This window comes from Macaca mulatta, chromosome 3 (assembly GCF_049350105.2).
Source record: "Macaca mulatta isolate MMU2019108-1 chromosome 3, T2T-MMU8v2.0, whole genome shotgun sequence".
Taxonomy (NCBI): Eukaryota; Metazoa; Chordata; class Mammalia; order Primates; family Cercopithecidae; genus Macaca; species Macaca mulatta.
Genome location: NC_133408.1, coordinates 127,658,171 through 127,802,349, shown reverse-complemented (window position 1 = coordinate 127,802,349; position 144,179 = coordinate 127,658,171). Strand labels below are relative to the sequence as shown.

Below are 144,179 nucleotides of genomic sequence, written 5' to 3'. Positions count from 1 at the left end.
ATGCAATATTTTTGTCTCAGAGATAACATAGCCTGATTTTCTGTCTAGTAACAGATATTTTTCCATAGGCAAGGCTTTGGGTCTTGCTCCTTCTATAACAAAAGCTTCTGGCCACCTCCCCTCCCAACACTAGCTGCCCTGGAGGGATGGAGCCACTCCAGCTTTATCCCTTCTCCTAATTGGGGTAGGGTGGGAGGAGTACCCAATTCATCCTGTTCAGATGGATGGATGTTCAGAGAAGGGGTCATTGACATCCCCAGTCATTTGGGCTCAAGACTCCAGAGCCATCCTCAATTCTCCCTTTCCTTTGGTCTACCCTTACAGTGCTTTATTCACAATGTCTTTTGTGTCTTCTCTCTTTCATCACAGCTATGCTTCTAATCCAGACTCATTATTTTTCACTTAGGTGACAACATGAACTTCTGAATTTTTTCTTCCTGCCTATAGCATCTCTCTTCCACAGTCCATCTACCACACTCACTGTCCTGAAGTTCAGAACCATCATAGCATCCAAACACTCCCAGCACTCAGAGGCACTTTGTCTCCAGAATGCCTGCCAAATGAAGTCATATATTTTGGCCTACATCAAGTCCAAATAGCAAGGCCATATATCATTCCTTCAAGCAACTGACTTTAAACAGGGGTCACAAACTTTTTCTCTAAAGAGCCAGATAGTAAATTTTTTAGACTTTCAGGGCCATACAAGTTTCTGTCACAATCACTCAACTCTGTTGTTGTGTGAAAGCAGTTATAGACAATACATCAATGAATGGGCATGGCTGTATTCCAACACAATTTTATTTATCAAAACAAGTGGAGAGGACAGTTGGCCCACTGTAGTTTACAGTTCCCTTCCCTAGCTACCAAATCAAACCTGTTCTCCAAGTCCCAGCTTAAGTACCTCTCTCTCTGTAAAGCTCCCTCTGATTCATCCAGTTTAAGTGACTCCTTCCTCACTCCATGCACTTTATGCCTCTTTTATGGCAGTGTGCATATTCTGCCTTGCACAGAGTCCTTGCCTCCTCTCCGTGTTGACAAGTTTGGCATTCCTTGCAGAGGCTGCCACAATCCTTTACTCAAGGTAGATATTTAATAATAAAGTATTGGTAGGAAGAATGATTGAAAGTCACCGGAGAGTAGGTCCACAGAAAGGGCAGAGGTTTGATCCACTATAGCTTCCTCATCTCCTCCAGGAAAAGCGTGAGTTCCCTTGAAAGCCATAGAGCAACATCCATTGCCTTCTAGAGGAGTCCAAATTCCAGGCCAGTCAGCCATCATTTAAAACACACAGAAGCCTGCCCATCAAAAATAAATTAGCTAAACATTCAATTCTCCAACGAGGAAGGTTGGTATTGCAAATGGATTTGTGCTGAAACCATTTTCCTTTTTGAAATGCACCCAAGTTTTAAAATAAATGGCTTCATTTGATCTGAACTGCCAACACATTCCTCCAAATCCATCCCTTGAGAGAACCTTGTTAGCTGCTTCAGCTCAAATCCACATGACTCCAAAACATCTTAGCTTCTCATAGCAAGACTGGAAACAGCCAGGCCCTGTGTGACTCAGAGAAAGGTTTTCAGAGCTGAGAAGAATGAACTGAGGGACAGAGCAATTACACAAATATTTCTCCAGCAAAATAACTAGGAAAGTCTAAAAAAGGGGTTTTAAGTTAGTTATTATTGAAAATTGCAAGCAAATTTATTTATTTATTTATTCATTTATTTATTTATTTATTGTCTTAGGGATGGTTTGATTACACTACCACATGCTTGATTTTGGCTCTCTAATCATTTTAAGTGCATGTCATGTCTCTTTTATTAATCTATAGGCTTCTCAAGAGAAAGATACACATTTTCTGTTTCTTGCATACCTCCTGGCATTATAATACCAGGGCCACAGTAAACACTAAACACACAATAAATATGTGAATAAATGGGGTATATTAACCTGCTAGAGTCCTTGATGGGGAAATTAAGTTACTCAAGTTAATTTTTTAAAAAAGAATTCTCCTCTCTTTAAAATCATGATTCCACCTCCTCTTTACCACCAACTAGTACCTCTAAATCCTTTGCAATTTCCATAACAATGAAAGGAAAAACCAAAATTTTGCCGCTTGCAGCTAAATTTTATAAGGAAGTTATTTTGATGGTGAGGCACAATGCACCAACACTCTCAAGTAGATGAATAACAAAACTTTTTTCTGCTTCCAGCTCCAAATAAAAGAACAGAATGATTCCACCCAGGGCCACACAGGGACTGCACCTGAGGCAGGGCAACAGCAAGCTTGAGCTATAGCAGGCAGTTTGTGCATGGCAAGTTGGGTGGGGTTAGCTAGGTTTCCTGAGCTCCCTGGGAACTGGCTTATTTGAATAATTTCTCTGGCTCATAGGGGCTGTTCTTAGTTGTCTGTCTGGTTACCTGGCCCTGAGGCATTTAGAGATGTTGCATAGAGTTCCAGAATGTGTGAGCCTGATAAGGGAAGTCCTTGGGGGTATGGACTTAATCAGCGGCTCAAAGAGGGAAACTGACCAGCCTCCAACCAGTGCCTCAAAACTGGGTGAAGACAGCATTCTTTTTTTAAAAAACTATACTTTAAACTATAACAGCAGTCACTGACAAAACTCTTAGCTAGTAGAATATTTATTTCATAAAAACAGGTTCCTGCCTAGATTGTTCTCCTTATCACTCTATCCCAATGCTAGTATGTTGAAGGCACTCCCCACATTTTCTTGAATAAATGGAATCAATTCATACTTTCAACCCTACAGCAGGGCAGAAAGGTGGCCCTGTTGGGCCAAACCACTGGCCCAGGCCAGGGCAGAAACTACAGGCCTGGGTTCTACAACACTTTCAGTAGATATTGAGGGCTCCACCACAGTGGGGAAAGACTGTAGTAAATCTCCTATCCAGAAAAAAAAACCAAAAAAATATAAGTCAGGTCAATATTGGTCTGTTAAGAAATTATATCCATAATCTGGAATGTTTTCATTTTATTGAAATGACAGATATCATACTGATCGAATCTTGAGAGCAAAGTAATAATTGGGGGTAAGAGAAATGAGAATGAGAAAAACAGAAACTGGCCAAATGCCAGCTATGTTGCAACGGTTCTACTGTATAGTAGAAGACAACGAAGCTTCAAAAATCAAAAATAAAGAGAAAGAAAAACATGAGACTGGATAACAGAAGCTCAAGGACTTTGGGAAGAGTGAGAGTCACTGATTTTAAAAGATCATGTGGCACTAAGCATTTGGAGGGACTATCATAGCTTGTTAGCAGAAAATAACTGAAAGAAAATATATCTAGATTAAATAAATAGTATAGATAAAATAAATAGTAAATAATGTCTTGGACTGTAGGAAGTAAATCATTAGTCTAATTAATGCAAGAAAACTTTACAAATTATATTATATTATAACCAGTGTAGTGTTTCCATGGGAAGTACCACAGGATGGGAGTTTCATGATAAATAGCTTTAGAAAATTCCGGGTTAAGCAATTCTAAATGATTTATTCATCACAAGACCAATTAGATTCTTTACTATGTTCACGTGTGTTGGGAACCACCAAGATGAAGGTGTGATGTGAAGGTCTTGACCAGAGAACACTTCTTTCTTGGAGCAGCTTATATAATTCATTTTCCATGGCACACTCTTTAATAAAGCCTATGATAACCTAACATTTTTCTCCACCTGTTATTTTTGTAGTAACAAAAGTTATTTTATTCTGTCAGAGAATGTAGACAACTATGTTCCAAAATATATAACACCTACCTCTTAGGCAATAACTAGAAAATTTTTATGTATACTACAGGCATCTATGTCTTTTGAGAGAATGCATCTATCTGGTCTCTCTATGACTTTCTTGGGGCAGACCAAATATACGTGATGTTATCAGCTTTCCTCAGCGCTGAAAAATAAACTCAAAACCAAAAATAAAACAGATTTGAAGCAGGCTGTGGTGAATGATGAGAAAACAATACTCCAAACTGAATGTTGACCCCTGTCCCATCCCACTCTCATCATCTACTTAATTAAAAGACTAGAAAAGAATTAACTTAAAGTCTGGAACCAACACAGCACGTGAAGGATAACATTAACTAGAATTTCAATTTCTGCAAGTCTTTGCAAAATTTGGCAGTGACTTTTACTGAATGAGCATCTGATCATGACATCAAATAATATGAAATATCAGCATTTAGTTACTTAGCTTGATATGTCAAGCAGAAGCAAAATCTGCAGTCAACATTTCAGGAACAGAAAACTGTGATAGGCAGGTCTTCACCTAGCGATTCACTCAGTGATTCTGTGACAAGTAATCAGTCTTTTTTTTCTGGAAACCTCCTTGCAGGATCTTGTGATTCTGATGCCATAATGCAGAAGTTATTCATTGATATTTTGAATGCTGTAAGGTCATTTTATAGGACCTTCAAGGAACTACTGACATTACTTTTTGATTATTTAAACTTCCTTTAAATATCTATTGAGTCATAAAGACATTGCCATGAAAGCTGCTATGAGATCACTGATGTTACAAGGAAAACAGGCTAGAAGTTGGTGACTTTCAGTAACAGTTCCAACAATGGCTTTTTTTTTAATTGAAGTATTCATTGAGTACATAGCATATGCCAGCTCTTTAGTCCCCTGGTCTGCTTAGCTCTATCTTTATAACTAAATGACCAAGATGGCCTAGTCAATGAGGCAGTCTTTAAACTACTTTCAATGGCAAAAGGAATAGACTGCTCCTTGCCAGCAACTGAACAAAGCTGGATGGAGAATAACTTTGACAAGTTGAGAGAAGAAGGCTTCAGATGATCAAACTTCTCAGAGCTAAAGGAAGAACTACAAACCCAGCACAAAGAAACTAAAAACCTTGAAAAAGGATTTGACAAATGGGTAACTACAATAACCAATGCAGAGAAGTCTATAAACGACCTGATAGAGATGAAAACCATAACACGAGAACTACCTGACAAACGCACAAGCTTCAGTAACCAACTCAATCAACTGGAAGAAAGAGTATCAGAGATTGAAGATCAAATGAATGAAATGAAGTGAGAAGAGAAGTTTAAAGAAAAAAGAGTAAAAAGAAACAAATAAAGTTTCCAAGAAATATGTGACTATGTGAAAAGACCAAATCTACGTCTGATTGGTGTACCTGAAAGTGACGGGGAGAATGGAAGCAAGCTGGAAAACACTCTGCAGGATATTATCCAGGAGAACTTCCCCAACCTAGCAAGGCAGGCAACATTCAAATTCAGGAAACTCAGAGAATACCACAAGGATACTCCTTGAGAAGAGCAACTCCAAGACACATAATTGTCAGATTCACCAAAGTTGAAATGAAGGAAAAAATGTTAAGGGCAGCAAGAGAAAAAGGTCGGGTTACCCATAAAGGAAAGCCCACCAGACTAACAGTGGATCTCTAGGCAGAAACTCTACAAGCCAGAAGACAGCAAGGGCCAATATTCAACGTTCTTAAAGAAAATCATTTTCAACCCAGAATTTCATATCCAGTCAAACTAAATTTCATAAGTGAAGGAAAAATAAAATCCTTTACAGAAAAGCAAATGCTGAGAGACTTTGTCACCACCAGGCCTGTCTTACAAGAACTCCTGAAGGAAGCACTAAACATGGAAAGGAACAACCAATACCAGCCATTGCAAAAACATGCCAAAATGCAAAGACCATTGATGCTAGGAAGAAACTGCACCAACTAACAAGCAAAATAACCAGCTAACATCATAATGACAGGATCAAGTTCACACATAATAATATTAACCTTAAATGTAAATGTGCTAAATGGTCCAATTAAAATGGCAAATTGGATAAAGAGTCAAGACCCATCAGTGTGCTGTATTCAGGAGACCCATCTCACATGCAGAGACACACATAGGCTCAAAATAAAGGGATGGAGGAAGATCTACCAGCAAATGAAAAACAAAAAAAGGCAGGGGTTTCAATCCTAGTCTCTCATAAAACAGACTTTAAACCAACAAAGATCAAAAGAGAGGAGGCCATTACATAATGGTAAAGAGATCAATTCAACAAGAAGAGCTAACTATCCTAAATATATATGCACCCAAGACAGGAGCACCCAGATTCATAAAGAAAGTCCTTAGAGAATTACAAAGAGACTTAGACTCCCACACAATAATAACGGGAGATGTTAACACCCCACTGTCAACATTAGACAGATCAACGAGACAGAAAGTTAACAAGGATATCCAGGACTTGAACTCAGCTCTGCACCAAGCAGACCTAATAGACATCTACAGAACTCTCCATCCCAAATCAAGAGAATATATGTTCTTCTCAGCACCACATCACACTTATTCCAAAATTGACCACATAGTTGGAAGTAAAGCACTCCTCAGCAAATGTAAAAGAACAGAAATTATAACAAACTGTCTCTCAGACCACAGTGTAATCAAACTAGAACTCAGGACTAAGAAACTCAATCAAAACCACTCAACTACATGGAAACTGAACAACCTGCTCCTGAATGACTACTGGATACATCAAAAAATGAAGGAAGAAATAAAGATGTTCTTTGAAACCAATGAGAACAAAGATGTAACATACCAGAATCTCTGGGACACATTTAAAGCAGTGTGTAGAGGGAAATTTATAGCACTAAATACCCACAAGAGAAAGAGGAAAGATCTAAAATTGACACCCTAACATCACAATTAAAAGAACTAGAGAAGCAAGAGCAAACACATTCAAGAGCTAGCAGAAGGCAAGAAATAACTAAGATCAGAGCAGGACTGAAGGAGATAGAGACACAAAAAACCCTCCAAAAAATCAATGAATCCAGGAGCTGGTTTTTTGAGAAGATCAACAAAATTGATAGAGCACTAGCAAGACTAATAAAGAAGAAAAGAGAGAAGAATCAAATAGATGCAATAAAAAATGATAAAGGGGATATCACCACCAACCCCACAGAAATAAAAACTCCCATCAGAGAATACTATAAACACCCCTATGCAAATAAACTAGAAAACCTAGAAGAAATGGATAAATTCCTGGACTCATACACTCTCCCAAGACTAAACCAGGAAGAAATTGAATCCCTGAATAGACCAATAGCAGGCTCTGAAATTGAGGCAATAATTAATAGCCTACCAACCAAAAAAAGTCCAGGACCAGATGGATTCACAGCCAAATTCTACCAGGGGTACAAGGAGGAGCTGGTACCATTCCTTCTGAAACTATTCCAATCAATAGAAAAAGAGGGAATCCTCCCTAACTCATTTTATGAGGCCAACATCATCCTGATACCTTAGCCTGGCAGAGACACAACAAAAAAAGAGAATTTTAGACCAATATCCCTGATGAACATCAATGCAAAAATCCTCAATAAAATACTGGCAAACTGAATCCAGCAGCACATCAAAAAGCTTATCCACCACGATCAAGTGGGCTTCATCCCTGGGATGCAAGGTTGGTTCAACATACGCAAATCAATAAACATAATCCAGCATATAAACAGAAACAAAGACAAAAACCACATGATTTCCTCAATAGATGCAGAAAAGGCCTTTGACAAAATTCAACAGCTAAAAACTCTCAATAAATTTGATATTAATGGAACGTATCTCAAAATAATAAGAGCTATTTATGAAAAACCCACAGCCAATATCATACTGAATGGGCAAAAACTGGAAGCAATCCCCTTAAAAACTGGCACAAGACAGGGATGCCCTCTCTCACCACTCCTATTCAACATAATGTTGGAAGTTCTGGCCAGGGCAATCAGGCAAGGGAAACAAATAAAGGGTATTCAATTAGGAAAAGAAGAAGTCAGATTGTCCCTATTTGCAGATGACATGATTGTATATTTAGAAAACCCCATCATCTCAGCTCAAAATCTCCTCAAGCTGATAAGCAACTTCAGCAAAGTCTCAGGCTACAAAATCAATGTGCAAAAATCACAAGCATTCTTATACACCAATAGGAGACAAACAGAGAGCCAAACCATGAATGAACTTCCATTCACAATTGCTTCAAAGAGAATAAAATACCTAGGAATCCAACTTACAAGAGATGTAAAGAACCTCTTCAAGGAGAACTACAAACCACTGCTCAGTGAAATAAAAGAGGACACAAACAAATGGAAGAACATACCATGCTCATGGATAGGAAGAATCAATAAGAAAATGGCCATATTGCCCGAGATAATTTATAGATTCAATGCCATCCCCATCAAGCTACCAATGACTTTCTTCATAGAACTGTAAAAAACTACTTTAAGGTTCATATGGAACCAAAAAAGAGCCCGCATTGCCAAGACAATCCTAAGTCAAAAGAACAAAGCTGGAGGCATCACGCCATCTGACTTCAAATATACAACAAGGCTACAGTAACCAAAACAGCATGGTACTGGTACCAAAACAGAGATATAGACCAATGGAACAGAGCAGAGCCCTCAGAAATAATGCCACACATCTACAACCATCTGATATTTGAAAAACCTGAGAAAAACAAAAATGGGGAAAGAATTCTCTATGTAATAAATGATGCTGGGAAAACTGGCTAGCCATAAGTAGAAAGCTGAAATTGGATCCTGTCTTTACTCCTTATATGAAAATTAATTCAAGACAGATTAGAGACTTAAATGTTAGACCTAATACCATAAAAAACCCTAGAAGAAAACCTAGGCAATACCATTCAGGACATAGGCATGGGTAAGGACTTCACGTCTAAAACACCAAAAGCAATGGCAGCAAAAGCCAAAATTGACAAATGGGATCTAATTAAACTAAAGGGCTTCTGCACAGCAAAAGAAACTACCATCAGAGTGAACAGGCAACCTACAGAATGGGAGAAAATTTTTGCAATCTACTCATCTGACAAAGGGCTAATATCCAGAATCTACAAAAAACTCAAACAAATTTACAAGAAAAAAACAAACAACCCCATCAAAAAGTGGGCAAAGGATATGAACAGACAGTTCTCAAAAGAAGACATTCATACAGCCAACAGACACATGAAAAAATGCTCATCATCACTGGCCATCAGAGAAATGCAAATCAAAACCACAATGAGATACCATCTCACACCAGTTAGAATGGCAATCATTAAAAAGTCAGGAAACAACAGGTGCTGGAGAGGATGTGGAGAAATAGGAACACTTTTACACTGTTGGTGGGATTGTAAACTAGTTCAACCATTGTGGAAAACAGTATGGCGATTCCTCCAGGATCTAGAACTAGAAATACCATATGACCCAGCCATCACATTACTGGGTATATAACCAAAGGATTATAAATCATGCTGCTATAAAGACACATGCACACATATGTTTATTGTGGCACTATTCACAATAGCAAAGACTTGGAATCAACCCAAATGTCCATCAATGACAGACTGGATTAAGAAAATGTGGCACATATACACCATGGAATACTATGCAGCCATAAAAAAGGATGAGTTCGTGTCCTTTGTAGGGACATGGATGCAGCTGGAAACAATCATTCTCAGCAAACTGTCACAAGGACAATGCTAGAATATATATATGTGTGTGTGTGTTTGTGTGTATGTGTGTGTGTGTGTGTGTATATATATATATCTCATAGTTTCTTTATCCACTCGTTGACTGATGGGCATTTGGTTGGTTCCATGATTTTGCAGTTGTGAATTGTGCTGCTATAAATATGCGTGTGCAAGTATCTTTTTCATATAATGACTTCTTTTCCTCTGGGTAGATACCCAGTAGTGGGATTGCTGGATCAGATGGTAGTTCTACTTTCAGTTCTTTAAGGAATCGCCATACTGTTTTCCACAGTGTGCTAGTTTACATTCCCACCAACAGTGTAGAAGTGTTCCCTGATCACCGCATCCATGCCAGCATCTACTGTTTTTTTATTTTTTTGATTATGGCCATTCTTGCAGGAACAAGGTGGTATCAAATTGTGGTTTTGATTTGCATTTCTCTGATCATTAGTGATGTTGAGCATTTCTTCATATGTTTGTTTTCCATTTGTACATCTTCTTTTGAGAATTGTCTATTCATGTCCTTAGCCCACTTTTTGATGGGATTGTTTGTTTTTTCTTACTGATTTGTTTGAGTTCATTGTAGATTCTGGATATTAGTCCTTTGTCAGATGTATAGATTGTAAAGATTTTCTCCCACTCTGTGGGTTGTCTGTTTACTCTGCTGACCATTCCTTTTGCCATGCAAAAGCTCTTTAGTTTAATTAAGTCCCAATTACTTATCTTTGTTTTCATTGCATTTGCTTTTGGGTTCTTGGTCATGAAATCCTTGCCTAAGCCAATGTCTAGAAGGTTTATTTCCAATGTTACATTCTAGAATTTTTATAGTTTCACGTCTTAGATTTAAGTCCTTAATTCATCTTGAGTTTATTTTTGTATAAGGTAAGAAATGAGGATCCCATTTCATTCTCGTATATGTGGCTAGCCAATTATCCCAGCACCATTTGTTGAAAAGTATTGGGTGAAATCCCCACCCCCAATATTTATCATAGATTCTTTTCTATTTCCCTAAGTGTCTTGGCTGGTTTAAGAAATAAAGGGAACGAGTACAAGAGAGAGAAATTTTAAAGCTGGGTGTCCAAGGGAGACATCACATGTTGGCAGGTTCAACCGTAAAAGGTGGCTGCCTCAAGGGGGCGGTCTATAGACCTACCCTCAGGGCGCAATCTCTTTCTCAGGGATGTTCCTTGCTGAGAAAAAGAATTCAGTATTATTTCTCCTATTTGCGTTTGAAAGAAGAGAAATATGGCTCTGTTCCGTCCAGCTCACTGGTGGCCAGAAGTCTTATCTCTCTTGTTCCCTGAGCATTGCTGTTATCCTGTTCTTTTTTCAAGATGCCCAGATTCCATATTGTTCAAACACACATGCTCTAAAAATAATTTGTGCAGTTAACGCAATCATCACAGGGTCCTGCAACATATATCCTCCTTAGCTTATAAAGAAGACGATGGGATTAAGAGATTAAAGTAAAGACAGGCATAGGAAATCACGAGGGTATTGATTGGGGAAGTGATAAGTGTCCATGAAATCTTCACAATTTATGTTCAGAGACTGCAGTAAAGACAGGCGTAAGAAATTACAAAACTATTAATTTTGGGGAACTAATAAATGTCCATGAAATCTTCACAATTTATGTTCTTCTGCCACGGCTTCAGCTGGTCCCTCCGTTCAGGGTCCCTGACTTCCCACAACAGAAAAGGGTGTCCTTTCCCCACTTTATGTTTTTGTTTGCTTTATCAAAGATCAGTTGGCTGTAAGTATTTGGGTTCATTTCTGGGTTATCTATTCTGTTCCATTGGCCTGTGTGCCTATTTTTATACCAATACCATGCTGTTTTGGTGACTATGGCCTTATGGTATTGTTTGAAATCAGGTAGTGTGATGCCTCCAGACATGTTCTTTTTGCTTAGTCTTGCTTTGGCTATGCAGGCTCTTTTTTAGTTCCATACAAATTTTAGAATTTTTTTTTCCTCTAATTCTGTGAAGAATGATGGTGGTATTTTGATGGGGATTGCATTGAATTGGTAGATTGCTTTTGGCAGTATGGTCATTTTCACAATATTGATTCTACCCATCCATGAACATGTGATGCATTTCCATTTGTTTGTGTCATTTATGATTTATTTCAGCAGTGTTTTGAGTTTTCCTTGTAGAGGTCTTTCACCTCCTTGGTTAGGTATATTCCTAATTGTTTTATTTATTTATTTATTTATTTATTTATTTATTTATTTATTTTTGCACCTATTGTAAAAGGGGTTGAGTTCTGGATTTGATTCTCTATTTGGTTGCTGTTGGTGTATAGAAGAGTTACTGATTTTTGTGTATGAATCTTGTATCCGGAAACTTTGCTGAATTCTTTTATCAGTTCTAGGAGATTTCCAGGGGAGTCTTTGGGGCTTTTGAGGTAAACAATCATATCAGCAGCAAACAGTGACAGTTTGACTTCCTCTTTACTGATTTGGATGCCCTTTATTTCCTTCTCTTGTCTGATTGCTCTGACTAGGACTTCCAGTACTATGCTGAAGAGGAGTGGTGAGAGTGGGCATCTTTGTCTTGTTCCGGTTCTCAGAGGGAATGCTTTCAACTTTTCCCCATTCAGTGTTATGTTGGCTGTGGGTTTGTCATCGATGGCTTTTATTACATTGAGGTATGTCCCTTGTATGCTGATTTTGCTGAGAGTTTTAATCATAAAGAGATGCTGGATTTTTTCAAATGCTCTTTCTGCATCTGTTGAGATGATCATGTGAGTTTTGTTTTAAATTTTGTTTATGTAGTGTATCGCATTTATTGACATGCATATATTAAACCATCCCTGCATCCCTAAGCACTTCTCTTTCAAAGATAGTATGCATGGCACTTTCTGATAAATGCAATGCAGTCAGACAAGAGAGAGCTCATGAAGCTTATTTACCAAAGTTTAAGTGGTCTTGAGAGGACTCAAAACCATTGCCTCTGCTGGCCATTGTTGGGCCAGCCAACTGTGCTGTGGCCTATGCCACACCCTTCAAAATGCACAAAACCACTGAGCCATCAGTTGGCAGTCAGTAGAAATGTGGGACTTCATCAGTTAGTTGTGAAACATGAATGAGAACTAGAGGCTAAGCTATCTTGCCATAGGACTTAGAGAAAGTAGCCTTAATATCTTCATTACATGTGTAATTTACTGTATGGTTTAATATACATATCTCTCTTATTATTAAGTTATGCTGTTTTGTCCTGCAAAAAAAATATTTCAGCAGCAATCGAAAAAGGAAAAGTACATATTTAGTGAAAGACCAAGCTCGAAATTTTGATTTCACAATGAAGTTGATGAATGTGGAACTTACAAAGAATATTTATAAACACAGTTTAACATCAGCCATGAAGGCTGAGTGACACACTGACTATATGAAAACCAGAAGACACTAATCTTCTGAAAAAGCACCAGCATCTATTGAAAAGTTAGAAGTTACTTTAAGACTGTGTCCAATAACTAGACTGTTGAACATGTGTGTGTACAGAACATGTGTTTACATTACTCAGTGGAGCACAACTTCCCATTTAGCTAAAATTATTGTTCTTCTAAGTTACTGTCATCCACTTTGAATTCCAAGTTTCCTTTTGGATCTATAAAAAGTAAAGTGATTACTGTTCACGTGTTGGCTTCATTAGCAGAAGAAGAACTGCACAAACAGTTAAATAAGGCCAGCTTTTACCAGTGCCCTAGATACTTCAAAGAGAAAATCAGTTGCAATAAAGGCTTGTTTTTATTTATAAAATTCACGAAATCAAAATACATCTTTTGAATATTCATTCTGTTAAAATAAAATATTTGACATTATTGTGAATGCGATTAGAGGCTCATGTATGTAAAGAGTTCAACATTAAAGATAAAATTATTTGTTGTGTGGTATATCAATACAAATTTTGGCAGAGTGGAGTGTTGTAATAGAAACTGAATATTCTTACTAAATTAGGAAATTTTGGGAGCAGAAAGGTATTTGAAATTGGCTATAGTACATATATAATTAATAATCACATCTTTAAAAGCTGTTATTTTCCACTGATCAAAATAGAAATTGTACTTGTTAAAATGTATATAAATATTATACACATACGAGCTCATGTACATGCAAAATCAGAGTAACCAAACTACAAAACTTTCTATGGGGAAGATGGTATACAACGTCATGATGAAATATACACTTTCTTTGCTGCCCACCATCCAGGTCAGTCCCTAATGTTTGCAGAACCCATCACAAGAATATAAAAGAAAGCCCACATATTGTGAGTCAAAGGATTTATAAGTTATAAAGCAAGCCAGCAAACTGTTAAATAAAATATATTTGATTCTACCATAACAAATATACCTTCCTAATGGCCTGAAAAGCCAAGTTATCATTTAGACTTTTCAGAGTCCTGTGAATCACTGTGTGGGGAAAACACACCCTCCAGCCCCTCCCTAGCTCATCCTCCCTCCAGCTTCATCTGGCACAGCAGGCGGCCTCCTCCAAACATATGAAGATATCACAGACAAGCCTACATGTCCAAGCTCTGTCATGATGACTGCTCTCTCCACTCCCAAACAGCTGTTTCTTGGCCTACTCTTAGGCCCCAGGGTGGCCATGCTAGTAGTGAGACTTACCCTTGGAAGACAGAATCCAGGAAAGATATCTGCCTATCCCTGGAGCAGATCAGGGCAATCTGGGCAAGGAATTCTGGGGTCCAGGCCACCTAAGCATATGTCTGGGTAGGCATGTCTCCTTGCCTGCTCAGATTCAAGTTGAGCTGGAAAGTAGCCAAAGCAGAGCCCTCTAAAGTACAGGGCCTTGGTCAGCGGTCTCTCTTGCTCAGATTTATACCTAAAGGTGACAATGGCAGGATCAATTGGATTTTAGAAATGTTTGAGTTTTTAAAGAACCATTTTGAAAATCAACTTAAGTGCTTAAAAATAGGGCACAGACACACACACACACACACACACACACACAATTACCACATCCCTGAAGCTTTGAAAATGGAAGAAGAAACATCATCAAGCCAGAAAATGAGAATAGTGTGAAACTTCAGAGACCCCAAGCAGGGCCAGCTTGATGGGCGTGTGATCTATGCAGTCACACAGGGTCCCCAGGCTCAGAAGGGCTCTACATTTGGTTTCACGCTTGCCTGTCTCCTTGACCCTTTTAATAATTTGAACAAGAAACTCCATGTTTTCATTTCGCACTGGCCTCTGCAAATTATGTAGCCAATCCTGTTCTTAAGGGCTTTTACTCCACAAGAGGATTTCCCATGAAATTTGTAGCTCGCATCGCTTTGAGAAAAAGTCAGTGGAGCCAGCATCTCACCCTCGATTATTTCATTTTCACCTCTAAGCCTAGACAAAAACATAAGGGCAGAGGAGAAAATGATTTTTAAAGGGCACTAGGGTATTTGAAAACCTTGACAAAGGTTCCATTAGATGGTTCGGGTTGGTTCTTGTCATCTGGAATTGCCTCACCCACTTCGTGCCTAATCCCCGATTAAATGCCACCATTTCCAGCCTGATGTCTTCTTGCCATTTCTTCTGCCCCTAACCCTATCTCTTTCGATTGTGGAGGTTTGCTTTTTCCTTTGTGAATTATTTTTAATTCCCCTCTACTTTTTAGATTAAAGTTTAAGGGTAATATTATTATGAAAGCATAATTCCAGACAGAGATAAGAAGCTCTCCAGCACATCGTTATTAATCCAAGGCAAGTCTATTTTTAAAGAAAGAAAGAGAAAGGAGATTTGTAAAGGGCAAGGGCTAGCCTTGCAGATCCTCACAGCAGGAACAGAGCCTGATACTCTGCAGAGGTGTCTGCAAGGAAACACAGAGCAAAACTGCCCTCAGCATAAACTCCCCCAATGACTACGTTTCCCTTAGCCACCACCTGCCACCAGACCCAGCTCTTTGATCCATGAACTCAAGTTTTGACTTTCTTAATTCACTGTTGTCTTAGTCTGTTCAGGCTGCTAAAACAAAATATCATTGACTGGGTAGCTTATGTTCATAAGCTGCCAGGCTACCTCTTTCAGGTAAACATGAAGTTCCAGGCTGATGGACTTGAAACCTGGAAACCTGGGAAGAAGCTGGCCTTCCATCTCACCACCTTAAACAGAGTTCATATATATTTTCTCTCTGTGGAGTTATTTTAAAAAAACCACAGATATTTGGGGTTCAGGTTTGAGGTATAATAAAAGCTAAAATGGGGATGGCTCAGAAACAAGGCCAGGCTTTCTGGACTATGGGGACAGGCAATCCCACCCCTCCATACATTCACTCTGAAGCTCACTCTTCCAAGGAAGTCAGCCACAGGACAGAGATACAGAAATAATGAAAATGTTCTGCAATGCTCAAAATGCCCCGGTCATCCTTGTTCTTGGACTTCTGTAAGTTTGCACATAGCTTACTCTGTACTTTTCTGAGACGTAATTCTCCAGTTCCTCTACTGGGCTTGTATGTAGGAGTGATATTATGAAAATTAATAACTGATAAGTTATGGGCACAGACCCAACAGAACAGGCCCTCTCTTTGGAGCTGGGAGGAAAGGAGTGGGTGTATAAGACATATACAAAAGACATAAGGCAGCAGCCATTTACTAATGGAAAAGACTAATATTTTAACAGCAGGACCTATGATCTGAGCTCTATTAATAATCTTTTTTGGCTCAGATAAATATGGAATCAAACATATCCGGGTTGGAATCCTCAATCTTTCACTACCAGATGTGGTAGTTGCCTTAGATAAGTTATTTAACTTCTAAACCCTCAGCTTCCTCATCTGTAAAACTGAAATGACTTACCTTAGTTCTCTTGTAACTATATGTAAATATAGTGTAAATATAGTCTCTTGTAACTATATGTAAATATAGTAAAATAACATATGTAAAGCACCTCTCACCACCTCCCATCTGCTTCTCAACTCAAAATTCTGCTCATAGAGAATTCAAGAGCACGTTCCTGGAGAGTGTGGATTTGGAAAAGAACAATAGGCATGATTACAGTTTAATTGAGCAGCCAGTGTGTGTGGAGCCCTGTGCTGGTGTTGTAGGCCTCTTAGCTGAGGAATTCCACAGTAACCCTATAAAGTGGGAATTTCAATCTCATTAATGTCCTTTTTTGTGACAAATAATAACAAAAGCTAATATTTATTAAGAGCTAACCAAAACCCTATAAGGAGTTGTTTAGTCAGTGATCTTCAGAGTAACAGAACTCACAGGAATATATATGGAAAGAGATCCGTTAGGAGATATTGGCTCATGTGATTATGGAGGCTGAGAATCTCATGATCTGCATCTGCAAGCTGCAGACCCAGGAAAGCTGGTGGGATCATTCAAAGGCCTGGGAGCTAGGGAGCAATGGTGTATATCCCCATCTGAGTTTGAAGGCCTAAGAACCAGGAGCACAGAGGGCAAGAGAAGATCTATGTCCCAGTTCAAGCAATCAGGCAGAGAGAAGCCAAATCTAATCATCCTCCTTCTTTTTGTTCTTTTCAGGCCCTCTACTGATTGGATGATGCCCCACCTTCCCTGGCGTAAGCTATGGGCTTTATTCAGTCCACCAATTCAAATGCTAATAAATACCTTCAGAGACACACTCAGAAATAATGTTTAATCAAATAGCTGGGCATTCTATGGCCCAGTTAGATTAAGGCATGAAATTAACCATCACAGAAATTTTTGTGCTGACTCCATTTACAAATCGGGAAACTAATTCAGAAAGAGTAAACAACGATATAGAGTGTACAAGCTGTGAATATTGCCATGGGAATCAGAGACCTTGGCTTAACTCCCAGCTGTGGAGAAGTTACCAAACCTCTGTAGGCCTCAGTTTCCTCATGCATAAATGAGAATTAAAAGGGTATTGAACTACATTAGGCCCACTGCATCCACATGTTCTGCATTCATGTATTTGACCAATCACAGATTGAAAATATTCCTAAAAATAATTTCAGAAAGTTGTATCTGTACTGAACATGTACAGACTTTTTCCTTGGCATTATTCCCTAATAATAAAGTGTAACAGCTATTTACATAGCATTTACATTGTATTAGGCATTATAAATAATCTAGAGATTATTTAAAGTATACAGGAGGATGATGTGAATACGTTGTATGTAAATACTATACCATTTTATATAAGGAGCTTGAACATTCATGGATTTGGGTATCTGAAGGGGTCCTGGAACCAGTTCCCAATGGATACTGAGGGTCCTGGCAGGAAACAGATGGTACACTCCAACAGAGAAATTGAGGATGATTTACAGAGCTATGGGCAGGATTAAGAGAAAGCTATATAAAATGGTAAAGTACATGGGGGCAAGGATGAAAGGGGAAGGACTAGCAGCAGGAGAGAGCCCCTCCCATCCTAGGTCTGAAGAGCAAAGGAGGGGAGTGGCCACAGGAACTCAATGAGTACTGAGACTGTAGCTGCTACTGTAGGAGAGGCAATTGAGCAGGAGCTCCAGCCTCAGGTAAAGGAACACAGTCACTGCCATCCTGCAGCCTGATCAGCAGAGAGCCAAGAGAATCAACATCCTAATCTCACTCTCCTCCTGACTTCTGATCTCCTGCCACTAACTCTCATTGGCCTAACCCACCTGGGAGCAGAGAGCAATGAAGCAAATGAAGCAAACTGATGTACATTTTAACAGTCACAGACGGGGTGGAAGGAAGTAGAGGGTAGATCTGGAGGGGCAAGCAATACTCAGCATCAGTCGTGGGTGTTGTATTAGTCAGGTTCTTCAGATAAACAGAACCACTACTGAAATACATATACACACACAAAGAGAGAGATAGAGATACTTACTTTAAGAAATTGTCATGTGATCTTGAGGCTGTCAAGTCCAAAACTTGCAGGGTAGGCTGGGCTACCAGGCTGGGAATTCAGGAAAGAGTTGATTTTGCAGTCTTGAGTCCAAATTCCAGAGCAGCAGGCTGGAAACTCAGGCAGGGTTTTTACATTGCAGTCTTCAGGAGAATTCCTTCTTCTTTAGGAAATTTCAGTCTTTGCTTTTAGGGCCTTCAACTGATTGGATGAGGCCCACCCACATTATGGAGGGTAATATGCTTTATTCAAAGTCTACTGATTTAAAAGTTAATTTCATATTTTAAAAAATACTTTGTTAGCTGGGCATGGTGATGCACACCTGTTGTCCCAGCTACTTGGGAGCCCGAGGTGGGAGAACAGGTTGTAACCTGGATGTCAAGGCCACAGTGAGCTGTGATTGCACCACTGCACTCCAGCCTGGATGACAGAGCAAGACCCTGTCTAAAAATAAGAATACTTTCATAACAACCTCTAGACTGGTGCTTAACCAAATAACTGGACACCATAACTTAACCAAGTTGGCACACAATACGAACCACCACAGGTGTTTACTTCATATATCTGCATTGGTATTTACTCTATAGTTTGTGAGAAGGTAAAATAACACACCCCTGGAACAGTAAATGTTCAGTAAATGTTAACTGTTATCATTATTGCTTATACTTAACTCTTGACTGGGCAACTTCAAGCTCCTGTTACTTTATAACAATGATTTAACCTTGAAGGACCTCTCTTTTCTTGTTTACATCTGAAATAGGCTGTGTGAGCTCGCTTTTAGTTCCTAAATACCATGGCAACCTAATGATTCATTGCTCATCACTTCCAAAAGGAGTGCAGAGAGGAAGTCAGTGCTAGGCTGCTAGATCCCTACACCCAAGACCGGGGAGGTGTGGCCAATTATTCTCAAGTTTCTGGGGCACCACTTCTCAAATGAGTGTTAAGGGAAATTGTTTCAGGATGTTTACACATGGGTCAGGAAAAAAAAAATCTGCACAAATGCAGTTGTTTATCGAAGCATTAAGCACAATTAAATAGGTATCTTATTTACTGAGGAGACTTCCCAGGAGCTTTATTGCACTTATATGGCCTTTAAATCTGCAGATGGGGTTTTAGGATACTGTTTCCTGAGTTTTTGCATCTGCTGATCTCTTTGCTCTTCAAGAATGCGTAAATGTCTTGGGAAGCTAGGATAGTAGGGAATGAGGTTTGGAAATGTAGACCCAGGGCCACCCTGACAGTTGTTCTAAAGATACTGCTGGCCTGCTCTCTGCTTTCCTACCCTGCTCTTCTAGTGAGGGAGAATCCTAAGGAAATGAGGATAAGCTAGTTTTGGGGAGACCCAGGTCTGGGACCAGCTACATAATTTGCAGGGCCCTGTGCAAAATGAAAATTAAAATGTAGCCTCTCCACGAGAATGGCATGAACCTGGGAGGCGGAGCTTGCAGTGAGCCGAGATCGCGCCCTGCACTCCAGTCTGGGCAACAGAGCCAGACACCGTCTCAACAACAACAACAACAACAACAAAAGTAGCGTCTCTCTTTTTTCCATCAGATGCCTGCTGTCCTGGAAAATCTTCTGGATCTATACAGTTATGCCCTCTGCAGCATCCGCATTAGGACCCCAAGATCATCAAATCCTGACCCCTGCCCTTTAGCCCTTTCCTGTTCTTACAGCCACACAGAAACTGAAAAGCAAAGGGAAGGTTGGCACTTTTTGAGGCCTCAGGTAGACTCTGGGCTATAGGCAGCACTCTGTCTGCTCATGGATAGCCATGGCTATCCTGGCTCTCTCATTCTGCCTGTGTGCCAAGATGAGCATAAGCAAGACTGCCTACCCCCGGAGTTATAGGGGGGGCTAAAAGGACCCAGGGCCTCTTCCTCTTAGAGGAAACTTTAATATAATTAGTGCCCTCTTACTGGGCAGGACAAATTTCTTCTACTTTAGCATCTCCAACTTTCATCATGTCTTTAAACCCTACCGTCTCAGGCTCACCCTGACCTGCTGTTAAAGAATATCACTTCTCTCTAAACATCTCCCTCTTCTCTCTCTCCTGCTTAAAGTTTCTTTGGCTGTTTGTTTTGGTTTGTGTTTTGTTTGTTTTATGTCTTGGGATGGGGTATGAAATTAGTTCAGCCTCATTGCATCTGTTGTCAAATCTTTTCTGTCTTGTACCTGGATCAGACATGCTGAACTTGAAGCTAAGAACTCTAAGAATTTGTATCATTGATCCATTGGTGTGTTAGAGCCAGCTCATATTAGCTCATGAGGGACAATTGTTAGCATCGCTTCCTAACTCCACATTCACTGGTGCCTCATTGGTAGCTTGAAGAGGCATTTACCCTGCAGAAACCAGCAAAGACCACAAACCAGGGCTCTTTTCCTGGACATTCATTTGTCAAACATTTACCAATCTACCATCACTTTGATTCCAGGATATGAACTGATACATTTCTCCTGGGGTCAATGGCAGACTCATCTCATGGTCATAAAGGATATAGTATTGAGAAAAGTGAGGAAGAAGAAAAAAGCACAGGACGAGTTCATATTTCAAGTTATTATTATTCAAAGCGCACCCCACACAGGTGCAATTGTACTATGTTCCCTGACTCTGCTCTACTCCAGTCCCTCACCTCCCTGTAATTGCAATCTAAGGCACATTTTCCTTTTTAAGAGAAAATTTAATACCAAAAATATCATTAAAGAGTCTAGCACCTGAGAATTCTTGTTTGAGGCAATGTGAATTTTTTTCTTTTTAAAATCAGGAATACTGATGAGTTTCCTTATTGGAGTATCACAGGGGATTCTGATTCTGTTGGAATCCTGGCCAAGAGCTTCATGTGCAGAGGGTGGTTAATTGATGGAGCAGACACTGTAGGAAAGTTAAATAGATAAGTTGCAGGACTACCCAGTGCAATTAGGATATAAATCATTTAGTGATGTACAAATTAAACAAATAATGTACACAATGTTTTAAAAATTGATCTTGATTATATTCTATTACAACAAATAGCATACAATTAGTTCTTGTCCCTAAAGAAGTTTTGAGCCCTAGATTACAACTCATTATTTGAACAATATTTGATACCAAAAAATCCAGTCAAGCAGAATAATTGCGATGGTCCTTTTACCACAATATCAGGCTCCATTCTGAAATTTCCACTTGTTCATTCAACAAACACTTACTGAGCATCTCCATGAACCAGGCATGGTTCTCCATGATGGAGATACAGAGGTGAATAACACAGGCACAATATTTGCTGTCATGGGGCTTACATCCTGGCTACGGTGAAATGACACACACATCTAAACATGTGTAATGCAGACAATTAAAATGGGCAGATATAGTAGAGCATGACAGGCTGGATCCAAGTTAGAATGTGTAATTTACATTTAGGCTGAGTTCTGAATCACAAGAAACAGGCAGCTATTACAAGATCCAGGCAAGAGCTTTGTGGCCAGAATAGCCAGCCAGACAGCTGGTGCAGAGGCCCCAAGGCAAGAATGAGTCAGGCATTTTCAAGGACCAAAAAGTTGGCTACCATGGCCAAAACATAGCAGGCAGAATGGAGGTTGTTTGAAATGAGGTCAAAGAAATAATCAGGAGCCAGACCATGGGGACTTCACAGCTAGAGTAAGGAATCTGGAATTCATTCCAAATATGATTGAAAGTCATTGGATGGTTTCAATAAGGGAAGTGATGTAACCTAATTTACATGTTTACACGATCCTTCTGGCTGCTTTTCTGAGAATGGAGTCAGGTGGGAGGAAGGGATGGTGGAGAAAAAGCCAGAACACCTGTGAGGAGGCTAAGTCAGACATTCAGAAAAGAGGTAAGAGTGTGGCAACAGGAGCTGGCATAGGCTTCTCGCACATCACTTCGTGTTTTTTAACAGATGTAAATCTGGTGATTTGGACTAAGGTGGTGATAGTGGAGAAAACAAGGAGATGGCTTTAGGATATGAGTTAGACACATAATCAAAAGGGCTTTCTACTGGATTGATTACAGAAGGTGAGAATCAAGAAATCAAGGCTGACACCTAGATTTTAGCTTAGGCACATGCCTGGATGGTGATGTTGATGGCATAATTTAATGAGATGGAAAATTCCTGAGGAGAACATCTTTAAGAAGGCAATAGGAGTTTTGTTTCAGCCACACCAAGTAAAGAATGCCTATTTGACATTGTTATAATGTCTGTAACATTGCTATAATGTAAAATATTTCTGCATTGAGAGTATAAGAGGTGTGTATGTGCATGTGTGTCTTCTGTGAATTTAGGCAATACCCTAGGGACAGCTAATTGTCCTAATTCAGAATTCAACTTTCAAAGGTGGTTGGATAGCATTATATCAGAAAATCTACCCTCCACATGTCACTACTACAGGTGCTTCAGCTATTATTATTTTTAACCAACCCCAAATCTCTGACTAATTAGCATAATGAATGTTACAAATGGATTTTCATCAGTGAAACTAGTGGAAGTAGATTAAATTGATGAAAATAAAGATATATGTATTGGTTCAAATACTTTAGAGACACTACCCTTTCATGAACAGTATAGAATACTTTAGCATCTATTGTAGCCTATGTTTTGTGACTAGGGCCTGAGTCTTAATCCCTTAATGGTGCAGTGTCCAACCACTAGTTCTGAGCATTCTGGTCAGCAATGCCAGCTATAAGAATAAGGATCCTTTGTCTAGAATATCATTGCATCTGACTGAAATGAGCATTTCATCAAGGTGTGGTTGGGTCACCTGAGGGGACACTGAGCTGGGACTTCATCAAGCGTAAAGAATGCCATAGATCCAGAACAAGATAAGAATGTCTGTTCTCACTTTTTTTCAACATTGTGCCAAAGGTTCTAGCCAGGGCATTTGGGCAAGTAAATGAAATAAAGGGTAACCAGATTGAAAAGCAAGAAGTAAAAGTATCTCTATTTGCAGATGACATGATCTTATATAGAGAGAAAATCCTAAGGAATCCACTAAAAATACTATTAGAACTATTAAGTGAGTTCATCAAGGTTTCAGAATACAAGATTAACATACAAAAATCAGTTCCATTTTTGTTTACTTGCAATGAAAAATCTAAAAGTAAAATTCAGACAGTAATTTTATTTATAGTAACATCACAAAGAATAAAATATTTAGGAATAAATTCAACAAAAAAAGTACAAAACTTACACTCTGAGAACTCTAAAACACTACTAAAAGGAATGAAGGAAACATAAATAAATGGAAAAACATCACATGTTCACAGAAGATTTAATATTGTTAAAATGGCAATACTCCCCAAACTAATCTACAGATTTAATGTAATCTCTATCAAAATTTCACTATTTGGCATTTGATCCTAAAATTGCTATTGAAATGTAAGGGTCCCAGAAGAGAATGAATATGATTACAGTAGCTGATTAGCAGAGAGGCCACAGGCAAATAGTCATCTTTCTCTTATCTACTAAAATCTACTAAACCTTGTCCCTATGCGTTTTTTGTTTGTTTGTTTGTTTGTTTGTTTGTTTGTTTGTTTTTTGGTCTATGTGAGGAAAAAAACTATCCATGTCACTCACCAATCAGTCTGTATGCAATGGTGTCACCAAACAGCATTCTTCTCTCTCCCTTGCCTTTCATTCTCTACCTTGTTCCACTCTCAGGTACGATTTCTATGGATGTAATACCTTCTGATCCCCACATACAGCATCTTGCCTAGTGCTGCTATTAGATCTGGTTCTTTTTAACAGAGCATACCCTTTCACTGCCATATGTCAAATATGAGTCTTGTCCAAGCCTCACTGACCCCTCCAAGAAGCCATCTCAATCTCCGTGTTTAAAACATTGCAAACAAATGGACAGGCCCTAAAATTTAGATAATAAAAGAAAACCAAGAATTCCATTAAATCTGCAGCTGCATTCAAACTCAACCACACCCATGCTTCACTTAGAGTTTGGGAAATTCTCTCGCTTATTTCTTTCAACTTTGCTTTGGCTTCTTTGCCTCTTTCTTTCTTTCTTTCTTTTTCTTTTTTTTTTTTCTTTTTTTTCCTCTTCAGAAGGAGTCTGGCTCTGTCACCCAGGCTGAAGTGCAGTGGTGCAATCTAGGCTCACTGCAACCTCCGCCTCTGGGGTTCAAGCTATTCTCCTGCCTCAGCCTCCTGAGTAACTGGGATTACAGGTGCACGCCACCACTCCCAGCTGCTAGTTTTTGTATTTGTAGTAGAGACAGGGTTTCACCATGTTGGTCAGCCTGGTCTCGAACTCCTGACCCTGTGATCTGCCTGCCTCGGCTTTCCAAAGTGCTGGGATTACAGGCCTGAGCCACCGCACCCAGCCTTCTTTGTCTTTTCTGATGTTCAGAAGCTTTTAAAAAATACCAGTTCCTTCACTAAGCACTGAATTTGTGATGGGTCAACCTGCATTTTCATATCAGTTTCCTCATCAGTTTAATTATGGTGAGCATTACTGCTCTGTTTACTTCATCAGTTTTTGAGGATCAAAAGAAATAATATGTGAATGTGGGGTTTTTTCATTGTAATGCTCTACATAAACATAAAATCTTATTTCATACTCAAATAAGTAAGGCATACATTTTCATTCATAAGTTTTTTTTAAAAGATGATTTGCAGTACAGCATGTTCACACTTACACATAGGCAGATTAATATTTATTTAGGGACTTTTACATCAGACTTGTTCAATAAATAACTACAGAATTGCAGCTATTCTTCAATGACCAACATTTTTTAACAGGGTACAGTGTTTAACTAGGGACAAAGCTTAAAATCTAAGTGGCCCCTGAAGATATAAAACATTGAGTTAAATTCATACCAAGGGTTAGGGACCCTTTGCTAAACCATATATTGTTAGGCAAGAACAATTATTAGATTTCAGGCTTGGAGTGATGCAGTGTAGGATGGGAGTGCATCATTCTTACCAAGATGGTAATCTTTCCAAAGCTAACTCTTCTACAGTGACATAATTGAATTGTAAATTCTTCTCAAAAAATAGTTATCAACTTGTATACATCCCAAAACATCATAAGAAAATTTTTTAAGTAAATAAAGTATGAAAAAATATATTCTACACTTCTGAAACACTAAGAGTTTACATCTATAAGGAAAAGACAAATACCCTAACTGAAAAACAAATGTAGAACATGATCAGGCAGTTCTCTCAAGAAATATAAGTGACCAGTAACAATGAACGAAATACTAAATATCTTTGGAAATTATTTCAAAGAAATGCAAATTAAGACATATTGTCACCTATCAGATTAACAACAATTATAACATATTTAATACTGGTAAGAATTTATGGACTGGAAACTGTGGTCAAAAATGTAAAATTGATATATCCTTCCCAAAGGATAGTTGAACAATATGTATGAAATGCCTTGTAAACATTTATTTTTTAATCCAATGACCCCAACTCTAGCACTCCTGAGGAAGTACAGATGGTTCCCACCTTATGGTTCAACTTGTTTCAACTTTATCATGATGTGAAAGCAATATACATTCAGTAGAAACTGTACCTAGAGAGTACCCATATAATCATTCTGTTTTTCACTTTCAGCACAGTATTCAATAAAGTTCTTGAGATATCCAACACTTTTGTATAAAATAGGCTTTGCATTAGATGATTTTGCCCAACTGTTAATGTAAGTGTTCTGAGCATGTTTAAGGTAGGCGAGGCTAAGCTAGGATGTTCAGTAGGTTAGGTCTGTTAAATGCATTTTTGACTTACAATATTTTCAACCTGCAATGGGTTTATTGGGATATAAACCCATCATGAGTCAAAGAGGATCTGTATTCAAAAGGTGCATATGGAGTTTTGGTCAAGGAAGATCATTGCAGGATTATTTTGGTCATAAATTGAAAAGCTAAAATAGAAAAACAATAAAGCTAATTATGGAATGAAATGTTTTGTAGCCCTTGAATATCATTTTATTGGAGAATATTAATAAGGGAAAGAGCTCGTGGTACATTGCTAATTTTAAAAAGCATATTACAAAATCGAATATACAATATATTTCCATTTATATAAAAAGTATGAAAGGATATAAACAAAGTTGTGGTAATATCTGGCTAATGGAATTACAGGTAATTTTAAAATCTCCCTTGTGCTCTTTTATAGTTTATTTTCAAATTTTCAATAGTAAACATGCATTGCTTTTGTAAGAAGTAGCAAGAAATTTTCCAGAAAACAAAAACATATTTTTTTCACATATACACAAAAATGACTAGCCTCAGAGACCTTGGGGTTTTTTTGAGCAGTTTGTTCCGAGTGTTATTTGCTTCCAAACCCAATACTATTTTCAACTGCTTATTAGTTTACAAGTCCTGCAATGGAGGGCTCACCTTTTATTTGCCAAGGACACCAAGTGAGGCCAGATGGCTTGCCTGCTGGGACAATTGTTCTCAACCTGGCTACCTATTGGAATTGCCTTGGTGCTTTAAAAATACGCATGCTCAGGCTTTACCACCTGGAGATCCTTTTTCTGCAACTTTAGAATAAATAGAACTTGATAATCTGGTGTGTGTGTGTGTGTGTGTGTGTGTGTGTGTGAGATATTTTTCTAAAATTCATTGTCATTTGAGATTTTCCTAAAATTTGTGTTGTGCCATAGGCCTTAGGTTTTAATTTTTAAACAGTTTTATTTTGTTTTATTTGAGTTGCTCTATTTGTACAACTTTAGTTGGCCCAACCAGATTGTAACTCCCACTACAAAGACCAGGTAAAACTGCTTTAAAAAGGCAAACAATGTATTTTACTATCTTAAATTAGGAATGGATTTAGCAGATTACTGACTTCTGTAGGTAATTGTCACCAGAAAATAGGATTGCAGACATATTCATTATTCTAAAATATAATTATTCTTCTTTGAAGATTTTTTTCTTCTGTTTCATAAATAACTATAACAACCCATCTATACATTTAGTTATCTAGCCATACAATGTATTTGGGAGGATAAATACAGAATTAGCATTGCTCATTGGGAACCTTTCATTTTATATGTATACTTAACCAAGAGTTTACAGTGGTTTGGCCAAGGTGAGCATGTTTATAACTGCCTTAGAACATTTTAAACCAAAGCTATTTTTACGCTATTACATGATTGAAACAGTAGTACCTTTACTGTAAATTTATCGGCACCCTGAATAACATCCAGAACTCTTTTCTGCAGAAAAGCTCAGCCTTGCTAAGGAGTCCTTATTTAAGAGAGGAGGTGGGATGACCTTCTACCTAGCCATGTTCTCCTGACAGTAATAGTCCTTAGCTTCAAAAAAAGAATATTAATCCTATCCTTAGGAATGATAACTAAGACATAAGGCTTCATAGACAACCAACTATATAAAGGGACTTCAAAAAGTTCATGGAAAAATGGAATTAAAAGATAAAGATAAAAATATAAATTTTATTTCTCAAAATAAGCTCCATGAAGGTCAAGATACTTTTGTAAGCAATGATACCAGCCAGTTAGTCCACCCTTAGAGAACCGAGGATCCTTGGAATTTAAACACATCAATGCAGTCTTGTTTATATTATTAGCTGAAACAAAAATGGGTGCCCTTTAAAGATTTTTTAAGATGAGTAAACCAAAAGAAGTAAGAAGGAGCCAAATTAGTACCATAACGTGGATGCCTATTAATCTCCCATGGAAATGCTCACAAAATTGCCTTGGTTTGATGAGGGGAATGAGTAGGAGCACTGTTGTGGTAAAGAAGCACTCTGGTGAAGCTTTCCTGGGTGTTTTTCTGCTACAGCTTTGGCTTTCTCCAAACACTCTCATAATAAGCAGATGTTATCATTATTTGACCCTCCAGAAAGCAAACTAGAAAATGCCTTTGCTCTTAACCAGTCTGCTTTCCATGACCTTTGCTCTTAACCAGTCTGCTTTTACTTTGGACCATTCTCCTCTCTTGGTAGCCATTGCTTTGATCTTCAAGATCATCCTGGTAAAGCCATGCTTCATCTTCTGTTACAGTCCTTTAAATGAATACTTCCGGATCTTGATTCCACTTGTTAAAAATTTCCATTGAAAGCTCTGCTCTTGTCTTCAGGTTATCTAGGCACAATGGTTTTGACACCTATTAAGTGGAAAGTTTGCTCAGTTTTAATTTTTTAGTCAGAGTAGTGGAAACAGAACCAATTGAGATGTCTGTGGTATTGGCTATTGTTTCTGCAGTTATTAGTTGTTTTCAATTAGGGTACAGAAAAGATTAATTTTTTCCTCACAAATTGATACGTTTTGCCACTGCAGACTTCATCTTCAACATTATCTCATCCCTTCTTAAAATGAGTTGTTTGTAAACTACCGATTTCTCTGGGATATTGTCCTATTAACTTTTTGTTAAGCATCAGTGATTTACTATTCTTCCACTGAAGCTTCACCATAAATTTGATGTTTGTTCTCGCTTCAATTTTAGCAGAATTCATGTTGTTCTGATGGGGTTCTTTTCAAACTGATGTCTTATCCTTCTTAATCCTTCAAACTAGATCCTGTTCAGACATGTTATAACAAGTTAGCACACGTTTATTTTGGCGCAAAGAAGTTTGAAATCCACACATAGTTTTTTTTTTTTTTTTAATAATATGCATTTTCCATGAACTTTTTAAAGATCCCTCCTATATAGACTGAGATGCACTGCAGGGAGCTGTCACGAAATAGAATCTCAAGTTCACTGCGATTCAATATTTTATCCAAAAGTTCAGTTACAGAAACAATATTGGATGAAATGGCTTAAACGTTCACACATCTAGACAGCCAAAAATAGATCCCTGGATCAAGACAGACATCTAGAGACATAAATCTTCTCAGAATTCTTTGTGTTAAATCATGATTTAAGGGAATACCAATAGATTGTTGAGGATTTCTAGAAGGAACAACCTTTGAAAATGTGTTTCTGTGCCTATTATATGGACATTGCTTATCAAATCAGCAAGACAGTTTCCTCAAAATACTTTTAATTGTTTTAATAGCATAATCTAGTAATAAAGACAACACATGCTCATTGAGTAAAATTCAAACAATATAATATAAACTATAAAAATAAAATTAAAACACACCTAAATCACCCCTTCAAAAAAAAAGACTACTAGTACTGCTGCTACAATTACCACTTAGAGATAATTATTGTTAATATTTGGACAAAAATCCTGAGACATAAACGTGACCTTTATTTCACATGTTATTTTCAGTCTAATTTTTTTCACTTAAAATATCTTAATGAATATTTTGTACATTAACCTACTCAGTGACTATGCATTACTCTATTGTATGAATGTGCCAAAATTTATTTTTAACTTTATTGAGGTATAATTGACAAATAAAAATTGTACATAGGGTACAATATGGCGTTTTGATATATGCATACACTGTCAAATGATGACCACAGTTAAGCTAAGGAATATATCCATCACCTCATATAGTCAAGAGCTCTACTATGTGCTCTACTATTTGTACCAAAATTTATTAAGCAAATATCCTATCAATGTACTATTAGTTGGTTATAATTTTTCACATTAACATAAATGGTGCTATGTTAAACACATTTGCACGAACATCTTTGTACAATTACATAATTATATCCTTATCACAAATTTCTAAAAGTAGTATTCCTGAACCAAAGAATATATACCTATTGATACATATGGCTAAACTGACTCAAAAACATTATCCCAATGTACGCTGTTCTACTAAAAGTCCTGAGAGTGACCATTCTCTTTACCTACTCCCACCAGTTAGTTTGTCAAGTTTTTTTCACCTCTTTCATACTAATAAGTGAATAAATTTTCAAATGTAGACTGGCCTTTCACATTTCTTCTTGTATTAATTGCCTTTTCATGTCCTTAGTCTATTTTTCTATAGAGAAATTCATCCTTCTCTTAACTATTTATAAAACATCTACAGAGTAGAGCTGACAACACTTTGAGTGCCACAAAAATTGCAAGGGTTTTTGTTATCCTTGTTGTTGTTGCTGTTGTTTGTTTGTTGTATTTAATAGCTTGTTATTTGCTGATTGGAAAAGAAGATGGAAAGCATAATGTGCCACTCACTCTGTAAATTTCCACCTTCTCTCTCAAGACCCAACTTCAATCCCACAGCTTTTCCTAAAGCCTTACCTCCTCTGCCATCCTAATGTGATTTCTCCCTCTGCCTACCTTTCAACTCATTGTCTGTACAATTTGTTTGGCAATTTATCCCATAGTGCCCGATGACATACCTAAGAATTGTCAATTACATGCAAGTCCCATCTGTCCACACCAGCAACCAACTCCTTAACAGGAGTGTACTTTTAACTTTTGTATTCACTCCATTCCTTCAAATAGGTGTTCGATAAACAATAAATGAAGGCTTATTTTTAAAATGAATAGAAGGGAAGGTAAGTGACAAAGGTCACCTCAGATTTTCCAGCCTGGAAATGTGCTTGGCAGAAGCATTCAGCCAGGCAGGTTCTGGAGTTCCATTTTACTGCTTGCCTCAGCATTCTGATCCTATATAAATCTTATTCCAGTGATGTCAACTCCTGAGACAAGTCTATTTTATTTATCAAAAAGGCATCCATATATTCCAGTTTAATCAAAGCAGGCTCAGTTTAAGCTTGCCATGATCATTACCATAACTGTGTAATTATTAAAAGTGCCCCTTCACTCCCAAAAGTTTCAAATGATAAATTATATTCTCATCCTCTTTATTGCTGGCTCTGGTTCCTTATTTATTTCCTAGGCCTAAAATCTACCACAGAATTTAACAGACTTGGTAGATGAAGATCAAATTTTCTAAGTATGATATGAGTTTGGGGTTGTTAATTATGCGTTGTTAATTAAACCTCTTTTCTTGGTTTAATTAATTAAATTTTTATGATAGCCTAACCTCAAAGAATTAAAGGAAACATTCAATGCACAGATAAAGACAGTTGCCATTATGTGATTTTTTAGAAGTAGGTCATAAAGTTTATTGTTACTGTACACATTTTCCTCAACTAGATTGAGAACTTTTTGCAGTACCATTAGTCTTACTTTTGTATCCCTTCCTCATCTCACTTAAAACAGTACTCTGTACTCAGTAAGCACCCAACAAATTCTGGTGTGAAATCACTGGGGGCATGGAGATTTTAATTTGCTTTTTGATTAAGGGTGTCCTTCCCCTTGACTCCTACCATGTCATCATAGACATGTGAGGGAATAATATTGATTAGAGTGCTAAATGGGAAGTGGTATCATGAAAACCCAGTTGAATTTTAAGATTCACTTTTATGTCTTTGGCTCAATTGTCCATGGATACAGCTCATCTGAATTAGATGTATCTGAAAATTCAATTACCCCAATGGAAACATCTGGATCCTTTTTTCTTCCTTTAATCCTTTGTCCTAGTGACTCTGCCAGACAGTCCATATCCCTTGTTGATTTGGCAGAAAACATATAAGGGCGTAGTTAGAAGTGGGAGTTGCTGGTGGAAATGTTACTTTGTCTATTTTTTTCAGTAGATTTGGTCACTTTCCTTCTCTATATATTAGAATCACAGATTTTTATCAAAATATAGACCTTAGAAGAAAAGTTACTGTAACTTTATATTTTATAGAGGGAGTAATTTGGAGCCCAGCAAAATGAAATGAGCTGTTCACAGATACATATGTGATGATAGCAGGGCTGCACTACAACCCTTTTCTCCTGATTCCCAATCTGGAGCACTTTTCAGTATAACAGATTCTAGATAACTGTTCGAATATTAGCTATTGCCCCATTTCAATTTGTAATACTGGAGCTCAGCTGATTTAACTATAAAAATCTGTTCCTTTAAAATAAATTTCAATGTTACGAAAAACAAGAAAGTTTTTTTTTGTAAAGTATGATATTTTTAGTAGATACCAAAGGATAAAATTAACTTCCTTTTTGAATAAAATATTCCAGCCAAACTCAGACATGTTTATGTGTGTTTATAAACTAGGAGAGGATCAGAGAAAATAGAATCTGATAGGGGAGATCAGAGTCTAAATCATAAACCATCATGTATATCTCATCTCTGCCCCAGAATCCTTTTCACAGAAAAAGAAAAGTTCTGGGAACAAAGAATAAAGGAGAAATAGACATATATTTGACCTGTGATTTTAGTTTTAACTTAGGAAAAGCAGAGAATGAAATCTTATTATAATTATATCTGTAGGGGACAGAGACAGCCCATTTAGATAAGGCTGAATACCTAGTTTTCTAAACTGAAAAGAAAGGTTTTGATTCTTTGGGCAAGCTGTGACCTCATGCAGTGGAGAGGCTACAAAATACTACTGACCAAGAGGAACAATTTTTATATGAGCTACCACATGTCTGAGAATACTGAAGAAATATTTAAAAGTCTGTTTAATCCTATTTTGGACATAATTCTTCCCTTTTCTTCTCTCAAAAAAAAATGTTCAAAATGGCCCTTTCTGTTTCTAGAACATTTTAGAAAATTGTATGAAAATACATCTGGTTCATGTACAATATTTTTAAGTCTTTATTGATATAACTACTCTTAGGAGTAAGTTGATCTTCTTCCCATCTGCATCTGCCTTAAGGCTCAGATGTCATCTTGAGATTGTGAAGTAGGAACATATGATATAAAGAACATAAAACTAGAGTGAAAGGTGCATGAAACAAAAGCCCCATCCATCCAGTCAGTGGGAGAGGGCAGGGAGAGTGATTGGCGGCACGGGCAGTTAGGAGGAGAAAGTCAGGAGAGGAAAAAGGAGGTGGGACACATGAGTCCTAGTGTCCTTTCTCCAGCATTTGATCTAGAGGATGTTAAAGAGGGAATATTAGATGAGTGGGCGGGAAGGCTGAAGACAGAGGTGCACCTGCTCTGCTTCCTGTTTGGTTCCCTGGGAGGAATCCACTGAGCAGGGTGCGAATCTGTGACAACATGGGGCAGGCCTAGCCATGTAAAGAGGCCACACAAGTCCGGCCAAAGGAGAGAGCCACCTCTCTAGCTCTCAGGTGGGCAACCCAGAGAAGATTCTACATTCTTCCATGGAGGGAGGGGTGGGGAGGAGGGAAAATGGATGAGCTGAGATCCAGAAAGGCTGCCATAGGGCCTTATCATGGTAAGAGATGAGGGGAACCTGCAAAGAGCTTGCAGGGTAAACTACCAAGGCCCAGGAACTAGACAGAGGATATGGACACTCAGTAAAGTCTTCACAAAGAACCAAAGTGGGGACAAAGCAGCAGAGAACAGCCACTTGGCCCTGCCCAAGCTGGGAAATAAGAAGAAAGGAGCAGGTGTGTGTTTATAAGACACAGATTTCTTAGTGGACACATGAAAGACACTCATGATATTTGCATCTGAGAGCAGAGTAAGTTTAATTTTATAATCACTCAACGTATAGTTATTCAGTATTTGGCAGCATAAAGTTTACCATCTTAAAAAAATGAAGCTAGTCTAAAAGTCCTCCCTGTGGAAAAGTCACAAGGCCATCATCTACTGGTAATTTGCTCAAATTTCAATGAATATGATTCTTAAAGTCTGCTGACAATTTAAGAAGAAAGCATCAAACACAATTCATACACTGTGACAAATACCATTACAACTTCTCAATATTTACTTGAAATTTCTCTTGGTGTTCAGTTGTAAATTGAGAGTTTCTTAGGAAGTATTTAGAAGTAAAACAAAGATTTTACTTCTAATTTTTTTGTGTTGTACAAATTTCTTCATCCTGGAGATCAGTGAGATCAGTGGTTGCAAAAACACATGTATAGGGAAGGTTATACAAATATTTTGAGATTAAAAACTGCAAAGACTTTTTAACATCTAGTAATTTTAAGGGAAAAAAAGGTAAAGAAGTCATATAGTCCAACTGACATATCCAATAGAAATATAATACAAGTTACATATGTAATTTAAAATTTTCTAGTGTCTACATGTAAAAAGTAAAACAGGTGAAATTTATTATAATAATATATTTTATTTAATACCATATATTCAAAATATTTATATTCCAACATGTAATCAGTATAAAAAATGATTTTCTCATACCAAGTCTTCAAAACCCATGTGTGTTTTACATTTATAGTATATCTCAATGTGGATACTAAATTTTCATTGGTCATAGTAAAATGTAGTCCTATCAAAACAATAAATTTATCTTAATAGAAAAATGTTACACTATTTCTGTTTCTAAATTTAAAACAATTAGAATTTCAGTTCCTTAGTCACATTAATCACATTTGAAGTCCTCAGTTGCCACATGTGGCCAGTGGCTAGACAGTATAGGTCCCACCTGATACATAGCAAGGTGCCCAATTAATGTTTATTGAAATTAATGATTGCATAATCTGCCCAAATTCCACAGATTACTGGCTGCCACTTTCATACTTTTCCTTAAATAATTACTTGAGAGGAATTGAATATGGGAGGGGAAAATGAAAAGAGGAGCCAAAGGGTTTGGGACCAAGCCATAAGGAGAATTAAGGCACCCTTGATAGAATCAGTGACGCTGAAAAAACAAAAAAACAAAAAAAACTTTGGTTCAGGAGGGAAGATAATAAACATCAGAGCTCTGAAAGTTCCCTCCCTTGAGAAACAAAGCTCCCTGTGATAATAGCACTTACAGAATTTTCCATCAGAACAGCCTGTATCTTTTGGCCCACACCATTCAATGGCTGCCCATAAACCTGTCCTATCTGTTCAAAAATCAGAGTCAAACCTCAGCTGTGCTGTGGTTCTGTTTGCCTGAGCCGTGAATCTTAAGATGGTGGTCTGAATTTTTACACACACCTGTTCTCTCATAGCTTCTCTGAACCCTAAGTTTTAACTTGTGTGTACTCTACTTTTACTGGTGCCCTCCTGCCACCCTTGACTGTGAGCTCTGTCTCTGCCCCTGCTCCAGTGTATGCCTTGGAGCCTTGTAATATCCAGCCCAGTCCATCTACTTGGCCTTCAGATCACACCTGTATCACTACTTCTCCTGGATACCTTAGCATCTGAGGTAGGCAGCCTCTAAGATGGCCCCAAAGAACTGCCTCCTGGGATCCATACCCTGTGTAATCCTTTCCCTTGACTGTCAGCTGGACCTAGTGGCTCACTTCTAACCAACTGAATACAGCAAACATGATAGGACTTAATTTCTGATGTTAGATACTAAGTACTGTGGCTTTTTTCTTGGGCACCTTTTCTCACTCTCTCACTCACTTATTCTGAGGGAGGCTAGCAGCAATGATGCTGTCTACCCTATGGAGATGCTCACATGGCAAAAAACTGAGGGAGGTCTCAGCCCAACAATCCCCAAGGATCTGAGTTCTGCCAACAACCACATGAGTGAACGTGGAAGCAATCATGGGCTCTCCTCCAGTCAAGCCTTCAGATGAGACTTCAGCTCCGCTCAACACACTGATTGTAGCCTTGTGAGTGAACTCCCTTGAGGAAGAGGCATCTACATAAACTGCCTCCAGATTCCAAACTGACAGGAGCTGAGTGTTTTAAGCTATTAAGTTTGGGGGGTAAATTCTTCAGCTGCAATAAATAAAACTAATACAGCATGAGACATTAATTTTCTTGTAGAAAACTCATGTAAATGATCCTATGAATGCTGAATTGAATTTTGGACATTTAAAAATGATTACAAGATATTCAAAAGAGAATGTCCACCTGATATTTGGTAATAACAGACCTGGAGCCTAGGGAAGAGAGAACAATAAATCCTCAGCATCAAGGTTATAAAGAAAGTCGTGACAATATGTCAACTGTCTTGGAAGACTTTGAATGTAAATAAGAAGCATTTGTCAAGTGGATGAAGGGAATAATTTATTTCTTCCCTCTTAAGTCTCACTTGGTAAAGAGTGGGGAGCTCACACGAAACACTTGACCTGTGGCTTAACCTTCCCCACTTTACCCCACACTGTGATTTGCCTGTGTAATACTTTGCACTTTTTTCTACTGGGATTTTTTTTCTCTTTTTTTGTTGTTTTTTTGTTTTAATCTTTTTGCTATATTATGGGCATTAACCCCTTTTATAAATATATTTTCCGACTTATCTCTTGACTTTCATCTTTATTTATGGCCTCTTTTTCCATTCATATGTTTTTAATAAGTCATTCCTTTTATATATTCAGGCCTTGGCAACATGCTAAGGAAAATGATCCTTGCTTCAAGATTGTAAAAATGTTCTCTCTTTTCCTCCTGCAATTTACATGATATGTATGTCTAAATCCTTAAACTACTTATAATTTATTTTTTACTATAGTGGTAGTTATCTAACCTATTTTTCCCTAAACTGTTATCCAATTGTAATGGTGATATTTGTTATTTAAATTTCTCATTAATTTCATTTGCCATCTGTTATAGTATATGGCCCCTATATATGTGTAGTTTCTAGGTCTTTTATTCCACCCATTGATCTATTTGTCTATTTCTAGGCAATACTACAATTTTAATTACAGTATATTTAGGGTATGTGCTTATAATTTTTAACACTATTCTCTTATTATTCTTTTTTCCTCTACAGTTTCTGGGTATTCTTTTACATTTATTTTTCAAGATAAACAATTTGATCAGATTTGCAAGATAAAAAACAACTGGTTGGGAACATTATTAAGATTTTATTAAACTTATGGTTTTACTTGGAGAGAATCTTTGTAATTCTGCATCTTCCTATTCAGGAACATATCATTAGAAAATAAGATGAGATATTGGTGGAAAAGAATTGAATTCTGCCTTGGCAGAATCAACCCTTTTTTCCCAAACAAGGAAAAATAATACTTTATTATTAGCTGACACTTTGGCCCTGCACCATATTCAGACTTCTGGTAAGCTCATCTGGACCAAGTGGGGATATCCTCTTTAAAGCTACATCAGTGTGAATGGCCTAGCATCAAAGAAGAATCTGCTCTGCTCATGCCACGTGTCACCAGTCCTCTTGCTCTTTGTTGCACCACCATTCCCAGCTCCCACCACCAACTGATGATAAACCCCAAATATTAATACCAAACCTTGCTATGCCAGTGGGATGATATGTCACTCCCATCAGCACTACAGAAAGAGGATCTGGAGAGATACATGGAAAGAGAAAACACATTTTCCAGTTGTTGAAAGCAATATCTGAAGTAAAACCAGCTAAGATAGAAGAGAGAGACCCAGTGAAAGAAAGAGAAGTGGCCAAGCTTGATGGAAAAAAATAAAATTGGGGCCACTTTATGTTCTCACTGCACGTGCAGACAAATAAAAAATTTCCAGTTCTCTCAAAGCTCCACCCTCAGAAAAAGTGACTTAATCAGTCCACGTGAGTCCCACCAACTGGATCAGCATTCCTCTTCATTAGGTTTGAGGTACAGATGTAATGAAGCGGTTCAGAGAGGGCTCCTATTAGAAGTTGACAAGTATTTTTTTTACTTGTCATAAATTACATACATTCAGAACTTTAAACCCTTTAGTGAACCCTTACAGTGTTTTTCATATAAATGTCACACATCCTTTGTCAGGTTTATTCCTGGGAATATTAATGATTTCATTCTTATAAGAAATTAAATTGTTTAAAGATGCTTTCTAAACAGGTTAATTATTAACAAATAAAAGTAATTATATTTTGCATGTTTATTTTTATCCAACCCCATTGAACTCTCAGTATTTTAATCCTCTGGAATCTTCTTTTTTTTTTTTTTTTTTTTTTTCGAGACGGAGTCTCACTCTGTTGCCCAGGCTGGAGTGCAGTGGCACAATCTCAGCTCACTGCAAGCTCTGCCTCCCGGGTTCATGCCATTCTCCTGCCTCAGCCTCCCGAGTAGCTGGGACTATGGGCGCCCCCATGCCCAGCTCATTTTTTGTATTTTTAGTGCAGACGGGGTGTCACTGTGTTAGCCAGGATGGTCTCGATCTCCTGACCTTATGATCTGCCCGCCTCAGCCTCCCAAAGTGCTGGGATTACAGGCGTGAGCCACCACGCCCGGCCTGGAATCTTCTAAGAATACAATCACTCTCTAGAAAATAAAATAGTAACTTGATCACTTTCTTTCTTTTCATTTATTCCAAAATACATTATGCCCATACAAAAGCACATTATAACACACCTGTACATTTTAAATAATAATAATTTTAAAATAAAATAAATTCCTATGTACTCCCCAAGCAAATAGCACACCACCAATTCATTTGTAGCTCTTGTGTGTCCCTTCCAGAAGTAACTACTGCCTTGAATTTTGTAGTAATACTAATGCCCTTGCATTTTAGTGCATGTGTGTGTGTGATTGTTTTTTCCGATTTTCAGCTTTATGTAAATTGAATCATACTGTATATATTGTATGTCTTGCTTTTTAAAACATTTTTAAATAACAAATAATTGTGTGTTTATAGGGTACAATGTAATGTTTTAATCTATATATTCATTATGGAAAGATTCAATCAGGCTAATTAACATATCCATCACCTCACCAATGTATCACTTTTTGTAATGAGAACATGAAAAATCTATTGTAGCAATTTTGGAATATACATTATTATTAACTGTGGTCACCATGCAGTTCAATAGATCACTAAAACTTATTCCTCCAGTCTAACTGAAACTTTGTACCCTTTAATCAACATCTTCCCCTTCCTTATCCTTTCCCCTCCCCCAGCTTCTGGTAACCACCTTTCTACTCTCTGTTTCTATGAGATTGACTTTAGATTCCACATGTAAGTGAAATAAAGCATTTGGCTTTCTGTGCCTGGCTCATTTCAGTTCACATAATGCCCTCCAGTTCCATCCATGTTGTTGCAAATGACAGATTGTCTTTCTTTTTTAAGGCTGTATCATAATCCATTTTGTGTATATACCACATTTTCTTTATCCATTCATGCATTGACAGGCGTTTAGGTTGTTTCCATATTTTGGCTACTGTGAATTATGCCCAAATAAACATAGGAATGCAGATACCTGTTTGGCAATGAGCAAAAGATATAAACAGATATTTCTCAAAAGAAAATATATCAATGGCCAACAGATATATAAAAAAAGGTCAACATCTCTAATCATCAGAGAAATGCAAATTAAAATTACAACGAGATACCGCCTTGTGCCTGTTAGAATGGTTATTATCAAAAAGACAGATGACAAATATTAGTGAGCACGTGGAGAAAAGGGAACCCTTGCACATTGCTGGTGGGAATGCAAATTAGTGCAGCCATTTTGGAAAACAGTATGGAGGTTACTCAAAAAACTAAAAATAGAACTACTATATGTCAGCAATCCTACTTCTGCGTATATATCCAAAGGAATGGAAATCAGTATGTGACTTGCTTATTTATTCCCATCACTATACTTTTGAGATTTACCCATTTTGTAGGAAGTAGTTGTATTTTGACCATTTTCTCCACTGTACTGTATTCTTTTGTAACAATACATCACAATTTATGTATTCAATATACTCTTTGTAGATATCTAGATTTATTTTCTTTTTGTTTTTGTTTTCCTGTTACAAATAAGACTAGCTTTGTTGTGTACATATCCAGATAAACATGTTCAGGAGTTCCTCTGGAATACATACACATGAGAGTGGAATTGCTTTAAGTAGGGTATATGCACTTGTTCAGCTTGTCCAGGTAGAATCAAATGTTTTCCAAAGTGATTTTGCTAAAGCACACAACCACCAGAAATGTGTTTATGTTCCCATTGCTGCACATTCTTGCCAAAATGTAATATTGTCCAATGTTTTCCTTTCTTAAATTTTAAAATATTTAATTAACAAATAAAGATTATATACATTGAAGATCTAGAACATGATCATTTAAATATGTATATACATTGTGTAATATCACAATCAGATTATTTTTTAATGTTTGCCATCTGATGGTGTAAAATGATGTCTCTAATTGGCATTTTCCTGATTATTAATGATGTTTAGCATATCTTCACAATTATTGGCCTTGTGTGCTTCTTATTCTAAAAAATTGCCTCTTTCTGTCCTTTGCATTTTTCTTTTTTGTTGTCTTTTTATCATTGAAATATTTCTGATTTTTAGAAATTTTTCATATATTCTGAATAGTAATGCTTTTTGATTATGTGTTACAAAAAAATTTCCTCTCAGTTTATAGCTCTCTTTTCATTTTTTTGGAGTATTTTTTGAGAAAAAAGAAATATGTCATTTTAAGGTGGTCAAATTTATATATCTTCTCCTCCAAAAAATAGGTTACATTCTGAGTCTTATTTAGGAAATTCTTCCCTATTCTGAGGTCATGAAATTTTTCCTTGTATTTTAAGTTTTTGCCTTTTCCATTTAAGACCTTGATTCATTTAAAATGTATTTTTGTATAGAAAATGAGGTAGGAGTCCATCTTTACTTTAGTCCATGTGAATAACATATTGGCCTGGTACTACAGTTGCCAGACTTAGCAAATAAAAACACAGGACACCCAGTTTCATTTGAATTTCAGATAAAAATGAATACTTTAGTATAAGCATGTCCTTTGCAATATTTTGAACACACTTATGCCAAAAAATTATTTGTTGTTTATCTGCAAATCAAATTTAACTGACATCCTGCATTTTGTCTGGCAACCTGACCAGATACCATTTATTAAATAATCCATTCTTTGCTGATCTGTAATGTGACTTTTGTCATTTTCCAGATTTCCATGTATCTGTGGATGCTTCTGTATTCTCTATTCTGTTCCAATGTCTATATGTTTCTTAATTATAATAGCTTTACATAGGACTTGCCATCGGGCTGCTCAAGTTCCCAACCTGATTTTTCATATTTGTTGATTGATACCTCCAGTCCTATGTTAGATACTAATAGTAAAACTGGACATTTTCAACTTGTTCATCACTTTATTGGGACTGCTTCTAGTTCTCCTTCGTTAGTCATATGGCAGGTTTGTTGGTTGAGATATATAAATATATATCATAATAAGAAAATATCCATCTATCTAGTCCTATTTAAGAGGTTTTTAAAATAAAGAAGGAATATTAAACTTATTACATTCACTTTCAGTATCTTTGGAGAGTATTACAAGAGTATAAAAATTATACTATATTAATAAATTATAATTAGATAATTTTTTAATTTTTATATTTAAATTGATCATAGTATATTAGTCTTTAAATATGCTCCTGGGTTTTGTTTGTTAATTTATTTAGGATTTTTAAAAATGCTATTTATAACAGTTTGGTTTTAATTTTTCCTTTTGAGTGTATATGTATGTGAGTGTGAACTCAAGTGAAAGAGAGGGGAAAGGGGGGAAGAATGGATACAAAAGGATAATTTAGCATCTATAACTTTGAAAAAATTAAGTACTGCATACAAATACAGTAGAGCAGAAATCAGCCTTCTCTCTCTCTCTCTCTCTCTCATACACACACACACACATACATACACACACACACACACACACACACACACATATGCCATACCCCCTCCCAGAAACCCCTAAGAAAGAGCTTCAGAGCAGATGGAAAACATTTGATTTTATTCCAAATCCTCGTTTTGCAAACAAAGAAGCTGAGTCTTAGAAAGATTAAGTGTTTGTCCAAGTTCACTTACCTGGTCTTTCCGAACAGCATCTAAAAATTGAAAGGGAATAGGTCCTTGAGGGAAAGCTAAAGGAACTTTTAAGTTAGAGAAAAGGGGCTGACTGGACATTTCATTACTGTCTTCAAAATGATGAAGGGGGTTTAAACAAGTAATGACAAGCTGTCCTTTTCAATGCTTGTTCTGGACAAGAGAAGTAAAATGGCTTTAATTAATTCAAGAGGGATTTAGGTCAATACTAAGAACTCCCTGAATGAATGAATTCCAAGACAATAGAAGGGACTGCCAAAGGAAGTTGTGGCAGAGTTTTCCTGAAGCTGGTCAGAAAAGTATCGACCGTTGCTTTTCTGCAATGATTTCAGTACTGTTAGGTTGAACCAGATGAAATTCTTGTTTTTATCCAGTTCAGATAGGTTATCTCTCTCCCTCATTTTTGGGTCAGACCCCATCAGAAGAGTAGTTATACAGAAACTTTTCCCATGGTCAGTGGCTTTGGGCCAGTGTTTATATAAATTATTGCTAAGCTTTGACACCACTATATGAACTTTTCTAGCCCAGGGAACTGCATAGCTCAACTATATGGGGATTTTTCTATGTAACCATCCTCTTATCACTTTCCATTTCCAAGAAATGTTCGATTCCTGAAAACAATGGAAACCGTTAAAACAATCAGGCTAGGCACACTAAAGAAATGGGATTTTCTCTCAAACGAAATGGCACAATTAAGTATTTGCCAAGAACATGTGCAAATATAAAAAAACAAGAATAAATCCGCTGGTTTTGCTTACTCATCTTGATGGGATATAACACATTTGAAAGGGGTTAAACACTATACATCCCTGACAGATAATCCAGAGACTCCATCTTTGCCTTTTGCAATATCCCTGAGGTTCTCAGCATGGTACCATACATCCTATCAGACTTCCCAAATACTGCCATCCACTCTGTTTTTACCCTTTTGGGGGTCTTCACCATCTATTGTTATAACCATATAGCTTAGCATTTAATCCTATTAGGTCGTATGTTTGTGTGTGCATCTTAACCTCTCCCACATGATAAACTCCTTCTAAGTTCAGTGACTTTCACTTCTACAACTTTATGAGTATAGGGACCTTCGTCATAGAGAGTCTAAGTCTCTGTGCACCTCATTGCTTCATCTGTAAAGGAGATTTGAATTCCTATTCACATTGTTGTCGGGAGAACTGAATAAGTAAGGTGTTTGAAAGAGTACCTTGAATAGATTAGATTTTTAATGATTGGTTGCTTTCTTGACCTTTTGTGTCAAGTACAGTTTCTAGCACTGTGCTGGGCACATCAATGCTAAAGCCATCATCCTCCCCTGCCCACCCACACACACTCCTGACCTGTGTTCTCCATACAGGCACTCAAGCTAGAAACCTCACTTCAACCTTGGTTTCTTTTTCTTCCTCGCCTGTCATATATGGCAGTCACTGAAGTCTGCCAATTTTACCTTTTACTTTTACATTTCTTGAGTGTATCTGCTCCAGGCCACCTTTAGTATCATTACGCCAGTTAAAGGTGGGTATATTGCAATATTCTTCAAGATGGCTACAATTCGCTCTGTTAATTACAAATTGAACAAGGTCACTCTCCTGCTTAAAACCATGCAATGCCTTCCCACAGCATGCAAGCTCCTGATGTGTCCCACCAAGACCCACTGAGACCTGTCTGTGGCCCACCCTCCAACTCATTTCCCACCACTCCCTGTGTCACAGGTTATAATTCAACAAAACCTCTCTCTCTCTCTCTCTCTGTCACACACATACACACACACACAGAGAGAGAGAGAGAGAGAGAGAGAGAGAGAGAGAGAGAGAGAGCCCTTCCCAGGTGTCCCCTCGTCCTGGATCTTTTCAAAGTCATACTTCTAGATCATGTGAGTCCTCTGTAGAAACTTCTTGAATGACTTCCCCATATGGAAGTTATGTGGTCTCCCAGGCCCTCCATGCTCTGGCCCCTCCCACCTCTCCAGTCTCAGCTTCTTACATCTCACCTTCATTCACCAAGCTCCAGCCACACTTACCCTCTTTAGGATTCTCAATTTAGACAAGCTTATTCCCAGGCCAGGACCTTCAATACAAACAAGCTCTTCCCTCTGCCCAGATTATTGGTTCCTTTACTCTTTGTCTAACACCCATTCATCAGACCTCAGCTGAAATATTTTCTCAGAGAAGCTTTTCTTGTCCCTAATTTCACTTATATCCTCCTAAACTCACTCATAGCACCAGCCATGTTCATTCACAAAAATGATCTGTTCTTAATTATGTTTATTTACAAAATGTACACTCTAAACTACATGAAAAGCAGAATCAGGCCAGGGTTTTGTTTGATTTCTAGCCTCTGTATAACTAGTACCTACAATAGGCAACATATAAGTGAATAAATTAATTGCATTTACCATATTATTTTTTAATTATCTGTATTAGTGCCTCTTTCTTCCACTAGTTGGTATTCCTTAATTGCAGCACTGAATGTCACATAAAGATGTTCAATATATTTTATTGAATAAATGCCCAACAAACAGGTGTTGAATAATTAAAAGCTGATTTTTGTGACTCATATTTATTCAAGATATTTTAATATTTAAAAAATAACATTATCATTTTAAGTAACTTCATATTTTTCAAATTTGCCTTTAATAATAGCTTTATTAAGAGTTTTAAGAGGGATGAAGACGTACATATTCCCAGGAAAGTCACCCCAATATATTTGGGAAATTTCTAATTATGTTGCATAAGGATTTGCTATATAGTCAGTTCAACGAAGCTATTAGTCCATTCATCTAAAGCTTCTAAAAGGGCTTTATTAATATTAAGTGAATTGCCATTCTGGTATTCTCAAAGCCTTCTGCCAAAAAATTTTTGTATTAAATAAATTTTTCTACCGGTGGTCTCTTCTGAACTACTAGTGTCATAAGTTTACAAAATTGTTTATTGTACATTTTCAACTTTATAGATAAGATTATTTATAATATCTTCTTGAAGTTCCAAAGTGGTATATTTAGATTTAGATACTATTCCAGGGATTAAAGTTCAAATATTGGGGACAAGGTATTCTCTCTAGAGCTTTTTATTTTGAAAAAGGAAGAAAAATGATATATGCTCTATCAACAAGAGATTCCTGAAGCAATACACACAATTAAAACCTTTAAATTAAATATGCAAACAAAATAAAAAGTTACCAGGATGAAATGAAGAGTCTTTATCTAGTTAAGTGTATTCCAGCAGCTGGAGGCATGGTTCCCAATGGATACACTTGTCTGGAGCTGTATTGTAACCTGCCTTCCAAGGACGCATCTCATTAATTCCTATTTCCCTTCCAGTTCCACAATTATTCTCCTTGGCCTCCATTTGGGAAAATATCTAACAGTTGTGTGAACCCTTGAACATTTCATTGCCTTTGAAAAATCTGATTCCACCCTAAAAATGCTTCTTTGTTTATCTGAAGTACACACATCTTTAAAAAATTTTTTCAATAGAAATTGTCAGTTCCAAAGGCTCAGGAACAAAGGATTTTATGCTTTTTTTCCCCTCTTTCTTTAGACCTCTTGCTTCAATTGCAAATACAATCATCTTGAAAACCAATAATATTTAAGATTTCAGAATTACTGCCTGAGTGGGATTTTCTAATTTCTAATTCTAATTTTCCATTTCTAATTTTCCCTAAATATTCACCTTAGTAAAAGAAATTGGTATTAGCTAAGAAGGGTGATTGTAATAGATAACAGGGGCAGATCTAGAGAAAAACTTTCTAAAACAGTAAAGTTGTGATATCCAAGATTATCAACTACCGTTTTGTTTTAAGTTTAAAAATCAGTGCATTTACTAATAGGGTATATCCTACACATATAAATCAGAAATAATTTTTCATTGAGATAACCAAAGGATTGGATTTATTATAATATAATTGTCATTTTGGTTCAGAATACAAGTATATCTATAATTAAATAAGCACAAATAATAAAAATCTGTTTTGTTATCTGAAAGTGTTTACATCTTTTTTATATAAATTACTAAGGAAAAAACTAGGGCCCACAAGAGATAAATGAATAAAAGGATAAAGTACATGGAATGAACAATTTACAAATAACCAAGAATGGACCCAATTATTACGTGCAAAGATGCTCTCCAGAGTGTTGATTATAAGTTTACATTAACCTACTATATATTTCAAAATAGCTAGAAGAGAATAATTTGAATGTTTCCAGCATAAAGGAAAGACAAAGATCCCAATTACACTAATTTGATCTTTACAAATATATGAATGTATTAAATTATCACATGTACCCCACAAATGTGTACATCTATTATGTCTCAGAAAATAATAAAAATGATAAATGATATAAATAAAAATTATAAATGTGAGAAATGGCTATTTCCATATTTTATAGGTATAGAAATATACATTATATTCTATGGAGTATTATATGGACATTTAAAATCACATATAGGATAAATTATTAATAATTTGGGGAAACAATTTTGTTATGTAAAAAAAGAAGAAGAAAATGTATATAATATGTAATTATATACAATGAGATCAAAACTCTGTCACAAATAGATATAAAACAAATGCATATTTTAAAAGAGAGATTATTAAACCTTTTTCTCTATCATGTTAGTTTAGCACTAACTAACACAATAGTTCAGCCAATCCAGTTTACTACATCCAGATTAGTTTATGGACAATAGTTTTATATAAAATATTATTTCATTAATAAATGCATATCATACACAAACTGATCCTATGTGAAATAAATGTGAGATGTTATTATAAATGCAGTTTGTAAATCTAAAGAGAGGACTTGAAGGAAATATATCTAAATGTCATCAAAACAGAATGTTGGGATTGCGGATAAGATTATATTTAATTCTTTATGCTTTTCCATATTTTTCTGTTTGTTTGTTTGGTTTTTGAGACAGGGTCTCGCTCTGTTGCCCAGGCTGGAGTGCAGCGGCGAGATCACAGCTCACTGCCACCTCTACCCTCCAGGCTCAAGCAATCATCCCTCAGCCTCCTGGGTAGCTGAGACTACAGGCGCATGCCACCACATCCGGCTAATTTTTGCATTTTTTGGAGAGATGGGGTTTTGCCATGTCTCCCAAGCTGGTCGCAAACTCCTGAGCTCAAGCAATCTGCCCACCTCAGCTTCCCAAAATGCTGGGATTACAGGAGTGAGCCACCGTGCTTAGCCCACTTTTCTGTATTTTCTAATTTTTCTGCAACTAACATGTATTGTTATTTTACCAGTCAGGAAAAAAACATTTTTAAGAATATTATAACAAATGCAGAAATTCTGAGTCATATAACATGACGCCAAATGAGACAGATAAAGAAAAATTAGGTCATTTCCATAACTTGTCTATACAAATTATATCTCACCAGCTGAACATTTGGCATCCTGTTAATAAATCATCAGCTAATTTTTATATGATGTATTAATTTCCTGTGGCTTCTGTAACAAATCATCACAAACTTGGCGGCTTAAAACAACTGAAATGTATTCCCTCACAGTTCTAAAGGCCAGAAGTCTGAAATCAGTATCTCTGGGCCAAAATCAAGGTGCTACACTCCCTTAGCCTGCTCTAAGAGAGAATCCACTCCTTGTCTCTTCCAACTTCTGATGGCTCTGGGCATTTCTTGGTTTCGGTCTGCATCACTGTCACTCTACTCTCTGTCTCCCTGCTGACATTGCCTTCTTTTCTGCTGAAATCTCCTTCTGCCTCCCTCTTCTGAGGATTTGTGTGAACGCATTTAGGCCCCACCCAGATAATCCAGGATAATCTCCCCATCTCAAGACCTACAGAATCCTTCTTTGCCATCATAAGGAAACATTCATAGGTTCTGGGGACTAGGATGTGAATATCTTTTGGAAGCTACTATCAACCAAATGTTTTTGTCCCTCAAAATTCGTATCAACAGATGAATGAACAAACAAAATATAGTATATACATACAACAGTATGATTCAATCTTAAATAGAAAATTCCAACACAGGTCGGGCTTGGTGGCTCACGCCTGTAATCCCAGCACTTTGGGAGGCCGAGGTGGGCAGATCTCGAGGTCAGGAGATTGAGACCATCCTGGCTAACCGGATGAACCCACATCTCTACTAAAAATACATAAAATTAGATGGGTGTGGTGGCGGGCACCTGCAGTCCCAGCTACTCCGGAGGCTGAGGCAGGAGAATGGCGTGAATCTGGGAGGCGGAGCTTGCAGTGAGCTGAGATCGCACCACTGCACTCCAGCCTGGGTGACAGAGCAAGACTCTGTCTCAAAAAAACAAAAAAGGAAGAAAGAAAAAAGAAAATTCCAACACAGGCTACAACATGGATGAATCTTACAGACATTACGCTAAGTGAAATAAGCTAGTAACAAAAGGACAAATAGTGTATAATTCCACTTCTATGAGGCACCTAGAGTAGTCAAATTTATAGATACAGAAATTGAGTGGTGGTTGCCAAAGACTGGGGGAAGGGTTAAAATGGTGATTTAGTGTTTGATGGACACAGAGTTTCGGTTTAGGAAGATGAAAAAGTTCTAGGAATGGATAGTGGTAATGGTTACAGAACAATGCGAATGTACTAATGCCACTGAAATGTACATTTAAATTTGTTTACATGGTAAATTGTATTATGAATATTTTACCATAATTTTAAAAGAAGTACTGAGTTGAATTTCCACATACCTTGTGACTATTGGGTTTGGCACAAAAGTAACTGCATTTTTTCCCATCACTTTCAATGGCAAAAATTGCAATTACTTTTGAACCCACCTGATAGCTTATTCTAACATTACCATCTTACATAACCATTGTACAATTATCAAAACTAGAAAAGAACATTAGTACAACACTGTTAACCAGACTACAGACTTTATTTAGGTCTCATCAATACTTCCACTAATGTCTTTTTTTGTCCCCATTCCAGGATTTGGCACTTAAAACATTTTTGTAATAAAAAAATGTAAATCCTTTATAAAAGAATTTGCTATATGGTTTCTTTAAAGTGTAACCCTTATTATTATATTTAAAATATCTTCAAACTTACAAAAAAAAGTTCAGGAACTTATCTGTTTTATAAAAAAGTTTTAAACAACAGAATTGCAGTTGATAACAGAATACAGATTATTGGCTCAGGGGACCATATTAGTTCAAATTAGATTCTCACTACAATTAAAAGCCAAAAGAAAACTTAATTAAACAATACAGTTGCTTATTCCTTCCTCAGATGGAATTCAAGAGGTGAGCAGTTCAGAGGCTGGTTATATGGAAGCTCCACGGTATCAAAATGTAAAGCTTCTTCTGTCTTGTTCTGTATGCACAGCTTCCCTACCGAAGAACATGGTCCTTTATAGACCTGGGAGCTCCAGCCACTACATCCACACTCCAGGCAGCCAGGTGGAAGAAAGAAGAGAAGAACGGCTTTCCCCTTTCCATAAAGGAAAGTATCCTATATGCAAAAGTTGCATTTCCACATACACTCCATTGGCCAGAACTGAGTCGTGTAGCCACATCTAACTGTAAGGGAGGCTGGGGAGTATAATATGTATTCCAGGTTAGCATGAGCCCTGGGAAAAAAAATCGGGGGGAGCTGAATTACTAAGGAAGGCAGATGTAAAAAGTAGATATTGGAGGTCGAGTAGTAGTCTCTGCAACAAGAGACATCCTTGATTCTGGACTAACACAAAAACTAGAGTCTGGAGAAAACAAGGAACAAAAAAGTTTTCTCTGTCTTGATCATCAGCAAACACACATTTTCATTACAGAGAAGTTAAAGCAAAATATTATACTGTCCTTAATCCAGTGGGTAGGTGTCTCACTGGTGCCCATAGGAACTGCTGAATTAGAGCCAGTGAGTCTCTATCTTTAGATAATACAGCAGTCAATTTAAAATACACATATTGAGACACCTACAACATTACTGAGCACATACTCAGAGCTAAGCTGGGTACTCTGAGAAGTAGAACAAGAAGTCATTTTTTAATAAAAGGAAACACAGACTCTATGCTCTCTGGAGATTTACAGTTCTATTAAGGAGTTGAGATTTTCAAATAAATGACAAATGATAAATTTACAAAGGTAAACTGAGGCTTGGATTTGCCCAAGTCCCTTCCAATATCCACCACCTTCAAAATCAGGATGCAGTTTTTGTGACTATTTAATAGCAATCCAATACATTAAAACCTATTGATAAGTTCAAATGCCTTACCCGATCTATCTTTAATAATTTTAATTACCCTCTTGGTTTCTCTCATTAGGGAGAAAGTTCAGCTTGCACCCAGCTTTTGGTTGTTTATTTCAGAAATCTTCCCCCACCTACCCATATCCAACCTGACCTCACCATCTTGGCCCCCCCTCACCACACAGGTCTTTTGAGAAATGAAAAATAGTCCCTCTTCACACACAAAACAAGCTGGGGCAGGTCTGGTTTCAAGAAATCAGATTTTCTAAAATAATTTGAGCTCTTCAAGAAAACAAAATACAAAAGGACTGTAAATGTGTTTTAACTATTAAAAGAGGTAGGCGGATGTTCATTCTCTTTATCTGTATGAAAAATTTCCCTTCCTGACATTGAGTCATGTTCACTTTTCCCAAGAGGGAATAAAATGTTCCCTGTAAAAGCACAACCTTTTCTTTCCCATTGCTCTGGACGCATGCCAACATAACAGAAACAGACAAATAAAGGGCTGTGATAAGCTCCTCAGGTACCAGGGGAATGTTATCAGAGGAAATCATCTTCCTCCCTGTGACAAGACGCATGGATCCTCAGCATACTCACACAAAAAATGGGGCCCCCAAGGAGTAGAAATTCATCAAATACTCAGTGGGGAATTGTGCACAAAACAGCAATGGAAACCAGTGGGAACACAATTTTATTAACTCCAAAAAGTTGTACCAATTGGGTTCTTAGGAACAGTACCCAGATTGATATTCCTGGAGACAAAGGATTTTTAGTGACAAATATGATAAAATGTGTGAGAAAGACTGTTTCTTTGCTTAAGATTCCAGTATTAAATTTGGGGTCTATAAAATACAGTGTTTATATTATCTGCTGGGCCACAGCAGGGAATCACATATAACAAGGATACAAACTTAATACATACTACAACTTAGACGTGCAAAATTTTAGAAATACAACCTCTTTCATTTTGTTTATAACTAACTGGGTCTTTGCCACGTGCTGAATGGCAGAAAAGAAAAATAAACACATATCCAATCTGGTTGATATGGTACTAGTCTCTCTAGGAAGGAACGCTCAGTCTCAGATTTTTCAGTCTTTCAGTTCTTTGCTTTCACTCATGATGGCCAAGGATGGGGAAAAGGGCCTTTGCTGGAGCTGCCAGCCAGAGGCATTCTCAGGTAGCTAGGTGTAGCATATTTTGGTGCCTCTGGTCTCTGGGGCAATGTCTTTTGTCCTCCAACTGTTATGTATGGATACTGTGATTCCAGGTCTGTTTTTTGACTTAAGAACTGCTCCCAGATTTCTGATGGAAGTTTTCACACTATGACCTAGAGATGAATAGATATACATTCTGTCTTGGGTTTCCTAAGCCAGTCTCCTATAAAACAAAAATTTCATCCCAGGAACTCTTCCATCTAAGGGAACATACACGTTTTGGCAATAATTCACTCATTTCTTTGCTCCCATAAATACCTTTTGCCCAGGATTTATTCAAGGAAAAAAAAAAAGATGGCTACTTAATGTTTATATTCCAGTGGAGTGAGTGATTTATTCATTGGAGGTCTAAGTGATGATCATAGAAAGAAACATAGAGTACTAGAACTGGAAGGAACTAATCTATTTTATAGGACTGAGGAAACCAAGGCCAGATTAACTGAAATGACTTAACTCAAGGCCACCTAGTTAGTCTTTGGCAGAGCTGGTATTTGAATCTGAGACCCCCAACTCTTAATTATACTACAAAAGTTTAAAAGGTAATTTTAAATGTATCTAAATTGTTACTGATTTGCCACAAACTAAATTGAAGTCTTTATTTTACTTAGCAGTAATTAAAATGTTAATGTGCATATTGTTATTCCCCTCTTTAGGTAGCTAAATTGGGATATGACTGGCCTTCATTAACATTAATTAACAAAAAGTCTTTAGCATTCATACAAATACCTGTTTTAAAATCTAAACAGTTCTGAATCAATGTGAGAGACAGACACTGGCATTTTCTCCTGGGTCTTGGTATTATGTCTTTGGAACGCTTTATGCCAAGCAAGAGTTTTCAATTATACTAAATAAACTATTTTTAAGAGTTCTTTTACTCTTAAAAATTAGAGGAAAGAAAAAAAATGCCCAAAGAAAGTATTTGGACCAATTGGTAATTGATTAATTCCAAAGAACATTTACACTTTATTTTATGATTTCATATCAGCCCAAGAACAGAACTACCTGTCTTCAACATTAAAATCCTCTTGAGAAACTCTCCAGCAGAGCTTGTCTCCAAGCCATGTCCATACAATCGGTTCAGTGTATAGTACATTTTACCACTCACAATAGAAGGTATTGTTCTTTATAGCTAGAGAAATTAATTATTTGAGCACCCCAGGATGTACAACATGAAAGAACGGCTTTATAGATATTCAGGGTACTATATAATATGCCATGGTGAATTATTGACTCTAATGAGAACATCTTTAAAAGGCTGAACTCTCAAGGGTGCTGGCTGAAGGATTGGGAGGAGGGGCTCATACATCAAATCAATAATTAGGAAGACAGAAGGAAGAGAGACAGATTGGGCAAGAGATTTCTGAAAATTGAACACTTGTCATCTGTGTAGCTCCCTTGCTGATGATTCATTAAATGAAGATTAACTTCAGTAACTTATTGACCACCGTGCCAATAATTCCTGACCTCTATTGCTTGCAACGCATGAAATAGGCAGGTCTAGATATATTGCCAAAGGAGTTGACTAAGTGTGATATGATTTAGATAAATTCATGAGCATATTTATATAATGTGTTAGTTATGTGTGTTTCTCATTTACATTTACCAGTTGTAACTGAATGTGAACATTTACCACATTGAGCATTGTGTTACACTGATAGGAGATATAAAAGAAGCAAATAACATTCTTAAAGGAGTTTATAGTTTATCTAGAGATGCTAAATATGCAAATATGTTGTTACACAAGATAATTTACTCATGTTTCCAAAAAGACCTCTGTGAACTAATACTGTGATTATTTACAACATGGAGTTATGTCTTTTACTTCATCTCTGGCTCTGACTCATGATCACATCTTACCTAAGTAAACTTTCTTAAAAAACAGATTGTTTCAGCTCTTGCCATACATTCTGGCAAAGGACAAAGAGATAGTATAAGTTTCATGAAACATGACTAAAATAAGGAAAAGCATAATTATGGACTGCAACGACATTGTCAGAAGTACTCCTGGTCTCCTGGGATCACTTACGTATATTATATTAAAGGCTCTTCTGACTGCATGAGCCAAATGTGGTAGAATAATGTTTCAGGACACCTCCCGAAGAGATCCATTCATTTAAGGTCCTGGAACATAGGAACTTATGATATTCAGCTCCTAATACTAGTAGAGAAACCAACCTATATATGTTTTGCACTACTCAGAAAACTTTCAAGAATAACTAGCATTTTCAAATCTTAGGGAAATAAGGAAGAAGATGTTATGAAATCCTTCATTCTTCAGTTTTTACAGCAGTGCTGTGAGGGTTAGGGATGGGTCTCCAAATGTTCAGGACTTGCTGGTTTTCCTCCCACTGCAACCTCCTTTTCATCTGCCCATGAAGGAGCTTGGTTCAGCTCTACTCAGTCTACCCACAGCTCTCACTAAGGACAGGAATCATATAAAGAATCCACTCCCATTAACACTTCCTCAGAGGAGATTAGCATCAGTATCAAGGTCTGTGTTGCTCCTAGGCCTGTGTTGCTTCTATCCTAGAAGTTGCCAAGGTTTCTAGAACCTGAGTTGTGCTTCCTTTGACCCACTTTCTAATACCTTCATGACTGGGCCTTCAAGCCTAATCACTGAATCCCTGTTGCCCAGACTCTTTGTCTCTCACTGCTAATGCCCACCTAGACCACCCATTCACCTATTTTGTAGCTTGAGATGCTATCGCAGATGAAGCCCAAATACACATTTACATACACACACAGATGCATACACACACACACACACACACCCCATGGTTTTCTCATTCTGGGATTTTATGAGAGAACAATGGTAACTGTGGCAACCCTTGTTATTTCCCTGTGGAGTTTTTTGAGAGATCGATGTTTTGTATTGTTTTTTCATCTAAGAAAACATTGGCCTCAAAAGGCAAAAGTCACCAGCAAGAGAAATGTTCCTAGAAGGCCCTAACATACTATCTTTTTTATGACAGTTAGCAAAATATCCTCTGTCACTTCTGGGGCTCTTATTCCCCCTCTGTGCAGCATTCATAGTGTTCAAGTATATTAAGCATTCACATCATTTGTATGTGGCCCAGCCTCTGTTCTAATCCTATGTATTAGTACAGCTAACTGCAGCTCACTTGGTGCTGCTGTTTGCACAGCTGGACATGTCGGATAGAATGAGTTCATCCCTTCAAAGATGAGCTTAAAGCCGCCATCTAGTAGTGTCTTTCTTTTTAACACCTACCACCAGTCCTCATTGTTCTCACAAGCACGGTGAGTTTTAATGAAGTCATGTCTTTTAGTGTAACGCTGCAGGTGCACAAATGCTGATAAACCTCCTTAACTCGCTGTCAGATCAGCATGTTTATCTGCAAGCTGCAGAATGTATTTAATTATAAGATATGAAAAGGTCCTTCAGATTTGTTCTCTAGGCCCAAAAGCTAATGACTCACCGGTGAAGCGCTGTATCTCCCCAAAGGTTATAATGACTAGTTGCTGATGGTCTGAAGAAATTCATGGTAGCATCTGGACTGCAAGGTATAGAAATTTATTTTTAAAACATAAAAAAAAAAGTTTCTAAAGGCCCAGGAAATTTTACCATATACCGAGTAAACACAATTAAATGTGTGTGTATGTGTGTGTGCATGCGCTTGTATGTTTGTATGTGTGTGGGTGGGGGGGAGACAGAGAGAGAGGGAGAGAGAAATGCCAACATGGTAACACGTAGCCAGCTTTCAGAACATTGCTATAAGGAATTCACTCCTAAAATCTTAATATGCAAATACCCTGAGGATGTTATTAACATCTTAGTGTAAATTAAATTTAATCACATTGCTTTCTTCACAAGACTAAACGTCTGAGGGAATGAGAGTTTGACCTGGAAATTAGAAGAGAAATGTATGAGGAGAAAATGGGTGCTCAAAAGAGGCGAGAGCACGATTTTCAAGTGCATAATCCTCCCCAGTAAGAGAAGGCCCTTTTAAAGAGAGAACACCAAGCACTCAGAGAGCTCCAGGCTCCTAAGGAGGGGTAAAGAGGAAAACTAAGGATGTGGGAGAAAGGCTTAAGCCATAAGTATCAGTCCACAGGGCAAGAACAGGAAGAACTCACGGGAGAGAAGATTCAGTTCCCAAGACAAGCAGGTTTGGTGGAAAGTGCCTTTAACTGATTGACAAATCACTTAACCTCTAAGTATGTTGTCATCTGATACTGCTGCCTACCTGCCTATCTCACCTCATAGCTATTAGTGCAATGTAAGATCATGTCTCATGAGCAACTTACTGGAAACTATTTTAATACATAAAGCAAAAACAAAAACAAATATATATATAAACCCCCACCGTAATGTGAATTCCTCCATAATGATAACTTCTATTAAGCAGTTAGCAGTTATTGAACACTGACCACTTGCACTGAATACAGTAACTTGCACTGAATACAGTAACTTGCACTGAATACAGTAAACACAATTAAGTCCCTTCACTTAAGTTTCTCTGAGTTCAGTGGAGAAGACAGTTGAGTAAATAACCAAAACACAGGATGCCAAATACATACTTAGCATAAAGCACCACAGGGGTAAGGAAGAAAAGAGACTTCCTCTGTTTGGGGAAATGAAGAAAGGCTTTTCCGAGGCGGAGATGGTTGAGCTAAGTCCTGCCTGCTGAGTGCCAGAGGAGGCAATGGCAAGTCAGGGAGAGTAGCAGAGGCAGAGGCAGCCAGCACATGCTGCCAGTCTAGGCTGCTCAGCGCTGCTTGGCCCAAAGAATAAAAAGCACAGGAACGCTGAATCTCATCCCTAATTCCCCCGGCCTGATTCCATGCTCACCAAGCCACCTTCTGATGATAATTTGGCTTCCCACTTACATTTGCCTGCAGGGAAAGCACATGCTGGACAAGAAACTGGAGTACCCAGTCCACTCAATGATTACATTTCTCATTGTAAATTAATCAATCAGCCATTCTGGCTGATGCCGTTTTTAAAGTTCAGACATGAAACTATCACTTATAAGGCAGAGGCAAAGGAAATTAGGTGAAAATTCACCAGGAAATCAGCCTTCAGGCTGCCAAGGAGTACAATGACAGAACAGCTGTGCAAACACCACAGGTAACGTCCGGAAATGGGCTCCTGACAAAGCCATATTACACAGCATGGCTCTCCCCACATGAAGTGCTCCCTCTCACATTTTTCTCCATTGTTAAATTCCCCTCAAATAGCCCAGCAAAAAGTCAGCATCAAATGTCAGTCATCAGAAACTCCTGGAAACCCAGGTCTGGAGAGAAGGAAACATCTATTTTACTGAATCCTTTACCCTTCCTGTTATGGACTGAATTGTGTCCCCCCAAATTTGTGTGTGGCAGCCCTAATCTCCACTATCTCAGAATGTGACTGTATTTGGAGACAGTGTCTTTAAAAATGTAATTAATATATCAAAGAGAGATCTGCACTCCCATGTTCATTGCAACACTATTCACAATAGCCAAGGTTTGGAAGCAACCTAAGTGTCCATCAACAGATGAATGGATAAAGAAAATGTGGTCCATATATACAAAGGAATACTATTCATCCATAAAAACATGAGATCCTGTCATTTGCAGCAACATGGATGGAACTGGAGGTCATTACGTTAAGTTAAATAAGCCAGGCACAGAAAGACAAACTTCACATATTCTCACTTCTTTATGGGAGAAAAATCAAAACAATTGAACTCATGGGGATAGAGAGTAGAAGGATGGTTACCACAGGCTGGGAAGGGTAGTCGGGGGTGGGGGGCTGGGGAGGAAAGTGGAGATGCTAAATGGGTACAAAAAAATGGTTAATAGTTAAAATGAATGAGGTCTAGTATTTGATAGCACAACAGAGTGACTACAGTCAACAATAATTTATGGTACATTTAAAAATAACTAAAAGAGTATATAATTGTGCCATTTGCAACACAAAGAAAGGGCGGATGCTTGAGGTGATAGATACCCCATTTTCCCTGATGTTATTATTCCACTTTGCATGAGATATCAAAATATCTCACATACCACATACCCCCAAAATACATACACCTACTATGTACCCACAACAATTAAAATTTTTAAAAAATTAAAGCCCATAAGGTAAACATAGTACTCAATAAATATTTGTTGAATAATAAATATTAAACCTAAAAAAAACAACAAAAACAATGAGAACAACATAATTAAGGTTACAAGAGGTCATTAGTGTGGGTCCTAGTTGAATATAACTGGTGTCCCCATGAGAACAGGTGATTAGGACACAGACACACACAGAGGAAAGAAATGTGAGGGCACATTGAAGATGGCCATCTACAAGCCAAAGAGAGGGGCCTCAGATGAAATCAACCCTGCCAACGCCTTGATCTCAGACTTCTAGCCTCCAGGTCTGTGAGGAAATAAATTGCTGTTGTTTAAGCGCCCCCAGTCTGTGGTACTTTGCTATGGCAGCCCTAGCCAAAAAATACACCTTCACTGAGATTCTTTCCTCCAAACATTCCAAACAGAAGATGCCTACCTGGCACCTTTAATGACCTGGAAAACTGTCCACTGCCGTCATCAGGAATTCCTTTTAGTCCATCATGCTTATCTCCACTCCAGTTACTCAGGTGGGTGGTTTTGGAGCCCCATATGTGATAAACGTCGTCTACTCTTGCTAAAGTAACCACAGCCATAGTGTTTGAGGCATCAGCGCTTGAAAGCGTAATGCCTTTACTACCTGCACAAAGTCTTTGACACAGACAAGATGAAGGACTCACATAATGAAAGCACAAAAACTTATGATTATCCTAATTTTGTCTTGATATTTTACAAAATTTCTGTAAAAATCAATACCCTGTTGGATAGGTGAGCCAAGGAGAGTCAGAGCACTGTCCAGCTAGTTCCTGAAGATATGAACCATGGAACCATAACAATTCATTTGAAAAACTCCTAAACCTCTCTTATTTAACGACTTGTTTCTGAATGGGTGGAGTTTCTCAGTTACAGACTTACAGTTTCAAGATTTGCTTGCACACATGGGTGTTTTTTGGTAAAAAAAACAAAAGTCTCAGTGAAAACCAGTTTGAAAAACTGGAGGCCTTTCAGTTTGCACCTGGAACTGCAGTCAAATAGGTTTTACCACTGCTTCACTTGCTTTTTGCTTGTTTGTTTGTTTTGTTTGTTTTGTTTGTTTTGACCATTTCTTATTTTGTGAGAAGCAACACTAACTGAAATACACCACATTTGAGGAGTAAAATGTTCTTAATCCCCAACACTCAATGTCTGTTGCAATTCAGTCTCCCATTAAAAATGTTCCTGTTCCATCAACAGTTATAAGTCATGTGGATAATATGGATCCTTGATATGACGTGATGGAAATGGTGCTTTACCTATATGGTCTTCTTCAGAAAAACACATAACTCCAGTCTACTAATGAGAAAAGTGTGAGACAAATCCTGTGTCACCATGTGAGAGAAATTTGACTAAATGCCTGACCAATACTTCTCAAAGTTGTGAAGGTCATCAAAAACAAGGAGGGTTTGGGAAACTGTCACAGCCTGGAGGATACTAAGGAGATAAGAGAACTAAATGGAATATGAATCAAATCCTGGAACGGAAAAAGAACATTAGATAAAAATGAAGGAAATTTGAATAACATATGAACTTTAGTTCATAATAATTTGTCAATACTGATTTACTAATTGTAACAAGTACACATGGTCTATTAATTGTAACAAATAGTCATTATGATGTTATCAATAAGGGAAATTGGCTGTGGGGTGTATGGGAAGTCTATATACTATCTTCACTATTTTTCTGTAAATCTAAAACTGTTCTAAAATAAAAGGTTTATTTTTAAAGCGTACCCTGTTTTAACTCTCCCCAATGGCCATGGTTGTCTGTAAGTGGCTCTAATATGTAGCCAGTCTTCTCCAAGATTCTAATATGTGACTCCCCTCCTCTTCTGATCCCTCTCCCAGTGCAACTTCTGCACATATTTCATGTAAGCACTTTATCTTTCAGTAATAAGAGCTTCTTTTAACTCTCAACAGTCATTTGAAGGTTGCTGCTCCCTCTTCTCTTTAAAACATACTTTGGTGGAGGCTTCCTATCATCATCTCATCCACTGCACAGCACATGACTCTTGTCTTGATGTTTTCTCCATTGGGATGTCTACAACTTTAATTCCTGGGGCATCTTTCTCACAGTATAAGCCCCAAGTTTTCATTAAATAAAGCCCTTTGGGGCCCAAAGTCAGCTGCTAGAAGCAGTAGAGAGATGCCAAGAGGCCCCACACTAAATCAGTGTGAGAGAAATCAATACCAGGAAGAGCTGGGTATAAATGTTTTCAGCCCTTAGCATTAAAGTCCCGCAATGCTAAAAGCATCCAGATGCATGCCACCTGGGATCCACAGTCCCTAAAGAGAGTATTCTTTTCCTGTTGAATCATTTGGGGTTCAGGTTATTTTTTTGTTGCTTTTATTTGGTTGGTTTTTAACTAATCAAAAAGCAGTGTGTGTTTGCAGAAAAAGCCTCTTGGCCTTGATATTCAACTCACAGTCCAGTTGACTTGCTGTATTCAGAGACGAACAGACCTTGATCTTCATTTATTATTCAATAAGAAGAATACAATTAGCCTGGAGTTGGTTTTTAGACCCAAACACAAAGAAAGGCCCACATATCCGAGGAGGAATAATTCCACTCTCCCTATAACTGATGTGATGATAGAGCAAGTAGCAGGCAGCAAATCGATATTCTACCATCCTTCTCAATGCCAGGATTAGAGGGAGTCTTTGCCTCTGTTCGGAAAGCAGGGGAAGATAGACCTGCCTTGCAAATATTTACTGAAGGGAGTCCTTTTTACTTTGCAAATCATTGATTTACAAAGTGTATGAGTGCTAAGAGAAAGAAAGCTTATGAAATTCTAACAATTTATGCTTAGCACAGAAGCAAAGCTAATTCTGGGAACAACTGAGTTTCCAGTCCTGGAAAGAAGAAAGTTTAAGCCTCCAGCAAGCCAGGTAGAATCTATGGAAGCCCTCTAAGAAAAAAAAAAGAAGTAAAATAAGCCAGGCAGAGAAAGACAAAATCGCTGTTCGCACTCATATGTGGGAGCTAAAAAAAGTGCATCTCATGGAGGTTGAGAGTAGAATGATCGATTCCAGAGGCTGGGAAGAGAAGGGGGAGGAATGATGAGGAGAAGTTGATTAATGTATACAAAACAGTTTGATAGAAGGAGTAAGTTCTTATATTTGACAGTACAGTAGGAAAATTATGGTTAACAATAATTTATTGTATGTTCCAAAATAGCTAGAAGAGAAAAATTTGTAATGTTCTCAACACAAAGATCAATGTTTGAGGTGATGGATATCTCAATTACCCTGATTTGATCATGGCACATTGTATACATGCATTGAAATATTATATATATATTCCAAAATATCTACAACTATGATATATCAATTAAAGATACAAAAAAAGAAAAGAAAAAAAACCCATAACAGAATTGTTATGATTCACATTTGTGTGTGTATGTGTGTATATATATATATATATATATACACACACATATATACACAAAGACATATATATTCCAGTGACCTTTATGGAAATAACATGCTTCAATTTATATCAAATAATCATTATTATCAATAAAATTCATAGATACATAACTGCATCATATGATCAGATCAGTGCACAATAATTGTATGCCCTGAACAACAGTTTCCATTTGTTGTGCCAGGCAGTATGATAAAGACTTTCACGCATGAGCTCAGTCAAACCTCACAAGAACCCCATGAAGTAGATATCACCATCATTATTTCCATTTTATGGCTGAAGATACTGTTCCCAGTGGGATCAGAAAAAAGGAAATAATTCCCTTAAGGTCTCTCCACTGGTTAGAAAGAGAACTAGGATTTCTTTGTGTTGGGTGTCTCTGGAGCCCAACACAAAGCCACCATGCTAAGGGTTCTCTGTCTCTCTAACCCATACCTGAATTTCCTTTAATATGTAAGCCCTCCCACCATCTCCAGGCAGCTGTTAGGAACACTTCAACTCAAGTGGCCCATGCAGCGGGTGCGGCAACAAATTTTTTTCCCACTGGAAGAAAACTAGCAAGAGTAGGGAATACCTTTGTGGCCCATAAATTGATGCTACTGCCACCTCCAAATATTGTTGGGAATTCTGCAGAAATAATTTGTGGTTTTTATAAGGGCAAAAACAAAAAACAAACTCTCAAACTTTGGCATGCTTCAGCATCATCAGGAGGGTTTGTCAAAGCCACAGGCTATTAGACCCCATTCCCTAGAGATTGTTTCCATGCTTTGAAATGTCCCCAAATCTGCATTTCTAATAAGTTTTCCAGGGATGCTTATGTTGCTAGTCCAGGCCCAGGGTTGGAGGATCCCTGCATTAGACTATCTGATTAGCATAAACATTATTTAGTTTGTCATACAGACCAAGCAAAAGCAAGTGTGAATAAATTCTCAAAACACAAAGATAGCAGGCAATGTCCAGAGTCACGGCTCGCTTCATGAGCATGACCACTGCAGTTGCACAGGGCCCTGTGCTCAGAAGAGCCCTGCCCTAGGGGTTTAATACCCTGATTTCATCTTTGAATTTGTGTTTTGTAAGTGAAATTCAACAGGACAGTGGCGCATGGTTGGTGGGCTTGAAGCCTTGGTGTGGCCCTGTCTCCTGCTACCTCTCCACCCTGCAAGGATGGTTCTCAGTCCTTACTGTTCCCTGTCTCCTGGTGCCCCAGACAACCGCAAACCTGCCCCACAACCACTTCCACCACATTCCACTGCACCCCCCCCCAATCAAAGGGGCCTGGGCACTGATGCAGGAAGGGTCAGGGTTGGGTGCAAGTCCCAGTGGCTTCTCCCGTGGGGTAAGGTATCTATAATCATCCCTAGTCTGGGCTGACAGTGCCACAGTGCATTCTGCTGGCAACTCAAACTTAGGACTATGCCATTCAGAGACAGAGATGTTGGTGGGAAAGACCTGTCCTTCTTCTAAATTTTAAAATATTCAAGTGGTTGAGTTACAGACTCCTAAAGGAGAAACAATTTGAGTTGAATAACACCTCTAAAATGAAAAGATTCTCCAGACTTTTGCAAATAAGCTTTGAATGAGGTATTTCCGGGACTCTTCCAGCTATTCAAGTGATCACAAAGAAAAGAGGCATTTGAAAGTCTTGAATGAAGCTTTTAACAGGAACTTTATATTCTCTCTGTCTTCTCTCCCACCATAGCCAATTCATCTACAAGTGTGTCTAATTATTTATGTGCATCTTCATGGTTTGAGGACTACTCTAGACTCATGTTTCTCAAACAATTAAAGTGCATATAAACCACTTGGAAATGTAGATTCTGATTCAGTAGACCTGGAGTAAAACCCAGGAATCTGCATTTCTAATAAGCTTCCAGGTGACGGTGATGCTGCTCATCTATTCTAGATCCTTGTCCTCCAGATATGGTCTACGGACCAGTAGCATCAGCAATACCTAGGAGTTTGTTAGAAATTTAGAATTTCTGGCCCCAACCCAGACCTACAAAAAAAATCTGCATTTTAATAAGGTATCTGGGAGATTCAAAAGCACACTAAAGCAGGAGCATTACCCTAAGCCTTCTGAATATCTTTCTCCTCCCATTTCTTCTGCTTTCCAAAGCCACAAGATGGGGATCTGTCACTGAGACTACTGGTGACTGTCCCAAATTTATAATCTGGTAGGTTTTAGGAAAGACACATTCAATGTTGTTTTATTCTTTATCCTGACTCTTCCACCACGTCCCGGGATAGGAGAACTTCTGGCAGTGACCTAAGACTCATCTGTAGCTTCAATTTTTATAAAATACTAGCAGGACCAACGTTCTCATTATATAGAGGAGGCTCAATCTGGACAGGAGGTATCTATAGGGAATCATAGAGTGCACTTATCCACTGGACTGTGAATAGTTGCAAGTTATTCATAGGCTGAGAGAATAAGAAAAGTTCAACAGAAGAGGTCTACAGTTTCTGCAACACAGTATTAAGTGGGTATATTTATGCTACTTGCTCTGAGAAGTTTTATGGCAGAGTGGTTAGGAACACACAGAGACTCCAGTGACAGACTGCCTGGATTCAAATAGTACTCATGCCCCTACAAGCTGTGTGACTCTGGACCAATTACTTAAACTCTCTTTGCCTCTATTTCCTCCTTTAAAACAGATGTGATAACAGTACCTACTTCATAAGGTTTTATGAATAGCAAAGTCATAAGATCCTTGGAATCATGGCTTGCATAAAGTAGTAAGCTTTGCAAAGATGTCTTAATGCAAACTTGGAAATACAGCTAAATTTTAAACGTTCATTTTCAGGGCTTCAACATTTCTATAACTTTGCTTAATTGAATTTGTTGCATTATAATTGAGGACACATTTTGCATTCCATAAGAGAGAAGAGATCCTATCTCAAGTATCAGGGACATCCTTGTATTTAACGCAGCAATTAACACATCTAACAAGACGCTTGAAAGGAGGACTTGCAGGCCGCAAGGACCCTTGAAAGGGGGACCCTTGGTCCCGAGACCCTGAAGGTGTGGCCCTGAGTCTATCTCTGTATTTCATTGTCATCCACCTGGCAGAGGAGGAAAATTCAAAGTACACCTTCAAGTTCCCACATAAGCAGAAAGGCTCACCAGTTTAAAAACCAATTTATTTTACTTTAATATTCACAGATTGTTATTTTCTGAACAAACATCTATCAAAAGCTGCCAAGGTACTGCAGAAAATGAACTTTAAAATTGGGTGTTGAGCAATTAAATCTCACTCCATAAATTGGCTAGGATCCATGTAATAAATTAGAATATACAAACACTGCTTTTCCACTTAAATAAAAACCTAAGGGGAAACCCCGTGTAACAGAGACCATCAGATTTCAACACCCTTCTCCACCCAAGATATTGAAGATAGGATCAAATATATTGCAAGATGTCTGCCATACTCACAGGCTGTTCAGATGCCTGCCCGACACAGCTGCCAGTTTTTCCTGTGCTCTATCAATTATTTCTTTGTTTTGCCTGGATGGTGCTTGTAAACTCTTCAAGGTGTGCTCCTGGGCAGTTATGCGCATTTGAGAATTTTCCCTTCTGATCCCTACTTGGCTGTCTGTGGACCAAAACTGATTTGCAGGCAAGGGAAGACTGCTGAAAATTTCATGACATTTAGATTTTTATAAAGCATATGCTGGTGGCTCAATAGGTTTGCTTACCTTGGATTAAAACCTATTAACGTTCCAGCGTTTTCCTCTCTGTGAGATTCATTTCTGACTCGCTTGTGGTGACTTGCAGAGCGCTTCATTACAGCTCAGGGGCACAACTGATGCCGCACAAGCCATTAAAAATGAGTTTGCGAGAGTACAAAAAAGAAACCTTTGTAGACGAGGGCCAATTTGTTTCGAAGGCGATGCACTGTAAGAGCATTCACAAAGCGGCAAGCATTATCTCAGATTCAAGCTATGCCGTTTTCTCTCCTATTTTTAAATACCAAATAGAGAACTGGGAGAGTCCTTTCTTTGTGACAGCAGCTTTGGTTCCTGCCCTTATTTTCTGCCATTGTAGCTCCAGTTAAGCTGTGAGAACAGCCCTGTGGGGTTTTTGGGGTTTTTTTTCCATTGGATAAAATCGATGTTTGTTTGGGGTCCTTATGAGAGTCATCTTATTCTCTATGCCTCAGTTTCTTTATATGCAAGATATATCCAATACCAAACTCACAGGTTATTGGGAAGGGCGGGAGATCTAATGAATATAATTTTTATAAGTGAAAATGAGTACTCAATAAAGCACAAATAATAATTTTTGTTGTTATTAAACCAGGCACATTTTACTATTTGCCACCTCAAGATTCTCCCATTGTTTTTCCTAAGTGATTGCAATTTAATTTGTTTTTAATTAGCCCTCATTATTTGCATATTCATCCAAGTTGCAAGCTCCAAGACAAATACCTTTGGATCCGGGTTTCTCAACCTCCGCGATATTGACATCTTGAGCTGGACAATTCTTTCAGGGTAGGGACTGTCCTGAGCATTACAGGACTTTTCATGAAATCCTTGACCTCTACCTGTTAGGTGTCAGCATCCCTCCCCAATCTCCACAGTTGTAACAACCAAAAGTGTGTCCAGCCTTTGCCAAATGTCCCCTGGGGAACAAAATAACCCAGTAGAGTACCACTGCTTCAGAGTTTATCTAGCTGGTGTTGTCTTTGGTTGCATTTACTGTACATGTAGAACAGCAAGAGCACTTGAACTGGTGAAAGCTATACAAACCAGTGACACACCCTAAGAACATATTACAATTTGTAAGACAGAGATATTAACCAGGACTGAAGCCTAATAGTGGCCACTAAAGTCAAGAATGAGACTGAGACCATCGACAGCAACTTTTGAGTAAGATTAGGGGAGATAGGAAAGCAGCTCAGAATGAGTCCGTAGAACTGCGTGGATACATCCACCTAATAGTGAAGAATACTTCCCCACTCCAGCGGCCAGAAGAGAAGAAAGAGAGAAAAGTATCCAGGATAGAGCTGACCAAAGGGAAGAGGTGACAGGGAAGGGAGACAGCTTTCATGTCAAGTAGAGGGCAGCTGAAGAGTAAAGAGCACAGGGCAATATAATATACCACAAACAAAACAGCAAGAAAAATGGAGAAAAGATGAGAGAAGGAAGGACAGAAAAGAAGCAAAATTCATAGTAAACATAGAGGAAAGAAATGGGGGCAAAGCCTACAGGTGTAAAGATAACACCTGACTTCCGAGTTTATCTGGGTCAAGTGTTAGCCCACGGGAAGCTCCACACTGGCCTCCCCACCCTGTAACTGCCTTCTTTCTACCACTGGTGCGGCCTCAATGAACTGGATCTGCTTTTTCACAGGCTGCTCTGCCCATGGAGTCATGCAGTCAGGGGCCAGCTGGTCAAGAGGGACAGCATCTGTTGCTCTGCCCATGCCTGGACCCAGATTCTATCCTTTCCCCAATCAAATCTAGTAAACTCAATAGCTCCTGGTTCCCAATGATAGCCAGGTAGCAACACCATATTAGGCTCATTTGAAGCATAGAATGGATGTACTGATGGTATCCAGTCCTTAGTCCAACCTTCAAAGGCCTCCAGACTCTGCCTTTGCCTTCTTTCCAAACTTGTCCATTCTCATTCTGATATTTTCCAACTGTACTTTTTAGAAACTTGGAGTGCACATTTCTTTTTTATTACAAGCATGAAAATTTAGATTTTCACAAGTTAGAGAGTGTTTTTTTTTATTATACTTTAAGTTCTGAGATACATGTGCAGAACATGCAGGTTTGTTACATCGGTATACATGTGCCATGGTGGTTTGCTGCACCCATCAACCTGTCATCTACATTAGGTATTTCTCCTAATGCTATCCCTCCCCTAGCCCCCTACCCCCCGACAGGTCCCAGCGTGTGATGTTCTCCTCCCTAGGTCCATGTGTTCTCCTTGTTCAACTCCCACTTATGAGTGAAAACATGCAGTGCTTGGTTTTCTGTTCTTGTGATAATTTGCTGAGAATGATAGTTTCCAGCTTCATCCATGTCCCTGCAAAGGACATGAACTCATCCTTTTCTATGGCTGCATAGTATTCCATGGTGTATATGTGCTGCATTTTCTTTATCCAGTCTATCATTGTTGGGCATTTGGGTTGGTTCCAAGTCTTTGCTATTGTGAACAGTGCTACAATAAACATATGTGTGCATGTGTCTTTATAGTAGAATGATTTATAATCCTTTGGGTATATACCCAGCAATGGGATTGTGGGGTCAAATGGTATTTCTGGTTCTAGATCCTTGAGGAATCACCACACTGTCTTCCACAATGGTTGAACTAATTTACATTCCCACCAACAGTGTAAAAGTGTTCCTATTTCTCCACATCCTCTCCAGCATCTGTTGTTTCCTGACTTTTTAATGATTGCCATTTTAACTGCCATGAGATGGTATCTCATTGTGGTTTTGATTTTCATTTCTCTAATGGCCAGTGATGATGAGTTTTCTTTCATATGTTTGTTGGCCACATAAATGTCTTCTTTTGAGAAGTGTCTGTTCATATCCTTTGCCCCCTTTTTAATGGGGAAAACTAGGTAGCCATATGCACAAAACTGAAACTGCATCCCTTCCTTACACCTTATACAAAAATTAACTCAAGATGGATTAAAGACTTAAATGTAAAATTGAAAACCATAAAAACCCTAGAAGAAAACTTAGGCAATACCATTCAGGACATAGGCATGGGCAAAGACTTCATGACTAACACACCAAAAGCAATGGCAACAAAAGCCAAAATTGACAAATGGGATCTAATTAAACTAAAGAGCTTCTGCACAGCAAAAGAAACTGTCATCAGAATGAACAGGCAACCTACAGAATGGGAGAAAATTTTTGCAATCTATCCATCTGACAAAGGACTAATATCCAGAATCTAGAAAAACTTAAACAAATTTACATAGAGTGTACATTTCTAAAAACTTGTTCTCTGCTAATTAATCACCATTATGATCACTCCATCCAGAATCATCTCTCCTTAATGAAGAATCTCTCCTAATACATTTTATAACTCTTATAGCATTTAAGCACATATTCTGTTTTATTATGGAATTTCTGTACATTGCCCTCCCTTCTAGAGTATAAGTTCCTACAGTGAGCACCTAGAATATAGTGTTAACTAAATACCAGATAAAGAACAGAAGGGAAGGAGGTAGCTGAGTCTAATGAGTCCAAGTACTAATAGAGAGGAAATGGAAAGAGAAGGATTAAGAAAAATGAGAGAGGAAGAGGAGTTTAAACAGCATATTTTACTAAGAAAAATATTATTCATCTACATTCTCTGGTGAGCTACATTTCAGAGCATTTAATGTAACTATTTTAGTGCCACTAATCAGTGTTTTTTTAAAACTCCTAAAGAAGTGAAGTGGAAAATGAAGTTGCTGATAGTGTTAAGTAATATTTATCTTTAGAAAACAAAAAAAATGTCTTTAAAATGAAAGCATAAAAACTTGACATATATTCCTAGAAAAATACTGGCAAAAATCATTTCAATAACAGTTCCAGAGACTGTGATAACTCATTTGTTTTATGACATCAACTATCCCCACAAATAGTCAAGAACCAAGCAATACAGAAAGACAAAGAGACACTATAAAGTCAATAGACTAAATTTCATGTAGTTTACAAATGGACAGATATAGTTTGGACATTTATCCCCTCCAAATCCCATGTGGAAATGTAATCCCCAATATTGGAGTTGGGGCCTAGTGGGAGGTGTTTGGGTCGTGGGGGTGGATCCCTCATGGCTTGATGCTGTCCTCATGATAGTGAGTTCGCACAAGAGCTGGTTGTTCAAACATATATGGCAGCTCCCTCCTCTCTTTCTTGCTCCTGCTTTCACCATGTGACAGGCAAGCTCCCGCTTTACCCTCTGCCATGAGTGAAAGTTCCTTGAGGCCTCCCAAAGCTGAGTAGATGGCAGCACCATGCTTCCTGTACAGCCTGCAGAATCATGGCCAATTAAGCCTCTTTTCTTTATAAATTACCCAGTCTCAGGTATTTCTTTATAGCAATGCGAGAATGGCCTACATCATAGACCAAGGGTTAGAACCTTTCTACCCTCTCTTCACACATTTTTCTAGCAAGAACAGGCAGAAAATATTTTGTTACATATAGGTAATTATGGCAGCATTAGAAAGTGGAAAGAGGGGTTTCTGGAAGAATGCCGGGAGCATCAGGAAATGACTTCTCACACAGGAGACCTGTGATCATGGCCTTGGCTCCACCTTCAGAGGCTGATCTCCAGAAAAACTCCTTTCCATGAAAAAGAAGGTCCCTTAAATCCAGAGGAGCTAGGCACAGCTGGACAGATTATCTGAGTTTCTCAACTTAACAAACTTTATATACCTTTCTGCTGGTCTCAGTGTGTTCTCGTGCTCTTCAAAGACTGTTGCATGTAGACCTCAGCCTCGGTTTCCTCTGATGTTTGGTGGTCTTCCTGAGACCCTTAGAGGGAAAGCCTGTGCCTCCATGCTCGTGTTCAGCTGCCTGAATCCATGTGGCCACACAACCAAAGATCTGGATGGAGACCTGAGACCACAATTCTCAGCTGGCACAACTTGGTGGTTGACACAGCACAACAGAGGAGGAGAAGCTGGAAAAATTCCAAAAAAGTGTATCTAAAAATCTAAAAGGGCAGAGCAGTTAAGAGATATTAGTGCAGAGACAAACAGTCCTATATAGCTCAATATCTCCCAGAGTCACTCCCACAATAATAAAAGCACTGCATAGCAGGCGGAATTCAAATCTTTAGGTTTGGGTCCCCAGCATTTAGTATGTGGTACAGTACTAAATAAAAGCTTATTTAATTAAATTGTACATTAATAACTTATCAATAAAAGGTAATCTTATGTTTGATATACTATGCTTAAGAAAGCAAAAAAAGGGAGTCATTATTTTAAATAATTTCTAATCCATGTAATTAAAATGAAAACCATTTGGGCATCTGAATTATAAGTTTTGGTTACCTGAAAAACTCACTTATGTGGAACCACCTATAAAAAAGACATGCCACGACTAGACTCAGATGACAATGGGTTTTATTTGCTATGGACTAGCCTTACTAGAAACAAGACTTTAAGACATACTTATCATTAAATTGGGAAAATATGGCCTTGAATTATTAGACCACACAATTATTGTGTGGGTGGACAATTGGATAGTAAGTCACTTTCTTAGCTTAGCATCAGTGAAGTAGATAGAAAAACTAGGAAGTTATTAATTCTGAGATAATATAGATATTCTTTGGAAAATCACAAATAGTCCTCAGTTTTCACCATTCCTGGAAACAAAGTAATAAAGAAGGCCAGGTTTCCCACTTGAAAAATGAAATAATCAGTGGTTACTTTCCTGCCCAAGTATTCAGTATTAAGGAAACCATAAATATGAATGACAACATATCTTAATCATCAACTATACCTCTTAAATTGTTTAAAACACTGGGCTGATTCTTCAAGCCTGAGGGGAAAAAAATAAGTTGAAATGTATTGTTTGCCCTAAACAAGAAAACTCTGTAGCCCAAAACAACAGTATGGAAGAGCTCAGTGGATCAATAAATATTTGTCATGTAAGGCATTATGCTTGGTGCTGAAAGAAATTCAAAAGATGATTCCTACCCTCAAGGAGTAGTCTGGTCAGGGAGACAGACACTTACATAATTAACTACTATAATACAATGTAGGAATGGTTTAGTACCAGAAGGGAGGATGACAATAACAGCCAGCATTACCGTACTTTCTGTGTGCTTGGTACTGTTCGAATTGCTTTACCCAAGTGAATTTATTTAATAAGTAAGCTTGTGAGGTGGATACTAATACTAACCCCTTTTTACAGGTGACAAAATGGAAAGAGAGGGTGGTTAGGTCACACAACTGGTACATGACAGTGTGCCACTGAGCAAATTACTTTTGACTGCTGCAGGATGCAAGAGGACCTCCTGGGAAAGTTGGCATTTGTGCTGGATCTAGAAGAATAGATAGCTCTTGAATTTGTAGAAGGTTGAGGGAGAACATTCCAAGTAGAGGAAAAAAAACACAAAGTCTGGGAGATGAGGACTTGTGAATCACATGGCAAGTGTATCACCCAAAATCCTTTTACTGATTTTAATTCAGAGAATGGAGTGTATTTTAAAGAAAGCTCTTCAAATCTTAACTTATGTTTTATCCTTTACATTGGTGACTGGCATCTTCATCTACCTAGCTCCTAAGGGAGAATTCAGAATATAATCCAACACCCCATCTTCATTCCTAACCCACACCATCACCACTACCCACATACCCAGATTATCACCCTCCTCTCCATTCTCACAACCACTGCCTCAGTTTAACCACTACCTTGTGACATCCCACCTATACCATGTGGTAGCCTCCTACCTTGAGTCAGATCTTTGGTCTCTAAACAATCGAATCTAGTCTCCATATCAACACTGAGTATCTTTCTAAAATGCCATCTGGTCAAAGTGCTCCCCCACCTACAGGATTAATTCAAATTTGTTATTGAGTCATAAAAATCCACTTGTGATCTATCCCCTGCCTACCTTTCCCATCACATCTTCTGACATTTTCCCAAAGGTATCCTTTATTCCAGCCACAGTGAAATACTTGTTCTCTGAAAGTAACATGTTCTCTATAGACAGCTTTCTACCCTGAAAACCTGTTCCCACCTTACCCCCTACCCTTTCAGTCCTTAATTCTACTCTGAAAATTCCTGTTCAGGTGATTCAGCCTGCATTCTTTTTGTGGAAGTCTTTGATGACAACCCAGTGCAAGTTAGGGGATTTTTTTCCCCTAGACTCCCGTAGCATATTATTTGAGTCCCTATTTTACGATTTCCCACATTACATTATATTGTTTCTTCATGTCTCATTACTCTCCAGATTATAAACTCTTTACAGGGAGGCGCCTTGAGACTCTCTTTACCCGTATTTCCCACTGCTCACTCCATGTTTGATAAATGCATGAGTCATTGGATTCTAGAATGCTGGGACTATGGACATAGCCAGCTCTAGCCTATCTTACCTACCCTCTCCTTTAAAGGAAACCTCATTACTTTCTCTGCTGGATCTGTTTCTAAATCAAATTAAGATAGCAAGATAATTACATATTATTGTCAATACTACAAATAACATTGTGTTATCATTTTTAAAGCTGCAAAACAGAGAAGCTAGCTTAAAATGTTCAAAATCTGGTTATTCCAGACTGAAGAAGGAGATTTATACATTTAATTTTAATCCAAAATGTGCTGAACCCTCAAGGACTGGCAATGATATCTTCATTTCAAAGGGAAGGTTATAGTTAGACCATAAAATTGTTTGATATTTGGATTCTGTTCATAATCCTGCCATATAAATTTACGGACTGATTTGTTTTTACATATCTCTGTCATCCTAGTTATTTTTATTTTTCCAATGGCATCTGCTTTTTGTTTGTTTCTCCCCATCCCTGACTAACTTAAATCCAATTTACTGACACCGTTGGCTGAACAGTTGCAGGACTCCTTTGCCCTCGCTGCTTTTGTCCTTAGGATTGCTCTTTCTCCTTTGCTGCAATCCCCAGACCTTATTGGGACGACTCCAATCTCCAGCACTCAGGTCCTGCTTCTTATATTTCCCCAAAGCTGATTAATGGTGGTTTCTGCTTCTGGATTGGTAGTGGTGGTTTAGTATGAATGGGACTACTTAATAACAACAGTTGTGGCAGTAGTAATATTTACTGAACATTTGCTATGTGCCAGATACTCTGCTAAACAACTATCCACACAGATTGTCATAGTTCATTTTCATAGCACTGCTATGAGAGCTAGTGAGTGAAAGAGCTCAAATTCAAACCCACACCCATCTGATTACAGAATAAAGCAGCAGCTCTCTAGCAGGGCTTGTGAAGAAAAAAGGTGAGAAATTCCATCTCAGTTCCTCTACCTGATTAGAGGTTCCCCTCCCCATCTTCTCACCTCACCACCTGCCTCCCTGATGGACCACTGATTGAAAGGACTGTTAATGAGATTGTTGCTGTCTCTCCACTTTATCTCTACCTTTTCTCTTTGCCAGGAGGGAGCCAAGCAGGCAGTGGTTCTTCCCTCCATTTTTATGGCTGGACTGCTCAGTACACAGTACTGTCATAAAACACACGTGTACACACACACACACACAGAGCACAAGTATGCACCACCAAGGTTTTAAAAACAGCTCTGAAGAGATACTTTTCCTGCACAATCAACATGTCACTTCTGCTTAACTCCTGTTGTCTTTTCTGTTGACCCCCCTTGATTCCTGATCCCGGGTATATCTCTGCCAAATAAATGCATTAAAACAACAATAACCTCTCATTGTTATCATTTTGCAAAAGAAACAATATTTTAAACACCAAACTAGACATAGTCTCAGATTAAGCAAAATAAATTTACCTTTATGAAAAAATACAGGCAGACTCATCTCCCAATACTAAAGCCATGTAGCCTACCACGATCTCAATGCTTAGATTGAGAAACAAACCTGGAACAACTCACAGGCTCTCCAGTGCCAACCATTCTGCGAGACTGATGTCTGCACTTCCACCCTCCAGATTTGGGAGAGATTTGAAGTAGTTCCTCTTCACAAAAAGGTAGGCTTCCTTGGCTTACATCACCTCCCTATTCTTTTTACTCATTCGTTGTTCAGAGAGTTAACCGACCCTTTTCTGAGCTACTCCAGGATGTTGTGCAGACTTCTGTTCTTATTGTAGTATTTTTTGGTTACAGTTTGTCTGTCTCCTCCACTGAATTTTGAGCTCCTAAGGGCAAGGGTTTTGTCTATCTCATTTTGGAGAGACACAGTACCACACAGTAGGCGCTCCATCTGTTGAACAGAACTGACCCTTCACAGAAGAAAAACAAGCTCACTAAATTAATGGGAGGAACAGAGCTCAATGAAGAGTTTGGCAGAATAATTTTGTTAATGATTTTTAAAATTTTGTCAGTAATTTAAGATGGCAATCATTTTGAAACAGTTATTTAATTATTGAGTCTTATTTTCAGTTAACGTAAGTTATACAAATTCCATTTCTAGATCTTTCCCTTTCCCACTGATGTCCCAAAGCAAAACAATAAAGCTAGAGACCAAAAGATCCTAATAGGGTCATTATTCTCATTTGAGAACAATAACCTTGGAATATCACCAATCACAATATCAGTTAGAGATCTGTTAGTCATTAATGATAAAGTTCATGCAAAGTTAAAACAATGTCTTAGTCTCTTTGGGAGGCCCCATTGCTTAGTATGTTATCAAATAATATATACTGAGTGAATAGATTAATTATTTTGGCAGAAAAGTTAGTGTCCTAGTTTCTAAAAATAGAACAGTAATCCTCAGTATTTTTGTTTAGGGAAGTTGGGGGCAGGAGAGAGGAAGAGATGAGATAAGAATGAGCTGATAGATATATTTGATGCTCAGTGGTCTCACTTGAAATAAAGACATCACTTCCATGTTGTCTTGTCCTTTGATGCAAGTTTCTGAAAGACATCAGATTGATCAGAGACTGTCTACACTCAGCAGTCCAGACTTGATACTTTCTTAATCCATAGTCAAGAAACATGAAAGATATGCAAATTGTAAATTGTCTGTCTCTTCCATCTTCTCTTCTCCCTGAGTTCTATCTTTCTGCTTATCATGACTTAATATATTGATTCTTCATTCAAGTTATAGAATTAAATATTATGTCTGAAATACCGCTGGATGCATTTTGAACTTCCCACCATGTACCAGGCACTATTCTAGGCATTGGGTATATTGTGATGAAGAAAATGAAGGTCATCTCTAATTTCATGGAGTTTTATTCTGATACGAAAGACAGATAGTGACCAAAGAAACAAACATGTACACAGTTTCACAGAATGATAAATCAAGACAGTAAAGTGGAGAAATGGAATAAAGATCACTGAGGAAGTAGGATACAGCCACCTTACAAATATAGTGACCAGGAAAAATATTTTTGAGGAGGTCTCAGTGCTAAAAAGAGCATTAATTCCTCCCTACTCAAGCCAACTTGCTCAATGACATTTGTCAATCAGAGTCATTTTCAGTTATAGCCTCCTTCAAAGAAGGGTTCATGTCAAAGTTCAGTGACATATAAGTGATGTTCTATAAGTGACCATTACCTGATTAATCTTCCTTGCATATTCACTAGAATCCCATTAAATGGAAGAATCACTGGGTTGCTCCAATAAACCTCTGACAGTTACACAAGAAACTTATTCCTCATCAAAGATTTACCCAAACTACCAGAGATCACCTGACAATGTGTTTTACTTTCTTTCACCCTAAATGCTCTTCACCCACTGGGATATTATCTGTTGACATGCAACATCTGTTGTTCATTTTCGAACACTAATCCCTGCGGTGTGTCCTTTGGGTGATCAAGCTTGCTCTAAAGCTTGCTATAAAATATTCAAGAAGATTTGGACTCTCCTATTTTTCCATTGACATTTTTACCCCTCCTTTGATTTCAACTTGATTTTATTTTTCCTTTGCTTTCCTTCCCACTATTTTACTTCTTTCTTTAAGTAGGGCTTTTCTGTACTTCTATGTGTACACACTGCTTTGACCACATGCTCTTAAACTTATAAAGCTCACACAATTCAAGCAAGTTATACATTTAGAAAAAATCCCTTACACCAGCATTATTTTATTAGAAAATAAAACTTTTTAAAAGGTCAAATCTATTCTTCTGGGAAATACATGTTTTTCATATTTAGGGTGAATCAAAATTTATACTTCAGAGACCTGTCATAAACTCCTAGGTGTTAGGAACCCCTCCTTCACCACTGACTTTGAAGTTAGGAGTTTAAACCAAAGATAGTAAAAATAATCACACATATTTATACTTGTACAATATCTTCATTCCAAGACATAATAACAACCTTCAAATAAATTAAACTTTCACTTTTTTCACAGATAAATATTATGATGAATAAGTAGCAATATGTTAATCTGCCAGACACACAGTAAAAACTGTGCTAAAACTAAAATAACAGGTTTCCATGAATTATTTCTATTATATTTTCTCCTCCTTCTTCTTCCAAGAGTCCTCCCCTGCCCTATCTTTCTATTTGCTCTTAAGTGGCTAATTTTGATATGAAAGCCTTCTCTCTTCCAATCATTTCAATGACATTGCACTGAGATTGTTAACCAGTATGTCGCTCGATATTAAAACTACAACAGAATGTGTTCATTGGGAAGTATAATTTGTTTGACATTTTCATCTTTCCAGATGTTACAGAAGTTTCCTTTATTCACCAAGCCAAAGAACTGGGATACATAAATAGCTTTGAAATTGACAGTAATTTCAAAATAGTTTACAAAAATCAAATTCTTTCCCTGATTCCTTCTCCATGCCTTCTCTAAAAATTTCAGGAGCAACATTTCCTATGAGCAAAGTGCTCAAAAGTTAACATGTTCTTCACTTCTGGTACATTTTTAAAATTCCATAAAGTATGTCATAAGACTCTTCCTAAATCTTCAAAATTCCTGATCCTATGACCGATAAATTAATCAAAAGCCATATGTCATCTAGTGAGTCTCCCCAGGACATGATAGATATCCATGTGGCCTACAATCTAAATACTGGGCAGCTCAGGAATTCTGTGGAGGGAGAGAGGATGGAAGGAGAAGCAAAGAACTATTCACATCCCAGCTCCATTCATATCCATCCTGGTAACTCTGGGCAAGGCAAGTCTCCTCTACAGGCCTTAGGTTCAGGCAGAGATGGAGTGAAATAAAGACTTTTTACTCTAATTTCCTTTCTTGTTTTAAAAGTATAATTTATTCATTTCTTGAAAGTCACCACTGGAAAGCAACAGGCAAAGTAATCGAGAATAAATAAGCCACACTGTGTGCTCTCTAGCCCCATTTTCACTTTAAACTGGCCCACCAGTACTCCTCACACAAATCAAGACAGCTGGGTTAATTCGAACCTTGTGGGGAAAGCATTTATATCACCACAGGAAGGCGAGTCAGAGTATTCAGCCTCTACTAGATTCATTAAAATGGGTACATAGACCAGAGACAACATCAAGTTAAGATTTTTCTAACACAGAGATCCAGCTCTTTCGATCATTAGAGAATGCTTCCGATTGGAGGAAGATTTAGGTGGCATTTCTCACCTAGTAGAGGAGCTGTTCTAGAAGCACTTTGATAGGCCAAGAGAATTAATTCAGGTGACCAGAGCAAGAGGTTTCCACATGTGCAGGTGGTGAAGCCCATTCATGAAACACTTCCCAACAGCCCACCCCATAAGGAAATACTGCCTCCAGATCTGTTTGAGCACGGCTGCTGTCCGGATTCCTCCTTAATGTGGAAAACCTGTGTTTCTGATTATTTTCCCAAAATTGGCATGAACTAGCAGTGAGTAACACATTGCAAAAGAGCTCTGTGCTGGGCAGCCACACAAGCTGCGGCCCTTCAAATCCCGTGTGGCAACACTAGGAAAGGGTCGGGCCTTCTGGCTCCCACCACAGTCCCTCTGCAGAACAGCGCCATGGGGCCACCTCACACAGGCCTTCCCACCTGCCCACCCCACACTGGCTTTTCTAAGCTCCCTCTTGCTTTGCAAGGTCTCCCAGCTTCATTCACACTGCAAATTTCATTCCATTAGCATGTCGAAGCTTCCTCCCAGATTATTAATCAAGATGTGAAATAAGATAAAACCTAATCCGCAGTCCCTCAGCTACAAATGCTCAAAGCCAGGCTCATTAAACATATCTGTCAACGATGGATTACACCAGCCTTAGGCCCCAAATTGATTGGAAGTCAGGAGGAGGCAGTGGGGTGGGGTTGGGGGGGAAGCATTTGGTTGCACAATATATTCAAAGGAAGGAATTCCTTTTAAGGTGTGGCCAATTAAATCTGTTCAGAGATAAGTATAGGCTATACAGTTTTATAGATTCTTTTCTCCAGTTGTTAATAGCAGCCGAAGTGATGGGAACACAGAACTAGTAATTCATGTACCATGTGTGTGAAAACCTGAAAATCATTATGAATGGAAGTAAAGCAATATGCCATCTTGGAAGCAAACCCAGTGAATTCCTGCACGGATTCAAATGCTATTTCCTTGTGTCAAAAAGAAAAAAATAAGAGAGAGAAAAAAATACTGAATTCTGTTTAAGTGTTTAAAGTCACATTTCACTAAGGTTCTTATCTATCATCCTGTCATTAGCATCCTCACCACCATCCCCATCCTGAGATACTTTGTATTTATATTGGGCTTTTCAAGTTCAAAGCACAAAGCAGACACACCAGGCAATTAATCACCTTGAGGGATGTGAGTTGGGTGGAATGCCTTCCCAGCAAATGCATTCCTAACGCGTCACTGGAGGATCCACTCAATGGGAGTGTTCCTGGCCCACAATTTGATGTTATATGTTGGCATTTTGTCAGATTTCAAATATACATTTTCACCTACCAAACTGACAGCCCTATTTACTGAATCAAAGGAAAAGTGATTTTACCAATCTTTTAGCATTAAGAATTACTCTTCTCCATTTGGGTGTTTCTGGGTAGTAGCCACATTTTATACACATCAAAGGGAACAAAAAGCATGGGAGAAGTAAAATTAAATAAATATATTACTTGTTTTACAATGAGAAAGTGAGCAATAGGGAAAAAATCAAATCTGAAGAGATTTATAATGGGAAACAGATGTGGACGTGAAAGTGATTTGAAGTAACCGACAGGCTCCAGACATCTTCCAAGAATATGTTTCATATACATAAACATTTAACAGCACAATAACTGGGCCAAAATTGCCCAATTTCAAAACTTCACCTGCGTTCCTAAGTTTGCTTTTTATTCTTTGAGATTAAATAGGACAAGGAAAGTTTCCCATATTTGAGCTGTTTATTAACAATTATTTATGATGGACAATGAAATGAGGCATATCTGTTTTGCTTTGCTGTCCTGGTAGGTTTTATATTCTGCTTCCAATTCCCATGCCTCCGTGTTGTTCTATTTGAATTTCCAATGCAGCAGAGGAAATGGCTTCTAAAATATTAAAATCCTGTTTTCATTGACTTTCTTTACGCTTTGTGACCACATTTCTATTCAGATCAGGTTGCACAGCTTTTAACTTCTCCAAGTCTAAACTTAAAGTTAGAGCAACTTCATGGTACCCCTTAAGTGGATATCTCTTAATCTCTTATAACAAGGGAGAAAGCAGTCTGGAAACTTCAGAGCATCCAGGCCGATGGGATGACTCTTATTAAAAAAAAAAAAAAAAAGATTTTTATTCCAGTTTTCTGGCGTTTTGAAACGGTTTTGAACTACAATTGCATTTTGAAACAGAGGCTCATCTAGAGCAAGACACCAGCCTGGTAAAGTTTCTAGGAGAACAAACTTGCCTGGGTTCACATGGCTGAAAAAGAAAGTCTCAGCCATGTCCCCAGTACTCACCCTGTGATTTTTCTCCTGACCTCCAATCTTGCTTTCTCTAAATCTCAATTTTCTACACAGGAATTCTTTTTATTGTTCTCATATTATCCCTTTTGCATATTGCTTGGCCTCCCTGAAAACCAAGCAACGCAGTCAAAGAAAATGAAGCTGGCCATTCTCTATGAGAGAATCAGGTTCTAAAGCCTCATCTCAGTCTCCAAAGAAAAATTATCTGTGAAATTGAACTTGGAGCCTCCAGACTCCTGGAGGCATCCAGGAATCCTGCTTGCCCTTCCCTAAGTAACAACCCTCACTGTAATATTACAGTTCTAATAATTAATGCCTCTATGCTGTTTTATAGTTCACAAAGCATTTTCATTACTTCACAAGAGCTCTGTGACAGAAGGTGGCAGGTTTTATGTTAGCCATAGTTTACAGATGAGGAAACTTTCATTCAGAGAGGTTCCATGAATTGTCTAAGATCACAAAGGTAATTAGTAGAGAAGCTAGGGCTCTACCTCAGGACTTCTAATTTCCAATCCTATTTTCCTTCCTCCATACTACATGTGTTCCTATCATATCATTTCCTGAAAGCAGAGTCATTCTCAGAAGGTTTTGTTTTCCTGGTGCCTCCCTTTCCTCTCAAGTACAAGTAGTTGACAGAAGATTTGGGAAATACACCCTGTGGGCAGATGTGATCTGTCTAAACTCCATCCCAACTCATTGCACTTGGGTCTAAAGTAAGTCTTGGTAATGTTACGGATGGTTGTTAATTTAACAATTACTTATGAAGCACCTCCTTTTCAGGCACTAAGCTCTGAGGAGACAACAATCGATAAGACTGACCCCTCGCCAACCATTGAAGAGCTCACAGTCTAAATTAAACATATAATTACAGTCAAACAGAACACATCATACAAAAGAGGGCACTCAGGGCACTGAACATAAGTGATCATGGAAGGCTTCCTGGAAAAGGTGGCATCTAAATTAAGGCCTGAAAGATGAGGTAGCCAAGTGAAGAGATGGGGAAAAATATTTCAGTTAAAATATATGCATATATTTCACAGGAGAGTTGTTGTTTTATGGATATAGAGTTGCAGTTTGGCAAGATGAAAAAGTTCTTGAGATCGGTTGTACAACAATGTGAAGACATTTAACATTACTGAACTATATGTATTTTAACTCAATTAGAAATAAAATGTATGCTTTTTTTCCGGCATGTACAATAAAGCTAAGACCAGTCCCACTTAATGTAAATCCCAGGCCACCATTCCTGAACCTTTTACTGATTTTACATCATTCCTTGGTGAGAAATTTCAGTCCTGTTATTGATTAACTCTGATAAGAGACAATCCTAAGTAAAAGGAGTATTAATTCCGGTTTTTCTGAACTTCAGCCTCCTGGAGAGCTTACCTCCTTTACAGACTTCCAGAGCTCCTCCAGACCTGCCCAGATCAACCATGTTAAAGCACAAGCAAGAGAACTTTTCTTTCAGCTGAGGCCAAGCTGAGGGAAGGGAGACAGAATCCAGGCATGATTATTTAAAATGGTGCCAATCAAACAAACTCATGTAAATAAATTATCTTGTGATAAGAAATCCATGCCTTGTAGGCTCATCTATCCCTAGGATTTTGTGGGTTTAAAAACATTGGTTTTAAATAATGTTCCTTCCGAGCATCCCCAGTTTGAATCGGCAAGGGGAATAGGATATTCCATTTGTACTGGTGGCGGCCACTGAATCTCTGGAGGGCTGGGAAACCCTGACAGAGTAGGAGCAGTGAGGAAGCGGGCCCTGGGCCTAGTGTGATTGCTGGTATTTCCCACACAGGGTCAAATAATACTAGTCCGGCACACCAGGCATATTCCCATTTTCTCAGAACACTGGGAAGAACTGCCAGCATTGGGACTTTCAAAGCTGGAAATACTGTGAGGAAAATGTGAGCAACAGGAGGAAAAAGGTTACCCAAGAGCCATCTCACTTCGTTTCTCCCTGTGTCCCTCCTTCCCTACCCTTCCCCATTTATTTACTCCAGAAAATTGTACCCTCCTCATAGGCCAATGAGTGACCGACTTGTCCATTTTCTATTGCTATAACAGAATATCACAGAATGAGTAATTTATAAAGAAAAGGAGTTTATTTAGCTCATGATTCTGTAAGCTGGGAAGTCCAACAGCATGATACTGGCCTCTTGCAAGGGTATTCATGCTGTGTCATAACATAGCAGAAAGTGAAAGGGCAAGCAAGTGAGTGCCAAAGAGAGCACAAGAGAGAGCCAACCTCACTTTTACAACAACTCACTCCTTCAAGAACTAACTCCCATGATAAAAACATTAATCCGTTCATGAGAGCTCCACCCTCATGACTCAATCCCCTCTTATAGGCCACACCTCTTAATACTGTTATATTAGCAATCATGTTTCCAACACACGAACTTTTGGGGGACACATTCAAACTACAGCAGGAATCGTATGGGTTCTGAGGTACACCAACCCTGAAACTGCAACGTAAGCAATACTAAAAACCTACCTGAGATTCTTTTGTTTTTACCACCCATTACTTCAAATACTTATCACGTATTCCTTCTGTCTACCTGAAACACTGTACCCTCTAACCAACATCTCCTCATTCCCTCCACCCAGTCTCTGGTAAGCACCAATCTGCTCTCTGTTTCTATAAGTTCTATTGTTTTAGATTCAAAATATAAGTGAGAACATGTGGTATTTGTCTTTCTGTATCTGGCTTATTGTACTTAACATAATATCCTCTAAGTTCATTTATGTTGTTGTGAATGACAGAAGTTCCCACTTTTTTTAAAGGCTAAATAGCACTCCCTTGTGTTATATACCACATTTTCTTTATCCATTCATCTGATGATAGACATTTAGGTTGATTTCACAACTTAGCTATTGTGAATAATGTTACAGTGAACACAGGCGTGCAGATACCTCTTTGACATACTGCTTTCAAATCATTTGAATATATATGCAGAAGTGAGATCGCCGAGTAATATGGTAATTCTATTTTTAGTTTTTTGAGAAACCTCCATACAGTTTTCCCATGTCTAACTTACATTCGCATCCACAATGTACAAGGGTTCTCTTTTTTCCATATCCTTGCCAAGACTTGTTATATTTCACTTCTTGATAATAGTGACCCTGAAAGGTGTGAGGTGATATCTTATTGTGGTTTTAATTTGCATTTCTCCAATGATTAATGATGTTGAGAATTTTTTCATATATCTGTTGGCCATTTGTATGACATCTTTTAAGAAATGCCTATTCAGCGCTTTTTTAAAAAAAATCAGGTTATTTGTTTTATTGCTATTGAGTTGTTTGAGCTCCTTACATATTTTGGATATTAACCCCTTATCAGATGTATGCTTTGCAAATATTTTCTCCAAATCCACAGGTTGCCTCTTGACTCTACTAATTGTTTCCTTTCCTGTGCAGAAGCTTTTTAGTTTGATGTAATTCTATTTGTCTATTTTTGTTTTTCTTGCCTGAGCTTTTGTGGTCAAACCCAAAAAATCATTGCCTAGACCAATGTTGTATATATTTTCCCTTATGCTTTCTTCTAATACTTTTACAGTTTCAAGTCTGATGTTTAACTCTTTAATATATTTTTAGTTGATTTTTGTATATGGTATGAGATAAGGGTCTTATTTCATTTCTCTGCCTGTAGATATCCAGTTTTCCCAGCACCCTTTATTGAAGTGACTGTCCTTTTCTCATAGTTTATTCTTGACACCATTGGCAAAAATAAGTTGACCATAAATGCATGGGTTCATTTTGGGTGCTCTCTTCTGTTACATTGGTCAGCGTGTCTATTTTCACGCCTATATCTTGCTTTTTAAATTACTATACCTTTGTAATATAGTTTGAAGTCAGGTAGTCTAATGCCTCCAGCTTTGTTCTTTTTGCTCAAGATTGCCTTAGATATTTGGGGGCTTTTATAGTTTCATATGAATTTTAGGATTGTTGTTTCTATATCTGTGAAAAGTAGCATTGGAATTTTGATAGTATTTCATTGAATCTGTAGATCACTTTGGCTAGTATGGATATTTTTAATTCTTTCAATCCATGAACACAAAATATCTCTCCTTTTATTTGTGTCATCTTCAATTTTTTCAAAGTTTTGTATTTTTCAGTTTACAGATCTTTCATCTCCTTGGTTGAATTTATTCCTAAGTATCTTTTGCAGCTATTGCTTTCTTGATTTCTTTTTCAGATAGTTTGTTGTTAGTGCATAGAAATGCTACTGATTTTTGCTTTATTTTATATGCTGCAACTTAACTCTATTCATTTATTAGTTCTAACGTTTTTGTGGAGTTGTTAGGATTTCCTACATATAAGATCATGTCATCAGCAAATTGCAATTATTTCAATTCTTCCTTTCCAATTTGGATGCCTTCTTTTTCTTGCCTAATTGTTCTGGCAAGGACTTCCAATATTATGTTGAATAGATGTGATGAGAATGAGTATCGTCTTGTTCCTGATCTTAGAAGAAAAACTTTAAACTTTTCACCATTAAGTGTGATGTTAGTCGTGTACTTGTCACATATGACCTTTATTATATTGAGATGTATTCCTTCGTACCTAATTGTTGAGTTTTTATCATGGAAAAAATGTTGAATTTGTCGAATGTGTTTTCCCATCTAATGAGATGATCATATGATCAAAAACCATATGATCCTTCATTCTATTATTGTGATGTATCACATTTCTAGATGTGTATATGGTGAATCATCCTTGCATCTCTGGGGAAAATCATGGTGAATGATCCTTTTAATATGTGGTTGACTTTGGTTTGCTAGTATTTTGTTGAGGACTATCTGAGATTCTTAAGTTCTATAAAATATTTATCTCAGAAAAAAGTCATAGTCAGCTGTGAACTCCAGCAAACACATCTGAATTTTTCAAAGGGTCCCCAAAGGTTTCAGGATGATGATCCAACCATCCTAGCATGGCACTGTTAAATATGCTGCTATAACAAAGAAGCCAAAATACTGTGATTCCTAGCAGACAGATGTTTTTCACCTAACATTCCCAAAGGAGACTGGCAGCCCACATCACTTTTGCTCATATCTCATAAGCCATAACTAATCTTAAAACTAGACTGGAAACTGTAATCTCTAGTTGGATATCCCTATGTTCAGCTAAAACTTGGAAAGTTTAGTTCCAAAATGAAAGAGGGGAAAACAGGTGTTGAGAGAAAATTCAGGGTCTATGTTTTCTCCCACCTCTGTCTGCACATGCTATACTCACAATGCCTCTGGCCTGGATAATTCCCTATATCCTTAGGACATAGTTCCAACATCACCTTCTCTGGGACACAAGCCCCTACTCTAAGCTCTCAGAGCGTCTGTGCTTCTATGTCTACCCCACCACTTATCTCACTCTTATTGTAATTGTCTGTCAGCTTTCCTACCAAATGAGGAATCACAAGAATGGGCACCATATATGTCCTTTATTTTTATATTCACAGAGCCCAGGCTAGCTCATGGTTTCTAATGGGTGTATAATAATGACTGTAGAATGAGGAAAAAAAAATACAAGAGCATAAATGATCTGAAAATTCTAATTAGGTTTCTGTTTCAGATAATCTGAGAATTGCTATATTATTTCTTAAAAGTAAGAATTATAATTTTTTACCAGACTAAATATGACTGGTTTCTAGCCTTGTCCATATTTTATATTAATTCTAATGCTTCTGGGAAGGCAGAGATTTTTTCTCAAAAATATTATTAAAATAATGCAGGCAGCAAAGTACGGCCATTAAATTAACGAGGAAGTGGGTTACTTAGAATTTGGAACAGCAGATTCACTATAAAAATATCTTATGCATGGTAGTTGACCACCAAAAAAAACACCATATATTATATATATAATAAAATAAAATCAATCTTTGCTATTCAAATTGGAATCTTCTATTACACTGCAGTGTAGCATTCAATGCAACAGTGGGGAAAACACCAATGTTTGTAGAGCAGATGAAATCCTCTATTTGGGCATTATTGTAACAGGAAGACATGAATGGAGGGAGAGCTCCACCTTGGGTAACTCAAATCCCCAATAGAGCCATGGAGAAAGAACACCTGGTCTGCTTTTTCTCATCCCATCTGTCCTCCACCTGAGTACTCAGCTATTGTTACTTCCGTTTCACCAACAGAAGCAAGGACAACTTGTCCCATCAATAAACAAGCTAACAACTCAATAGGCTTTTTTTTCTAAACTACTGACTTCACTGTAAACTAAACTAAAGAACTACTGAACAAGGAGAGTTGTTAGACTTCAGGAAAACCACTTCCCAGGGGCGAATTTTCATTGAAAGAGTCACATGGCCTGAAAACTGTTGGGAAATTCAATCCTGATCAAACGAAGCTCCTTCCCAAATCTAAACCCAGGAGTGTCTCAACTAGAACAGGAAACTTACAACAGGAGTAATATTAAATACTGAAATTTCCATCACATGGGTGGCAATGCAGGAATTTCACATTAAATGAAACCAAATATCCAAATACACAAACTCTCATTTACAATAGCATCGAAAAGACTAAAATACTTAGGATCACATTTTTTTTGAAACATAAAATTTTTATTGTTTGGAAAAATGATTTGTGGTATTGTTTACAACTACTAAATGAATATAATAGCATGTGACATTATTATTATATTTTAAAGTATTTTGTCTTTCAAGTCTTTCAATCTATAACTGTTAAATGTTCCTTGACACTCGGTGCCAAGTTTCTTTGGATGAGATTTGACTGTAATCTGGAGTTTTGCATTTTCCATTTTTTTATTATTATTATTATACTTTAAGTTCTAGGGTACATGTGCACAACGTGCAGGTTTGTTACATATGCATACATGTGCCATGTTGGTGCACTGCACCCATTAACTCATCATTTACATTAGGTATATCTCCTAATGCTATCCCTCCCCCTCCCCCCACCCCACAACAGGCCCTGGTGCGTGATGTTCCCCTTCCTGTGTCCAAGTATTCTCATTGTTCAATTCCCACCTGTAAGTGAGAACATGCAGTGTTCGGTTTTTTGTCCTTGCGATAGTTTGCTGAGAATGATGGTTTCCAGCTTCATCCATGTCCCTACAAAGGACATGAACTCATCCTTTTTTATGGCTGCATACTATTCCATGGTGAATATGTACCACATTTTCTTAGTCCAGTATATCATTGATGGACATTTGGGTTGGTTCCAAGTCTTTGCTATTGTGAATAGTGCCACAATAAACATACGTGTGCCTGTATCTTTATAGCAGCATGATTTATAATCCTTTGGGTATATACCCAGTAATAGGATGGCTGGGTCAAATGTTATTTCTAGTTCTAGATCCTTGAGGAATCACAACACTGTCTTCCACAATGGTTGAACTAGTTTACAATCCCACTAACAGTGTAAAAGTGTTCCTATTTCTCCACATCCTCTCCAGCCCCAGATGTAGAAAAAAAATCCCAAAATTTTCATGGAACCACAAAATACCTCAAATAGAAAAAATGATCTTGAATTTAAAAACAAAGCTGGAGTCATCACATTTCCTGATTTAAATTGTATTACAAAGCTATAGTAATCAAAACAGTATTATACTGGGGTAAAAAGAGATAAATAGACCAGTGTGTCTCTTTTTAATAGAACAGAGAGCCCAAAAATAAATCCATGCATTTATGGTCAACTAATCTTTGACAAGGACACTAAGGATATATAATGGAGAAAGGATAGTGTTTTAAATAGATGGTACTGGGGAAACTGTATATCCAAATGCAAAAAAATGAAACTGGACTCCTGTTTTATACCATACACAAAAATTAAATCGAAATGGATTTTGATTAAAAGACTTAAATGTAAGACCTGAAACCATAAAATTCCTAGAAAAAAACATGGAGAAAAGCTCTTTGATGTTGGTCTGGGCAATGATCTTTGGAATATGACCCAAAAAGCACAGGCAACAAAAGCAAAGAAAACAAGTGAGACTACATCAAACTAAAAAGCTTCTGCACAGAAAAGGGAAAAAAAATCAACAAAATGAAAAGGCAACCTATGGAATGGGAGAAAATATTTGCAAACCATATATCTAATCAGGAGTTAATATCCAAAATATATAAAGAACTCATACAATTCATTAGCAAAAAATATAACCCAATTAAAAAGTGGGAAAATAACCTGAATAGACATTTTTTCCAAAGAAGACACAGAAATGCCCAATAAGTATATGAAAAGGTACTCAACATCACTAACTCTCAGGGAAATACAAATCAAAACCACAATGAGATAACCACCAATGAGATATCATTTCATACGTAATAGGATGGTTATTATCAAAGAGACAAAATATAACAAGTGTTGGTGAGGGTTTGGAGGAAAGGGAACTATAGCACACTGCTGGTGGGAACATAAATTGGTATAGCCGTTATGGAAAACAGTACGGAAGTTCCTCAAAAAATTGAAAACTGAGCTACCATATGATCCAGTAATCCCAGTTCTGGGAATATATCCAAAGGAAATGAAATCAGTATCTCAGAGAGATCTCTGCATTCCCATGTTCACTACAGCATTATTCACAAAGCTAAGATACTGAAACAATCTAAGTGTCCATCCATGGATGAATGGATAAAGAAAATGTGGGGTGTGTGTGTGTGTGTGTGTGTGTGTGTGTGTGTATGTGTATACACAATAGAATATTATTCAGCCATTCAAAAGGAAATCTTGCCATTTTCAACAACATAGATAAACCTGCAGACATTTATTATGTTAAGTAAAATAAACCAGACACAGACAAACACTGTATGATCTGACTTACATGTGGAATCCAAAAAGTTGAACTCATAGAAGCAGAGTAGAATGGTGGTTGCCAGAGAGTAGGGATTGGGGTAGAATGGAGGGATGTTTGTCAAAAGGTACAAATTTTCAGCTGTAAGATGAGTAAGTTCTGGGGATCTAATGTATAGTATGTTGACTATTGTTAATAATATTTATTGTATACTTTAAATTTGTTAAGACAGTAGATCTTAAGTGTTATCACCACCCACCCTCCCACCCCCCCGACACACACACACACACTATGTAAGGTGATAGATGTATCAAATAGTTTGGTTATGATAACATTTCCATGATGTATATGGATGTCAAATCATCATGTACCCAATAAATATATATAATTCTTATCTGTCAATTATACCTCAGTGAAGCATGAGGGAAAAAAAAGAAATATTGCCAAGCAGCTTCTCAAAAAGTCATGCAAATTTGCATTTCTGTTGGCAGTGTGTGACAGTAGCCATCTTACCGTTTCTTTCTCAATGCTGCATTTTTAACAAAGCTTCCAGGTACTTCAAAACATTTTTGGAAATGAGCAGGAATATTTCCACATTAATAAAAATCAGCTCTCCTATCTCCCACTTTCAAATTTCTATTTAGTCATACAGCTAGTTGTGTTCATAACCTAAAGCTGATAATGAAGCTATAGAAAATTTTGATGACTAACAAATCTTATATAATAATAGATGTTTTCCCAAATTTCTGTTCTTAATAAAGATCTTTTCCCTTTGGTGATACCACTTATATTTGATGCCTCTAGCATGTTAAATAATTGAATAGAATTTTTAAAATGTGCTGGTAGTTGGAATTGGAATGTTTGGGGGATGATTTTTCTCTAAGATTGAATTTTGGAGGCAAGCTCTAAACAATTATGTAAGCAACTGGAGAGCATTCTCAATGATTTTATAAGCTATCATATTGGTTCAGATATGATAATTTACAAACCAGCCTGAGGCCATTTTTGTCTTTAGCTGCATAGGAGTTTCTCCAATATCCTGATTCAGCTTTCCTTTGATACTTCAGAATTGTCTATAGCTTCACTCCACCGCCCCAGCAGACCTCCAGGACTCTTTATCAAAACAATAACCTACTTATGGGGGGCAGGGAGAGAAATTATTAATGATATTTTAAGTTGGACTCACGTCAAACAAATTTATAGGCAGAAGAAACAAATACAAGATAATGACTCATCCTACCTCAACCTTTTTTTTTTTTTTGAGTTTTTACTTATTTATTTTTTATGCAGCATTTCCATTTTTCTGGTAAGAATGAAATATATATGCAAGTACACACTATGAAATATAGTATACTGCACTCTATTAAATTGTTATAGATCAAAGATTCAAGTTAAAAGAAGCCTTACAAATTTCTAGCCCAACCTTCTTATTTTGCGAATAAAATCCATAAAAAGGAGATGATATGCCCCACAGTAACACATGGAAGAGAAAGAATATCAACCAAGGGCTTTTGCTCCACAGTCAGATTTAGTCACCAGGCATCAATTTTGACTTCTCAGCAAGCTCTTAAAATGATAGTCTACCTATAAAGGCAAATAGTAAATAACAGTTGGTATCATTTACTTTATTAATATAAACACTTTCAATGTGCCAGGCTCTTTGCATAGGCTTTCCCACTTTATCTTTACAGCTTCCTCATAGCATGTGGCAACAGAGGACAGCGATCATTAGGTGACTTGCTCAAGGTCACACAGGAAGTAATATACACAAGGACTAGGACCTAGACTGTGCTACTCAAAGTGTGGTCCATAGACTACCTGATTAGAAATGCCAAATTTCAGGCCCCATTCCAGACCTAATGATCACAGTCTTCCCTTTAAAAAGATTCCCCAGTGATTCACACACACATTCAAATTTGAGCAGCACTGGAAAACCCAAAGCCTGTTTTTTTGTTTTGTTTTGTTTTTTAACCATTTCACAGTACTGCTGTAACTTCTGGAAAAGTCAAAGATACTATTAAATTCTATTAACTAAGAATTAAATACAGCCCACTGCCTTAAGAACTTTTAAAGATCAACATTCAACTCTAGAAGGAAAACTGCAAACAACCAATATCCCAAAACTGCAGAATAGTTTTATGTTTAGTACTACCAAAGGTCATATTTACATCAATTCCAACAAGAGCAAAACTTTAATCCACAAACACATAAAGATTCTGGTATTGTTATTAGTGGGAATCTCACAAATATGTGAAAACCAGGAAAACTAGCAAGTGTGAGACACTTCCATTCTCAATTCTCTATCTCAATTTCGTCCCTCCAGATTGGAGGAAGGCAAGGAGTCACACATATTTGAAAAAGAATTTTAAAACCATAATGTTACTTCCAAGAAAAATTATTACAAATATAATATATTGAGATAGTGTTCTCATTAGGTAATAAAGACTAAAAATAATAATAATAATAAAACTGACAGTAAGTTGGATACAGAAGTCCCAACCACTGCCCGTGGGAACACACCCCAGTTAGTCTTCTTGCCATTATTTCCCCAAAAAAACAACTTGACATTTTTGAATCCACAAATAACACATGGAATCTGTACAGTACAACATAAATAACAGGCCAAAATTATTTACCAGAACTTACAGTGAAAACGCTACAGAGAGGGAAAGAAAAGGCACTAAACTGTGCAATTAATGTTACAAAGTTACATTAGCACATAAATAATTTCAGTGGCAAGTCATAGGATTCACATGCATATTTTATTACACTGTAAGAAATAATTTTTCAATCTGACCCTGATCCTTCTGTATACTTTGAAGTCTGCAAATCAGCAGTATAGCCTATAAGTTTAAAGAAATTTAGAAAGAATTGTGAAGTTAAAAGGTACTTTTGATGTTTGTTCTTTTTCTCCCATCACAAGGGCATTCGATGCAACTAAAGAAAAGTGGAAAATGTTAATGCCCAAGAAATTTCCATTGCAGGCATATTCATTTAACCCTTTATGACCATGGCCTGTCATAGGTCGAAGGTTAACACAAGTTCTCGGTGTTCTTAGTTTCCAGGCCCTGTCACCCTCCCCCTCTTTTTAATAACTCTCAATACTATCACTGAACCTCCTCCCTGCATACTGTCGCAATCAGCTCCCAACTTCTCTTCCTGTCTTGTCCCCCTCATTTTACACAGTGTTTCAGGCTGAATCTTCTGAAGCACAGCTCAGATCACAGTACTCCCCTGCTCAAAAACTTTCAGTGGCTCCCCTTAATCTGCGAAAGGAAATTCATGCAACCTACCTCTCAGGGCCTTTTATAATATGGTCCCAACTACCTTTCCAATTTATTTCCCCTGGTTTCTACATGCAAACCTTAATTGCAGGTCAAACTGAATCTTTGCTATTTGCCACCTCACAACTTTTTCCTTTCATGACTTTGCTGACAGTAAGGTTGATATAGAGCACAGACCTGAGAGCTAGACTGGCATGTTTGAATGCCAGATTGACTTCTTGGTAGCTGTGTGGCTTTGGGCAAGTCATTTAAACTCTCTGTGCATCAATTTTCTCATATGCAAAACAGTGACCATACCCATCTCACGGGAGTGTTAGGAGGAACACTTGAGTTAATAAAGCATAGGCTGAGTGTAAACATATGAGGTTTGCTGTCATTGCTGCTATTACTGTTTTCCTCCTAAAATCTCAAATGCTTACCCTCACTCCCGCTTCACTCTCAAATGTGAATGTTTTTCTTCTCCTATCTCTGTGTTCAAATCCACTCTTCAAAATCCAGCTGAAATGAGACCTTTTCCATGAATTCATCTCAATTGCTCTTAAGGAATGCCTGGCATGTTAATAGGCAATGAAAATGATTTGTTAAAGAATATGATTTAGCACTGACCATTTTGTAGGGTAAATGTCAGATTACAGGTCTTTCTCCTCGACTGAACTTTAAGCTCTGTGAGGTCAGACACAGCTGTACCTCCAGCACTGGCCCAATAAGCATCAGTCCCTAGCATCCCTAAATACATGCTCATTAATGAATAAATAAAGTTTAATTCCTCTAGCATCATAATTGCACGTACTTCATGTTCATTTTCTCTTATTATATTAACTAGGGTATATGTGTATATATATATATATATAGAGAGAGAGAGAGAGAGAGAGAAATTATTAACATATTATATTAATCAGGGTAAGATCCATATCTGACTTACCTTTATATTTCTGGTGACCAGCACTAACTCATATATAGTGCTTAATTTAAAAGAAAGGTGGCAAGGCTGGGTGCAGTGGCTCACGCCTGTAATCCCAGCACTTTGGGAGGCCGAGGCGGGTGGATCTCGAGGTCAGGAGCTTGAGCCCATCCTGGCTAACACGGTGAAATCCTGCCTCTACTAAACAATACAAAAAATTAGCCGGGCGTGGTGGCGGGCGCCTGTAGTCCCAGCTACTCGGGAGGCTGAGGCAGGAGAATGGCGAAAACCTGGGAGGCGGAGCTTGCAGTGAGCCGAGATCGCGCCACTGCACTCCAGCGAGGGAGACTCTGTCTCAAAAAAAAAAAAGAAAAAAGAAAAGAAAAAGAAAAAGAAAGGTGGCAGAGAGAAATGAAGGAGAGAAAGGAAGGGAGGAGGGACTATGTCAAACACTATTGCTAATGTATTGCATGAAGAATTTCCCTTTTGCTGATTCCCACTGTTTGCCTCTATCCAGACCAACAGAAAATTCACTATGCCATAAAAATTAACTTTGTTATGCAAGATTTCTCCAGATTTCAAAGCATATGCCAGCCACATTGCCAAGGATTTTTTTTTACAAGCCTCTAACCCAACTTAATATCTCCTTATAAAAAGAAACAAGGGATAGGGTGTATGTCTCCACAAAATCGAAAAACCCTCAAAGTTTTGGGTTTTTTTTTCTCTTCCTTTACTTTGTGGGCAATTCTTATGGTGTGTAACTGTCCCCATGATTCAAGGTTAGAGCAGGGATTTCTCTCTTTCTCCCATCTTCACTATGTAATTCAAACATCCTGCATATTCCTTCATCTGGAATGCTTCTGGGAGCCAGCTAAACAAAATTGTTCTGGGATTTCTAAAGCTCAGAGAAAACTATGCCAGGCAGCAAGGTGAAGGATGTGGGAGAGAAGGCTCTTCAATTCTACTCCGTTCAGAATACCTCTCCCCAGCAGGGATGACCCTGAGATGTTACTACCCCTTCTAGACACTATTACAAAGTCAGAAGGCAGAGGCTGAGAATATACCCAGGACCTTCCAACAGAGTTCTCAGATCACAGCCTCCTCAGGGACTCCAAGAACAAACAGTTGGTCCTGCCAAACACAGAACAGCCAAGGGGACTTTCAAGGAAGACAAGAAGAAAACGTGCTGCTTGTTTCAACATTAGCACCTGACATGTAGCCAAAGCATCATAAAGAAAAGTAGTAGAAGATTTCAAGAATACGTCTGCAATGAAAATTGGTAGACAGAGAGTACTATAGTGATAATGAACAAAGAATATGGTGCCAGGCCTACCTGGTCACAATCCACTCTACCTCTTACTTACAATATAACTGTGGCATTTACCTAAACTCTGTGAGCCTCTGTGAGTTATTATCATTTCATAAAATAATGTTTATAGTATGCTATGCATATAGCAAACACCTAATAAATGATAGCTACCAATAAGAAGATCAATATAAAACAATGATTGTTAGAAGACACCTGTCTTGTCCACAAGCCATACAATGTTATCCTTGCCAAATGAAGATTTGTTATCATTTATTCTGCCCAATCTGCCAAAATAGGATATTTTGATTCACTGATCAAGCATTTATTCAAGAAAATTAGTCAAACAAAAAAATTTTAAGTAATAAAATTATATAGAGATTCAAAATAAAACCTGATGCTTAAATGAGTATTCTAAAGACTATGCAGGTGAATCTTATAAAAAGTTAAGTTTTTCATAAAGTTATCTCTAAAATTATTTTCTTGCTAATTTACCATTGTTTTTATCATTAATGTCAGGGGATAGGAGAAACAATATGCCAGTCTGGGATAGGCATGGTGGCTCACACTTGTAATCCCAGCACTTTGGGAGGCTGAGGCAGGAGAACTGCTTGAGGCCAGGAGTTGAAGACCAGCCTGGGCAACAGAGTAAGACCCATCTCTACAAAAAATTTAAAGATTAGCTGGGTGTGGTAGTGCATGCCTGTAGTCCTAAGCTACTTGGGCAGCTGGGGCTGGAGGATCTAAGAGTTTAAGGCTACAGTGAGTTATGATTGTGCCACTCTACGCCAGCCTAGGTGACAGAGCAAGACCTTGTTTCTAAAGAATGAACGAATGAATATTTTTAAATGCTAGTCTGTACATTTTTTATCTAAGTCAATTAAAATACCAGTCATTGAAATCAAACAATTGAACACTAACTGATGATACAGCATCTCTTAACAGTTCACATTTTCCGTGTAGCAGCAACCAAGCAACTTTTCTCTGCTATTGGTTACCCTAGTTTTCTTCTATCCTTCCTGAGCCATGGAATTTTTCCCATAGTCCCCAACTTTACACCCACTGCTTCTATCTTTGTGGCTTTGTCCCCCTTTCATTGCCTAATAAGGCTGGATAGCACTTTGATTCCTCACAGTCTAACACATGGCACTTTAATTTTGAGGATAGAGAATAGCTAACATAAAGTATTCCTATAATTTATTAGGCTTACAGTATTGTATGCTGTGGTCACTTAAAAAGAGGACTACACATACTATATATAACACTCAAAAATGTTGTATAAAGACCCTTTTTGAATTCATAAATCTTTTCTTATACAGTCAGATCATCATAAAATGTATTTGTGATGTGCAAATGAAAGAGCATTTCCTATGTCTAGTGAGTGGTATTCCCAATCTCTGCCAGCCCTTTAAAAAAGTCTGCACTAAAAACAATCAACCAAAATAAATGTTCCTCATTAGCAAATAATTCTTTGTTTTTCAGCAAGCGATGCTACTAAAACGACAAGTTAAGATCCTTGAATTTTTCAGTCCTTACATTTTAGTAAATGCATCAAATAGGTGGTTTTACTTAGAGGGCTATTCCAGCAATTAGCCTGAGTTCCCCAAAATAATAAAAAACTATGAACATTCAATTATTTTTATATACTTGATAAAATAGAGGGAAAGGGCCATGCTCACCCTAAAACTAAATTCTCCCTTTTAAGGGGAGGATGATAACATTAGTCACCAGCTTATAAAACTTATTAGAAGATTTGAAATGATCTAAAGAGGTCCTCCAAGAACATTCAGAAAAGGGACACTATTTATTTGAACAATTACTCAGTCACATTTTACTTTAAAATTTACATCATAGGCTCTATATATTGGCCTGCACAGGATTCCCTTATACGCCCAATGAAACAAAAACAACCCAGCTTCTGCTGCTGCTATTATAATTGGCTCTTTAGTCTTTCCGCCCAGTTAACACATCTTCCCATGAAAGATACTGAACCTACTTGAAGTTGTCTAAACTCCTTTAGAAAAATACAGGTTTTGGTGGAAGCAACCTGCCAATAATATTGAGCAAGCCAAATAAAGAAAAAGGGCTAAACAAGGCTGGCCCATTTCCAAGCACTGAACGCACTGTCGATGTGGCAAGGCATCATCAGTTCAAAAGATCATCTCCTCAGTCGCAGAAAAGCTAAGTTCAAAGTGAATGTTCCAAGGAAGCTAATTTCATGTTTGCATTTAATCTCCATATTAAAGAAACATCAGACAAGTAGTATTTAGAGGAACTCTACAGCTAAATCCAAGTTCTGGGACTCAAACTATGTTTACCTTGTGGGAGAATAGCCATTTGGGAGAATGAACAATAAATACAGAAATATTTTTACAAAGGATATTATATTTCTCTACACTTTGTACTCCCAGAAGAAGAAAATAAGAGCATTCTGTTTCCTGACATACCATACTAGCCAAATTCATCAATCATTGGAGATTATTCTATTCAATATATATTTCTTTAGGGACTGCCTGGCTCTTTCCCTTCTGGAATTCCAAATGTGCCAGGCTGCAGCATCTTCTTCTCATCAAAGTATAAAACATTCCTGGAGAGGTAAAATAGTCTCTGTCACATGCCTTTTACCTTAGATATTTGTATTTCCTATGTAATTTTAATGTATCTATAAATCAAAAGCATCTACTGGAAGCAAAAAGTGGACCTGGGGTTTGCTGATATTTTGTGGTGCTGGATTTGGGGACCATTATTGCATGTCTAAAAATTTTACATCTTCAAGGTGGCTTGTACGTCATCTGAATCTTACTAAACTGCCAATGGCCACCATAGGACTAGATTTTTATGCAGAAAATTCTGACACTAACAATGAAATGACTTTTATTGAAACAGGCATTCACATAGAAAAATGGGGATAGCACCAGGAAAAATTATTGAGCAAAGCTTTCTAATACATACAGTTACTTGAGTCAATTAAGCCCCCCCCCCCAATATCCTGCTTTTTAGTCTCTAGGTTTATCCCCCTACCAGGTCCAGCCAACTTCAAAAGCCTAGTCCGATGGCCATTCCCAGGATGTAAGCCAAGACTAGGCCTTGCTGGGTATGACTCAGTAGGAAGCCATTACTATAGCAGCATATAATATTTTCACATAAAAGCAGAAGAAAAGAGAACAGATTTTGTTTAATAATTTTCCCCAAGTTTTTAGGAAGAGGGCAAAAAGTAAATATAGTTTTTATTCAGCCATACAGGAAAGGGAAACATTTACCCTAAAACCAAAGAAAGAAAAACAGAAGGTGGAATGTAGCCTTTATCCCTTATCCTTTTCCACAAAGAATTGAGACATTTTACAGATAAGAGTAGAGAAAACTGTAGAGGAAATTTTTAATGAAGTGACAAGTTGTACCAGGAATAAAGAATATAATTCAACCCACATAGCCACTGTGACTAAGTACCATGCTTCTTCCCAACTGAATTAAAAGAGGTGTAAGATAGTTAAGTAATTCTCAATATCAGTGATAGGAAATATACTTGTACTTCAGTGGAAGCAAATATTTCCCTGCTACTAATCTTTAAGAAAATTGTATGTGAGACTTCTTGTGAGTACTCTGAGGTGATAGAGAAGGTTTCTGATGACATCCTCAAGGCAAATGTGACGATAGATTTTATAGGTATATCAATCATGGTTCTCCAGAGAAATAAATCCAACGGGAGATATGCTTCAAGGAATTGGTTCATGCCATTGTGGAGTCAAAATTTGCAAGGCAGTACTGCAGACTGGAAATTCGAGTAAGAGTTGATGATGTAGCTGTAATTTGTAAGGCAGACCAGAAGGCTGGAAACTCAGGCAGAATTTCTGTGTTATAGTCTTGGGGAAGATTTCCTTTTTCTCCAGGAAATCTCAGTTTGTTACTTTTAAGGCCTTCAACTGATTGAAAGAGGCCCACACACATTATCCAGAGTAATCTCCTGTACTTACATTCAACTGATTGTCAATGTTAATCACATCTACAAAATACCTTCACAGAAACAGCTACACTAGTATTTGACCAAACAACTGGGCACCAGAGGCTAGACAAGTTGACACAAAAAATTAACTATCACAATAGTCCTATATAGCTTCTAACAGCATCTCATAAAATTTGAGGGCACACCAGCAGAAAGCAGTTGCATGAGAAGTCAAGGTAATTTGAGCTGCCACCATAAAGGATTGCTTAAATAAATTATAATATATCTATGCAATGAAATACTATGCAATCTGTAATGGCATAATCTCAAGTCATGTTTAATAACATAAGAGAACATTTCTGATTTAGTAATAAGTAAAAGAAACAGAATTTCTAAGTATATATAACATGAGCATAATCTCTACCATTATCAAATAAATAAGTTACTAATACATAGAATTAAGAAAGAGGATCTCTGAATCCTAGAACTGAGTGTTTTTTCTTTTATGTTTTAAATAATTGGTGCAAATTACTTTTATAATTTAAAACATTCTTTTTAAAGAATCACCAGTTTGAGATTATAAAATTTAAGATCCTAATACTGACTTGTGCTGAAGAGCACATTTAACTCAGCCATTCAGAGCCTAGGTTTTCTACAAGTGTTCTTAGATCTAAACTAGACATGAATAAATAGTAGCCTTAAACAATAGCCTTAATGTTCTTTACCTTATATGATCTCCAAAATTATTTAGTTTTAGTTGTTTTCAAAGCCGGAGTTACCCACCACAGCAAAATAAATTGCCAATATTGTTCTGAGGAAATGTCTGATCTTGAGTAGGCCTCCAAGAAGCACTTTGATCCTTCAGCTACTGACTGGGATTCAGCAAGGCCACTTGGCCAAGTTGCAGCATATCCAGGGCTAGGATAAATGACTACTCTTTCCTATACTCTACAAGGTCTTTCTGGGGAGCGGGGTGAGTGGATGGCCTTCTCCCTTTCCACAGATCTGCTATCCCCCTTCCCATGTGGTACTTTATGGTGTGAGTTTTAGGCCTAGGTTCCTCCTGTATGGAAGGCCAGCCTCCCAGGAAGGAATGGCACCCACGGATCAGGGTTTACATGTACTCCCTGTCATCCATACCCTGGCATAGATGGAGGTAGGCAATCCCCACTGGAGCTAAGGCCTTTTGCTGATTTTTTCTGATTCACAGGACTCTATGGACTCCACAACAGAGAGACTCCCAGAAGTAACTTTGGCAAGTGATGGCACACTATAAATTATAATTACCCATCCATTTGTATTGATTTGAGCCTTTCCACAAAGCACACTCACCCTCAAAAGGTCTTCCCCACTGATCTGCCCCATTAGCTGAAATTCTCATCAGGATTCACTTGTCTGGGTGAAGATACTATCTCTAGGACAACCACGTTAAAATGCAAACATATGACTCACAAGGGGCAACATGTTAGTGTATCAGAATCTTCTGTACTTTGGAGAGCTAAAAGTAGGAAGTGGAGTGATCTCCAAAAATAAACAAGACTTTAGAACTCCATTTATGTGCATCCCTAGCAGATCCATTTTAAAAAGTCCCATGCCAATGATAGATTTCCTATTGGTTCTCCTGTGATAGAGAGTGACTTTGAAAGGATAAATATTATTTTCCTCCCCCAAAAGCTCCAGCAACTCTGGAAAGATATCACCAGGGTTCACAATTTTATCCTTGCAGGAAGTAAGTTTCACCTAGATCTGACACTTTGGAAATCCTCCACCTGGTCTGTTTTTTCAGACAGTCAACTAGTGTTGGGTCCTTTTCAAGGAGTAAGATGCAAGCCTCCTGCCATTTTACAATGTTCTCCTGTACTGGATTCCAGGAATCCCAGAGAGCACAGGAAGGGCACCATCGAGCAGTGCAGCCTCAGTGTCTCCAAAGACTCACAAAGAAGCAACTCAGTGAGTTTTCTGGACTCAGTGACTGCCCACTGCATTTCAAAATGTTCTGGGTCGAGGCAGGTTCTACCACATGCTTCAAGTTTGACTGTTTTTACACTGTGGAACAGACCTAAATTTGTCATGGTAGAAACAATCTTCAGAAAATGTCAAGTGAACTGGGCTTCTTAACATGAGATCATGCCAGGAATGGAAGCAGTTATTTCCTGTCTGAAAGGAGCCCAAAGCCTTCAAGACTCCAAGGGCACCATCTCAATCTTCTTAAAAACTGAGCTGCTTGAGGCCAAAGGAAAACCAAAGTACATTTCCAGTGGTACAAGATGATCATGATACCTACAAGGATAACTATAGGTAAAGAAGGACATCCTAGCCATGCCTTTTATCAAATGGGGTAGTATATGCATATAAAGTACTTAAGAAATGACTGCTGTAAGTGTCTAAGAGCCTCTTAGCCTTAGTCAAAAGTCACACTGTCTGAACATTAGATATGGCTAATGTGAGGGAAGAATTTTGCTGCCATTATCTTTAAGAGAATTACTTTGAGACAATCCTTGGGTTTTCTCCCCAGCTCCTTTTTTTGCAGGGGGTGGGTAATGAAGTGTGCTATAGTTTGGGTGTTAGTCTCCTCCAAATCTCATGCTGAAATCTGATACCCAGTGTTGGAGGAGGGGCTTCATGGGAGGGGTTCCTGTCACAGGGGCAGATCCCTCATGAATAGCTCAGTGTCCTCCTCAGAGTAATGAGTGAGTTCTTGCTTTATTAGTTCCCAAAAGAGTCAATTTTTAAAAAGAGCCCAACACCTCCTTCCTGTCTATCTTGCTTCCTCTCTCTTGCCATGTGATCGCTGCACATACAGGTTCACGCACCCCTTCCACCATTAGTGGAAGCAGCCTGAGGCTCTCACCAGAAGCAGATGTTGCCATGTTTCTAGTGTAGCCTGCAGAACTGTAAGCCAAATAAACCTCTTCTTTAGAAATTATCCAGCCTTAGGTATTCCTTTATAGCAACATGTGTTAGTCCATTTTGCATGGCTATAAAGCAATACCTGAGACTAGGTAATTTATTTTAAAAAGAGGTTTACTTGGCTTATGGTTCTGCAGGCTGTACAAGCATAGCACTGGCATCTGCTCAGCTTCTGGTGATGCCTCAGGAAGCTTTTACTCATGGCAGAAGTTGAAGGGGAGCCAGTGTGTCACATAGTGAGAGAGGAAGCAAGGGAGATGCCAGGCTCTTTTAAACAACGGGCACCAAACTATTCATGAGGGATCTGCCCCATGACCCAAATACCTCCCCCAGGCCCCACCTCCAACATTGAGGATGACATTTCAACATGAGATTCAGAGGGGACAAAAATCCAAATCATATCACAACACAAAACAGACTAAGACAAAGCACTACTACTCAATTGTGTCATCATTGGAGATACTCAAAATATGGAAAAGGGTAAATAGAGAGGATTCAAGCAAAAGGCTTGTATTAGTCCATTCTCACACTGCTATGACAAAATACCTGAGACTGGGTAATTTATAAAGGAAAGAGGTTTAATTGACTCACAGTGCTGCATGGCTCGGTAGGCCTCAGGAAACCTACAATCGCGGTGGAAAGCAAAGGGGAAGTCGGCACCTTCTTCACAGGGTGGAAGGATGGAGTGAGTATAAGCAGGAATAAATGCCAGACACTTATAAAACTATCAGATCTCATGAGACTCACTCATTGTCATGAGAACAACATGGGGGAAACTGCCCCTATGATCCAATTACCTCTACCTGGTCCCACCCTTGACATGTGGGGATTATGGGGATTACAATTCAAGGTGAGATTGGGTGGAGACACAGCCAAACCATATCATCCTGCCCCTGGTCCCTCCAAGATCTTATGTCCTCACATTTCAGAACACAATCGTGCCCTACCCAATAGTCCCCCAAAGTCTTAACTCATTTCAGTATTAACTCAGAAGTCCACAGTCCAAAGTCCCATCTGAGACAAGGCAAGTCCCTTCTGCCCATGAGCCTGTAAAATCAAAAACAAGTTATTTACTTCCAAGATACAATGACAGTACAGGCATTGGATAAATGTTCCCTTTCCAAATCAGAGAATTTGGCCAAAACAAAGGGGCTACAGGCCCCCATGCAAGTCTGCAACCAGGCGGGGCAGTCATTAAATCTTAAAAGCTCCAAATGATCTCCTTTGACTCTATGTCTCACATGCAGGTCACACTGATGCAAGAGGTGGTTTCCCATGGTCTTGGACATCTCTGCCCCTGTTGCTTTGCAGGGTACAGCCCCACTCCAGGCTGCTTTCACAGGGTGTTATTGAGTGTCTGCAGCTTTTCCAGGTGCATGGTGCAAGCTGTTGGTGGATCTACCATTCTGACATCTGGGGGACTATGGCCCTCTTCTCACAGCTCCATTAGGCAGTGTCCCAGTGGGGACTCCACGTGGAGGCTCCAACCCCACATTTCCCTTCTGCAGTGCCCTATCAGAGGTTCTCCATGAGTGCTCCACCCCTGAAGCAAACTTCTACCTGGACATCCAGGCATGTCCATACATCCTCTGAAATCTAGACAGAGGTTCTCAAACCTCAATTCTTGACTTCTTTGTACCTGCAGGCACAACACCATGTGTAAGCTGTCAAGGCTTGGGGCTTGTACCCTCTGAAGCAACGGCCTGAGTTGTACGTTGGCCACTTGTAGCCATGGCTGGGATGCAGGGCATCAAGTCCTGAGACTACACAAAGCAGCAAGGCCCTGGGCCTGGTCCACAAAACCATTTTTTTCTTCCTAGGCCTCCAGGCCTGTGATGGGAGGGGCTGCAATGAAGACCTCTGACATGCCCTAGAGATATTTTCCCCATCATCTTAGTGATTAACATTTGACTCCTCATTATGCAAATTTATGCAGCTGACTTGACTTTCTTCTCAGAAAATTGATTTTCCTTTTCTATTCCATTGTCAACCTGCAAATTTTCTAAACTTTTATGTTCTGCATCCCTTTTAAACATAGGTTCCAATTCTAAACCATCTCTTTTTGAATGCATAAAACTGAATGCTCTTAAGAGCACCCATGCCACTTCTTGAATGCTTTGCTGCTTAGATTTCTTCCACCAGATACCCTAAATCATTTCTCTCAAGTTCACCACAGATATCTAGGACAGAGGCAAAATGCTACCAGTCTCTTTGCTAAAACACAGCAAGAATCACCTTTACTCCAGTTCCCAACAAGTTCCTCATCTCCATCTGAGACCACCTCAGGTTGGACTTCATTATCCATATCACTATCAGCATTTTGGTCAAAGCCATTCAGCAAGTCTCTAGGAAGTTCCAAACTTTCCCACATTTTCCTGCCTTCTTCTGAGCCCTCCAAACTGTATCAACCTCTGCCTGTTACCCAGTTGCAAAGTTGCTTCCACATTTTTTGGTGTCTGTAGAGCAGCACTCCACTTCTGGTACCAATTTACTGTATTAGTCCATTCTCACATTGCTATGAAGAAATGCCAGAGACTGGGTAATTTATAAAGGAAAGAGGTTTAATTGAGTCACAGTTCTGCATGACTAGGGAGGACTCAGGAACCTTAGAATCATGGTGGAAAGCAAAAGAAAAGCAGGCACCTTCTTCACAGGCAGCAGGATGGAGTGAGTGCAAGCAGGGGAAATGCCAGACACGTATGAAACCATCAGCTCTCATGAGACTCACTCATTATCATAAGTACGGTATGGGGAAACTGTCCCCATGATCCAATTACCTCCACCTGGTCTCTCCCTTGATATATGGCAATTATGGGGATTACAATTCAAGGTGGGATTTGGGTGGGGACGCAGAGCCCGACTGTATTAAGGCTCAACAAGATGATATCCTTTCAGAACACAAAGTTTTATGATTCCAGCCAAAAAGAAGTGTGCAGCTGGAATGTGGTAAAGACGAGAAACATCACCTTCTTAATCAGTAAGCTGAAGAAGTCCTGGATTATAGTCTGTGAAATTGTGGTGTGTATATATATCTATATGTGTGTGTGTGTGTGTGTGTGTGTATAGATATATCTATCTATCTATCTATCTATCTATCTATCTATCTATCTATCTATATAGATATATAAATCTTCTTCCAGTTTCTTGGCACATAGTTCCTAAAACCCTTGGAATCTCTTATGTCAAAAGTATCGTTTGGTATGCTAATGAGAAGACTAGTGGTTGGGACTTTGGGATAGCCTCAGGATGGGAGCTGGTTACCAGAGGAACCAACCTTGTGATTAGAGAATTGGAATTTTCAGTTCTGCCTCAGGGTCTGCAAGATAAATTTATCACTAATGGCCAATGATTTAATCATTGGCCTACATAATGAAGCCTCCATAAAAAAAAGGGAGAGTTTGCAGCTGGCTGAACACATGGAGAGTGGCAAGCCTGGGGAGGGCATGGAAACTTTGTGCCTCTTCCTCCATATGTTGCTCTATGCATCTCTCCCATCGGGCTGTTCCTGAATTGTAGCCTTTTATAATAAATTAGAGATAGTAAGTAAAACACTTTCCTGAGTTCTGTGAGCCACTCTAGCAAATGATTGAACCCAAGGAGGGAGTTGTGAGACTTTCAATAGAAGCACAGGTTAACAACCTAGACTTTCAGTTGACGTCTGAAGTGGGGGGCAGTCTTGTGAGACTGAGCCCTTAATCTGTGAGATGTGTGCTAACTTCAGTTAGTGATAGAATTAAATTGAACTGTAGGACAACCAGCTGCTGTTGGAAAATTGCTTGGTGTGGGAAAAAGCCACACATCTGGGGTCAAAAGTGAAGTATTGAGAATAGTGAGAAAAGAGAAAGTAGAAGAAAACAGTTTCTTTCTTCCTATTTTAGCATATTCTAAGAATGTGATTTTGAGAAATTATGCAAACACTCCATGTACCAGCTTTCTCACTTCTAAACAGAAGTATTGCTTTCCTAATCAATTTGACTTTTGTAAAGACTAATCTTAATTCTTAATAAACTCTTAAGGTTGCTTAGAAATAAGCACTATATAAATAAAAGACATCACACACCTGACATTTTAAAGTATACCTAGGACTCTGAGTATTTCACCACATCGATTCAAGACATTCTATGAATTTGTGCCCATTGTGAACTTGTTATCAGCTTGTTACCTCCTCTACACAGACACTTCCATCAAGTTTTCTTTTTGTCCTATTAATCGTCCATTGTCTCATCTTTCCTAAAATTGCCTGTGCAGCCTCCTTCCAGAGGCATATTCCATCAAGGTTTTTCTGTAGCCATGCTGAACACTCAGTTATTTTAAATAATTTAGATACATAATTTTAAATATATTATAGTTTTGCACCAGAATAAATGAGATTTAAATCTCTTTCTTTGTTCCCCAAATAAGAGTTCAAAAGCTAGATGGTCTTTTTGAGGCTCACCAACACATAATGGTACTTCTTTCTGTCTCACAAAATAAAACTTTGGCATCAGTCTTCTGGACATGCCACACAAAGTCACATTTGGTGGATAACCCCTGCATGACAGATAGTGAAAGGGCATGTTCCTCCCCGCCCAAGGGAGCACAGGATTATCCTGCCTAATTGGCTACAATGTGTGGATCTCATTAGAAGAACTTGCCAGTGCTATACATAGTAAAGAATGTATTTCTGATAATATTTCAGTTAAGTTTGGACCAAGGCCAGGAATCTCTCTGGCAGACTAAAACCACTTTACCAACACTTCACTTTTAGCAAGAAGACTCATGATAAGGAAACATAAACAATACATCTGGGTCACATCGCCCTACTTCCTCTCCCACTCTTCTGCTTCTTTTCAAGGGTGAAGAAATGTTTCCCAACAATTAGTCATGCCTTTTCTTCTACCTCAGTCTCTCTCCTGATACTTTACACTAAGAAAGTTTGCTTTAAGGGCTTTAGAAATTCAGGGTCAATTTTTAGAATTTTTTTTTTTTTAATTTGAATACCAGCAAAACTTCATCTGGTTTAACCCTACAAAACCTCCCCTAACATAAAACAGTGTCTTTTTAAAAGAAAATTTTACTTAGAAAATACTTTATTAATGAAATTAAAGCCTGCATAATATAAATAATAGCAATGCTTGATTTAAAATAGTTTCCAGAAAAATTAATAAAAATCAAGTTTCCTATGTATTATTTTGTTTTGTTCCTTAACATGCTCAAGATTTTGGATTTGCCAAAGCTACCAAGAGACAAAGGCACCAAATTTTGAGCCTGGTTTGTAATTCTACTTTAGCCAGTATTAAGTGGAGAGCCATGACTCATATGAATAATAGACTCATAAAGAATTAGAACTAGACATTACATAAGAAGACATCTTAACAACCCTCTTGCTTTAGGGATGGAGATGTAAAGCATCTTAGAAGCAATCCTGCAAGGGAGAAGCAGGCTCTGGTGCCAGATGCTGCTCCTTTGGGTATACTAGACATATACTAGACATATATGACCATGAGCAAAATGCAGAACCTCTGTAAGCCTCGGCCTCCTCATCAGCAGGATGGGCCGATCATCATGCCCATCTCACGTGGGTCATAAGGAATGAACAAGCTAACAAACATAAAACACTAAGCCTGGTACAGAATACAAGCCAAATAAATATTAGATTCCACTATTACTATAAGAGGCAGGGTTGAAGGAAGAACCAGAATAAGGGGAAAAATCAGTAGGTTCTTTTCTGATTATCTTCCTCCAAGAATCGGCTATGAGTGGAGTAATGAGAACATTATTCAAAACATACAGTCCAGAAAAATATGTAGTATAGTATTAAAATTTTGATATAAAATTGAGCTTCACCACATATTAGAGAGATAATAGGCCTAGTGGTCAAAAGCAAGGACTCTTGAGTTAAAAAGCGTGGATTCAAATCCCATCTCTCCCAGTTTCTGGCAATGTAACTTTAAGCAAGTTGCCTAACATCTCCATTCCTCATTTATCTCCTCTGTAAAAGGGGATAATCATAATACCTATTTCATGAGGTGGTTGTGAAAATGAATCAAGTTAATATTTGGAAAGCATCTAGCACAGTGTCTGTACCAGTGTTGTAAATTATTAGCTATTATCATTATATTACAGGGCCATCTTGCACACCATCCAAGATACTTTTGTACTGGAAGCACCCAAAGAAACTTGTGCTACTAATTTTACTTCTAATGCTACCCAGAATCATTGACTCTAATGATGGGATAATACTGAGGTAACAGCATCAGATCCATTGCTCAAATTCTATCCTTAAAAATAATTAGAAGTAGATATTTTTGTACACTGGAATTTTTAAAAATGCCTAATTCTGACAAGCACTAGATTACTCAAATATAACAGCATGGAAATAGAATTTGTTTCACCCATATCTTTGAAGTCAGTGCTAGTCAACTTCTCTCCTGGCTCTGAGACAATGTTGATAGACTGTAGAGCAGAGAGGACTTTCTATTTACTGGAACATGCTCACCCTTTTTGGTTTTGTTACTGCAAAATCATATCATTTTTAGAGCTTGAAGGGAGTGATAACCTAACCCAATCATTTCATAGACGAGGAAACCCAGTTTAGAAAGGTAAAGTAGCTGGTCAACAAGCAGCTGGTGAATAATGAAGACCGTGGAGAGTAGTATTTTAAGAACATTTGTCTTCCATCTCTAGTCATCAGAGAGAGTTCCAACTTCACACTATCAATTTGATTAACAGGATTCATATTTTATAAATAAGTAGGTTAAATAGTAGCAATATTTCACCCAGTTGAACTTCAAATTACTTCAGATCAAAGTAATATATCTTTTTGCATATCAGACTCTTGCTTAAAAATTTATGTACTTTAAAATTTCTGTTACGGAGAACATAAACAGTACATTGAATTTGATCAGCCGGTGAAAAGTTAATCTCAAGGGGTAAATGTTTTATCTTTCAGGGCATTGGAGAACTAAATAACAAGCAATTTACTAAATTCCATCCTGGTCCTGAAATCTGTCTATGTCATGAGGATTAGTAGCTTACTGTCACTCCTGAAGGGTCACCCTTATAAGGTAGAGGCTCTCCTGAAGATAGTCATCGCAATACAACACCTATGCATTCACCATGATTCAGATATACAAACCATTGCTTTCTCTTTTCTTTAACCTAAGGTTCAGAGTTGAGTGGATTATATCTCTTAGCTCATGGTACATTATCATCCAATTTCATAAGATATACCATGTTTTATTATTTTATTGCTTTCCCCTCTTCTCATCCTAACTCCCACTGCCCACTCACATCTCCCCTCCCCCTGCTCACATCTCCCCTCCCCTTAACCGCTACCAGGCATCCACTCTAATGTTTACAAACATAAGTGTATTTAGGTATAGTGATTGTTCATTTTAGGTGTCAGCTTGACTGGATTAAGGGATATTCAGACAGGTAGTAAAGCATTATTTCTAGATATGTCTGTGAGGGTTTTCCATAAGTGATTGAGATTTGAATCAGTGGACTAAGGAAGATCTATCCATGTCACTTTAGGCACATCTAGATAATTAATTCTGAATGGTATAAAGATTTTATATATATTTATATCTATTATATATATACTATGTAGATATATAGAAATCTATGTACCATTCATAGATTTCTTTCATTTCAAATGCCTGCAAGATGAAACATTTATTTTATATATATGTATATATACTTATGTACCATTCTGAATTAATTATCTAGATGTACATAAAGCAACATAGCTAGATTTTGGAGATATATATTGTTCGATCGACAGGTAGAGAGAGAGGAGAGAGATAGATACAGAGACAGTATGTGTGTGTGTGTGTGTGTGTGTGTGTGTGTGTGTGTGTGTGTGTCCCACAATTAACTAATCCTTTCTACCAGTGATGGACACTTAATTTCTTCCAACTTTCTGCCTTCCCAAATAGAGCACCAATAAATAAACTAATACATGTTTCTTATAGTCTTGTGTCAGAGTGGCTCTAGGTTGTACCCCCAGCAGTGGGAATATGGGGTGTCCATGTATATGACCTGATTTCTCTAAGGACTGCCAGATTACTCCCCACAATTGCTGTTCTAGCTCAGACTTCCACTAACAGTGCAAGAGAGCTTCCCAACATCCTCACCAACAGTTGGTATTATCTGACTTTCTGATGTTCATCTAATGGGTGTTAGAGTGTTATTGGTCCTATTCTAGTTCACCAGTTCTCTGAAATGTTTGAAACTCCTCCCTTTTGTTCAGAAAGATTTCTAGATTCCATGCATGCTTTGCACAGGCCCTGGGCAACTAGAAATGTTATCTTAGAACCATCTACAAAGATTCTTCCCTCAAAAACTGCTCTAGTGTTTCCATTTAGTGTAGAGTCATGTGGTCTTATAGGCTTTCATTGTCCATTTCAGAAGAGAGGGGAATTCCAAGTTCTCCTAAAATCTTTCTGGATGTTTCTACTTACCCTATGGGAAGTTTCATCACAATGCATGGAGTCAATACACTAGTCCTGAGTTCTTGCCCTTCTCCCTCCCTCTCTCTCTTCTTTCCTTCCTCCCTTTTTCTCCTTCCCCTTTGCCACCTAAAATTTGAAGTTTTTTCAACTTCTCCCTTTTGATTGACAAGACCTATCTCCCTTCTTTATCCTTCCCCTCTGGTAGGTAGCATTCTTCCTGTTTTTCCCTAGGGCAATAACAAAAGAAAGGTGGGAGGTTAGGGGCAGACTGAATTATAAGGGGAAAGTATACTGGAAAATACTGTCTGCATGTACTTAACATTCAATATTGTATTAGTTTGTTCTCACACTGGTATAAAGAAATATCTGAGACTAGGTAATTTATAAAGAAAAGAGGTGTAATTGGCTCACAGTTCTGCAGGCTATAAAGGAAGCATAGCACCTTTTGCTTCTGAGGAGACCTCAGGAAAATACAATCATTGTGGAAAGTAAAGAGGAAGCAGGCACATTTTACATGGCCCAAGCAAGAGCAAGAGAGACAGCCAAAGGGGAGGTGCTGCACACTTTTAAACAACAAGATCTCATGAGAACTCAATCACTATCATGAGGACAGCACCAGGAGATGGTGCTAAACCATTCATGAAGGACCACCCCATGACCAATCACCTCCCACATGCCCCATCTGCAACAATGGGGATTATGTGTCAACATGAGATTTGGTGGGGACATAGATTGAAATCATATCATACATGAATAACACTTTAACCTTTCTGAAGCACGTTATGTACCATTTGACTCTTTCAAAAACCTATATAAAGGTGTTACCATTTGTAGACAAAAACAGAAGCCAAGACTAAGAAAAATGACTTTTGTGCAATATTAAGATAGCCCACAGATAACCTATTTTAGAAGAATTTATATGTCTTTTACAACTTTCCTCACAAGGATATCAGGAAGTCTTTTTAGAACAGCAAAATCTCCCCATTTTCTCCTTTGTAGATTTGGTCATCTGAGCTGAAAGGAGATTCTGGCAAAAAAATGAAGACTATTTTGTCTCTGCTTTGAAGCAGTAACTTGAGGTTGCTCTTAAGCATTTGCAAAAACCTGAGTTCTTATTCCATCACTGGCAATACACTTTAAACTTTAATTATTACACTAATATTAGCAACCAAACAGTTAGCTATTCATTTTTCAGTCACATTGTGCTTATTAAATTATACCTTACTTTGACACAGATTGTGGATTTGATTAGTTATGTGGGGCAATCATTTTAAATGTTTAATTCTCTGGCTGTAGACTTATATACACAGTTTAATCAAGTAATTGTGCCTATTTCTCAGTAATTTAAACTTCAAATTCTTGCTTTTTTAAAATCTGAAATGTAGCATACTTTTTCTACCTGTTTCTATAACCAAAAAACAGTTAAATTCACTTAGAAAACACTTTTCTCTTTCCCAAGTGAGCATTTTCTGCTAGATGGTCAACAAAGACCATCTCTGCTTGAAGCGAGGTGATTTGGGTTAGTGAAAAGAGACAGACCTTGTTACGAACCCTGTCTCTCTGCAGCCTACCAGCTGCGTGGCCTTTAGGCAAGCTGTTTAATATGGTTTGGTTGTGTCCCCACCCAAATCTTGTCTTGAATTGTAGCCCCCATAATTCCCACATGTTGTGGGAGGGACCAGGTGGGAGGTAACCTCATGGGGGCAGGTTTTTCCTGTGCTGTTCTCATGAGAGTGAGTAAGTCTCATGAGATCTGATGGTTTTATAAACGGGAGTTACCCTACACAAGCTCTCTTGCCTACCACCATGTAAGATGTGGCTTTGTTCCTCCTTTACCTTCCATCATGATTGTGAGGCCTCCCCAGCCATGTGAAACTGAGTCCATTAAACCTCTTTTTCTTTTTAAATTACCCAGTCTTGGGTGTGTCTTTATTAGCAGCATGAGAATGAACTAATACACTATTTTATTCCCAACCTCAGTTTTCACTCTATAATATGGGAATAATACCTATGCTCAAGGCCCAATGTGAGGAATAAATAAAGTTATGTATATTCAATGCCTGGCATCCATAAAGGACTAAAAATGCTAGTTTTCTTTTTTATTTTTCACTTAAAAAAATAAACATAGATTTATGATGGGCATTACTAGTTATACACCAGAAAATCTACAGTAAAACAAACTGCAGAGATAGAAGTACTTCACCTTTGGACTGAATGACAGAATCAGGCATTTGCATGCCTTGTTGCCTAAGCATGTGGCTTAGTTTTGCCCTTTGCACACAATAGGAATCTCGCACGCTGGATAACAATGCATCACTAAAGAAATGTATACTCTACATAAGTCCAAAGCATAAGTGATTAATACACAGCAAGTGTAGTTCAGATGAATTGTTTCAATCAAATAAAAATATATCTGTAGCAAAGTCTCATTCTTCTTTATGCTCTGAGTGTTTCTTGCCTACACAAAATACCTTTTGAAGTCAAAGAGGGTGCCTCATATGGATGTCTTATAGGATAGGATACCTAAGAAGTGAAGAATTATGAGATTAAATATTAGACCTGTGTGTGTTTTGTTTTGTTTTAAAGAATTAGCAGGCATTTCATGCATACATGGTTTCTTACAGGGCTGAGAACTGGGTTTTATAGTTACCCCAAAGAACAAAACCCAAAGACTTCACATAAGTATTATGCAATGCCCCTTTATCTGCAGGTGGTCTTCCTCAACGTGGCCTTACTTTACTCAAGCATATTAAACTGTTTTAGAATTGCTTTTGTCCATAACTTATATAATATATCCTCTCAGAAAAAAAAAAATCCTACAGTGAGTAGACAAAAAATAGCATCTCACTTTCATTCCAAGAAAATAGGAGTAGACGAATCCAGATTAGTAATTAACAAAAACAAAAGCTTCCCTCAACAGCTGTTCACACCCCTGCCCTGTTCTAGAGAGCACAGGCAGAACAGGCCCAAGAGGAAAAAACAGCTTAAGTCGGATTTAAAATAGTGTGCAGCAACATTTAAGGCTTTTTCTCTCTCCAGCCAGAAACCAGTTGGCAGGAAAGGGAAACAAATCCAACATACATAGTCAAGCACAAACGTATTTATTGAAGGTCCTCAGAACATTCCACTACGCCCCTGGAAAGCCCTATTAAAGCATGATGAGCCATAAAGCCTATGCTCAGAACACTACTAGTTTTCCCCACTGGGCTCTATCTTTTCAGCTTCTCAGCTCTGGGCAGGTGGGTGAGCAGCTTACTACAAATCTGCCTTGAATTACCTATACATTTGTAACCAAATCCAGGATGTGTTATACCATAGCTATATGACAACATATTAGGTTACACCTAATGAACAGGGATTCCCTTTTATATACGACCCAAGTGTTTCTCGATTTAGGTCCAGGAGATTGCTGAGTGTATAACAAAATGTAGTGAGTGCCCACTACAATGGTCAGAATCCAAAATGAATATTAGGACAGGGTGGCTGAGGTGACTGGAAGATATACATCAGTAGAATAAAGCAGTGATATGGATGAGAAAGAAGAGATCAAAGGATATCATCATAGTGATTATACCTGAAAGAAAATCTTCTTTTAAATAAGAGTTTTCAAGCGTTACTTTCAAGGCCAAAAAGAAGAAAAATTATCCCAATAGCTATCATTTATCACTGCCATGTGCCAGGTGCTTTTCTAAGATGCATTACATATATTAAAGTACTTTGTCCCCACAACAACCCTATGAAAGAAAAATCGTTATGATCATACCCCTTCTACAGATGAGGAAACTGAGGCACAGAGAAGTGAAGGTCACACAGTTAGTAAATAGCGGAACCAGCTAAAGACTCAGTTAGTTGTGCTCAGAGCCCACTTTCTTGATGACTTCACACACTGCCTTTCAATAAGCAAAGCTAGGGACCTACAATTCTTGGCTTAGCCCATGTATTAATAACACATGCCTGTGTCTGGGTTTCTTAGTTACCCAAGGAAGCAAGGACCCCAGGGTAGCATGGTGGTCCTCCCTAACCTCTCAGCTTCTGAACATCATCCCATCGCCACACACAGGAGGAAACAAGCTCTCTTTCAGGCCATGGTGGGTATAAGGTATGGTCTATGAAAAGGTCCCATTTGGTCCTTTCTGTTTGACCCACTATTAAGCCTCCATAAAGCTTCCTAGTAAAAGAAAAGCTTCCTTAATGAGAAATTCCCCATGATGGCAAACCTGTCATTCTCTCAGGCCAGATTGTCATGGAAACTTTTATGAAGAGGAGCCCAACCCTCTGGTCTTCGGGCAGCAAAAGAATCCACGCAGTTGTTCCATTGTAAAATTATACCAATTTATTCATTGCAACAAGTGAGGCAATGGCACGAGTTTCTTTTACTGATGAACAGAATTAAAACATAATGAGAGGAACACAGTCAGAGTTTAATTTGTCCAACCTCATGCCACTCAGCTAGCCCACATCCTGCAGTCTTCCAACAGCCCAAACAATGCATTTGAAAAATAGGAATCATTGGACCAGAATTATAAAATAATTTTGAGTTGGAAAAAAAATGCATTGCTCTTTAAAATAACACTCAGGCATCTTAGTAAAAATAATAATCGCCTTATATTCTAAAACAGAGTCAGAAAACTATAACTTGCACCAAATCTGGCTTGCAACTCAAAGCTAAACATGATTTTTGCATTTTTACATGGTTTCAAAAAAACAATCAAAGGAAGAATGAGATATTAAGACATGTTAAAATTCTATGAAATGTAATACATAATGCATGTAATACATAATGTTTTATTGGAACATAGACACACTCATTCATTTACTTATTGTCTCTGGCTGCTTGCACGCTACAAAGGCTCACAGTCTAAAATATTTACTATCTGGCTCTTTATAGAAAAAGTTGTAGACCCCTTTCTAAAGTGATAAATGATAAATATATTGCCCTAACAAGTTTCTCACTGATGAATTGTGGAACTGTAGTTTTTAATTGTTAGAAAACAGCGAAGCATTTTGTGACTTACCTCAGTAATTAATTTCTAAAAACCAATTCTAAATAGACTTTGGAGCTTATTACTCATTCTAATGATAAGTTGCAAGTTCTTAATTGTTCCAAGGGGTGTTTTTTCTTACACTAAAATGATGTATGACTGATACAAACCAGGAAATTTCTTCAAACGCCTGAGTGAAACAAAGAAAACATCCCATGCACATGCATATTTACTTGGCAGGAACATTTTGCTGCTTAGCTTGAAACCAAAACAACTAAAGCCAGTAAAGACAGAGCACGTGGACTTTGTTCCTGCCTCTTGCTTATTCCAGAATCCTTAATCCACAGAAATTTTTTGGTGCAGCTTTACATTAAGCATTTCAAAAGGAAAACAGGGGAATGGACTTCTTTTGAAAATGTATGGTTTGTTGTTGTTTGTGACTACCCTTTGACAGTGGCTAAGTCGTGTATTTATATTTCTCTTTTAAAAAAGGAATATGTCACAGGATTTGACTGTCTTTCTGACCTTTTATATTTCTTGTGCTCAATATATACTTGTAATGTCCTGCAGTCTGCAGATTCACTCTAATTCTCATCCATGCTGCTCCCAAAACACATGCCTCTAAAATTCTTTCAAATCTGGCATCGTCATTTACTTTGAAAGTCAATCCCTAAGCAAAAGGCTGGAAAAACACAAAACAGACTCACCAATTATTATTATTCAGGCAACTCCTAGGACTTTACAAATGTGCTGTAATAAATTAACTTTGTTATCTCCCTGAGTTACACAGAAGTTTTAGTTGTATTCAAATGCTAAACTAAGCAACAGATTCTTCATGGGGGGTACTGGCAAGAAAGAAGTCCTCGACTGAGGGCCTGGGAATATGTGGTGCAGTCTCAGGTCTTCTGTGTACGCATTCTATAAACTATGGGAAAGTATGGAAACTTTGCCATAGTTTGAACATGTATGAACAAAATATGAATTAGGACCTTGGAGAAAATGTTCTACTCTTATGTCAAATTCACATTGTTCAAATATGCTTTAGAGTTTTGCAGAATTCTATGGAGACATCTTTCTTGTGATCTTAATCAGAAAATTATTTACGACTCATAGATCCCAAAGACTCCTTTAAACAAGTTTGGGAAGCTGCTGAAGCTCAATCAACATCTTTAAAAGCAGTTCTAAAACATAGTTACGAGGAAATGCAGTATATTTTCCCGAACAAAATAAAAAGTTTTTGTCTCTCCCATTCAACCACTTCAAGAGATATTTACTTTAGTCCAGAAATATATTAGTTAATTTTTATAAGCAGTTTTTAAAAGAAATAGGCCTGAAGAAAATTTATTTAGCCAACAAAAATTTTCCCCCTTCTACTTGAGGTACTTACTAATGCCACTGTTTGCCTTTGCTAGTCGTTACCAGCTCTATCTGAGTCAAAGAAGAGAAATATCTCTCTGCCACAAATCCCAAAAGGAATAAAAAGTGGGGAGAGGCAGAACATATTTAATTAGGCCTAGGCCTGTTGCCTGATTTTCATTAGGCCCCTGCCTGACTCTGATTTGGCCCACTATAAGTCCTTTTAGGCCACTGGGCATGAAGACCAGTGCTTATTTTCATGGCTGTTTCAATTCATCAAGAAAATCCTTTGAAAGATGAAAGACACTCCACATTTTTTCACCTGTTGTTCTTTCTTATGTGCTTGTCACTTCACTCGCCAAACTCACTTCAAGCCAAACCAAATGCTTTCCAAACCTCTACAGTATGCCTTTGAAGATCTTAAGTTAAGTATTTTCTTATGCTGACCAGTATAGCTTCCAAATAAGGAATAAAAAAATAACGTAGTTCTTAAGTTTTTTTTTTAATACCAGAAATGTAAAAACACATTCCAGTATGTGGATAAAAGCAAAATTCCACTTCCCCAAGTTTAGAAGTCTTGAGCCAAATACACCTGATGTTCATTACCACACCCACAGCACATTGCTAATATATGACAAAGTTCCAGCAAAGACCATATGCTGTTTTTATTATTGCCACTTCACAAGTTTTCCCAGGCTCACTAGAAAAAGTATTCTACAAGACCAGCCCACTGAGTGGGCTCATCTTACTACACTGATGAAATTTAGTCTGTTATTTACCTGATTAGCAATAAACATCTCTCTTTATTTCCAACAACACAGCAATTAGGGCCCTAATCTGTCACCACTACCTTCAAGTTTTGGCTTTCATCAAAAGAAAAGGAATTTGCCAAGAAGGAAAAACACAGCTCTACTTTCAAGCTAAAAATAGTTCTGTCTTCTAGACAATATACACTTTCACACGGCTCCAGCAAACATTGCTTCAAGCAGCCTACAAAGGATATATCAGGAGAAGTACACAATAGGCCCAAGTTTTAAGTACTGGTTTAGCCAAAAGATGCAAACATGCAAAAGCTGATACAGAAAAGCCAACCCAGGTGATATAAGAGGAAATGAAATCTCTAATCTGTTGATACTTTTTGAGGGGATCAAAAATAGATAAAACAAAACCACTGGACATAGTCGATATATCTAAATTTCCAGAAACTTTTTATAAGCCTCTCTACCAAAGGCTTAATTAAAAAGTTGTTATGAAGGTTACATTACATATTTATTCTTAGGCAGAAAACCAACTAAAAAACAAAGAACAAAGTAGAGGCAGTTCCCTAGGTGGATCTTATTTAGCATCGCCATAGATTATCTAATAGATGACAACGATGATTGTCGTTACCATTATAATTACTTATTATAATTATTTCATGTCCTATATGCTATACCAAGCACTTTATGTATATAATTATCAGGTAGGTAATGTTATCTCAATTTTACAGAAGAATCTGAGGTTCTGAGATGTTAGGTAACTTGTCCAAAGACACACTGTTAGCAAGTGATGCCAAACTGAGAGTAATCAATTAAACTAATCCACCAGTGAATTCATTTTTCTGAAGTTTTCACAATGATGAAGTCATTTATTTACTTATCTATGAGACAGGGTCTCACTCTGTCATCCAGGCTGGAGTGTATTGGCACAATCACGGCTCATTGCAGCCTCGAACTCCCACACAAGCAATCCTCCCACCTCAGCATCCCTAGTAGCTGGGACAACAGGTGCACACCACCGTACCTGGCAAATATTTTATTTTTTTTGTAAAAATGATGTCTCCCTGTATTGCCCAAGCTGGTCACAAACTCCTGAACTCAAGCAATCCTCTCTCCTCAGCCTCCCAAAGTGCTTGGATTGCAGGAGTAAGCGACCATACCTGGCTGACACAGTCACTTAGATATCTGTTAATGTTTTTTAAAAACAAAAACAAAAAACACATGACTTTATTTCTGTAAGGCATAGCAAATAAGAAAGAAGTAATGGTTCCCTTACCTCAAGGGGACTAGAAATTTTTCAGGGATCAGTTCAATTCTTGCTCACTCCTGATGTGTATCAAATATGAGAAAAGTTAATTCATTCAATGGATATCTAGTATAAGTACCTACTATGGACCAGGCAGTATATGTCTATCCTAAACTTGATTGTGGAAAAGAAATGAAAGGATTTGTCCATATCTATCAGAATGTTCCATCTGCAGCTTGAGTTTGCCCAGTTCTCATCAGCCTATGGGAACAAATAAGGTTGCATTAATCAGCTAACCCAGATTTCATGGCTTTCCCTGGGATGCAGCCATCAATCAAGCACTGCCCAAGTAGTTCTGGTAAATCCCTGGGTGCATCTCACCTGTGATAATGAACAAGCCTTGTCAGATACCATGTGGCTTCCAATTCCTCTTGCCCTTTTCTTGCCCTCTCCAAGGACATTGTTGAAACTGGAAGATAAGCCCTTTCTCTTTAGATTGTACTACATTCTGTTAGAGAGATCTCAAGTAATCTTACTGGTACTTCCAGTATCCAACAGTTTTAGCAAAACAACTCATTTAGTATTCATTTATAACTTTACCCTCAACTCTCTAAAAGACTGAGACATGCTCTAAAGGGAGGCCAGAAATGGAGACAAATCTGAGTCATAGACACCACACCATTCTCAGAATAGCCCCCCTCCTCTGATGACTAAGACTTATTACTGGATCAAGCTGTCACCCCTAACTTCCTCACCCCTTATAATAATTATCTCCCAGGATGATCTTAAATCCTTGTACAAACAGACTTCTGACAGGCTGTGCCCACCAGTAATTATAACATGTTCAGAACATGGCTGAACATCAGTGGGAGCCACTGTGTAGGTTTATTGCTGTGTTCAAACACCCACTCCCCAACACATATACCCCTTACTAAGAAACAAACACTTTGAGGGTGAAAGGGGGTGCTAAAGATGAAATTAAATTATCCTTGCACTCTGATACGGCTTATTTGGGAGCTCTGGTGGGCAGTCAGGATACAGCATACTTTCTAGTTAGGTAGACTACCAAGAGACAATGATTAGGGTCAATACAAGAACAGCCTGTGTAGAATTACAAAGATAAATTAAGTTCAGGCAGATTGGCTCTAAATGGAGATTTGGTGGATGAACAGGAATTATCCACAAAAAGCACAATGCATTACCGATCTATTTTTATGGCCACTAACAGAGTATAAGTTTAGGGAGTGTAAGTCTAACTTCCTCATATCTGAAAACAACAGTCTTCTGACACAGACAGTTGGTGCCTCACCCATATTCCCTGACCCACTCCTGTAGCATTGGTTGCCTACTGCTTTGGCAGACAGTTCACTTCACAAACCAATGAGTTCCTACCTCAAGCATTTGTGTCTCTTTGACTCTGGACTTCCTCTGCCTGAAGAGCATGTGCTGCCCATATCCAGGTAGGCCAGAAATAGTGGGGAGTTAATTTCTCCAGACATAAACTTCAACCTGTAAAAGATGGAAAATGGTAAATAAATGTCCCAGCTTCCTTACCCCTTGTAGCAACTACAGTTTCTTAGAGGGTCTCCAGCAGGATTGAGTACCAGGTACCCACGGTGGTAACCACTCCTGAATGCACTCTCTTTTGACTTTTCACAGGTCTCCATCCCATAATCCTACTCCTTCATGGTGCTTCCAGGGACCCCTTCAAAAATAAACTACTTGCCCCCAAATCCTTGTTTCAGGATCTGATTCAGAGAGAATCCAAACTAAGACATCTTTTTTCTGTAAGAATTATCTCAAATATGAATTAACCCACTGTGCTTCTCCACAATAAAACAAAGAGTTTTAAAGAAAGGAAAACTAATTTCAGAAGCTTGAGAACCTTACCTGTACCCAACTTCATCATTTTAAAAGTGACTGAAGTTCAGGACTAAGGAAACACAAAAGCTTCCACGCAGGTTCCCATTGCAGAGAAGAAAGCTTGAGTTTGTCAGGGCAGGTAAAGGGAGAGAAAGAGAAACCTCTTCTTCTCAATTTTATCCTCACTTTCAATGCAATGCAAACAAAAGACACAAAATAAAGGTCACCTCTGAGAAGAGCATTACAAACAAATCTGAGAATATAATTTGATTTTTCAAAATCAAACTATAGGGCAGGGCCAAGATGGCCAACTAGAAGCAGTGGTGATCCAAGGCTCCCATCAAAAAGAACCAAAACAGCATGTGAATCCTGCACAGCAACTGAGGTATCTAGGTTCTGTCATCAGAACTGACTAGGCAGCTGGCGTGACCCACGGAGAGGAAGGAAGGGCAGTGTGGTGCAGTAGCCCACCTTAGAGCCACACAGGGCAGGGGAGCCCCCATCCCCAGCCAAAGGAAGCAGTGAGTGAGCATGTTACCCAGCCTAGGAAACCATGCTTTTTCCATGGAACTGTGCAACCCACATACTGGAAGATCCCACTCGTAAGCCCGTCACCAGGGCCTTGGATCCCAGTCATGGAGTCATACAGATTCTCAGCACCCACTTGGCTGGAATCTGGCTAAGCCTGGCGAGTTCCTGGAGGGAGGTGCAGCCATCACCACAGCTGCGGCTGCCTGTTGTCTAAGCCACCTGAGCTCCTTGGGGGAAGCATGGCAGCCATCACTGCAGCTGCTAGCCACCTAACACACTAAGCTCCAGAAGGGGTAAGGGCAGTACCCATCACTATAGCTCCAGGCTGTGTTTTCCCCTGCTGGAGCCAGGGAGGCTGGATAGCTTGGTCCCAAGAGGTATTCCTCCAAGCCCAGCACACCAGCTGTGGCAGACAGACTGCCTCTTCAGTATGGACCCTGACCCATCCCTCCTGACTAGGTGGGGCCTCCCTGCAGGAACTCCAGCCAGGGGCTCAGGGGTAGAACTCTGATCTCCCTGGGCCTGAGCCCCTATGGGGAGGGTGGCCATAGTATCCATGGACCAACAGACTTAGTCTTTCCTCCTCCTAGCTCTGGAGAATCTTGGCATTCAGATGAGTGGGTTTCCCCCCAGAGCAGCACACCCCCTCCACCAAAGGACAGCCAAGGTACTTCCTTAAATGGGTCCTGCTTCCCATGCCAACTGGGTGAGACCTCCCCCTACAAAACAGGGTGGTCAGACACCCTATACAGGAGCATTCCTACTGGCATCAGGTTGGTGCCCCTCAAGGTCAGAGATACAAAAGGAAAGAGCAGACATCCATCCTTGCTGTTCTCCAACCTCCTCAAGTGACAATTCTAGGCATGGGAGCAGATTAATAGGGCCTGAAGTGAACCCCCAGCAAACCACAGTAGCCCTACAGAAGAGGGGCCTAACTATAGAAAGAAAAACAAAAAAGCAGAGAGCAACACAACAGCATCAACAAAAAAGTCCCCACAAAAACCTCATCCAAGGGTCGGCAGCCTCAAAGATTGAAACTAGAAAAACTCATGAAGATGAGAAAGAATAAAAAAAAAACCACCACTGAAAAACTCAAAGGCCAGAGTGACTCTTCTCCTCCAAATGATTGTGACACCTTTCCAGTAAGGACACAGAACTGGACAGAGGATGAGATGGACAAATTGACAGAAGTATGCTACAGAAGGTGGGAAATAACAAAATTCACTGAGCTAAAGGAGCATGTTCTAACCCAATGCAAAGAAGCTAAGAACCATGATAAAATGTTACAGGAGCTGCTAACTAGAAAAAAACCAGTTTAGAAAGGCACATAAATGACTTAATGGAACTAAAAAACACAGCATGAGAACTTCATGAAGCACACACAAGATAGCTGAATCAATCAAGCAGAAGAAAGAATATCAGAGATTGAAGATTATCTTGCTAAAATAAGGCAGGCAAACAAGATTAGAGAAAAAAGAATGAAAAGGAATGAACAAAACTTCTGAGAACTATGGGGCTATGTAAAAAGACTGAACCTATGACTGATTGGAGTACCTGAAAGAGATGCGGAGAATGGAAGCAAGTTGGAAAACACACTTAAGAATATTATCCAGGAGAACTTCAACCTAGCAAGACAGGCCAATATTCAAATTCAGGAAATACAGAGAACCCTACTAAGATACTCTATGAGAAGATCAACCCCAAGACACATAATCATCAGATTATCCAAGTGGAGGTGAAGGCGAAAATGTTAAGAGCAGCTAGAGAAAAAGGCCAGGTCACCTACAAAGGGAAACCCATCAGACTAACCGCAGACCTCTCAGTAGAAACTCTATAAGCCAGAGGAGATTGGGGGCCAATATACAAGATTCTTAAAGAAAATAATTTTTAACTCAGAATATCATATCCAGCCAAACTAAACTTCGTAAGTGAAGGAGAAATAAAATCCTTTTCAGACAAACAAATGCTGAGGGAATTCATCACCACTAGGTCTGCCTTGTAGAGCTCCTGAAGGAAGCACTATATATGAAAAGGAAAAACCTGTACCAACCACTGCAAAAACACCAAAATATAAAGGCCAATGACACTATGAAGAAACTGCATCAACTAGTGTGCAAAAATAACCAGCTAGCATTATGATGACAGGATCAAATTCACAAGTAACAATATTAACTTTAAATGAAAATGGGCTAAATGCCCCAATTAAAAGACACAGAATGGCAAATTGGATAAAGAGTCAAGACCCATCAGTGTACTGTATTCAAGAGACCCATAACCCATACAAAGACACAAATAGGCTCAAAATAAAGAGATGGAGGAAAATTTACTAAGCAAATGGAAAGTAGAAAAAAGAAGGGGTTGCAATCCTAGTTTCGGACAAAACAGACTTTAAACCAACAAAGACCAAAAAAGACAAAAGCATTACATAATAGTAAAGGGATCAATTCAACAAGAGGAGCTAACTATCCTTAGTATATATGCACCCAATACAGGAGCATCCAGATTAATAAAACAAGTTCATAGATACCTACAAAGAGACTTAGACTCCCACACAATAATAGTGGGAGACTTTAACACCCCACTGTCAATATTAGACAAATCAATGAGGCAGAAAATTAACAAGGATATTCAGAAATTGAACTCAGCTCAGGATCAAGTAGACCTAACAAATATCTACAGAACTCTCCACCCCAAAACAAAAGACTATACATTCTTCTCAGTGCCACATGGCACTTACTCTAAAATTGACCGCATAATTGGAAGTAAAACACTCCTCAGCAAATGAAAAGAGAATGGAAATCATAACAGTCTCTCAGGCCACAGTGCAATCCAATTAGAACTCAAGATTAAGAAACTCACTCAAAACCACACAACTACATGGAAATTGAACAACCTGCTCCTGAATGACTCCCGGGTAAATAATGAAATTAAGGCAGAAATCAAGAATTTCTTCAAAATCAACAAGAACAAAGAGACAACATACCAGAATCTCTGGGATACAGCTAAAGCAGTGTTAAGAGGGGAATTTAGGCCAGGTGCAGTGGCTCACACCTATAATCCCAGCACTTTGGGAGGCTGAGGTGGGTGGATCAGGAGGTCAGGAGTTCAAGACCAGCCTGGCCAAGATAGTGAAACCCTGTCTGTACTAAAAATACAAAAATTAGCTAGGCATGGTGGCACGTGCCTGTAATCCCAGCTACTCGGGAGCCTGAGGCAAGAGAATCCCGTGAACCTGGGAGGCAGAGGTGCAGTGAGTTGAGATTGTGCTACTGCACTCCAGCCTGGATGACAAAGCAAGACTCTGTCTCAAAAAAAAAAAAAAAGAAGAAAATTTATAGCACTAAATGCCCATATCAGAAAGCTAGAAAGATCACAAACTGAGACCCTGACATCACAATTAAAAGAACTAGAGAAGCAAAAGCAAACAAATCCAAAAGGTAGTAGAAGACAAGAGATAACTAAGATCAGAGCAGAACTGAAGGAGATAGAGACATGAAAAATGCTTCAAAAAATCAATAAATCCAGGAGCTTGTTTCTTGAAAAAATTAATAAAATAGGCCACTCGCTAGACTAATAGAGAAGAATCAAATAGACACAATAAAATATGATAAATGGGATATCACCATTGACCCCAGAGAAATACAAACTACCATCAGAGAATACTGTAAACACCTCTATGCAAATAAACTAGAAAATCTAGAAGAAATGGATAAATTCCTGGACACATACACCCTCCCAAGACTAAACCAGGAAGAAGTCAAAGCCCTGAGTAGACCAATAACAAGTTCTGAAGTTGAGGCACTAATAAACAACCTACCAACCAGAAAAAGCCCATGACCAGATGGATTCACAGCTGAATTCTACCAGAGATACAAAGAAGAGCTAGTACCATTTCTTCTGAAACTATTCCAAACAATTGAAAAGGAGCGACTCTTTTATGAGTCACTCATTTTATGAGGACAGCATCATCCTGATACCAAAACCTGGCAGAGACACAACAACAAAAAAGAAAACTTCAGGCCAATATCCCTGATAAGCATCATGCTAAAATCCCCAATAAAATACTGGCAAACTGAATCCAGCAGTGCATGAAAAAGCTTATCTACCAAGATCAATTGAGCCCCTGGGATGCAAGGCTGGTTCAACATATGTAAATCAATAAAAGTAATCCATCACATAAACAGAACCAATGACAAAAGCCACATGATTATCTCAATAGAAGCAGAAAAGGCCTTCAATAAAATTTAACATCTCTTCAGGTTAAAAACTCTCCATAAACTAGGTATTAATGGGACATATCTCAAAATAATATGAACTATTTATGACAAACCCACAGCCAATATCATGTAGAATGGGAAAAAGCTGGAAGCATTCCCTTTGAAAACCAGCACAAGACAAGGATGCCCTCTCTCACCACTCCTATTCAACATAGTATTGAAAGTTCTGGCCAGGGCAATCAGGCAAGAGAAAGAAATAAAGCATATTCAAATCAGAAGAGAGGACGTCAGACTGTCTCTGTTTGCAAACAAGATGATCCTATGTTTGGAAAACCCCATCGTCTCAACTCAAAAGCTCCTTAAGTTGATAAGCAGCATCAGCAAAGTCTCAGGATACAAAATCAATGTGCAAAAGTCACAATCATTTCTACACACCAACAATATACAAGCAGAGAGCCAAATCATGAATGAACTCCCATTCACAATTGCTACAAAGAATAAAATACCTAGGAATTCAGCTAACAAGGAACATGAAGGACCTCTTCAAGAACTACAAACCATTGCTCAAAGAAATAAGAGAGGATACAAACAAATGGAAAAGCAATCCATGCTCTTGGATAGGAAGAATCAGTATCATGAAAATGGCCCTACTGCCCAAGGTAATTTATAGATTCAATGCTACTCCCATCAAACTACCATTGACATTCGTCAGAGAATTAGAAAAAATTACTTAAAAATTCATATGAAACCAAAAAAGAGCCTGTATAGCCCAGAAAATCCTAAGTAAAAAGAACAAAGCTGGAGGCATCACACTACCTGACTTCAGACTATACTACAAGGCTCCAGTAACCAAAACAGCATGGGACTGATACCAAAACAGACATATAGATCAATGGAACAGAATAGAGTCCTCAGAAATAAGACCACACACCTACAATTATCTTGTCTTTGACAAACCTGACCAAAACAAGCAATGGGGAAAGGATTCCCTATTTAATAAATGGTGCTAGGAAAACTAGCTAGCTATATGCAGAAAACTGAAGCTGGACCCCTTCCTTACACTTTATACAAAAATTAACTCAAGATGAATTAAAGACTTAAATATAAAACCTAAAACCATAAAAACCCTACAAGAAAACTAGGCAATACCATTCATGACATAGGTATGGGCAAAGACTTCATGACGAAAACGCCAAAAACAATTGCAACGAAGGCAAAAACTGACAACTAGGATCTAACTAAACTAAAGAGCTTCTGCACAGCAAAATAAACTATCATCAGAGTGAACAGACAACCTACAGAATGGGAGAAAATTTTTGCAATCTACTCGTCTGACAAAGGGCTAATATCCAGAATTTACAAGGAACTTAAACAAGTTTACAAGAAATAAACAAACAACTTCATCAAAAAGTGGGCAAATGACACGAACAGACACTTCTCAGAAAAAGACATTAATGCGGCCAACAAACATATGAAAAAAAGCTCAACATCACTGATCATTAGAAAAATGCAAATCAAAACTACAATGAGATACCATCTCATGCCAGTCAGAATGGCAATTACTAAAAAGTCAAGAAACAACAGATGCTGTTGAGGCTGTGGAGAAATAGGAATGCTTTTACTCTGTTGGTGGGAATGTAAATTAGTTCAACCATTGTGGAAGACAGTGTGGTGATTCCTTGAGGATCTAGACCTGGAAATACCATTTGACCCAGCAATCCCATTACTAGGTATATACCCAAAGGAATATAAATCATTATCTTATGAAGATACACACACACATATGTTTATTGTGGCACTATTCACAATAGCAAAGACATGGAAGCAACCCAAATGCCTATCAATGATAGACTAAATAAAGAAAATGTGGTACATATACACAATGGAATATTGTGCAGCCATAAAAAGGAATGTGATCATGTCCTTTGCAGAGACATGGGTGAAGCTGAAAGCCATCATCCTCAGCAAACTAACACGGAAACAGAAAACCAAACACCACATATTCTCACTCATAGTGGGAGTTGAACAATGAGAACATACGGACACAGGGAGGGTAACAGCACACACCAAGACCTTTCAGCCTGGGGCAAGGGGAGGGAGACCATCAGGACAAATAGCTAATGCACGCAGGGCTCAAAACCTAGGTGACAGGTTGTTAGATGCAGCAAACCACCATGGCACATGTATACCTATGTAACAAACCTGCATGTTCTGCACATGTACTCTGGAACTTAAAGTAAAAATTTTTTTAAAAATCAAATTATAGCAATGTTGCATTCATTGAATGTAGTAACTACATCTCTAAAAAAAGTCATTTTCGCAGACCCTGCTACCTGTCAGCCCATCATATGACCTGCTCCTTGCTCCAGCCACTACCAATCTGAGGTTCCCACCATGGACACTCCCATTCCCAGGGAGAGATGCCAGATCCCTAGCCAGCTTCTGAAGGAGGCAAGGACCCAGTTGTCCAGCTGATCCAGGAAGAGGACAGGAGTGAGCAGGCAGCCTGGGCAGCCCCTTATCTCAGAGGAGTTTGGGGGAATGAGGCACAGGGCTGGGAGTGGTACTCAGGTTTTTGGCCTATCCAAGGAAGATCTAAGTTTTATGGTGCCTGAAGTTTGTACAATTTGGTAGACTTTGAGAAAAATAATAGCTCTGTAGACAGAAGTCCTATATGGATCTCACCGGGCTAAAATCAAGAGGCCACAAGATGGCTAACTATAGACATCAGACACCTGCCCTCTTCAGAAAAAATAAAAATTGTGAATAGATAATCACATCTCAAATAGGACATCTAAGAGAGAACACTAGAATCCAACATAGAGCTCAAGGAAAATACCTGAGGCACAGAAGGGGAAGGAAGCAAGCAGCTGGCTCAACCAAGATCAAACAATAGCAAGGGGATTGGTATTGTGGAGAAAAGGTAAGTGAGAAAGCTTCAGTTGTCCACATCCCTGCCACAGACTGTTGTTATCTGAACCACAGGAGAGTTTCTCTACCCACATGAACCCTGACACTAGCATGAGCAGTGATCTGGAGACCCTGCAAGAGCATTGCACCCAACAGAGAACTCGCCCTGTGTCATTCAAACCCTGCTGAGACATGATCAGCTGTGGCAGGGACCCATTTGGGGAGTAGCTATCATGGAATGGCATCTTGCTCTGGGAAGACAGCCCCTGTATCTCCACATCCTGGGAGCTCCCACCGACATTCCCCAGGATCCACTCAGAAGGCTATAGCAGCACAGCACTGGCTGGACCCAAAGGTACTGCAGGGTCTCTAGTACTCTAGCTCACAAGGAGTAGTGCTTCCCAGGGAAAAAGACGGTGTCATGTAGCAAAAGGCAGCCCCTGGGACAAAGGAAACCAAAGAATGTACTTTCCAGAGCCTGAAAACTCCCTACCTTGGGCTGTGTGAAGAGACCCTGCCCCTAGCAGTGGCCCAAACTGCTAGCTGTGACATCTAGCAGTCACATCTCCAAAAAGTGACATCCTCTTTACCAGTGGAGTAGCCTCTGGGCTCAGGCTCTTGCACAGAGAACAGGAATGCTCCTCTCCCTCCACACACCCACTCCTACTGCTGCTGGAGGCTTGTCCAAGGGAGAGCTGGAAGGTTACCTGTCTAGGATGGTGAGTGGTGACTCTCACCCCAACCCCCCATGGCAGCTTGGCTCTCATGCCTGGGCTTGTGCATGAGGCAGTGCCCCTCCCTCCCTCTGTGTGGCACTACACAACTGCTGCAGCAAAGAGAAGAGCTTGAGAGTGGCATGTCTGGGGATGTTGGGAGCAGCCCTGCACTGCAGCCAGCACCAACATCAGCTTGCACTGCTCAGGACACAGAGGGTCAGCCCACCACTGCCACCATGATAGCGCATGACACCCTGGTTTCCCAGGCACCAAAGAATCTGTTAACCCCCCCATCCCACCACTGCCACTACTGGAATCCATGCAAGCCACCTGAAGGCCCACCATAGGCCTACTGGGAACTGCCAACACAGATGCCAGCATACACCACCCTGGGCAAAAAGACAGGCATGTTCAGCCTACTACTACTATTACTGAAGCCTAAAGCCTGGCCCACATGGCTTACCAGTCTCCAGCACAACTTCATCAAAGCCTCCACTAATAAATGCACCCTAACCCTCCATGTAAATGCAAGAAAGCACTAACACTGTTTATACTCAAAGAAATCATACAGAGAATACAGTATTGCACATACCCAGAATCAAAGCCAATGCGCCTTGCCTAACCAACACCACAGATTCATCTTCAGGAAAAAGTCTTCCACTATGAAAGCAAATAGAAAAACAGAAAGAAGTGACTGTTACAGCAGATGTGCAAATATCAATGTAAGGATACAGGAAACATGAAAAAGCAAGGAAACATGATACCTGAAAAGGAACATAATAATTGTCCAGAAATTGATCTTAATTAAAAATAAAACTTCAAAATTCTAGATAAAGAATTCAAAATATTAATTTTCAAGAAGTCAGTGAAATGAAAGAGAATTTGGAAAAACAATACAAACAAATCAGGAAAACAATTCAGGATTGTTATCTCTCACTGTATACAAAAAATTATCAAAAAGATAGGTATTGACAGTTTTTAAACAGAACCTAATGGAAATTCAAGAAGAAATATAAAATACATTTGAAAGCTTAAACAACAGACTAGATTAGGCAGAAGAAAGAATCTTAGAACTTGAGCACAGGTTTTTTTTAAAATAACCCAGTTGGACAAAAATAAAGAAACAAACATTGAAAAACTGAGCAAGGCCTTTATGACATTTGGTACAACATAAAGTGACCAAATATATGAATTATTAGTATCCCAAGAATAAATAGGCACAATGAAAGGATTAGAAAATACATTTACCAAAAGAATAGATGAAAACTTTCCAAGTCTAGCAAGAAATTTAGACATTCAGATAAAGGAGGCTAAATGATCCCAAGGAAGATACAATGCAAAAAGGCCTTCTCCAATGCATTTTATAATCAGACTGTCAAAATAAAGAGCAAATCTTAAAACAGGAAGAGAAAACACCTAGACAGTTATAAGGGAATCCCTATGAGACTAACAGCAAATTTCTCAGCAGAAACCTTACAGACCAGAAGAGAATGGGATAGTATATTCAAAGTGCTGAAAGAGAAGAAAAACTGGCAGCCAAGAATACCAAGAATACCATATCCACCAAGTAATCCTTCGTAAGTGAAGGAGAAATAAAATATTTATCGGACAAGCAAATGCTGAGGGAATTCATTATCACTAAACTGGTTCTATGAGAAATGCTCAAGGGAATCCTAAACCTGGAAGTGAAAGGATGACATTTACCATCATGAAAACACACAAAATTATAAAACTCACTAGTAAAGCAATCACACAAAGAAGGGAAAGAGAAAGGACTCAAATGGTATCACTATAGAAATTCACCAAACCACGATGACAAACAATAAGAGAAAAACAAAAGAGCAAAGAATACAAAAAACAACCAGAAAACATCTAACAATATGACAGGAACAAAGCCGCACATATCCTTGAACATAAGCAGATTAAAGTATCCACATAAAAGACATAGAATAGACTTTTTTAAACGATGCAACCATATTCTGCTTAGCAGCATATACACCTATCAGCATACAGACTGAAAAAGCCCACCTTACCAGTAAAGACACATATAGACTGAGAAAGTAAAGGAATGGGAAAAGATGTTCCACGCAAACAAAAACCAAAAGCAAGCAGGGATATCTGTACTTATATCAAGCAAAGCTGACTTTAAGTCAAGAACAGGAGAAAACAAAAAAGAAGGGAATTATATGAAGATAAAAGAATCAATGCAGCAAGAATATATAACAATTCTAAATATATATGTGCTCAACACTGGAGAACTAGATTCATAAAACAAATATTACTAGATCTATATACAGAGATAGACTGCAATATAATAGTGAGGGACTTCAACACCCCATTTTCAGCATTAGACAGATCATCTAGACAGAAAATCAATTTTAAAAAAATTGAATTTAAACTAGACTTTAGAACAAGTGAACCTAACAGACATTTTCAGAGCATTCTATCCAACAACTACAGAATACACATTCTTCTCATCAGCACATGGAACTTTACCAAAATAGACGATATGTTAGGCCACAAAACAAGTCTCAACATATTTTTAAAAATCATATCAAGTATCTTCCCAGGTCACAATAGAGTAAAACTAGAAATTAACCCCAAGAGGAACTTTGGAAACTATATGAATACATGGAAATTAAACAACATGCTTCTGAATAACCACTGGGTCAAAGAATAAATTAAGATGCAAATTTTAAGAAATTCTTGAAACAAATGAAAATACAAATACAACATACTGAAACCTGAAGAATACAGCAAAAGCAGTGCTAAAAGGAAAGTTTATAGTAATAAATGCCTACATCAAAAAAGTAGAAAGATGACAAATTAACAATCTAACAAGACACCTCAAGAAACTGGAAAAGTAAAACCAAACCAAACTCAAAATAATTAAGACCAGAGAAGAACTAAATGAAATAGAGACTTAAAAATAAAGGATCAATGAAATGAAAAATTGATTCTTCAAAAAGATAAAAACAATAGATAAACCACTAGCTAGATTAATCAAGAAAAGTGAAAGAAGACCCAAATAAACAAAATAAGACACGAAAAAAGGGGCAGTACAATTGATATGACAGAAATTTTAAAAAATCATCACCAACTATGAAAAACAACTATACACTGACAAACTGAAAAACCTAGAAAAAAAATGAATAAATTCCTGGAAACATACAATTTACCAAGATTGAATCAGGAAGACATGTAAAATCTAAACAGACCAATAATCAGTATTATTATTGAATCAGTAACAAAAGGCTCCCAATAGAAAAAATCCCAAGACAGGATGGATCCACAGTCAAATTCACCCAAATGTGCAAAGAAGAACTAATACCAATCCCCCTGAATCTATTCCGAAAAGCCAAAGAGGAGGGAATTCTCCCTAATTTATTCTGTGAGGCTAGCATCACACTAATACCTAAAATGGACAAGGAGAAAAAAGCAACAAAAGGAAAAAAGAAAATAAAAGGGAGAGAGAGAAGAAGGAAGGACGGAAGGAAGGAAGGAAGGAAGGAAGGAAGGAAGGAAGGAAGGAAGGAAGGAAGGAAGGAAGGAAAGAAGGAAAGAAAAGAAAAAAGAAAGAAAGAAAGAAAGAAAGAAAGAAAGAAAGAAAGAAAGAAAGAAAGAAAGAAAGAAAGAAAGAAGGAGAAAGAGAAGAAAGAAAGACAGGCGAGAGAGAGAGAGAGAGAAAGGAACAAGACAAGGATGTCCACTTTCATTATTCTTATTCGCGATATTATTGGAAGCCATAGCCAGAGCAATCAGGCAAGATAAGTGAATAAAAGGCATCCAAATTAGAAAATAGGAAATCAAATTATCCCTCTGTGCTGATGATATTATCTTATACCTAGAAAAACCTTAAAACTCCACAAAAAAACTCAGATTTGGTAAATGAATTCATTAAGTTGCAGTATACAAGATTAATGTACAAAAATCAGTAGCATTTCTATACAGCAATAATGATCTAGCTGAGAAGAAAATCAAGAAGGCAATTCCATTTACAATAGCTACAAAAAAAAAAAAAACCTAGTAATAAATTTAACCAAGGCAGTGAGTGATCTCTACAAGGAAAACTACAAAACAATGATGAAAGAAATTGAAGACGAGGCACAGTGGCTCATGCCTGTAATCCCAGCACTTTGAAAGGCCGAGGAAGGAGGATCATTTGAGCCCAGGAGTTCAAGACTGGCCTGGGCAACATAGTAAGACCCTGCCTCTACAAAAAAAATTCTTAATCAGCTGAGCATGGTGGCATACAAGCTACTTGGGAGGCTTGGGCAGAAAGATTGCCTAAACCCAGGAAGTCAAAGCTGCAGTGAGCTGTGATTGTGCCACTGCACTCCAGCCTGGGTGACAAAGCAGGAGTTTAAAAAAAAAGAAAAAGGAGAAAAAAAAAGAAATCAAAGAGGACACCAAAAAACAAACAAAAAAAATCCCATGTTCATGAATTGAAAGAATTAATATTATTTAAAATAACCATATTGCCCAAAGCAATCTACAGATTCAGTGCAATCCCTATCAAAATACCAATGCCATTCTTCACAGAATTAGAATGTGACTAGACTCCTAAGATTCATGTGGAACCAAAGGGAAAAAAAAAAGCCTGAATAGCCAAAGCAATCCTAAGCAAAAAGAATAAATCTGAAGGCATCACATTACCTGACTTCAAAATATATTATAAGACTATGGTAACTAAAACAGCCTGGTATTGGTATAAAATTAGACACATGAACCAATGGAGCAGAATAAAGAACTTAGAAATAAAGTCACATATTTACAAACAACTGATCTTTGACAAAGCTGACAAGAAATTACACTGGGGAAAAGAAATCTTGTTCAATAAACGGTGTTGAGAAAGTTTGATAGCCACATGCAGAAGAATAAAACTGAACCACTATATCTCTCACTACATACAAAAAAAAAACTCAAAATGGATTGTTTAAGCCTTTAGGCTTAAATATAAGACCCCAAACTATAAAACTGCTAGCAGAAAAACCTAGGGGAAAACTCTCCTGGACATTGATCTAGGCAAAAAATTTATGACTAAGACATTAAAGCACAGGCAACAAAAACAAAAATGACAAATGGGACTTAATTAAACTAAAATGCTTCTGCACAGCAAAAGAAATAATCAACAGAGTGAACAGACAACCTGTCGAATGAGAGAAAATATTTGCAAACTATCAGACAGGAGACTAATACCCAAAATATACAAGGAACTCAAACAACAGGAAAAAACAAACAATCCCATTAAAAAGTGGGCAAAGGATATGAATAGACATCTCTCAAAAGAAGACATACCACATGGCCAATAGGTATATGAAAAAATGCTCAACATCAGTAATCATTAGGGAAATGTAAGTCAACACCAAAAGGAGATATCATCCTACCCCAGTCAGAATGGCTATTACTAAAAAGACAAAAAATAACAGATGTTGGTGAGGATGCAGAGAAAAGGGAACTCTTATACACAGTTGGTAGGAATGTGAACTAGTCCAGCCACTATGAAGAACAATATGGAGAGTTCTCAAAATACCGAAAATAGAATTACCACTACATCCAACAATCCCACTACTAGGTATCTACACAAAGGAAAAGGGTATCAAAGCGTACTTGCACTCACATGTTTATTATAGCACTATTCATAATAGAAAGGCCTGGAATCAATTTAAATGTCCCTCAGTGCGTGAATGAATAAAGAAAATGTGGTACACCATGGAGTACTATTCAGTCATTAAAAAAATGAAATCGGCCGGGCGCGGTGGCTCAAGCCTGTAATCCCAGCACTTTGGGAGGCCGGGACGGGCGGATCACTAGGTCAGGAGATCGAGACCATCCTGGCGAACACGGTGAAACCCCGTCTCTACTAAAAAATACAAAAAACTAGCCGGGCGAGGCGGCGGGCACCTGTAGTCCCAGCTACTCGGGAGGCTGAGGCAGGAGAATGGCGTAAACCCAGGGGGCGGAGCTTGCAGTGAGCTGAGATCCGGCCACTGCACTCCAGCCCGGGCGACAGAGCCAGACTCCGTCTCAAAAAAAAAAAAAAAAAAAAAATGAAATCATGTCATTTGCAGTAACAAGAATGGAACTGATGGTAATTATCTTAAATGAAATAGATAAATATCACATATATTTGTACACATAAATACTTATCCAAAAAGATAAATATCACACGTTCTCACTTATATGTGGGATCTAAAAAATTTGATCACATGGGGATAGAGAAGGGAAAAATAGATAACAGATGCTAGGAAGAGTGATTGGGGGTAAAGGGAAAGGATGAAGAGAAGTGGGTTAAAGGGTACAGGGTAAACATAGAGTAAGATTGTAGGAATAAAAGCAATGTTTGATAGCTGAGTAGGGTGATTCTACTTAATAAAAATGTTTTGTTCTTGGGTGATGAACACCCTAAATACCCTGACTTGATCAGTATGTATTATATACATGCAACAAAATTTCACATATACCCCATAAAGTTGTACGAATAAAAATAATAAAATTTTAAAACTCATAATTATTCAACAAAGAATGTTTGTAAGACTAGGATTCCCAAGCCGGGGATGTGGGAAAATGGGGGAAAAGAAAGGAAATGTACTACAAAAGTCAAAGATGAATACTTTACAATCCTGGCTTCAAATAAGTCAGAGGCTGTAGAAGAAAAAGTAATAATAACAAATAACTAAAATTAATGAAGTGTTGTTACTAAGTGCTAGTGCCATGGAGAAGGAAGCAACACCAACTTTCAGCAAATATTTATTGAATGAATGAACTAACTCTATCAATGGAAGGTATCTTTGTGGTGAATTTTTTAAAGATTAGCAGGTCTTTGCCTGAAGAAAGGATGAAGGAACATTTCAGGTAAAAGGAATAATATACAACTAGAAAAGATCCAGAGTATATGATCAGTCTAGAAAATCAACGATTCTCAAATTGGGTGATACGTTGGAATTACCTTGGAAACTTAAAAAAAAAGTGTGGCCTGGATCACACCCCCCAAAATTTTGACTTCCTTGGTATGGGGAGAGGCCTGAGTACTTGTATATTTTATACTTCCCCAGGTGCTTCTAATATGCAGCAAAGTTTAAGAACCACTAGTGGATGATCCTGCAAATTTCCTTAATTCTGGTTTGTTGACTTTCCTCCCATAACAATACACATTAAATCTTTAACTAAGTCACAAAGTTAGAGCATGACAAGTTCCAGCAAATTCACTGAGGCCTTTTTGTCCTGTGTTGTCTATTCTCTCCTCTACAGAAATTAAATGACTCTAAATTAGCCCCATGACGATGATGGGCAGCCATAAAATCTGAACAAAGGGGGTGATTGGGTCTTCTCAGTCCACTCCCATAGCCTGTCATGTGCCCATACTCAACTAGAGGATCTTACAGTGGCACAAAGATATGGATTCTACCCTTCTCTCATTCCAGTCCATCCCCTCAGCTCCCATATTTCTGAGGCTTTCACTGTAACAAGGTATTATACATTGTATGGAGAGATATCCTTCCCATTTGCCATAGAGTGTATTAAACAATTCCCCTGGAGACCAAACAAAGTTAAAAACAAAACAAAACAAAACAAAAACAGAATAGAAAGAACTAGGTTGTTGTCAAATAGTACAGAAATTATTAGTTGCACTGTCCACATGGAGATCAGAATACTTCTCTCAACACCACTTCTCCTTTGTGCCTTTATGGACAGATTAAAGAGGGATGATGGTTTACACCAGGTGGATTTATGTCTGGTGGCAGGAAAGACTCAAAGAAAAAGATTTCTTCCTAAGGGAGACTTAAACAGGGTTCTTTCTGTTTTTAACACTTACCATTCATTTAACTTAAGGATATAGTCTTCCTTTTTATGTCACTATGACATTCCAACACGGGACAAAGGGGAAGGAGCATTATTCCATGTGACATTTGAAAACCTAACCTTTATCAGCTGCTTCTGAAGGCCATTTCTCCCACATCTGGGAGTTAACTGTACAAGGTCAGGAGCCCCGGCACACTGCTGGAACATGTAGCAAATCAGGGGCTGGGACTGCCTTTCTGGCATCCTCATTATGTTGTTTTTTTTTGTTTTGTTTTGTTTTGTTTTTTTTTGTCTTTCATTCATTCATCTCATTTCTGAGTACCTACAGCAATGTTTCCATATCTGCCTGATGATAAAAACTCCAAAGATCTTGTTTTAAAAAAAAAAATACAGGTTTCCAGTTCCCACCACAGTCTTCCATGTTGAAAGACAAATTGAGGCCAGGAGCTCACACCTATAATCCCACTTTGGGAGGCTAAAGCAAGAGGATCGCTGGAGCCCAGAAGTTCAAGACCAGCCTGAGCAACATAGGGAGATCCCATCTCTACAAATAAATTTTTTTAATAGCCAGGTGTGTGGCCCGTGCCTGTGGTCTGTTACTTGGGAGACTGAGGTAGGAGGATCACCTGAGCCTGGGAGGTTGAGGCTGCAGCGAGCCGTGATTGCATCACTGCACTCCAGCCTGGATGACAGAGTGAGATCCTGTCTCAAAAAAAAAAAAAAAAGATAAACTGAGGCACATTAAAATATTACAATTTATTTGAGCATTCAGTGATTCCTGAATTGGGCAGCTCCAGACCACAAGCAGTTAAAGGGCTCCACCAAAGGGGCAGGAGGAGAAAGCTTTTTAGGGTGAATGCATGAAACAAGGCAAATAAAATATTTTATCGGTTAAAGTGGATCAGTATCCTTATTTGAATGATTCCAGTAGAAAGCCCCACTAGAGGTAAGTTGGCAGTTTCTGATTGGTTGTTTTCCTGTTAACACTGAGTTGGGTTTCAGTCTGTTTAGTAGAAACCCAGAGCAATGGAGCCACCCCAGTGTAATGGCCTCTGCATGAAGTATTTTAACACCCTGAATCAGCATCTCCAGAGGGAAGGCCATAGGAATCTGCATTTTTAACAAGCACCTACATGATTCTTACTATATACATAGTTTGAAATGGTTGGTCACTGGCCTTTGTGAACTCTATGACTCACTGTTCTGTGAATCTAGTTCACATAGGTCCTTTCTAGCTGTAGTCCCAAATGAAATGATGTTTTCTCCATCACTATTTTTCAGATCTCCATGTTCATGTTCCCTGTTATGTCAAGGCCACCCACAATTCCTTAAAAAGTCAGTTAGCAATAATGCATATTTATCCATTTAAATCATCACCTGTCTTTCTTGTGTTGTCTCCTTTTTTCCATAACCAAATGTTTCATTGCTGACAGACAGTCCAACCATCCCATTAAATGTGAGTACCAGCATAGGTTTTTCCAGTGTAACACTATTTTCTAACAAAATAAAACTTTCAACACCAGTTATGTGGGTGAGGTTAGCTGGAGTCCTGTGGAGTGAGGTGGAATTCTGACAAAGGTCCTGAAATTCTTGCAATTTTGAAAACCTCTTTCTCTACATTAACTGGCCATAACTTCCAGGAAATCCAGGTGAAGCTCCTGTTTCGCAGACCCACAGTCCTTCTAGTCATGCTTGATATATCTACTCCTAGGCATGGAAATTTAGAATGCAAATGATTTGTGTCAATTATGTTGGGTGGCAACAAATTATGACTTTACTCAGCAAGGAGACATTTCACCATATCTGTCTCTTAAAGGCTGCCAGCTGTGGGTAACAATTAAGGGCTAGCATCACACAGGCAGGAAGGTGACCCAGGGAATGGGCTAGGAGAGAATAGAATGCATCTTCAGCGTCTGCTTTCCTCTCATAAACTGTGGTTTCGGCAAGTGCAAGTATTGTAATTTGCTGTCTTTTTTTTTCTCCCAAAGGCCGTTTTGTCTTATCTGATGTTGAAATGCTTCCACATAGCTGTGAACACGGAAACATAAAAAAAAGAGAAATCACTTCGAAATTTGTTCGTGCCTCTGCTATGCTTGACATTTCCACGCTGATAAGGTACAGCTAAATATTGACTTTTTGGTTAAGTTCAGATTAGGTGTCTGGTCCATGAGCATTGATTGCGAACCATTATCTTTCTTCTTCTTTAGGGCACTAAGTTGTCTTAAAAAAATAGAAAGGACAAAAGAAGAAAAAAGTGTTAGCTGAAATATTGTCATTTATTACCTTAAGGTCTTTCCTGAGCTGTGATAAAAATTGTCATGGGTTTTGAGATATGGGGGTATTTTGTTGAAGATAGTGTTGTTAAACATTAGAACATATTAAAAATTGGATTTTATATTTGTAGATTATTTACATATATCTTTGAATTCATCTAACAAAGAAAATGCCACCCTATTATCAATATAAGTGCACAAACTAGGTAACTGGCAGACTTTTATTATTTACCAGTTAAACATTATCAGTGCCATACTAAAATCAATAGATGAAGATTGTTACACTCAATTTAGCCAGAGAACATCCAATATGGCAGATTAAGCTTCTTCTTACCATTCTGCTAGAAATAGAACAATTAAGAGAACCTACAATACGGATTATTTCACCTCACTAAACCCCTCATGAGTTTCTGCACTGTCTCCCAATGGAGACTGTAAATTCCTGAAAGCAGGATGATCTCTGATTGATTTCCCAAGATGCATCATTTTTTGTGTTCTGTCATTCCTTATCACTCCACTGACTTAGGTAATTAAATCCTATTTGGGATGCTTTTCAAGTCAAATGCTCAGTCAAATCAACAGATCCTGCAGGGCTGTGGAGAAATAAGGTATGGTCTCTGTTCCCAAGGAGTTTATAATTTATTTAAAAACAAGGTAATACAGAGTTACTAAAATAATGGTAGCAAAGGAAAAATCACTAAGTTCAGTGGGAAAAATCTCACACTGTGAACTAGAATGGTGATGTCAGCCTTCATGGATAGATATGCCCTGACCTTGAAAGAATTAACTAGAGGAAGGACAAAAGCATTCTAAGTTTTCTGTGAGACAGGACATTCTTATTACAGTATTTTGCCCACCATTCCCCAAGATTAAAATATTATATATATATATTTGGCCCTCTGTATCCATGGGTTCTGTATCCATGGGTACTGCATTCATGGATTCAACAAACTATGAATTTTTAAAATTCAGGGAAAAAATGATGGTTGTGTCTGCATTGAACACATAAAGACTTTTTTCTTCTCATTATTCCCTAAACAATATAACAACTATTTACATAGCATTTACATTGCACTAGGTATTATAAGTAATATAAAGATGATTTAAAGTATACAGTGGGATGTGCATAGCTTATATGAAAATACACCATTTAATATAAGGGACTTGAGCATCCATGGATTCTGATATCCATAGGTGATCCTGGAAACAAATCTCTCACTGATACTGAGGGACAACTGTAAAGAAAATTTTGTTTTAGGACCTAAGTGACTCGTTTGATTGTTCCTCTTTTTAAGAAAAAAGAAAACTAGACATCTTTGCTATTGCTTTCATAAGGCAGCTAAAATCTGAAATATATAAAAAATACATATATGAAACATATGATATTGCTGACATTTGTCTATTTTTGAACTAAAGAAGCTGTAATTTCACATGATTCAACCATATACATATATATTTGCATGAGCATACATACACAAATACACAAATATGAATACATATTTAATATAAAATTTCTTACCTTTATTTGAGCCAAATTTGCTACCTGTGCTAATTTTCAGTTGCATTAACATCTAACACGCAAGTAATAAATTCTCAATAAAGCCATTTCTATCAGCACAATTAGTATGTATTAACTATGAAGTCTGTTTTCAACATCTATAGAATATCCCTGACTTGCCAAAAATAATATTTGATGACTCAAGTTGTGAATCATGAAACAGAATTTGATTCATAGTCGGATAGGCAGTTACATTAAATCTTCATCCCTAGGAACCTACACCCAAGTCTACCAGAAATCAATGAAAGAAATTGGAGATCTTGAGTCATCTCCACTCTGAATATGTGATCTAGGTGATAAAAGCACAAATGAACAAATGAGTGTTTCAGCAAATATACCAAAAATGAAATAAAATTTAAAATACCACTGTGTATCCTACCTACCACAGCAAGCATCTGTGCACCCCATTGGGGGCCTTAGGACAGACCCTCCCTACTTCCAGCCACCACCACAGGTACCTGCATATGTCATCCAGAGGCCTGGGGATCAACTCATCCCCCTTGCCACTGCTGGCACCCACACACACTGTCTGAGGGGCCTGAGGGCAAACTCACCCTGCCCACCACCACTGCCACTGCTTTCGGAGCCCCAGCACATTACCCAAGAGTTGAGAGATCAACTCCTGCCATCCTCCACCACTGGCACCCATGTACACTTTACAGTAGCCTGAGGATAGGCCCACCACACCACTACAGCTGCCCATGTACTCTGTCCAGTGGCCGAAGATAGACCCATCCCTCTATTGCTGGTGACTATGCCTGCCTCCCAAAAACCGAAGTACTGGACCATTCAACCTGCTGCTACCACTATTGCTGGCACATACCTGAATGCACCACCTATGGTCCTGGAAACTGGCCCACCTAGCCCTCTCATGCCACTACTGGCACCTGTGCATGATATTCAAGGGCCTCAGTATTAGCCTACCACTGCCACTACCACCACTGACCCAACACACACTGCCAACGGGCCTGAGGACCCACCTACCTGCCTGGCCCACTGCTAGCACCCAAGCAAGCTGCCTGGAGCCCCAAGGACCAGCCCACCTAGACACGCCACCACTGGCACCTGGCACACCAGCTGGGGGCCACGGATCTGCACACCCAACCTGCTACTTCCACCACTGGTACCCAAGACTGAACTATTTGGAATCCCCATCCCCAGCAAAGCTTTGCCACAGCCTCTACTAACAATCACAGCCTAGCCCACCGAAGAACTGACAAACACCACTAACACTGATTACAAATGAAGAAATCATATAGAAACTATAATGCTGTGCCAACTCACAATCAAAGCCAAATCACCCTACCCAACCAATAATATAGATACATCTACAGGAAAAAGTCTTTACCTAAGAAAACCAATCCATAAAATTGGTAGAGACAACTGTTATACCAGATATGCAGATATCAGCATCTTGCATCCTTATATAAGAAACATGAAAAAGCAAGGAAATCTTGTATCCTTATATAAGAAACATGAAAAATGAAAAAGCAAGGAAACAAGACACCTCCAAAGGAACACAATAATTACCCAGTAACAGATACCAAAATTGGACATTTATGAAATGCCTGAAAAAGAATTAAAAATAATGATGCTAAAGAAGCTCAGGGGCATACAAGAGAACATAGATAAATAATACAAAGAAATCAGGAGAAAACAATTCCCGATCTGAACAAAACATTCAACAAAGAGAAAGATATGCTGAAAAAGAACTAATGAGAAATACTGGAACTGAAGAACTCAATGAATAAAATTTAAAAATACAATTGAGAATTTCAACAATATACTAGATCAAGCAGAAGAAGGAATATCTAAACTTAAAGACAGTTCTTTGAAATAACAAAGTCAGACACTGCCCCCCAAAAAAAGAAAAGAGTAAAGAATAAAAAAGAATGAAGAAAAGCACATATAAACAGCATAAAGTGACCAAATATTCAAATTGGGGGAGCTCCAAAAGAAGAGATGGGCAAAGGCATAGAAAAGCTATTTAACAAAATATAGAAACTTACCAGGTCTTGAAGAGATATAGATATCCAAATACAAGAATCTCAAATATCCTCAAATAGATTCAACCCCAAAAGGTCTTCTGCAAAGTACTTCATAGTCAAACTGTCAAAACCTAAGGACAAAGACAGAATTATAAAAACAGCAAGAGAAAAGCATCAGGTAACATGTAAGGGAATCCATATCACACTAACGTGGATTTCTCAGCTGACACTTCACAGGCCAAGAAAGAATGGGATGATATATTCAATGAACTGAAAGAAAAAAGTCAGACAAGAATATTACAACCAGCAAAGCTATCCTTCAAAAATGAAGAAGAAATTAAGTATCCCAGACAAGCAAAAACAGGAAATTTATCACAACTAGACTAGCCCTACAAGAAATGCTTCAGGGAGTCCTGTATCTGGAAGCAAAAAATAATATCTACCATTATGAAACACAATTCTAAACATATATGCACACAACACTTTAACACCAAATATATAAAGCAAATATTATTAGATCTATAAGTAGAGATAGACCCCAATATGATAATAGTTGGGGACTTCAACATCCCACTCTCAGCATTAGACAAATCATCTAGACAGAAGATCAACAAAGAAACATTGGATTTAAACTTCACTTTAGACCAAACGGACCTTACAGAACATTTCACCCCATAACTGCAGAATATATATACAGGAGAATATAATTCTCCTCAGCAGCACATGGAGCATCCTCCAGAATAGACCATATGTTAGACCACAAAACAAATCTCAACAAATTTTAAAAACTGAACTCATATCAAGCATTTTTTCAGAACACAATGGAATAAAACTAGAAATCAATAGCAAGAGGAACCTTGAATGCTGTATATATACATGAAAACTACACAACTTGCTCCTGAATGACTAATGCTCCAATGAAGAAATTAAGAAGGAGTCAAAAAATTTATTGAAATGAATGAAAGTGGAAACACAGCATACCAAAACCTATGGTATTGGTACAACAAAAGCAGTGCTGAGATGGAATTTTACAGAAATAAATGCCTACATTAAAAAAAGGCAGATTTGAAACAAACAACCTAGAGGTGCACCTCAAAGAACTAGAAAAATTAGGAGAATTCAAACCCAAAATTAGTAGAAGAAAAGAAATAATAAAGATTCAAGCAAAACTAAACAAAATGGAGACTAAAAAAATATGAAGGATCAATGAAACCGAAAGTAGTTTTTTTTAAAAATAAAACTGACAAAACTTTTATTAGACTAAGAAAAAAGGAAGACCCAAATTAATAAAACCAGAATAGAAAAAGGAGACATTACAAGTGATACCACAGAGATACAACTAAAGTACACTAACAAATGGGAAATCCTAGGGGAAATGGGAAGTTCCTGGACACATACAACCCAACCTACCAAGATTGAATCATGGAAAAACATAAAACCTGAACAGACTAATAATGAGTAACAAGATCAAATCAGCAATACAGAGCCTCCCAATAAAGAAAAGCTGAGGATTGAATTGCTTTACTGCTGAATTCTACCAAACTATAAAGAAAAATACACACCATTTATTCTCTTACTATTTCAAAAAATAGAAGAGGATGGATTGCTTCCTAAGTCATTACAAGGCTAACATTACCCTGATCCCGAAATCAGACAAGGACACAACGACAACAATAACAAAAACTACAGGCCAATATCTCTACTACTGAACATAGATGCAAAAATCCTCAACAAAATGCTAGCAAACTGAATCCAACAGCACATCAAAAAGATACTACACCATGATCAAGTGGGATTTATCCCAGGGATACAAGGATGTTCAAGACACACATATCAATAAATATGAAATATCACATCAACAGAATGAAGGACAAAAATCATATGATCACCTCTATAGATGCAAAAATACCTTTGATAAAATTCAGCAGCCCATCATGATAATAACTAACAACAAATTAGGCATAGAACGAATATACCTTAACATAATAAAGTCCACATATGACAATCCCAAAACTAACATCATTCTGAATGGGGAAAAACTGAAAACCTTTTTTCTAAGAACTGGAACAAGACAAAGGTGCCAATTTTCATCACTCCTACTCAACATAGTACTGGAAATCCTAGCCAGAGCAATCAGGTAAGAGAAATAAATAAAAGGCATCCAAATTAGATAATAGGAATATGTTCTTATACCTAGAAAAAACTAAAGGTTCCACCAAAAAAAACCTCTCAGATTTAGTAAATGAATTCAATAAAGTTGCAGGAAGCAAAATCAACGTACAAAAAATTAGTAGCATTTCTACGTACCAATAACAACCTAGCTGAGAAGGAAATCAAGAAGGCAATCCCATTTACAACAGCTACAAAAAAAAGTATGTAGTAACAAATTTAGCCAAGGAGGTGAAAGATATTTACAAGGAAAACTACAAAACACTGATGAAAGAAATTGAAAAGGACATCAAAAAATGGGAAAACATCCCATCCTCATGGATCAGAATTAACATCATTAAAATGACAATATTGCCCAAAGCAATCTACAGATTCAGTGCAATCCCTATCAAAATACCAATGTCATTCTTCATAGAATTAGAAAGACTGATCCTAAAATTCTTATGGAACCACAAAAGAACCCAAATGCCAAAGCAATCCCAAGGAAACAAACAAAGCTGGAGGCATCACACTATCTGACTTCAAAATATACTACAAAACTAGAGTAACCAAAACAACATGGTATTGGCAGAAAAACGGACACACTGACTAATGAAACAGAATAGAAAACCCAGAAATAAAGCCACATATTTACAACCAAATGATTTTTGACAAAGATGCCAAGAACACATATTTAGAAAAGGACAGCCTCTTCATACGTGAGAAAATTGGATACCCATATGCAGAAAAATGAAGTGGGACTCATATGTCTCACCATATACAAAAATTGACTCAAAATGTACTAAAGACTTACAAGTAAGATCCAAAACTATAAAAGACATGGGGAAATGCTTCAGGACATTGGTCCAAGTAAAGATTTTATGGCTAAGAATTTAACAGCACAGGCAGCAAAAACAAAAATAGACAAATGGGGCTATATAAAACTACAAAGTTTCTGCACAGCAAAGAAAATGATCAACAGATTAAAGAGACAACATCCTGAATGGGAGAAAATATTTGCAAACTATACATGTGACAAAGGATTAATATTCAGAAAATACAAGGAACTCAAACAACTCTATGGCAAAAACAAAAACAAAAACAGAAACA

At 38.1% G+C, this 144,179-nt stretch overlaps 1 long non-coding RNA gene across 1 annotated transcript; it reads right to left on the bottom strand.

The window, feature by feature from the left end:
* Positions 1–66,439: 66,439 nt before the first annotated feature.
* LOC106997543 (uncharacterized) lies at positions 66,440–141,053 on the bottom strand. The gene is made up of 3 exons (XR_013415460.1): positions 140,943–141,053; positions 118,455–118,571; positions 66,440–69,359 (listed from the first exon to the last, which is right to left on the bottom strand). It is a non-coding gene; the product is annotated as an uncharacterized LOC106997543 (long non-coding RNA).
* Between the last annotated feature and the right edge of the window lie 3,126 nt (positions 141,054–144,179).